The sequence below is a fragment of the Anolis carolinensis genome, chromosome 6 (genome assembly GCF_035594765.1).
Source record: "Anolis carolinensis isolate JA03-04 chromosome 6, rAnoCar3.1.pri, whole genome shotgun sequence".
Taxonomy (NCBI): Eukaryota; Metazoa; Chordata; class Lepidosauria; order Squamata; family Dactyloidae; genus Anolis; species Anolis carolinensis.
The window spans coordinates 33,654,503-33,775,612 of record NC_085846.1 but is presented as its reverse complement, the minus strand read 5'-3'; the positions used below and the strand labels follow the sequence as shown (position 1 = coordinate 33,775,612).

Here is a 121,110-nt window from a genome sequence, read left to right as displayed (position 1 = left end):
CCATAATAACCAGTAGTGACCTTGCAATATATTGAACATGTATAATTTATTGCCTTTCCTACAATTTTTGAACACGCCCATTGCGCCCGGCTATTGGTTATTGGTTATCGGTTGTTGTTGAGTTTATGCTTTTATGATTTTTATATGTTTTATGTATTAATTCATTATAATTGAATGTATCTAATGTTGTTGTATTTTATTGTTGCATTACTGGGGTTGGTCTCCATGTAAGCCACCCCGAGACCCTTAGGGGAGATGGGGCAGAATATAAGAATAGGTAAAGGTAGGTATAGGTTTTCCCCTAACGTTAAGTCCAGTCGTGACTGACTTTGGGGGTTGGTGCTCATCTCCATTTCTAAGCCGAAGAGCCGGCGTTGTCCGTAGACACCTCCAAGGTCATGTGGCCGGCATGACTGCATGGAGCGCCGTTATAAGAATAGTTATTATTATTATTATAAGAATAGTTATTATTATTATTATTATTATTATTATTATTATTATTATTATGACATGGGTTCATATCATGCAGTTTTGGAAAGAGATTAAGAGATTGGGAGTACCTTGGCCATGGAAAGACTCAGAGGTTCTGGGTCTAATAAGACCTCACAACCTCTGAAGATGCCTGCCATAGATGCAGGTGAAACATCAGATTTCTTTAAATGGCTAGTCTGCACCAATAGAACCTATATAGCTGATTCAGGGGGGAAAAAAATCTGCAATGCAAGTCTGCACCAATAGAAATTTACCTTTTCTATCCACCCTCTGGCAAGGTAGACAGGCGTCCTTACCAAGGGTAAGTCACTGTAGAATTAATGCAGGTTAAGTGCCATGGCTCACTGCTATGGAATCCTGGGGTTTGTATTTAGGTGAGACATTGGCAGTTATTGGAAGAGAAGGCAAAAAAAAACTTACAAAATTACCACTTTCATGGTTCCATAGCATTGAGCCATGCAATTAAAGCACATTAGTCCTACAGTGTAGATGCATACTAAGTAGTGAACTAGAACAAGCAGTTGTAAAGAAGGGAAAGACGGTGTGTTCTCATCATGTTTATTCACTCACATGATCCTGAGGTAGACGGCCCATGACCAGCCGGAGGAGTTTCAGTTCCCAGTCCCAGACAGAAATATCTCAAGTTAGCAGTGTTTATTAGACCATGACATTGTATTTTTAGCCAGTTTAGGGTTCAAGCTGTAAGGAAATGACTACAAAGCACCATATTTCTTTTTGTATGACTATGTGGCCAGAAAAAAACCCACCCATCCTCTACAGAACAGAGCAGGATCTGTTCTTGTGGCTTGTAAGGCGGGAAGGAGCCTCACTCTTAAGCAGAATAGATTATTGAGGTGACTGCTACAGTGAAGATGAGGTCAGAAGAACCATTTCTTTGAAAAATGTATGGGGCAGAGTGAGACTGGGACATAGCTTTCACCCAGTTTTCATTTGTATGAAAAAAACAAGTAACTATTAACACTTTGAACTGGGAAATCTAAGGAATGATGTATTTGTTCCCGTTAAACAAAATAAACACATAATTATTTATCAGCCTTCTAAACGAAGGCAGGGATAACCTTAATCACAAATGGTATGAATTCCTCTGAGCACATGCAGTATATTTTTCTATATGACTAGCTGTGGCCAGCCACGTGTTGCTGTGGCTTATGAGAATCATTTGTTGACCAGAGGGAATAGCAGTAAATAGCCTTGCAGCCTCAAAGGTTGGCCGTTTACTTCTTATGTGAATCCTTATTTGGTGAGCTGGAATACAATGAAATAGGCTTGCTGCTTGGAAGGCTGGGTACTTGCATTCTAGGGAAATGGTTTTTTGGCCAAATTGAATTGCACTAAATACCCTCGCTGCTTCAAAGCCTGGCTGCTTTCTATATAGGGGCATCCTTCCTTGGGAAGGTTGAATGGGACGAGTAGCCTCGTGGCTTCAAAACCTGAAGGTTTTCTATCTAGGGGAAATCTTGGTTGGCCAGGTTGAACAGCACTGAATAACCTTGCTTCTTGCAAGCCTGGCCACTTTCTACCTTGTGGAATTCTTGGTTGGCCAGGTTGAATAGCAATGAATAGTCTCAGTGCAGCAACTATGAATGCTGCAGTTAGTCACCTTGATTAGCATTTAATGGCCTTGCAGCTTCAAAGCCGTTAATTTGTTAAGTTGCATTGGGTGAAGAGGCAAGCCAATGAGATAAACCTTTTTATCAGGGCAAATTAAAATTGATGTATTACTTATTTCTTGATCTCTCTGATAGAGAGTATGGTTTAACATTACATTAACTAGGTCCCATCTACACTGGCATATAAAATCCAGATTCTCTGCTTTGAATTGGATTATGTGTAGACTCACTGGTATCTGAAGCCTTGATGGAATATATTGATTTTGATTTGTAATTTTCTGTCTGTTTTTAATAAAAGTGTTTTGGTTCTATCTTATGATGTTGTTTATTATGTTTACTATGTTTAACTTAGTTGTAGGGGTTTTTTTTTTTTTGACAAATGAATGTTTTTTATGTTCGCGTTGGAAACCGCCCTGAGTCCTCTCAAGGAGATGGAGCGGTATATAAATAAAGTTTATTATTATTATATTATATAATCCAGTTCAATGCAGAAAATGAGGATTATCTGCTTTGATAATCTGGATTATTTGGCAGTGTAGATTCAGTCCCAATTAAGCCTTTGCACTCCATAACCAGTTATTTCCCAGGTCTGATAGAGAGAACAATCAATCAACTAATTAACTGGTTGAGCCTAATCTGTATGCAACAAATTAAAATAAATGAATCACTTTCAAATTGAAAGAGAGTTCGAACAAACTGGTAGAGTTCTAACTGTCATGTCCAGCAGTTGATGGTGGTTGGTGGTGCCTAGCCGTTGGTGATGGAAGGGGTTAATGTAAGACTTAGTTCTAAAGGGCTGAGTAATCTGTAAGTAAGAGTTTACAGGTGAAAGCAATTGAGGGTGGAGGCATGCAAGAAATAGATTGCAGCTGGATTTTACTGGATTAAGGAGCTAGCTGGAGACTAATCTTTGGGTGAAAAGTATTTGTCTTATTTGGCTGTGGATACTGCTGGTGTTTTCCCCAAGTATGTGGATTTTCAGTATCCTGACCTGTCTCCTGAACTCTTGGAATCCTGGAACCTTGAACTCTGGACTGGCTATTGACTACGGTATAGACTCTTGATCCTTGGACTTTAATAATTGAACTCTCAACATTTGATGACTGGACCTTTTTGACTACAGTGTTTTCTTGAACTTGTGTTTGCTAACAGTTGTGATTTATATTCTGTGGCTGAGTGCTATCTTTATGTTTTACATTGGGACTATGAAAACAGCCAGACAGTAAGTGCTGCTTTAATTAAACAGTTTGACACAAGCTGGTTGTTTGTTTTGGTTCATCTCAGCCTGTGTACTGGCAAAGCCCTGGCATTGTGACACTTAACTATCTAACAAATTCATATTAAGTTGTAACAAATTAACTGCAGGACTGATTGAAATGAATGAAAAGATCGAATTATTGTGGAGAAGATGGGAAGTAACCCATTAATACACAATCATACCTTCTAACTTTCCTGATTGGTCTGGAACTCTCTCAATTAATCCTGTGTTGTCCCACTTTTTCAGCTGCTTTTAAAATGTCCCAGTTTCTCTCTCCACCTCCCACTTTCCCCTTTATTCACCTAATACAGACCGATTCAAAGTGTGAAAGTAGTTTGCATACAATAATCTCTGCAGGGAGGTGAGGAGGGAGATGAATCTGACCCTCCTTAGCAGGATCAGACTAAAGCAAATTGCTGCAGCTTCTCTCAGGGTATATCTGCACTATAGAATTAATACAGTTTGACACTAGGTTAACTGCCATGCCCAAATGCTATAGAATCTACCGGCCTTCAACCTTCTCTGCCAAATAGTGCTGCTGCCTTCGCCCAACTTCAATTCCCATTATTTCATAGCATTGAGTTGTGGTAGTTAAAGTGGTGTCAAACTGCATTAGTTCTACAGTGTAGACAAACCCTTAAATAATGTGTTCTTTTTCAGTTGTATTGTTTGCCATCAGGGCTGCACTCTGATATTGCACGTCCTGTTTTTCTTTCATGAAATGTGGGAGGATATGCAACATTGGGTAAATCTGAGTACTGGTTTCCAAGATCTATTACAGAGGTACCCACCCCAGGATGTCCCATGTGTGGTCACACACAGAACATCCAGATTCCAGCCCATGTGTCCCTGCTCCACATGCCCCAGGACCAACGTCAACAATTGTTGTTTTTCCAGCAGTACCAACTCCCTTAAGGCCAGGACCAAAGAGCCTGGAAAACCCTTCTCTTCACTAGCACTGTGTTATGATGAACTTGGTGCACAAAGCAGAGGAAGGTGAACCCACATAAAACACGGCACCCACATAACTTCCTGTGCAGCATGTCTATAGCGAGTGCATGCAGTTTTTTCCTGAGACTAAAGGATTCAAGAAGTCCCACCCTAGTAGGAAAGTACTTTCTTGCCAAGCCGCCAAAGGGAGGAGACAGACATAGCCATCCGCTGACAGTGGCAATCATTGTTTGAGTCAGGGCTTGGAAAGGATTATTATCTCTTTTGATTCAGCCAACATGGTCACTGGGAGTTGCAATCCAAAAAGGTAACTTTTCCAAATCCTGATATGAGTGCCTCAGGGGAAGATGTGCTAAGTCCCCCATCAATTCGCTTATTGTATGTCTAAGGAAAATGAGTTAAGCAATAATTTGTCAGAAATGTGTTGCTCTGGAGTCATGTCAGAGAGCATGACTCTGGAACATCAGCCCCCACTACATTCTTCATGGAGTAGTTTGTGGGGTATAGATTTCCCCATTTCCCTTCTGCTCCTAACCTCAGCATCTAATCATTGGAAACTCAAGAATGGCAGACCACGTCCTAATCAGGTGGAAAAACTCATAATATTGGACCACTGTGGCTATTACGGGATCCAGATATCTTATCGACACATACGAGTGTTACCATACAGGTGGGGTGAATTATCTGTCACAGTGACAACAGCAGCAGAAGCAGAGTTGGACATATGGCAATGTTGCTCATTGTGGAGGTGACTGTACATTGCGCTTTTGCATGATGGAGTTGTGCATTGCTAGTCATACAATGGCACCCATTGGCAAGTGTTGTGCAGTGTTGTTCTTTTCCATGGGAATTGTGTAGCGCAGCTGTAGATTATTTCTTCATGAGGATATTTGTGCTACTCTGAGGGGATGTTGGACTGCAGCCTGGGAGTAGTAATCCAACTACTCCTGTAAAGAACCTTTGAACAATGATGTTAATTTCATGACCTTGTTGAGATCTCGTGCCAGATCAGGAGACACTGACCTGAAAAGTCATCTCGAAACTGCTGCTATGAATGCTCAGTATACTAGTCCTCAAATACAGGATGAACTAATTGTGATGACTCATGGGCCTTGTAGTCCCGTTCCTAACACTGTTGTGACAGATGAAGAGGAAAACTTCGGTTTCCCACCGTTTCAGCCAGAATTGGAGCTGTTTCAGCCAGAATTGGAGCCCTTGCACCTGCAGGAGACTTGCCTTCCAGAAGTCTGCCAAACAAGCCTTGAGCCGAAATCTCCCCCATTTTCTCGCCGCGATTATTATAAACAACAGAAAAGCGCTCAGGAGGCTTCTCGCAGGAGCGCTAGGATAGCTGCCAGGCATTCAGCTGATTAAGCCTGCTTCCCATGGGAAACTTTAGGGAGTCATGCATCTGGACACAGAGAAGGGCTTTCGGTTCTGGTTCCCCAGAGAATTGTTCTTTGGTGGGAAAACGAGATCCTATTTAGGTGTTTTGCCCACGTAGGAATCTTGCGGAGTCAATTCGTCAGCTTCGGGAGTAGGTTGTGTGTGGACTACGCTACTCCCGCTTCCAAGCCCTCGTTCCCGTTTCCAGCCTTGCTTTGCTTCCCAGGACCTTGTCTTGCTCCACGGACATTGCCTTGCTTCCCGGACCTCGCCGCGAATTTACCACGGATCCTGTTCTTGCTCCTCGTTTCTTGTTGCCTTGAATTAAGCCTAGTGTTCCAAGAATCAAGTTTACTTCCAGCCTTGCTTAAGTTTCGTGGACTAAAGGACCTTGTCATCTCCCCTCACTTTGCTTGGCAAAGTGAGTGTTTCGGTTATTGGATTACAACTTTGGACCTTAATATTTCATATTGGACATTGTTTCTTTGGACTAATTTTGACCTTTCCTGAAAGGTCTACTTCTGGACTATTTTCTACACTTGTTTTTACTAACTTCATATACTCTTACAATAAAGATATTAGATAGATTCTGGCCTCTGTGTATGGTTATTGGTGCTCTGCAGCCTGGGTCTTGACACTAATAGACATTTGTGATGATAAGATAGTCCAAAAATTGTTGCAATGCATCACAGTGTTTCTCTATTTTGACAGATGAAACTTTGGATGTGAATACCTCAGAACAGTTATTGCTCTCGGTAAGTTAAGTTTGACTTTAAGTTGCAGGAATAAGATAAGACTTTATAAGCTTTATGAAGATAAGTAATATGAAAGGTGGAGAACTTGTAGGCATTATTTTGAAAACACTGGAAAAAATGGGCTGAACATGCAATATTTGTGTGGACAGGGTTATGATGAAGCTGCTAATATGAATGGTCATATCAGTGGAGCACAGGCAATTACATTGCAGAAATATCCAATGGCTCTCCACCTCCATTGCAATGCTCACTCACTTAGGCCCCTTCTAAGGTAAAGGTAAAGATTTTCCCCTGACATTAAGTCTAACTGTGTCCGACTCTGGGGTTGGTGCTCATCTTCATTTCTAAGCTGAAGAACCTGCATTGTCCGTAGACACCTCCCAAGTCATGTGGCTAGCATGATTGCATGGAGTCAGCAAGTTCAGCAGCTCAGCAGTTTAACTTGCTGAATCACTGTGCGCTCCTTCTACACTGCCATATAAACCAGATTATCAAAGTAGATAATCCACATTGTCTGCTTTGAATTGCATTGTCTGAGTCTACAATGCTATACAATCCAGTTCAAAACAAAAAATCTGGATTTTTTGTGGCAGTGTAGAAGGGGTATAAATTGAGCCTTAGCAAAGACTTGCAGTACTCCATCTGTCAGAAACCACCAAAGAATATTATTATATGTGTGCAATTTCTTCAAAGCATCATCCAACTGAAACTGTAGAAGAAAAATATAAAAGTCTGTTTCCCTGAATCAAGAGTTGCCACTTTGTTAAACTAATTGGTTTGAGCAACATAATGCAGTTTTATGTTTTGTTGAACTGTATAGTATGGTGGTGAGAACACATGAAAAACTAAAAGAGAGTCCCCTATACAAGAGTGACACTTCTTCCTGACACCTTCTTTTAGCTGTTCTGAATGCTGAATTTGTAGTAACCATGCACATCCTAAGAAAGCTTATGTCATAAACCCTTCATATTAGCAAAACATTACAAACAGTAGATATGGACATTTTCTGTATTTTGCAACATGTCAACAGTCTCTTAGAAAAAGCCAGGGAGATGTACACAGAGCCTGTGAAAGAATTTTAGGAAATCTTTGACACAGTAAGATCAGTGGTTGAATCTATGGGTTGAGAAGTTAGAATTCCTCACATCTGTTCAAGGTAGACTTGTAAAATCAACATCTAGGCAACTTCACCAACACCAATGGAATATTATAGGCTAAATCATCCCAATTATGGACTTTATCTGCAATCCGCTTCAAGAGAGGTTTGCAAGGCACAGGGAAGTAATTCAGGAACTATTAATTGTGGCCATTTAAAATCCAACTTGAATAAGTGCACAGAATTTTACAATGAATGCCTTCAAGATATTGACACATTGATGGAAGAATTTGACGTGTTGTGTAGAAAATGAAAAAAAAAATTGCCCCTGTAGAAAAACCATCAAAGGCCCTGAAGCATATCTTGTCAGTGATGGACAGTTTTTTCCCCCCAAATGTGAAGAAGCTTCTTCAGATTTCTGCAACATTGCCAGTGTCAACAGCTACAAATGAAAGGTCGTTTTCAACTCTTAAATGTTTGAAACATACATAAGAATCACAATGGGGCAAGAAAAACTGACTGGACTTGCACTCTTAAGTGTCCACCAAAGTTTATCGATAGATCCTGATTTCTGTCAAAGTGTATGACACACTTTTCAAGTGTTTCCAACAAGCCTTGTAATATTCTTTTGTAACCACTAAATTAAGAGTAATTTTCAGTTTTTTAGATAGACTTAAAACTTTGTAAGTAAAATAGAAATTTGATTTAATTAAGTCTATATAAAATATAAAATGAATCATATAATTTGAAATATATAATATAAAACCATCAAGTGTCAGCTGTTGCTCAAGTGATAGACAGAATATATATATGTGGTGTGTGTGTGTGTGTATCTGTATGTACGTAAACAGAAATGATGCCATGTCCAAGAAAATGGGTGAGCACATGGGAGACAATGATTTCAATTCTATTGTTAGCCCTTGGCAGAGCCACTGAAATGCTTAGATTTACCTATGTGTTGAGTCAGTAGTCAACAGTTGATTCAGTAGGTCTGGTCTAGTTGTGACTAACAGGATTTAGGCCAAAGACGGCACAGACATTTGTGCTTCCACCATATCTAAAGAGGGATGATATGTCAGTTTCAGTTTCTCCCGCATTTGACCTTTGAAAATTTGATATATTCTGAACAAAAGTTAACTCAAACAATTTTTCCTTCAAGCTTAGGATATGAGAAAATTGAGCAATTTTGCTTTCTCTTGCATTCAGATTTTGCAAATTTTGGTAAAATTTGACAAGTCAGATTTTTTTTTGCACCTTCAAGTCATTTCTGACTTATGTAGACCTTAGGCATCCCCAGACTAAGGTCTGTGGGCCAGATACAGCCCTCCAAGGTCATTTACTGTCCTAAACTTTAGACTTAGGGTTGCCTTAAGCCTAAAATGACTTGCAAGCACCCAACAACAATCTGAATGAATTTAACTATCCCATCAGCCAAAAGCAGGCCCACACTTCCCATTGAAATACTGGCAAGTTTATATTGGTTAAAATTGTTCTTCGTTTTAAATATTGCATTGTTCTTTCATGTTTGTTTGCACTACAAATAAGATATGTGCAATGTGCATAGGAATTAATTCATATTTTTTGTAAACTTTAGTCTACTCCCCCCCCCCCCCCGAAAGTCCGAGGGACTGTAAACTGGCACCCTGTTTAAAAAGATTGAGGACCCCTGCTTTAAATCAACACTATCATGATTTTTTCTGGTGTGTCACTCTGTCAAGGTGACCCAGTGGATTTCCATGGCTGAGAGGGAGAAATGAACACGGCTTTCCATAGTTCTAGTCTAAAACTCAAACCACTACACCACTAAACCACTTCACTGGCTGAAATGAATCCCCCCCCCCCAAATAGTTGAGATGGGGACATCTATCAGTTCTGCTTTTTCCTATTGTGGCTCAACCAAAGTATGACATTTCCACATACGTTTCCAATCTCTTACCTGGCAATGTAGACTCGTATAATCCAGGTCAGAGCAGATAATTTGAGATCAGACAGCATAGGGCCCTCCCACACAGCCATATAACCCAGATATCGAGGCAGAAAACCCCACAATATCTGCTTTGAACTGCGTTATCTGAGTCCACACTGCCATATATTCTGGTTCAAAGCAGATAATGTGGGATTTTATTCCGCTGTGTGGAAGGGGCCTTAGACAGCTTGTCTCCTGTACTCCTTACATTTTGAACATAGGAAAGTTTTATTCAAATTCTCAAAACCACAGAGTCAGGGGTGGCTGCCTCGTTCAGGGTTTTTGATAGGAACACATGTGGTCTGTGGATCTGGCAGGTGTTCTTCCTGTTACTGTAGCTGAGGAGGAGGAGGAGGAGGAGGAAGAGGAGGAGGAGGAGATAGCAGCTGGCTGCAGAGCCCAGTACTCCTTGGGCAATGTTTCTCTTTTTTTAGAGTAAGATTCAGTCAGTGCATAGAAGACGAATTTGTGAAAGGAAATAGAAACCCTCCTTTTCTCCTTTGGTGAAGGGCAGGAAATGCAGCCGTGCTGTTTCAGGAAAATCAAAGAAGTTGTTGGTGAATTGTTGATAGAGCATTTGATTTCTTTAAAAGGTTGTTCTGAGCAATGGCTAGGAGAATAAGCGACAATGTCAGACCATTTACCAGCTCTACTACAGAGTCCAGAGGGAGAATTAGTATGTGTGTATTTAGAATTAGTAGAATTAGAATTAATATGTGTGTACTTAACACGACCCTCCTGTTACGCCAGCTCCACTGGCTGCCAGTCGGCTACAGAGCACCATTCAAAGTGCTGGCTTTAGCCCATAAAGTTCTAAGTGGTTCTGGCCCAGCTTACTTATCTGAACGTATCTCCCTCTATAACTGCCTTGGAGGTTAAGATCTTCTGGGGAGTCCCTGATCTTGATCCCACCTCCTTCGCAGGTGTGATTAGTGGGGATGAGAATTAGGGACTTGTCAATGGTGGCCCCTTGGCTGTGGAATTCCCTCCCCAGTGAAATTGGATCTGCTCCCTCCCTCCTGACCTTTAGAAAGAAATTAAAAACTTGGCTGTGGGACCAAGCCTTAGGAGAGTAATCAATGCAATGGGCAAATATGAAGTAAATGCAACATGATTAGAATGGCACTTAGAATATGACTTTGGATCTGTGCGGTTTTAATACTTGATTTTAATATATTGATGTTATGATTTTAAATAAAAATTATGGTTTTTAACATATATGTTTATTTTATTTGTATGTTTGTTTGAATGGCATTGAATTGTTGCCAATTTGGAAGCCGCTCTGAGTCCCCTTCAGGGTGAGATAGAGTGGGGTAAAATGTAATAAATTTAAAAAATAGAATGGATTCATAGGAAGAGCCCTTCTGGGTGAGACCCAAGGCCATCTGAGCCAGCAGTTTGATCAAACTTTGGCTAACCAGCTGCTCACAAGAAACCCACCACGAGAAGAGGAACACAACAACACCTTCCCACTCATGTTTCCCAGTGAACTGGCTTTTAGAGGCACACTGGTTTTGATACTGAAGATATAATGACTAGGGACCTTATCAGAAAGGCCCATGGATTTACCCCACATTGGGGTGAATCTGTGAGCTCCTGGTAGGGGACACGGAGAAGCTGCCACACCACGTCTTTCATCACCCACCTTACCTTCCTCCTCATCTTCTATGGGGAAGCATCACTGCCCAGCTTCCCCCCATTGAAGGGAAGGTAACACGGGAAGGCTCCTGTATTGCTGTAGTGGTGCTGCTTCATCTCCTTTGTGCCCCGGAGCCCAGTTTTGTGTGCTGAAAAGGGAGATGAAGCAATGTACGACAAGCAAATTGACCCATCTGATGATGGCATAGTAGCCATAGACTTGCATCTTTTGGTGATTCCCAGTTACTGTAGACCCAATGAATAATTGGTTGAGCATTATGTTGACATTGGTTCAATGGGTTCACTCTAGTTGAGATCAAAAATAGGATCGAGGCCATGGATTTTATCCTCCATGGATCTATCTAATCAATGTTCAAAAACTTTAAAAGCTATGAAACAGTCTAGACTACCTGAAATAATATATCTCCATATATGAACCTGCCCAAGTTTTAAGATCTTTGGTGAAGGTACTTTTGGTGAGGACATGGGAGATAGCTTATTTAAGTATTGCCCCCAGGCTGTGAAATTTCCACTACGTGGATTTAGATTGGTCCTCTCTATAATTTCTTCCTATTGGCAGGCAAAGCCCTCACCATTTCTTAACAACTTTAACAATAATCCAAAAGCATAAGGTGGAATTACACTCACATATGTCATTAATGGCATAAATAATACTCTAAAGGGACCAGGTCCCATTTGAACATGGAAGCTAAGCATGGCCAGTGTTGGTTAGTGCTTGGATGGGAGAAGTGTCAATGAATAATGTAGGCTATATTTCAGGGGAAGGAGCCAGCAAAACCACCTCTGAGCATTCCTTGCAACTAAAAATGTCTTCTAGAAGCTGTGACCCTATGAAATTAATGGGGTTACCCTGACAGGTGGTTTAACAGTGCAAATGCACACACATCATTAACAATCTCCTGGCCTATGTGGTTTTTATGACTTGTTTTTATGGTTTGATTATTGGTTTTATTGGTTTCTTGTCTTGTTTTTATTGTTCTATTTGGGCTTGGCCCCATGTAAGCCGTCCCGAGTCCCTTCGGGGAGATGGGGCGGGGTATAAGAATAAAATTATTATTATTATTATTATTATTATTATTATTATTATTATTATTATTATTCTCCATTCACATTGAATCTGAGTCTTTGTCTCAGGTGCTCTGATGTTAATCATATGGCTCTGACAAGCAGAATGGTTGTCTAGGAGTGATCTTGGATTCTGAAGGCATTCAGGCAGAGATCAACAAGAGCACCATTGTCAAGTGATAATCGGACTACAAAACAGGGATGAGTCAGAATTTTGTGTGGCTTCTTTTTGATCACAGCTTATTGACAGATGTGATGAAAAGAATGTGAAATTTTAAAATCTAGAATGTGAGAGAATATGAAATGGGTAGATTTGTTCATATATCCACATCCAGGGTTCAGATTGGGTTTTTTTAGCTCTTAAACTCTGAATATCCACAGATTCAACTGTGTGTGAGTGTGTTACTGAACTGTGGGTGACACCTTTTTCTTCCCATAATAGGTGTCTCCTTTTAAACAGCCAAATGGCAGATGGGTGCAACATGTTCCTGCCCACATCTATAGAATTTGGTCTCTATCGGGAGGGAGAGCTTTGTGTGGCTTATTTTTTAAAAGAGTGTGCAACTTTTGCATGAATTTAATGGAAAATATGAATGCAGAAGAAAGCAAAGCAGCCTTTTCAAGACTCAGATTCTCTGTACACAACCCAAGTCGTGGTCACTTCATTGCCTGCATCTCAATCTATTTGTAGTTCAGGGCAATTTTGTACCCTAAATTCATAAACAGAGCATGGGAAATCTCCCAGTTAGCATGGCCAATAGTTGTTTTTTTAAAGTTGTCATTGAAAAAAAGCTCACATTTTTCTAAGCTCTTTCTCAAACTAACCTCACTGATTTGAATCTCCTAGACCAGTAATTCTCAACCTGTGGATCCCTAGGTGTTTTGGCCTACAACTCTCAGAAATCCCAGCCAGTTTACCAGTTGTTATGATTTCTGGGAGTTGAAGGCCAAAACATCTGGGGACCCACAGGTTGAGAACCACTGTCCTAGTCTATAAGCTTGACTAAAGGTGGATGGAATGAAAAAAAGATTTTGCACCCCAGAAATATATGAAGATTCTCAATGTGAACTATACTCCAACACATCTCCAGAGAAGCAACTGGGGAAGGTTGCTCATCCCCATGGAACCCAGCAGGACTGTTCCCTGTTACTATCATGACACTGGATTTGTTCCTCATCACCTACATACCACAGAACCAGGGTTTGAATTTCAACTCATCCATGGAAGCTCACTGGGGGACCTTGGACAAGTTGAAATCTCCCAGCCCTAAGAGGATAACAAGTTAGCCTTGAACAAATACAGTGTTCCCTCACTACTTCGCGGTTCGCTTTTCGAAGACTCGCTGTTTCATGGTTTTTCAATAAATATTAATGTACAATATTTATCGTGGTATTTTTGCTGTTTTGCAAATTAAAAATATTAATTCTAACTCTAGAAGAATATCATAAATCATAAAAAATACAATTTACAGTAAATAGTGTATTTACTCAGAAAGTAGAGCTTGTGCAGCGGCCGTTTGAGATGCTACTTGCCGACGTGAGATTGTAAACAAAATGGTTTGACTGATGGAAAGCAACCAACCAGAGAATGCTGCTCTGTATCCCAGTCGCTGATTGGCTCAGTAACTGTCGCATCTTGTTTTCTTTCATTCGTGCGCAGCTATCTCTCTCCGAGAATGGGAAAGGATTATGTAATGTATAAGTGTGTGGGGAGGGTTTATAAAGACTTAAAATAGTGTATTACTACTAAAATAATGTATAAATATTAAAATAAATATAGCGTCCCTACTTCGCGGATTTTCACTTTTCACGGGTGGTCGTGGAACGTAACACCCGCAATAAGTGAGGAAACTTTTTTTTTAAAAAAATGTTTTTTTAATTATTTCTTCATACAGATAACAAAACAATACACTGCAAACCTTTGCCATCTAAAAGATAACACAAAAACTGATTACAAACTTTATGGCTGGGATACAGGTTCCAATTGTGATTCCCTTTACCATATATTTTAATTAATTAATTAATTACCCCTTTAAACCCCCATCCCACCCACCCTTACCACCCTCTTCCAACCATCTTCCCACCCCCATCTGGGTTACTTGAATCAATACATTGATTTAATTGTCTGGAAGGCCTGATTTAAAGTTTTGTATCTATCTTTTCCTTCCGTTTTGTCGATTAGGCAAGACCATTTCCTATGCCAATCTTGTCTTGACTGAGTATTCAAATATTTATTTTTCTTTTCATGGATGAAATCATTAATTATTCAGAGAGATACGACCACCAGGTTTTCAGGTCCCACCTTGTTTTATCTTTCCACCCTCTGGCAATTGTGGCATGAATAGCGGCTATCATACATTTTAATATATCTGACCATTGGTTGTTCCCCTCCTTTACCTCTATGTTAAGGGATAAAAATCGAGCTTTATCCCAATAAAACTTTTGCTTTATTATTTCCTCTATTACTGCTCTAACAGTATTATAGTATTTTTGGATTTCAGAGCAGTCCCACCACATGTGAGGGAACTGTATTACCAATAAAACCCTTGAAAGGGTCACTTTAGGGTTTCCATGGATCAGAAATGGGTTGAAAACACACAAGTACATGGATAGAAGGATAGTGATACTTGTTTTAAAGCAGAATTTCACTTTCAATGTCATTCTAGATGTGCAATTTTCATTTCATCAGTGATTCTCAACCTGGGGTCCTTAGATGTTTTTGGCCTACAACTCCCAGAAATCCCAGCCAGTTTACCAGATGTTAGGATTTCTGGGAGTTGACAGCCAAAAACATCTGGGGACCCCAGGCTGAGAACCACTGATTTAGGACAAAGTATGCTTTATGCACTCCCTCTGTATTTTGTTTTAAGAGAGGGTGGAAGAAGTCCTGTCACTGCAACTTTTTTGCTAAATTCCCATGGTGCTAATGCTACATTTCGCCAGTTTAGCATTAGAGGCTGAAGGGAAATAATAAAAACATCCTGTAAATCATGTTTTTTCCTATTTCAAGGCCCTTTTCACACTACATTTTATAGAATTAAAATTCCACTTCAAATTCTACTGACTTGACAACATCTCTGAAATCCAGGGGTTTCTAATTAGTTGAAATAATAGCGCTTTCTATCTGAGACCCCATCTACAGTGCCATATAAAGTTCAGATTATCTGCTTTGAGCTGGATTATATGGCAGTGTAGATTCATATAATCCAGTTTAAGGCAGATAATGTGCATTATCTACCTTGATAATTATCTGGATTATATGACAGTGTAGATCCAGCCTCAGACAGCAGCCATGGGAAGGTAAGTTTTGTTTTGCTGGCGTGCTTAATTCTTCCTCCTCTTCACCTTCCTACCTCACCAAAGATAGGAAAATGTCTTCTAGAAGCTGTGAAAATCTCTCTGATTTTTTAAAGAATATACTATGTAATCAGTGTCAAACTTCTCACCTTTTCAGGGGCTGTGTATGCTCACTCAAGGAGGGAAACAATGTGTGGGTTGTGTGAGGTACATCTTAGGCCAAGCTGGGTGCCAACGGGAGGAGAATGAAATATTGTTAGGTCATTTCTCAGGGGAAGAAACAGTCACATTAGAGAGGAAAATGCCTAGGTTGGCTAACTTTAAAGATTTCACTAGCAGGTTCCTCTACAACAGAGATGTCAACCATAAGGGCTGACAGTTAGAATAGCCAACAGCTCAGGAAAAAACATATCTTGGCTGTTTTTGCTCTTGAGAAAAGTAAATGGAGGGAGGTGTATTATTGTTTTTGTATAGTATATTTTAGGTAAATATATGATACTGATTTATTATGAAGCTGTGACTGTGAAGCTGTTAGCTCTAGACACACCAAAAAGTGTCCTGCCCTGTATGATACTCCCCTCCTACAAACATACTGTGAGCTCCAATTCTAAACACGGAAGGTTTTACTCTAAGAGCTTTATCGCACAAGGCAGGAAAATCTCAATTACATTTGAGTAATAGTGCTTTCTGTTGAGGCTTATTGCACAATGACATTGTTCTTTGGTTGTTGTCCCACAGGCGATGGCTTGAAAAGTAATTTATTTATTTATTTACAGTATTTATATTCCGCCCTTCTCACCCCGAAGGGGACTCAGGGCAGATCACATTATGTACATATAGGGCAAACATTCAATGCCCATAAACACATTGGACAGAGACGGAGACAACAGACAGATGCAGAGGCAATTTAACCTTCTCCTGAGGGGAATGTTTGATTCTGGCCACGGGGGGAGCAGCTGCTTCATCATCCACTCTGATGGCACTTCCTCACTTCCTCATTCCAACGTTGTAAATTAGTTAAACTTGCCTCCCCACTTTTTTTAATAAGTGGTACCTTATTTCCTACTTGATAGATGCAACTATCTTTCGGGTTGCTAGGTCAGCAACGAGCAGGGGCTATATTTTATTTTTAATTGACGGGTGCTCACCCTGCCACGGGCTGGCCTCGAACTCATGACCTCATGGTCAGAGTGATTTATTGCAGCAGCTGTTTACCAGCCTGCGACACAGCTCGGCCCCCCTGCACCACAGCCCCCCCAAATGTTTTTGCCTTCTTTTCCCTCTTCTGCCAGCTATAATTTCCTGTGTGAAAGTTCAGTTGCATTGTCATGTTGATTTCGGTTGGGCTGTGGGCTTGTGATTTGGGTGGAAGACCCAGCCTTCTTCTGTTACTACAATGATACAACTCCATTGTGTGGTAATGCCTCATATTCTCTCTCTTTCTCTCTCTCTCTCTCTCTTTCTCTCTTTCTCTCTTTCTCTCTCTCACGCACACATGCCCATACTCACAACCATGATGCTGTAGGATCTACATACATAGAACTGGGGGCCCTTCCACACAGTCATATAACCCAGAATATCAAGGCAGAAAACTCCACAATATCTGCTTTGAACTGGGTTATCTGAGTCCACACTGCCGTATATTCCAGTTCAATGCAGATAATGTGGAATTTTATTCAGATGTATGGGCGTGGAAGAGAAATACAAGAGAGGACAGGACTTTTTGGTTTTGAGCTTCTATGATTCTCTCCTTTATGTAGTGCAGTGGTTCTCGAAGTGTGCTCTGTGGAGCCCTTGAGGCTCTGCAAAACACTCTGAAAGGCTCCACGTTTCCTTCTTTTCACCCAAGTGTTCCCTTCTATTCCTTGTTCCTCCCATCCTGCCTCACCCTCAAAAGCTTTTCCCCCTCAGCTCTCCCCAAAAGTCTTTTTTCCTTGCCAAAAGCTAGCCTCCGGGGTTGCTCCAATTACTATTATTATTACTGCAAAGGCTGGATGGCCATCTCTTGGGGGATGCTTTGATTGTGCTTTTCCTGCATGGCAGAACAGGGTTGGACTGGATGGCTCGGGGTCTTCCACTGAAATACTGTTACGTTTATGTTCTTCATTTTAACTATTGTGTTGTTATTTCTTTCCCTTTTTTTTGCGCTACAAACAAGATATGTGCAGTGTATGTAAGAATTTGTTAATTTTTTCAATTATTACACACACACACACACACACTCCATTCATCTGCCACTGGCCTGTCCCATCTGTCGGATTTTTAAATATGTATAGGCACATTAGGCATTAGGTAAACCGTGATCTGTTTTGGTGTCCCGGATTTCGGTGGGGCATCCCGATCCATTTTTGGGGAGCCTCCCGAATTCAGGAGGACAGAAATTCATTTTTGATCTGGGCAGGAGGCCAAAAGATTCAGAATTCAACACCTGGAGAGTTTCTGCTTTAAATCCATACTTCAAAAAAGAAGGCTCTGGTTCCTCTGAAAGGCTTGAAAGTGTGCAGGAATTTTTGATGGTTTGACATAAAATATTGCGTTCCTGAGCAAAGCAACTTGGCTTTTTTTGGCAGATCCATAATTTAAATAAATGTAGTGATGGGGTAATGGATGTTCAACATTGGCAGTTGCCAGATAAATAAATGTGCTATGATCTATGTTAGCCAATACAGCTTAGATCTTGCCTTGTCCGTGTATGCGACAATCTTACTGTTCAACTATGTGTGACATCTGCAGTCATGTGTATGTAGGGTTTAGAAGCTTGTGTGGGATGCTTGAAGTGCTGTTTCTTTCCTTTCTCATCCAAGTTACCACCTCTAAATTGTTGTTTCTTTTTCTTCCCACAAAGGAGGTGTATTTCTTTATTTTAATAGGGGCGAATTTTGGTAAGAAAAATGTTCCATGTGGAATGAGAAGAGTTTATTCTCAAAAATTTCTCTTTCGGCTTGTAGCATGTTGCAGTTTACTTTGCATATTAAAAGAACACACCTCAGATCAGTCTGGATGTTCATGAGACTAAGCATAAAGTGCCATTGTGTGACTGCACTAAGACTCTGTCATTGCTCTTTGGTTTCATGCCTTGGTACAGCAAACTACATAACCAGTGGACTCGCACAACCACACATTCTTGGACATGAAGAGGACACAGGATTGCAGTGTTTCTGGTTGAAGACTTTGTTCACCAGTTGCTTGGCACCCCGCCGAAAAACATAAAATTGTATTATTTGTTGTGAGTCCCTCAGTCCACAAAGTTATGCCCTTTCCCCACCCCCCACCTTATGTTTTGGTTTTTAAATACCATTTAGCCTAATGAAACATTGTGGAGAACTCAAAGAGAAGCACGTTTTTGTGGAATTTAAGATGGAATCTATGAACCATACCTGCATGGATTTTGGTTTTGCCTTGAATACCCTTTTTGAAAAATCTAGATGGTTAACAAATAAATAAAATGAAACATACCGAGTCTTTGTTATTTAAAAAGTATGCTGTATTAAAAATAAATTCATCACTGTACATTGTAGAAAAGGCATATATATAAAACATGCATTATACTTATCTCTTCCATTTAAAAAGACAAGAACAGAACAAGTTTGGAAAGACTATTTTCAAAGCAGAAACAAGCTGTTGCATTGGTCTCAGAGAAACACTCTCAAATAACAATTTTCAGTGGCTGTCTTACAAATATTTATCCAGAGCTAGGAAAAGTTACTTTGGGTAATTACAATTCCCTGAACCCCTTCAGTCAGCAAGACCAGTGGCCAAACTGGCTAAGATTCCTGAGAATTATAGTTTCCCTAAAATAACTTTTTCCAGGTTTTGCTGTTATCATACACCCATTTGTTCCTGTGCTCTCCTTTACATACCAATCTCATTAACTCTCTGGTTTTGAATAATGATTTAGACAAAACATATTGTACTGGGAACTGAGATTACTAGGATAGATCAAAACAGATCTGCTGTAATGCAGTTATTGGCCAAGAACCCAGATTAAACATATACCTATAGCATGGCTATGCTTTAATTCCCTATCCAACTCCTGAAGCCCACCTTAAAAGCCAGGAGTGATACAACTGCTGCTGGTAATTGGGATACTAAAGGATGACGCGACCAGGCCACTCCTGCCAACAAGTGAGGCTGCAAGAGGCAAATGCAGAGGTTCCCATAGAGACTTGTTGCAATTCTTCATTGTAGCTTTGCTCACTGGTATGAAAGGGCTTGTGGCAGTATCCTGCTTGTTATCACTAGTAATCTCAATTGCTCTGGATGGCTGGATGACTTTTAAGATGAGTTTCAGGGTTGTTTATTGTTGTAGCAATGATGACATGATTGCAAATAAAATAAAAAGCAGTAATGATTACCTAAGTCTAATTTATGACATTTTAAGAAACAACCTCATCAAAAGGGCCAAAAATGGCTGCATACACCAGTTTAGCCCAGGTCACCCATGGAGCCTATCAAACGATGCCGACGGGGCTCCGTGGGTGAAGTAGGGCAGAACCAGCACATGCTGCCACCGCTTCCCGTGTTGCCATAGGAAGCCATGGGGTGAAGCCATGCAATCAAGGCTTCCCTTCATGGGATTGTCCTGTATTAGATCCAGTCAATGCGGTGTGTGGGGCGCTGGGTTCCCCACACTGCTTAACGATGAGGAGTGACTTTGGTGGCCATGTGACAAGGTCCTAACAGGTTGTCTGCCTGGCTTGGCTACAGACAAAAATCACACCTTCAGTAACTTGGCTTAAGAACTGTATGCATTCCTGCCCCACCATCCTGTCTTTGAAATTTAACTTCTGTCAATCAGCCTTCCCATTGTGGCACTGCAATGCTGAGGAACAATTCAATCTTTCCCTTTTCAAGGGATTTTCTTGATGGAGACAGAAGCAGTATGAAAACATTCTACAAAGCAAAGCAGATATATATTCAAGGTGAAAGAAGAAAGTGCAAAAGCTGGGTTGCAGTTAAACATCAAGAAAACCAAGATTATGGCAACCACACCTACTGACAACTGGCAAATAGAAGGAGAAAACGTGGAGGCAGTGACAGACTTTATATTTCTAGGCACGAAGATCACTGCAGATGCAGACTGCAGCCAGGAAATCAGAAGACGTTTACTTCTTGGGAGGAGAGCAATGGCTAACCTTGACAAAATAGTGAAAAGCAGAGACACTGGCCACGAAGGTCCGCATAGTCAAAGCAATGGTATTCCCCGTAGTAACCTATGGATGCGAGAGCTGGACCATAAGAAAGGCTGAGCAAAGGAAGATAGATGCCTTTGGTGCTGGAGGAAAATCCTGAGAGTGCCTTGGACCGCAAGAAGATCCAACCAGTCCATCCTCCAGGAAATAATGCCCGGCTGCTCACTGGAGGGAAGAATATTAGAGGCAAAGATGAAGTACTTTGGCCACATCATGAAAAGACAGGAAAGCTTAGAGAAGAGAATGATGCTGGGGAAAATGAAAGGAAAAAGGAAGAGAGGCCGACCAAGGGCGAGATGGACGGACGGTATCCTTGAAGTGACTGGCTTGACCTTGAAGGAACTGGGGCCGATGACGGCCGACAGGGAGCTCTGGCGTGGACTGGTCCATGAAGTCACGAAGAGTAGGAAATGACTAAACAACTGAGCAGCAGCAGTTGTCTTGAAGCATCTTATGCTGCCACTCAGGCCCGTAGCCAGGATTTTGTTTTGGGAGGGGCTGGGATTTTGGTTCGGGGGGGGGGGATGAGTCTGAGCAGGGGAGGGTCTACCCTAGCAAACCTTTTGTATCATTATCCCAATAGCCCCATGCATATGGAATATATTGAGCATGGTGATCAGATCATGATATGAATAAACATAACAATTTAAATAATAAATGTAAGGCCTTCTCGCGGACCACCCTGAGAATTTCGGGGGGGGGGGGCTGAAGCCCCTCAAGCCTCCCCCCCCAGCTACATGCCTGCTGCCACTATTTGGTTTCTTCCAAAAATGAGTTAAAGAAGTAAATCTTTAAGACTTTGGTTGCCTTTGGTTAATAATTAATATACTCTAGAAAACCATATAATACAGCATCATTGTCCACACCTCAAAAATGTTCAAAACATGGTTTGAGCAGAAAAAAAATGCCTGGGTTACAAAAAAAAATTAATATGTATACATGTGACAGAAAAGGAAGAAGTTTCCTAATGAAAACTGTAAACATTGGATCACTTGAATTCCAGCTTGGAGGGAAAGACTGGATACAAACACTACAGCACTACACTACACTATACTACACTACACTACACAATACAATAGTACATTTCTAGACTTCAGGGGAGATCTAAAAATATATCATTATCTTGTTCTTCTGTCCCTTACCTTCACCTAGACCCAGTTGCTGAACTTTTTCTGGTCCATTCAGTAGAGGTTATAAGAAATTGTACACCGACAACATTTGCCTTGTCCCTAGTGAAATATTTTCACTGCGTCTGACTATTAGCTATTGGTTTTGAGTATGTTTTAATGTATTATATGTTTTATGATTTTATGTTTATATGTTTTAAATGTATTTATGTGATTGTATTTTACTGTGTTGCTGGGCTTGGTCCCCATATGAGCTGCACCGAGTCCCTTCGGGGAGATGGGACGGGAATAGAATACATTTTATTATTATTATTATTGCTGTTGTTGTTTTGTTGTTTTTGTTATTATTATTATTTATTTATTTATTTACTGCTATTGTATTTAGTGAGTTGTATGCAAAATACAATCCTCCAACAAATGTTTTTTTGAATAAAACATTTTTGTGCCTATTTTCACATGAATTTTTGAGGGAAGTCCTAAAATGAGTAAAATCCTTAAATAAAATGAGAAAAATATCACTGAAGAAAAATAACATGGTGGGGTTTTGGGGGGTTCCCAAAATGCAAAAACAAAATAAACAAATATTTAATCCCTATACAATTTTAATAGATGTCAACACTATTAATTAAGAACCGAGATTGGATATCAATACTGGATAATGCTGGCATAACTGCTACTAAGCCGACAGGAGAACCTGTCACATATCTGCTGGAAAAGAAGTTTTCCTATCTATCTTCAAACAGCTAATGGTAGAAAGGGAGGTGTGACACATGTCTCTTTTCCTAGAATTTAAGCACTTTCTGAGAGAGCTGAATAGATTTCAGAATACAAAGCAGATTGGGCATAACACTTCTAGAACATATCTAAAAAGACTTTTTTTTTTTTTAAAAAAAAGGAAGATCCTTTAACATTTGATGGCAATGCACATGCAAAGCAGTTTTAAATCAGTTTAAACCTACTGGCTTTCGTTCAAGAGATGAGAACCATAATTTTCAGAAGATGAAAAATCTTCAAAACCATTCAGATGACAATATCCTCACAAAGTTCTAAGATTTGAAGGGAGGTCACATAGTACTTTTCAAACTGGCTTCAGACTGTCTGAATTCTGCTGCATCAATGCGCGTGACATCTCCCAGAAAATGAAGGCGGCATTCCCTTCTCATTTCAGCCCCATTCGGTGCTCACCACGGACGATGTGGGAAGAGAACTCATATTTGTCCTGACTCCTGTGCCCACACACATTGCATTCAAAAGGGTCACGGAAGCCATGGCATCCCATGTGGATGGTGAACATGACATAATCCAGAAAGAGGACACGGCAGTGGTCACATCGGTAGACGCCAATGGGTTCACCTTCCTTGTTGAAGACCTTCAAGACGTCACGGGGACAAATGGCTGGTGACCTGAAGATGTCATATGCTCTGGAGTATTCCTTGTAGGTCAGAAGCCCATTTCGAGCCTGCAGAGCAGGGGAGGCTGCTTGATTGTGATGATAGGGATGAGGCTTGTGTTCTTCTTGGTTGCTATCCGAATCTGTAGAATCCTGGCCACTATTGTTTGGAGAAAGGCCTCTGTCAGAAGACATAGCCTTGTCTCTCAGCTGGATAATGTGGCTTTTTTCTACCTCTTGTGAGTTACTGGTGATCACTTCAGTGCGGGTGAGTGCCAGAGGATACAGGCTGCTGATCACAGGCACCATCTCAGAGGTTGGGGCTGCTGGTGTCTGCACAATCGGGCGCAGGGCATCCACCCCAAGGTAGCCAATAGCATTGTTGATGGCTTGATCCAACATGCCTCCTTGTAGCATGACATCCCTCTCTTTCTCATACCCAAAGCTAGAGCTATAATTCACTTCAAAGCTGGGACGTTTCTCACCTATGGGAGAGAACATTCGAGAAGTTACAAGGAGAAATTCCAGGACAGTGTACTTCATGTTGGATGAAAAAAAAATACAATGAAAGCATTGGAACCTCTTGCTCATAATCTCATTCTTTCATTACCATTCGTTGTGTATCTTCATTTCTCTGAAGAGCTAGAAACTTGCTATTTTTTGTAAAAAAATGAAATTATTATTATTATTATTATTAATAATAATAATAATAATAATAATAATAATAATAATAATAATAATAATAATAATAACTTTATTTATATCCCTTCACCATCTCCCAGAAGGGACTTGCGGTGGCTTACAAAAGCACGTAGTAGTGCAGCAGAATACACAAGGTACAGTAAAATACATAAACATTTATAAGACAATAACAATGTCAGTTTACATAAAACAAATATACATAAAAACAGCATATAAAAACCCCTGCCGTGTTTCCCCAAAAATAAGACAGTGTCTTATATTAATTTTTGCTCCCAAAGATGTGCTAGGTCTTATTTTCAGGTGATGTCTTATTTTTCCATGAAGAAGAATTCACATGTATTGTTGAACAAAAAAATGAACATTTATTATATACTGTACAGTAGTTGTTATCACAAACCAGCATAACCAGACAAACTGTGAATCCTATCAAGAATTTCTTGTTACTACTATTATTTCCATGTACAACACTCTATGGTGTGTACATTTACCGATCCTGCATGCTCTGGTGTTCTGTTTGGCGGGCATGCTTCCAAACAAAAATTTTGCTAGGTCTTACTTTTGGGGGAGGTCTCATATTTAGCAATTCAGCAAAACCTCTACTAGGTCTTATTTTCTGGGGCTGTCTTATTTTCGGGGAAACAGGGTAGTAATTTAAATAAAATACTCAATAAAACGCAGCAATAGCTGCGGATTAAAATAGGCCATATCAATTTCAGTCATATAAAGTGCCAGAGTCAAACAATTCACTTGGTCCTCAAGTTTTAACTGAGGTTTTAATCATGTTCGAAAGCCTACTTGAAGAGCCATGTTTTCATTTTTCCCTTAAAAACATTGGAGTGTGGGGGCTAGGCAAATTTCTCTGGGGAGGGAGTTCCAAAGCTGAGGGGCCACCACCGAGAAGGTCATCTCCCTCGTCCCCATGAACCGCATTTCAGATGGAAGTGGGGACGAAAGGACGGCCTCTCCAGCATATCTTAGAGCCCACACCAGTTCATAGGGGGAGATGTGATCTCGAAGATAGGTTGGACCTGAACCATGTAGGGCTTTGTAGGTAATAACCTGGACTTTAAATTGGGCCCGGAAACTTGTTGGCAGTCAGTGGAGCTGCTTTAATAATGGTGTGGTATGTTCCCTATAGCTAGCCCCTATTAGAAAATCTGAATGCTTAAATTCTCCACCCAAACCCAATTTCTGCACTTAAGTAGTACAATCAGAACCCATCCAGTTCTGACATATAGCAATAGATTTCTGCTGATATTGCTAAATTTCTTAATGTGCAGTAAAGGCAACAAAGCCTTTCTCGTTAAAATCATCCAACATAAAACACAGAAACTAGAATGCCAAACCCATGAGATGGTTATCATTGGTAGTACTATGACTCAAGGGCCATGAAACTCTCCAGGTTGTTCGGAGGATGGGGTGAAACCAACCCCTCACGTTTCTTTACTAATGCACTTCGGAGAGCACCGGCAGCTGTGACAATCTCATGCTCCATCTGATAGTTAAAAGGAATTAGAAAGGGGAAAAAAATCCCCACAGCATCACATTTCTTTGTGACTCAAAATGCCAGTTCTAGAAAAGATGAATAAAACTCTTGGGCTAGTTTCTCAAGGGATGCTAGAGGTTTTTATGGTTTTTTATTATGAACTTGTGAAAACGAGGAGGGTGTCTATCTAGCATTACGGCAGCCAATATATACAACTAATGTGGTATCATGGATGAGTGTTGGATTGGGACTCCAGCAAACCAGCATTCAAATCCTTCCTCAGACATGGGAATCCACAGGGTGATTTTGGGTGAGTCATATTCTTTTAATATTAGAAGAAGACAACCGTAAAGCTCCTTTGTGATAAAAATGGGAACAGTGCTGGGCGCTGTATTATATGACTTCACAAGATCAACTATATGTACCTTTACTCCAAATGATAATTAACACACTAAGGAATACAATTCCAGATTCTTGTAGACAAGCAAACATAATTCTAATTCCTAAAGAAAATCAAGATATTGTGGATCGAAAAAATTATAGACCTATATCTTTATTGAATAAAGATTACAATATTTTTGCTGTGATTTTTACCAAAGAGACAGAAAAAATGTTTTTTTAAGCAATAAAGCCCTATGCCAGTGTCATTCTAAGTTGGAATTGACTTGAAAGCATATGAGAACAACACATAAACATAAAAGGAAGGTCTTAATTTCATTGCATGTTGCAGGTCCCACTGAAGAGAGAAATTATTTCTGTACATTCTGCTGAGAGAGACAAGGCAGCCTCTCACAGGAATCAGAGTAAAAACCATTCACGATGGAACCTCAAAGATGGACTGGTGGTGTTGCTTATTTTTTATTTTATCTCCCAAAGTAAAATTCAGGTTCACAGATAAAATATTACTGCTATTTTCCACACATAAACCCACATTACTATGCTTTACATTTGGCACTTGCACATATTGCTAGGGAGGGAACTAACTTTACTTACTGATCCCACGGACTTCAGCATCAGTGAGTGAACTTTATAAACTGGAATTTGAAATTATGAATGTGAAACTAAATGTTGTAAAAACTAATGAAAATAGAACAAGAGAAATGGAAGAAAGATGGACAAGGGTAAAGAACTATATAATGAATCAATCTGGAGATCAAGCCATAAGAAATAAGATACAAATGTTATATAGTATACTAGCTGTGCCCGGCCACGCGTTGCTGTGGCAAAGTGGTGGTGGTATTGGTTAAAAATTGTTGTGTAATTTTTATTTGACTTTTTTGTATTTTTTAATTAATTTTATTGTAAGTTATCTTTTTAAATATTATATTTTATTATTTTCTTGTATTATTTTTAGTTATTTTCTGTTATAGTATTTTATTGTATTAATTTTTTAGTGTTTTTAATTATTTTTAGTGTTTTTTATTGTTTTTTATTGGGTTGCTAGGAGACCAAGTTGGAGGAGCTTAGCCTTCTAACTGGCAGCAATTGGGTAAAAGTAATTATTCCTCTCTCTCTAATTAGGACTTTATTTTTGTTTTCTTTTTGTTGTATCAACCTAGAGGCGTGGATGATGGGTTGTTTTGTCAAATTTCGAAGTTGGGGGGCCTGTAGTTTTGTTGTTTTGTGGGTCGCCGTGATGCCATCACTCTTTTATATATATAGATAGGATGGAAATGGATAAAGATAAAGATATAAAGATTGTCTCACAAAGAAACGAATATGTAAAAAGAAAACAATCCTCGTGTTGGTGGTGGGAATTGTAAATGTTTTGTATGTCTACGGTATGTATTTTTTGTGTTTTAAAAAATAAAAAAATTGTATAATAAAAAACTTTATAAACTGGCTCTGCAGTTCAACCTGCTCCTTCTTTTTTGTAGAGGGGTGGGGGTAACATTATGTCTTCATGTACAAACTCTAGTAACTATACAATTTAAATGATTTGACCCTCTTAGGATAAAATTTGTCATAGACACTCTACCTGAAGAACACATATTGTGGCTATTCAGCAGGTCATTGGGAGCAGGATAGTGAGAAGAAGGAAGAGAAGTACCAGCATGTTAATGATCTTTCCCACATTACTGTTTCACCATGTAATTTGCACTTTTCTCAGATCCTGGAACAACTATGTGTCCAGATGATGGAAGGTGGGATGGAAAAGGCAAAAACCTCGCCATCCCTTCACATTGAAGAGAGAGAGGGATAGTACTTCCTTGTCTTGTCAATGTGTAGAATGTGTATGTATGTGGGACACTGTGTGCGTTTCTGTGTCTCTATAGATGTATCCAGTCCTGAATGTATTCCATTTCAGCACAAGTACTCATTATGGACAAAAGATCTTTTTTACACTATACCACAGCTTTCCAAACTGTGTGTCACAATTTGAGATGGGAAGGTTGGGAAAAAATTTGAGAAATTGGGGGAAAACAGTTTTTTTCCTATTTCCTCCCAATCTTTTTGTCGTTCCCCCCCCCCCCCCCCAATTCTCCCCTCCGTTTCACCCTATTTTTTCCGGGGGTTTTCCAGGCCTTCTCATTTCTAGTCACAACACATTTATGTGTCAGCTGCAGTGTGTAGGTGTGTCATGCAAACATATTGAAAGATGACAACATTTTGGAAACATATGTCATCATACAAATTATGTGTTTTGAAAAATATCAATGAAAGGTTTTCAAGAAATTTGTTTTATCCCCATACATTTTGTTATTGCAATTTATGTATGTGTCCGTATGTCTTACAGGGGGTTGGTTTAACCTCTAGTTTACTAGTAAAACTGAATTACTGTGTCACAAATTGTTGCATGTCTAAAAAGTGTGTCACCGTATGAAATGTTTGGAGAGCTCTTCTCTACGCAATTATAGCACAATAATTTCAGCTTAACTAGTTTAGGGCCCTTCCATACAGCCATATAACCCAGAATATCAAGACAGAAAATTTTACAATATCTGCTTTGAACTAGGTTATCTGAGTCTACACTGCCATATATTCCAGTTCAAAGCAGATAACGAGGGATTTTATTCAGCTGTGTGGAAGGGGCCTTAGTTGCATCCTATGGAAACCTGATGTGTATATTTTATCAGTCCTTACCGCTCTGTGAATGGAAATTCTATATAATCTACCCTAAACTGCAAATCGCAAGATTCCATAGGATATTGCCATTGAAGTGAACCGCAGCACTATGACTGTGTGTGTCATGGCAGTTCAAGTGGTGTCACGTGTCACTGTGATAAACTTTCACTCTATAGTATAGATCAGGCATGGGAAAACTTCGGCCCTCCAGTAAATAGTAAGTAAGTAAAACTTTATTTATATCTCCCCTCATCTCCCTGTGGGGACTCAGGGCAACTCACAACATAAAAGGCAAATATTCGATGCCAATTCCTAACAACCTACTGGGAGTTGAAGTCCAAAAGACCTGAAGAGTCAAAGTTTGCTCATGCCTGGTATAGAAGCACACTTGCGTGTTCTTTTTATATGACATTCAAGGATGCATCCTGGGATTTATTATGATTAGGCACCAGACTCTTTGGAAGAAAAGGCTAAATATCTGTTTTTATGTAAAGCTTTGTTGTTGTGTTCGGCTTGTCCGTGAAAGCTGCCCCAAGTCCCTTCTGGGAGATAGTGGCGGGATACAAGAATAAAGTTGTTGTTGTTGTTGTTGTTGTTGTTGGACCCAAATCTACTTGTTAATGTGTTGTCCTAAAATTCAAAGAAATCCAGAGAAGTTTGATTGAGCAACAGCTATTCAAATATTTGGCGCAACAGGTCCCCCCACCCCCCAATGATGATAAGAACCTACCCTCCTACCCCAAGAAAAAATCCACATTGGAAAGATTTGAGAAAAGGTGAACAAAATAGGAATTACTGGTTCCACCTGCCTATTTGTACCCAGTTCGGTTCATTAAACTGGGTAGCAACAGCTGCACACATCCATGTGTATCAACTGCAGGTGACAAACCACAAAATGACCCAGAAAACCTTGACACCATTTGAACTGCAATCACGAATGTGGCATGTATCTAGAAAGGGAAAGTCATACTGGCTATGTTTGTACCACTGGGATGGGTGTGGGTTAAGATGTGGCCTTCTTTTGGGAAAAAAAGAAAAGAAAAAGTAGGTAAGAAAACAAACTACCAGCTCCCAATGAACTTCTTTAGTAGTCCGTTTTCTAGCATTGCGGTAACTTAAAACTTCAGCTAAGTAGTTAGAAATTAAGAATGTAACTTTTTGACAAGTTTCTTCTTGAAGGTAGCAACGAGTAATTTCAGCAGTTTTCTTCCCACTGTGTGAAGGTATTCAAAAATCACATAGTTTTCAACAGCTATTTGCAAACTGGGACATTCAGTGCAAAATTTGCTTATAGAAGTTTTGTGCAGAAACTGCATTTTCTGCACAGTATTACCTTCTGTATGAAAAGTAATATTCCAGCACAGAAATATTAATTCCTGTGATGAAAATGTAGGTTTCTGTGAAATAAAAAAAAATTGCAAACTTTAAACAATAAATTTGCAATTATGCCTTTTTTTGCTTAGAAAATCATATTTTCTAGTCAGGAATTCATTTTTCTGTATCAAAATATTATTTTCCATGCTGTTTTCTGTGCAAAACAACTACTTATGAATTTTATGCCGAATAAGTCCTTTGCTGCAAGTATTCACATCAGTCAGGATTTGCATCAGATTTTTTGATGATTGAAAAACATGTGTTTTGACCATTTTTGAACATTTCTTAATTTCCCCTCATCCCGTTAGAAATGCGCCTTTGGCATTCAAACCAAAGGGGAGCCATATTACAAAAGAACACAAAAGAACATGAACATAGCAAACATAAGATGTGAACAATTTTCAGTATTTTTTCTCTCCAGTACTAGAAACTTGAGCACTTAATAAAATTTCATTTTTGGTAGCAAATTCCTGCATTTGCTCACATCCCTAAGGAACAGATTTCAGATAAAGCACAAGGGGCTAGTAAATAGCCCCCTGTACCTTACCCAAAATAAGAGTTGTAGGCACATAACATAAGCAGATAAAAAAACCTGTTTCTTCAACCAATTTTTCATTTTAGGCCTTAACAGAAAGTCAAATTAAGGTCAGACACAAGGTTGGTAAGTGTGTCTTAGACTTAATGGAGAAAAGAGAGTGAGCCGTTCTTTTGATCACATTATTATACAACGCTATCACACAAGATAGGTTTCAGTTTTAAGAAAACACAACTTAATGTCAGAAAAGAGTTGTGTTGAGAAGTCCTTTCTCACCCACTCTGCCAAAAAAATTTCCGATCTGTTAAAAGACAGACAATGCAAACACTCCTGACCCTATGAAATAGGTCTTGTCCCAGTTCGAAACATATTGTTGAATCCAGAGTCTGATATACAGATAAATACATGAAGAAAATTGGGTCATTAAATGGGTTGTGCACATTCTATCCATAGACATGGGTGCTGGAAAAAAATAATATACAATTGTGTGGGGGAAAATATCTGTATTAATTGGTCCTTAGAGGTTAAGTTACTCTACACATTATGTTTATTATTTATTTATTATTTATTAACTATATTTATGATAGATAAACAAATAAATAAATTTGTATTAATTGGTCCTTAGAGGTTAGGTTACTCAACACGTTATGTTTTTTAAGAATATATCTAAAGTGTTCAGATGTGAAAGACATGCATCAAATACACACAATGCACTTATCATTGGCTGCAACTTCCTATTGATCAAACTAATGATAACTTTGATTTTACGGATGTGATGAGTGGCCTTTTCATTTTTAGAGATTATTATTTAACATAATTATCTTGGGGTTTTTTTGTATTACACATTTATAACACTAGGCTTTCAGTTTAACAGCCATGGCAATATCCTATCAAATTATGTGATTTACAGTTTCAAGGGGGTCACTGAGAAATTTAGACATGCCGCATCATCACAGGATGTCTATGCCCCACAACACTGGAGAAATTATACTGTTTAGCCGGCATTGCACCTCCTGAAATCCTCTGGGAAGTAGCAGCCAGCAATGAAAGGACCAAGGCATTGACATCTCCGGCCCATCCAGTTTGGGTATCAGCCAGCACGCCAACGCCTTAAATCAAGAAATAGTTTTCTAAGATCTACTCAGAGATACTTGCAGGAACACCTCAGCAACCAAAAGTCCAAAAGTGGCAGTCTAAAACCCAGAACCTCAATCAGTGGCTGACACCGGATGAAAAACTCCCTCCTGAGCACAAAAAAAAAATTGGTGACTTGGAAGGCACTGAACAGACTGCGCTCTGGCACCATGAGGTGCTACAAAGTGGAGTGCACGACATGCGAGTGTGGAGAAGAACAAACCACAGACCATGTATTACAATGCAGTCTGAGCCCTGCCACATGCACAATGGAGGACCTTCTTACAGCAACACCAGAGGCACTTCCAAGTGGCCAGCTACTTGTCAAAGGACATTTAGTATAGTGTCAAGTTGTTGTTTTTTTTTAAAAAAAAACTTTGTGTTTTCAAATATATTACAACCTGTACCCTCGGTTTGCTTCTGACATTATAAATAAATTTAAAAATTCAGCCAGGGAGCTCTAGTGCCTCACCAAAACTCAATAATCCATAGAATGTAACAATGACAGAGTGAAATCACAGTGTTATAACTAACTGCATATTGTGAGAGCCCTTACTTGAATGTCCTTGTATTAGCCAACCCTCTTAAGGCTATTAAAAAATATTATCCAAGGGGCACGCATAAACTTCCTGTTGGTTGCATATCTGTTTGAGGAGAAAGTCCATGTCTTGATCCATGTTAATAGATATTATATATGTTTTACAAATTGGAATTACCATAATACAGAAAACTCAGCAAAGATTATTGTGTCAACTTGAGGACCTGAACGGGTTGATCTTAGCTCGTAAGAAGAAAGCAGGCATGCATATGAATGCCAAAGTGATGACATTTGGAAATAATTCTTCTAGGACACTTTGTTACCGCCGACAACGTTTCATGCACAGGTGACTCTTGTGCGTCTGGTGGAGTTCTCCAGCGGTTATGGTAAACCATTCTTCCCCCTCTGCTTTTGCAGCGTTGAGAGGAAAATGTGAAGGTCAACTTTATTTTTGTTCATGGCATTGAAACACACACAGAGAATGAGAACGCCAGTTAGTCATAGGACTTTGTAGCAAGATCAGATAATGTTCTAGTGTTCTCTGGGCATATCTGAACCATAGAATTAATGCAATTTAAATCCAATGCTCAATGCTATGCAGTCCTAGGAGTTGCAGTTTTACAAGATCTTTAGTCTTTTCTGTCCAAAGCTGCTGGTGTCTCAGAAAATTACAACTCCAGGAGTCCATAGTATTGAGCCATTGCAGTTAAAGTGGTGTCAAATTTCATTAATTCTATAATGTAAATGCACCCTGGATTTCACTTTTTAGGACTTCATATACAATAACCGAGTTGGAAGAAACCACATTACCCATCCAGTTCAAATCCCTGATATGCAGAAAAAAGCACCATATGATGTTGCCACAGCAGTTGGAACCATAGTATTATAGGTCTCAAGGTAAAATGGAGAGGTTCGGTGCTGGTCATGATTTTTTTTCTTTCAGAAACAAAATAGATATGTGTGCTTTGAAATATGTTTTAAAAAGGGAATTTTGCCATTGGAATTGGCAAAAATCTGGAGTCTTCAAGGGTCTGGCACTTGGAGGCATAGCCATCAAGGTAAATTAGATTCTGAGAGAGTTTGGCCACAGATTTGATTTGTTGAGGCTTCATTAGATTTCAAGGCAAATTTCAGTTTGGATTGTTATCTGGTCATGAAGAAGCAAAGAAACAGAAATGACCTTTTTGCTCCTGGTGCTTTTGGCAGCAATTTCGATCTCTGAGAATTACTGGGTCAAGCTTTAAAAAATAGCAATGTTTGTCTCTTGCAGCATAAAAGGATGAAGGAAGAAAAAATGAAATGTGGCAGAACCTTTAAGACTAAGTGGTTTTTACATCCAAGAAGGTTGAAATGTTCTGCAACTGTTGTTTTTTTTTAAAAAAAAGTATTACCATATTTTGTAATGTTGCTCTTAACTTGTTTTTAATGCTGTTTAACTTATTTTAACATGTGTTTTTAAAAGAGATTCAGTTTAATTGCGTTTTTAAACTTTTGTATCAAGAATTTTGTTTACAGTGCGTTGCACTTTTAAAACATTGGAGAAAGACAGGATATAAATAAAATAATAAAAATAATATCATCTTTTTTGATGACTATCTTTAACATTTTTCAAAGAGATAGTTATGGTAGGAAAGAGGGGGATTTATCTATGGAAATCTTTAAGACTAATTCATTTTAGCATGAGCTTTTGTGGATTTCAATCTGCTTCTTCAACAATCTTCAAGTCACATGTATTGAAGGCATTTTACATCCTACACACAATTACTTAGTAATCTATGTACAAAATCCCACCAGGGATATGATTGGTTTAATCAGTAGAGTAATCTACTATAGCTTTAGTTGATTAATCAGCAGGAACCATTTATTAATCTGCGATAATTGGACACACTCGGGCGGATTTAAAAGGTCAGAACATCTCCAATTTTGTCCCTATTCTTTGCAATTTTATTTTGGAAATGCATTGCATTTTGTTTCTCCCAAAACATTTCCTGCTGGTTGAGAAAGGAAATACTGATTCTTCTCAGCAGTTGCAACTTATCATGGAATTCCTCTATATTTTAAAGACATGTATTACTGAGTTTTTGGAAAGATAGAAATGTATTTTAAATTAGGGGAGCCAATGTAGATTCCCAATAGCTGGATTAGGCTTCCAGAAGAATAGGATTTAAAGCCCTTGGCTATGGCAAGTCATATTCTTGCAGCCTATGAGGTTTGCAATGGCAAACGTCCTTTGAATAAATCTTGCAAGAAAACCATAGCTAGGGTCCCCAGAAACTGGAATCAACTTGAAAGCACATAACAAGAACAATTTAAAGTTAACCAGCTTAGCCAGTTGACTTACTGACAGCTGAGCTACATTTCTATATAGTATATTTCCTACTAAAATCTGCTACATGGGGAAATGAACATTCTAATATGGGATAAATTGATATAGAACAGTTGTTCCCAACCTCTGGGTCCCCAGATGTTTTGGCCTACAACTCCCAGAAATCCCAGCCAGTTTACCTGCTGTTAGGATTTCTGGGAGTTGAAGGCCAAAACATCTGGGGACCCACAGATTGAGAATCATTGATATAGAGCTTCTTGCATTGCCTCTTAGGGATCTTCATTCAACCTAGCAGCTATGTTTCCATATCTTGATCCTGGGTCTCTGATTTAGTCTATATACTTGCTGTTTTCAATGGAAATTAGTCTAGTTCCTTTTGGCAACCTCAGGATATCAAAGGATTTGCTCATCACCATCAGGAGTTTCCCTTATTCATTTCAGGAATAGATCTGCACATGTTAAGGAATGCACATTAAACAGCACATTGAACTGCCCATGTCCCTGAATCTAATCAGAAAGACCAATACATACAAGAACTGTGAAACCTTAAGGGTGCATAAAGGGATCTGGATGCGAATACAGGTTGAGTATCCCTTATCCAAAATGCTTGGAACCAGAAATGTTCCGTATTTGGATTTTGGAAATACTTGTATATAAATTATGAACTATTTTGGAGATAGGACCCAAGTCTAAATCCCAAATTCAGTTATGTTTCATATACCCCTTAAATAATTTTGTGCATGAAACAAAAACTGTGTACACTGAGCCACCAAAAGGCAAAAGTACCACTGTATCATCTACCCATGTGAACAATTTAAATTTTATAGTATTTCAGAGTCTGGGATAAATGATAACCTATACCATACCCTGGATGTAGCACATTACCTATTCTTGCATCTGACAAATGCAAGATTTAGAACTGGCTTGCACTGTAAATCATGCTAACTTACCAACTTGTTCATATTATTATAAATATAATAATAAACTTAATAATAATAATAATAATAATAATAATAATTCAAATAATTCATATTCCAAAGAGGTTTCATTTAAAAAAATATTCTTACCAACAAATTTCTGTGGCATGGAGCTTTTCCTCTTGGCTACATTGCTCGCTAAGCGATCCAGCACAAGGGCCCGTTCAGTTCCCATTTCGGTTTTGACGTGCCTTCCTTCCGTGGATTCTAGATTAGGGAAAGCAAAAAGGAAAAACAGACTATTGACTAAAAAAGAGAAACAAAAAAGCAAGGAAACATAAAGAAAGCAATTGCCCACAACGGTTCAGCCACAGGAGCTGAATGGAACTTGCTGGATGGCGGTTACTTGGGTTTTCTAGTTATTGGTGTTCTCATACCTTTATTCACCCTTGTGGTCAGCAAACCTGGAGGCAAAACATCGCACATACAAACCTTGCAATTCGCAGACTCGGGGAGGGGAGAAAACAACCTCATAGACTTAACATCTTGATTGTACGCTTCCTTCTTGCCAGTGAACAATCTGGACTGGGTAGTTTGTGAAATACAAAGGGAGAGCTTGGCCCGCCCAACTTTCCATTTGATTTTGAGTAAGACTGCAAGACACCTGCAGACGGTCCTGAAAGCCTCAACGGCAGCCATGAAAGGAACATATTTTGCCTTTGTTTATAGAAACCCTGGTTGTGTGTCTGAGTGTATATGTGTTCAGACAAACTGATGACATCTTGATATCCCCACTCAATGAATCACTACAATTACAGTAATATCAACGTTGCCATTGGGATGGATCTTGCCTTAGATCATCATCAAACTAGACCTAGTGAAATCAAAAGGGACATAAGATAGTTGAATAACTTTATTCACTAATGAAAGGGAGAATCCAGACTAAAAATGCCATAAAGTCACAGATTTAGTTCCTTCCGACTTTATTTTAGAGATCCAGACAGGTTTTCTATATATCAGAACAGTTTATTTCAGCTCCTGGTACAAGCAGAGATTTTTTCTATCAGCTCTCCAGGTCAGTTTATCTAAATCCATTATAAATTCATAAAGAACTGAAACAAAATCTGGGACTTTTCAATCAGTCTGGGTGAAAGTTTACTTGATACCAGTGGGTTTATCATACATGCAGCTGAATCTGGATCCATCACACCATCATTATCACGAACACCAGCACTACTTAATATGTATTGATTATCACTGTTGTTGTTTTGGGGATCAGTACTTGAATGCAACAAAACACCGAGTGCCAGTCTCCATGCCCTTCTCCAGCATGTCCCAATTTAAATAAACAAATAATCTTCAACCTCAATTTTCTATTTTCCATTCCCCAAGATATAGCAGTAATGATAACAATGAGAAAAAAATTACCAGCCAACACACAGCCTTCACATTCTAGTGATAGATTTGGTCTTATAATCAAGGAGGTTCACAAATCACACTCAACAAGCAAGCAACATAATTGAGAACAGAGGTTCTCTAATCAAATTCTCCTTAGATATAGATTTTTTTAGAGGCTTATCTGAAGTTTCTTAAAGAAAAGAGTGCTAATGGAACCTTTCTGAAATGTTGGCAGCTTATTCATGAGTCTGGGACCTTTCTTTGCTGTAAGAGCAGCTTCATTGGCTCCAGACAAGCATAACAGGGGTTGAATGCCAGTCGTGGCAAAATCCACAGCCCAAAGTGTGCAGGGCCAGTCCAGATGCTGTCTTACCATCCCTTACATGTTTGCTCAGACACACATACCACATAGATATAACCCGCTAAGCAGAGTCTCGAAATTACTTTTGGGACTACAGATTCCATAATCTCATAGCCAGCATAGTTAGTAATCATGGTGACTGGGGATTATGAACATTACCATTTTAAAAATTATTCCCCCCCCCCCCCAAGCATTTGCTATTCACACACATGGAAAAACAGCAAACACATGAAAAGAATTATTCTCTCCCACTGTGGGCAGGGTGACACCTTTGTTTCTCCTTTCCATCACATACGTAGCATGGAAAAAGATATAGTTTCCATTCTAAAGCAGGAAAAGGAGGTCTAGGAAGAGGTTGGTGAGTTGAAAGCATGAGGGAGTATTGGGTGCATTCTAGCATAAGTTACTTAAGGCGAGTGCATGTCCTAACCACGGTCTGCTTAAATTATGGGGTAATCATAAAATATGTCATGACATTTAAAAAAACAGATTTTTTTTCATGTCAGGAGCGACTTGAGAAACTGCAAGTCACTTCTGGTGTGAGATAATTGACCGTCTGCAAGGACGTTGACCAGGGGAAATCCAGATGTTTTGATGTTTTACCATCCTTGTGGGAGGCTTCTCTCATGTCCCCACATGGGGAGTTGGAGCTGACAGAGGGAGCTCATCTCTCTGGATTCAAACCGGCAACCTTCAGGTCAGCAACCCAACCTTCAGGTCAGCAGTCCTCCTGGCACAAGGGTTTAACCCATTGCACCACCAGGGGCTCCTTATTAAAAAAAACCAGTAAAACAAGACATGTGGAAACTTAAAAACTAACATTATAGTGTGGCATAAACTTGATGGTCCTTCATCAGACACTCCATGAATATGCCACAATAGATTTTGCCAGCCTTTATAACATTTTTATACAGGTTTATCACTACAGTATTACAAAGAAGTTGAATGCAATGCTAAATTAACTAAATTAACTCATTGTAATATTTTAAATTAACTTGAAATATGACTAATATTTCCTCTTCCAACTGCATCACTCTGTGCAACCAATTTAGAACTTCAGAAGAACTTCAGAATGTAACTGCTTTCCTAAGTGCGGGGTGTGTGTGTGTGTGTGTGTGTTTGTGGAATCAACCAAACTTCGATATAGTCCAGAGTTTGAAAAAGTTTTGGTTTTGGACAGCTCCAGCCTAGATGGTTAATTATATAGTCCAAAAAAGTAACTTTTCCAAGCTCCGATTTCATCAACTACAGGCAGTCCCTGAGTTACAAACGCCCAACTTACAAATGACTCATAGTTAAGAACAGGGGTGAGACAGCAGGAAGTGAGAGAAATCTACCCCTCGGAAGGGAAATTCACTCCTGAAAGAGTTATTATGGGGAAAAGGTATCTCAACTGAAGCTTTATCACCAATTTTTGTTTCCACAACAAGCCAAAATTTTCAAAATCCAATTATCACAGGGCAGAAAGTGAGATGACATCTTCTGAACAAGGGCACAGACAGCCAAACAAACACCACAGGGGTGTTAACCCTTCCCTATGCTATCCAAATGGCATCATGGTGGCACAGCGGGTTAAACCACTCAGCTGCAGAACTTGCTGACCAGAAGGTTGGTGTTTTGAATCTGTGGACAGGGTGAGCCCCTGTTGTTACTCTAGCTTCTGCCAATCAAGCAGTTCGAAAACATACAAATGTGAGTAGATCAATAGGTACCGCTTTAGCGGGAAGGTAATGACACTCCATGCAGTCATGCTGGCCACATGACCATGGAGGTGTCTACGGACAATGCCGGTTCTTCAGCTTAGAAATTGAGATAAGCACCACCCCTCAGAGTCGGACTCAACTAGACTTAATGCCAAGAGGAAACCTTTACCTTTATGCTATCCAAAGCACACATATATGTGTGTCAGCTCTTTCAAATTTATTTCATGAAGACTGCTGGTATGGTCTGAACCAGGTTATTGTTTATTGCTAATTTCTGCTTCTGTCTGAACTCATCCTAAGAAACTATTAGTAGATTAGCCAGAATTAGAAACCATGGTCTGTTGTTGGTTCATGAATTCTGGCTTGTTTACACTATAGCTTGTTGTTATTTCTGAACTGAGAACTATTCTCTGTTCATGGCTCCTTTCCCCTGCTGCCTATCCTGAAATGAGAACACAAAGGGCAGAAAAGAAACAAAACAGAAAAGAGGCCAATAAGCTGGAGTTCATTTAATTATGTCCGGGACAATTAATTACTTAAGCAACAAATCACAGTTAACATAACCATGCCTTGCTGTGATGTTTGCATGGGGCTATTCCCAAAGATCCTTATGCTACTATTGCTATCGTGCCTTCAAGCCATTTTTGACTTGTGGATAACCTAAAATGACTACCATGGGATTTTCTTGGAAAGATTTGTTCAGAGGGGTTTTTCCTTTGACTTCTTCTGACACTGAAAGAATGTGACTTGCCCAAGTGGGTTTACATGGCCAAGCGGGTATAAAAATGCTAGTTTCCAGAGTTATAATCCAATGTTCAAACCACTACACCATGCTGCCTTGCGTTATTAGCTTTTTCAAATTTATCTCATGGAAATCCTCCAAAATGAAGGACTTTTTTTGCTTAGCAAGAATAATATTGATACAATAACACACACTGCAAATGCATAATACAGTATCATATATGAAACTAGCATGTTGTTAACCCTTTACTTGTTTTGACAGTTCAAAGTCATCTTGGTTATATTCGAACTGGCGCTGAAATTAGTCATATAGAAAGCAGATTATTTAACTTGCTGGCTTGCACTTTACACAGCATTTTGAAACCAAAAGCAAAGATCCAGCAAAGGGTTTGTCTCCCAAAGCAGGCTACAGAAATGAGTCAAAATGGATGAGCGGGAGAGGACATGATTAATCACGGTTTGATTTTCACATCCCCCAAACCGAAGAACGCAGGTCCTAATACATCAAGATACACACATTCCATAATTCTGTAGAAATGTTGAAACACACAGAATGTGAGAACAGGAGCAGAATTCTGTTTCCTTAGAATCTTACTCTTTTTAGTCTCATTTTAGTCCATTTGACTGCAAACGCTGTGTGGATAATCTACTGAAATCTCAGAATCTAGAGAGGAATAGGGATTATAGTGGTTGAGAGCAGTGCCCCTCCAACAAATAGCAAAGCCAGAATAAACTATTCAACATAAGTCAAATGCAACAGGCCCTCCACTTTCTTGAGTATTAGGGGACCCCCACAAAGGTGGAAAAAACTACAAATAAAAAACCACAAATTTTATTTAAATGAGATGACATCTCTCTAGAAATCTGTAGATACTCCAGTACAATTCAGTGGTCAATTTCTGCTGGAAATTGACCACAGAGTCACTCTGGAGGACTTACAAATGCCTAGACATGTGTCCCTTCTAGGTCCTCTAGTATGACTCTGTGTCAGTAACAGTAATAGTATTATTATTATTATTATTATTATTATTATTATTATTATTATTATTATTGCTTACACGCATCTCCTTGTGGCTCGAGTAAGTAAAAACACATAATTATCTTAAACATTCTGTAAAATACACATATTAAAGTGTATTTCCATAAAATACATATTAAAATACACAGAACAAAGATTAAAACATAAGACACAAGTTTAAAATTCATGATTAAAACTGACTGGGTAGGCCTGCCGGAAGAGGTCTTCAGATGTATTTTCAATTCCGACAGCTCATTTAGTTGTCAAACTCTGGGAAAAAGGTGGCATCAATACTTTTTGCCACTGCCACTACTTGAGCGTGTGCATTTAAGTCCTCTAGATCAGTGGTTCTCAACCTGTGGGTCCCCAGATATTTTGGCCTTCAACTCCCAGAAATCTTAACAGCTGGTAAACTGGCTGGGACTTCTGAGAGTTGTAGGCCAAAACACCTGGGGACCCACAAGTTGAGACACACTACTCTAGATCAATGCTTCCCAACCTTTGGTCCTCCAGGTGTTTTGGACTTCAGCTCCCACAATTCCTAACAGCTGGTTAACTGGCTGGGATTTCTGGGAGTTGAAATCCAAAACACCCAGAGGACCAAAAGTTGGGAAGCATTCCAAATAGTTACATTGGTCCTTACAGGGTAGTGTGCAATTCTGCCTAAGGTCAGTTTGTCAGCCTCATCCAGAGTTTAAAAACTTATAGGTTTACTGAACTACCAGAGTTACATCAAATGATTACACTTCCAGAGGCAGTGTCTGGGGAAATTATTTTTGCACTATGGTTTCCAAATCTGTTGGGGTTTGGCAAGGGCAGGGAATGCAGACTCAGAATGTAAAGAATTAGTGCAAGCAACATCAGGAAAGTAAACTATTGCTTTGGTGGGGAGAGGAGGTGAAGGAAAAAAGTAAAAGGGATGTATATTTTTCGCTACCTCATCCTCTTTCATAAGGACAAATAATTTGTATAGTTTTCTCCCTTCTATGGAAGAAAATGAAGACTTTAGCAAAGTGTTCTGCCAATACAGGGTGTTTCAAAATGATGGACCTAGTTTGAAATTGGTATTAGGAATGTGAAAATCCATTCTTTTTTTGTTCTGTTTTCGTTTCGGGTGCTCCTGTTCTCTTTTTGGGAAGATTCTGGGAGATAAGGGGGAGGGGCATCCAGATTCATAATGTGGAATCCTGAGTTCTGTTTTCATTTTGGGAAGAATCTTCCTAAAAACAGAATGGGAGATGGGATGGGATGGGATGGAGACCTGAAAACAGAATGAAAACAGAATGGATTCTATGCCATTTAGCACACCCCTAATTGGTATATCTCTGAAACCCTAAACTTTCACATTATTACTGTTAGAGGCCTTTCTCAGTATACAAACAGACCCTCACCTCAGTCATTTGCAACATAAGGCCTAATGAAAAAGTCTCAATTTCCAGAGTTATTTGTTAAATTTGTTTCTGGCTCAAACTTGTTCATCAAACTGGACAACTTTGTAACTCATTAAACCACCTCTAACGTTTGTGTAATTCTAACATGCTGCCATTGTGAAATATGCTGCCTTAACATTGAGTCCCTCATATTTTTATTTTTCAATGTTTCCAGGAATTTTTCTGCACAGAAGCAGACATGGTTTTTGTGCACTACATCTTGCACATTTTTGTGGAACATGATTTCCCAGAATATTCTTCAGTGTGTAAATGTCAAGATGACAACTGAGTGAGAATCATGTTGCTGCATTTTTATTTTCAACTGTTTGTCTCAAATGTAAAGAAAGGTTTTTCTCAGCTGAAAAATGAATAAAATCAAATATCCATTCTATCCTTACTTGAAATAAAAAAGGAGCAAGTAAGAAAGGAGAGAAGCGAGCCTCATCAGAAAACTCTGCTTCATGATTGACTGATAGAGGGTTTGGTGTGGGTTTTTTTTTGTCTTTCGGTCCTTCAATTTAACAGTGTCACCCAATGATGTCTCTTTATGGAAGGGAATTAATGCTGTTCCCAATATGCGACTTCTATCACACCAAACCCACGTCCTCATATTTTTCAGAGCGAGAGGGTATGGTTAACAAAACCTCAAGAGTGCAAAGTGAGACCTGAATGAGTACCATTGCTTCCTGTCACACCAAATGATGCGGTCAAACTAAAGGGAATGGAGCACGGAACAAAACAACCCATTAATGGCCTGATAAGAATCTCTGATCAGGCAGGGGAGCCACATCTGAGTTATATGTCGCATGCAAGGCGCTTTTCTTTCCTTCTCAGCCATGTGGTCACAAATGTTAACCTTCTACCAAGGACAGATTCCAGAGGAGCAGTCAGGCAATCAAATGCAGGTGAGATATCCCAGGAAAAACACACCTTGTGGAAAATCCTTACATCTGCTTCTCCAATTACTAATTACATTTGCTGCAACTCATTTATTTTTTCATCCACCAAGGAAAGCAATGTGTCGGTTCTAGGGATGGCATCAACTGATCATAACAAAGTAACACTCATTTTCATTCTGCATGATACTGTTATAATCAGGTGAGTCAACTCAAGCTGAAATGAACACTAAAACATTTTTGAAATTTCTCCCACCCTGGATCGTCCACAGATATATAAACCTCCCTTGCTTAGTTTTCTAATATACCTCACAACCTGCCATAGATGAGGGCAAAACATCAGGAGAGAATGCTTCTGGAACATGGCCATACAGCCCGAGTTGAATATTCTTCAGCCTTTATGCTGGCTACAGCTGATGGGAGTTGTGGCTCAGCAATACCTAAACAACTGCACTTTACCCACCTCTGCTAAATATAATGCCATGATGGACCTTTGCTGACTCTGCCATTGGAGCCTTAAGTTGCTCCTGGCAGCAACCGCCTTTCTAATGATGTGCTTGTGTCAGGGATAATAATCGTGCAGGCCATTTTCTATGTACTACATCCTATTAGGAGTCTACATTAGTATACCTACACCAGTAGCATCACGAGTGCAGTACCACAACAAAAAGCAAACAAGAAAAAGTAAAGCAGGCATGCCATCATCATTCTCAGGAGGAGAACACTGGCTGTTTTATCCATCACCTGGGTTCCAGGAATGTTCTCAGAGCTAAAAATCCTCTGGGAAAACCATCTTGTGGCACAGGCACTTCTCCAAGCCAGGCTTCTCAGCTCTGTGAATCCATCTGAAAGCCAGATATTGGAGAAATTGGCACCAGAGAGTTCTGGTGTGGAAAACACAGGGTCCAGATCCCCAGGGTTTTCCCATGTATTCATAACATTCACCATCTGCCTAAGGCACTTTTAATTCTTTCACATATTCAAATAGCCAATCGGATTCCTGTACATCATTTTAAAAAAGAGATGGCTCACCAGAGGAGTCTGTTTCAAAAGCGCTACATCAGTATACCAGCTTAATTAATATATTTCCACACCTAACTAAAAGCCAAAGGGCTTACCAGCTTCATTTAGGTTTGCATTCTGCAGATAAGTTCGACATCTTTCTTTGTGTTCTTCCAATGAACTTCTTTGCTTATAGCTCCGTCCACAGAATTCACACTTGAATGGTTTCTCCACTAGAAATAAATAAAATAAACACAACACACTTTTGTCTTTTTTTCTTGTCATTTCCATAATAATTTTAACATGAGACGCCATTGAAATTATAACTGTGTTCATCCTCAGAGCAAGCCTTCTGGGTTGAATCAAGGGTTGGAAATACCCAGGTGCCGTTTCCAAGGGCAGCTAAATAACATTTGACAGCAGCATTGGTCTCAGTGTATGTCTAGCATTCACTCCCAATTGTACTTGTTTTGTAAATGGGAGAAATTGAGGTAGAACTAGATGTATTTTATTGTGAGCTGCCAAGTGAATCCATGATCAAGAAGAACATCAACAGCACATAGCCTCCCTGATCTTGAGGTCTATAGTTTTGCCCTCTCCTACTTTTCCACTGCTCCTTCTTCCCGCTTGTTGTCTCTGCTTTACATCTTTTATCACTTTCTTTAGCCTTCTCATTTCCTGGATAGCCTCACAAGCCTTCCCAAAACACCATAGCATGCTTTAAGTGCTATGAAATTTCACCACTCTTCTCCACCTCTCTTTCTCATTGGTCTTCTATGGCCTTTCCTAATTTCCTTATGTGTCTGTATACATTTGGCACTTTTCTATGTTTCTTAGGGTCCTTCCACACAAATGAATAAAATCACACATTTTCTGCTTTGAACAGGAAAATATGGCAGTGTGGACACAGATAACCCAACTCAAAGCAGATATTGTGGGATTTTCTGCCTTGATATTCTGGGATATAGAGCGGTGTGGAAGGGCCCTTCGTCCTACTTTACTATCTGCTTTGAACACTTTGGTTCCCACATTCTTTGCCTTTTTTGTTTCTTGGGCATTCTTTCTCTTTGCAACTTCCAGTGAGCACCACAAAGTTACTTCTTTCCCTGCAGCATGTGTGTTAAATTCCACACATGAAGTTTCTTGGTAGTCCAGCATGTCTACTGATGCACTGTATGAACATCCTCTTCCATCACTGTATTTCAGCCAGTCAACATTCAAAAATTTAATGCAATATACATTATTACCACTATGACTATCCATCAATTTTAGTCTATACTGTTCACTGCTTATAAAAAGTTGGTGTGTGTGTGTGAGGTGGTGGTTCCTAGTTCCACCAGTTTCAATTCCATCAGCCTCAGTGACTTCACTAAGCTTGTGTAGTCCACTGACTTTCATGCAATCTCTTTCTACAAAATAGTGGTGGGATCTTGCAAGGGGTTTGAAAGACAGATTGTAAGAACATAAGTGGAGGAATTTGGCCAATTCAAAATTTATTTTTTTAAAAACCAATAGTTTTTAAAGTCACTTACCAGAATGTGTCCTTAAGTGACCACTGAGTGCATCTCTCCTTTGGCAGGCATAGCTACAAAGGTGGCATTTGAATGGCTTTTCTCCAGTGTGAAGTTTAACATGACGGAGAAGATTGCCCTTCTGAGTGAAGGAGGCTCCGCACTGGTTACAATGGAAAGGTCGCTCTCCTTAAGAGCAGAAGGGGGAGGAAAAGACATTTAATTGCTATTTAAACAACATTGTAATTTTTGCAATAAGGCTTCTAACATAATGTGGCACACTTTCCTGTCCCCAAATTTAATTATGGCTAGATCTACACTGCCCTATATCCCAGAATCTGATCCCATTTTTATCTACTTTGAATTGGATTATATGAGTCTACACTGCCAGATAATCTGAGATAAGCAGATAATCTGGAATCACATCCTGGGATATAGGGCAGTGTAGATGCATCCTCAGTAATCTAGTTTACTAGAAAGGCTTACAAAAGCTCAGGGACCAAACCTCAGGGCATTCCATCATCTGTGTTTCTAAATGTACCCATGAATCCCTTTTCTGAGTGTGGGTTGTAATCACCAAAGCATGACACAAATTGGCACAATCACTTTCTCCTTCAAAATGTATTAGTGATTGAGGCTTATAAATTAGTTTACCTCATTGTGTTTATTAGTGAGGTTCTAGTGATTAGGATGATTGTTCTAGATTGAGATTTGTTAGTTGTTGTAGGTTAGTTACGAAAAATATTTGTTTTGTTTTTGTGGGGGCGGCGGATATTGCCCATTTACTTTGTTTTAATTTATCTTTTTGTATTTGTCTTTGTTTGTATGTATGATTGTGCATTTGATATGTTGTTGAAGGCTTCACAGGGTTGCTGTGTGTTTTCCAGGCTGTATGCTTCTGAAACATAACCATACAGTCCAGAAAATACACAGCAACCCTGTGATTCCAGCCATGAAAGCCTTCGACAACACATTGAACATCTGAGAATGTTTCTGGAACATGACCATACAGCCTGGAAAACACACAACAACCCCTATTGTGGGTTTGTTTCCTTGAATAAAAAGGAATGTTTTGAAAATAACTTAACAGGGATTACTATCTTCCTAGGATATGACTGGTTAATGGAATATCCTTAGGTCAAAGGTTTCCAATATGCTACCCCTTGCCCTGGGCGGTCTAAAAATAATTTACCAGTGTGGCTGCGTTTGTGAACCATCAAGACGTTGAGGCTAACGCAGCCCAATCCACAAATGTCGCAATTGAGTTTTCCACCAGTTGGCCTGATGAGGTCATATGGCCCAGCATGCCTCTCCAGTTCAACACTGTCATATTCGCCATACTCCTGCCGGCAGTTGTAAAGAATCCCAGGCTCTACTCGGGTTTCCATTGGCTCAGATTTCAAAGCATCATCTTCTTTTTCACTGTGTTCCCCTCTGACTGTAGGCAAGTCATCTTCTGAGATTGGAGACACATAGGGAGGGAGACATGTTCAAAAAGTCATTAGATGCTAAAGTTCAAAAGAAAAATGACAGTCGTGATCAGAATCCAACTGCCACTCTCAACTAAAGTAGAGCCACTCAGGGCCCTTGCACACAGCCAAAAACCCAGAATATCAAGGCAGATAATCCACAATATTATTTATTTATTTATTTACAGTATTTATATTCCGCCCTTCTCACCCCAAAGGGGACTCAGGGCGGATCACATTACACATATAAGGCAAACATTCAATGCCTTAACATAGAACAAAGACAGAGACAAACGCAGCTCCAAGCTGGCCTCGAACTCATGACCTCTTGGTCAGAGTGATTTGTTGCAGCTGACTGCTTATCAGCCTGCGCCACAGCCCAGGCTGTGCAGAATATCTGCTTTGAACTGGATTATCTGCCATGTAATCGAGTTCAATGAGGATTTTATACAGCTGTGTGGAATTGCTGCATAGCACAGCAAGTTAAACCACCAGCTGCAATAAATCTTGTCAATCGAGAGGTTGATAGTTTGAAGCCCGGGTCAGGGTGAGCTCCTGACCTTTAGCCCAGCTTCTGCCAACCTAGTGGTTCGAAAGCAAAATGTAAGTAGATAAATAGGGACCTCTTAAAAGTGGGGAGGTAGTAAGGCACCCATAAGGAAATGCCAGGAAAATGCAGTTGATTTGATCAAAAGAACAAAGCTCTTCGGTAGGGAGATGGAGGGACAGGACTCCCCCCCCCCCATTCTGTGGCCGGAACCAAGCACAAGTTTCCAAGAAGTCAAAGATGGGAAAAGCCTATATACTTCTATCTATGTTCAATTGTGTATAAAATAGAATTACATGTTTGCCACATATGTATGTTCTGTGATCTGCCCTGAATCCCCTTTGGGGTGAGAAGAGCAGAATATAAATACTGTAAATAAATACATAAATTTACCATTAATTTGATCCCATTACTCCAATAGATATGCTCTACTTGGGACGTGCAATCCCATTAATTCAATGGTTATGCTCTTCTGAGACCAACAAATGAATTCAATTCCATAACAGACAACATTTAAAACAATATTATATTTCAATGATTCCCAAACTCTGGTCCTCCATAGGGTCCCTGGATCTCTGACCATTACCCAAAGTGGCCGAAGGCCCTTCCAGACAGGCCCTATATCCCAGGTTCTTCTTCCAGTTTTCTGTTTATCCCAGATTATCTGACAGTGCAGATTCATATAATACAGTTTAAAGCAGAAAACCTGAGATCAGATTCTGGGATATAGGGCCTGTCTGGAAGGCCCCTGAGGCTGCTGGAGGTTGTGGTCTGTTAGTTTATGGCTCAAATCTGGTCTCACACCTCTACAAAATAAGGTTAGGTCTGTTGTTTTTGATATTGGTTAATGCTATCTATTCCAATCCATCTGTAGGTTGTTTCTATTGAGGTGTGTCAGACACACTTGTTTGGGTGGGGAAGGGAGATGTATTTTATCATTTAAAAGTAACTTGTTTAGGAAGAAAAAAGGTCTGGGTTTTACAGTTGGCTGACAAGAAGTAGTCTTGAAAGGAAATGGCTGGGGTGAAAAAGCTGGTACTATTCAGAATCTGATATTGTTTTATAAAACAGATCTTGCTTGTTGCTCACAGCTGAACTTGAATATTAATTTCAATAAGCAGATGTTACAAATGAAGCCACAAATCCCCAGTACCAGCTCCTCACAAGGAAAGTGATAGTGCTAAACTTTGCCCTTGCTAGGAGAAGTGGTAGCAGGAAACAATACTTTACTATTTGGGGATTTTTGCCTGGGAAGTCCTGCACAGATGCTTAATTCTTACTGCACATTCTTCTAATGGTCCCAAAGGGAAACATACCTGCCGTTTGACTTCTCTCGAGGCCACCTGTCTCCGCATATAGTACATCTCTAACTTTGATAACTTTTGATAAGGAACTGAAAGGATGCACCTGAATTCTCCTGACTGAAACCTCTGCCATGCTCCAGCTGCCGAAGTTTCCCCCTCGAACAAAAGCTTGAGCAATTTTCAGTTTGCATGCAGATACTTTAGAAAAAAATTGGAAAACATGTGCTGGGCAATATGTAAAAAGGGCAAAAAGCAGAAACTGGAACAAAAGAACTGTCTGATTGCAAGCAATAACATGGCAACATTTGCTCAGATGGCAGATTTGCAATAGGATTAGTGGTGGTGAATAGCCCTGCATTGTTTAGTGTTAGGGGGTGGCAGTAGCAGATCTATCAAGGTTCTAATTTTCATGGACAGCAGCAACGTCAGATCCTGAAGACTTTCCTGAAAAGTTTGTCTATGTGTTATACTCACAATGCAAAAGAGACAGCAAAGTGTAGTGGTTTGAGTGCTGGAATATGACTACTGAGACAACGGTTCAATTCTCCATTCAGTCATGATAACTCACTAGGGGCCTCATCACATGGAGGTCCATATTGTGGGCGATAGTGAGGAGATTTGCCATGCATCATCATGAATTTGATGGGCAGCATGGGAAACTCATCGCCCCACATCGCTCCTTACCTATCCTACGGGGGGAAGCGTCACCGCCCGGCTTCCCCTCATGCTCACCTCATGCCTCTCATTGAGAACATGGAAAGCCTCCTGTGTTCTTATTGCTTCCTTTTACAACATTTTTGCCTCTTTCAGAGATGGAGCCTTGCCGGAAGTAGATATCTGTTGTTTGATGAGATCCAACAAGTCCCATTCCTGAACTAAGGTGAAAGTGTCGTAGGATGGGTAAATTTACTCGTTGGATGAGGCCATAAGTGGCCTTGGGTGAGTCACATACTCTCAGACCCAAAAAGTCTTGTGATAGGCTCACCTTAGGGTCAGAAATGACTTGAAGGCAAACAACAGAAGCAACAACAGCTCTGCCTGCTGAGAGTGCTAAAGAGTCAGACCCCTTCTACACAGCTGTATAAAATCTACATTATCTGCTTTGAACTGGATTATTTAGCAGTGTAGACTAAAATAATCCAGTTCAAATTAGATAGTGTGGATTTTCTGTTTTGATAACCTGAATTATCTGGCAGTGTAGACAGGGCCTTAGTTAAAAGGGAATTGTTGCACTAGAGCCCTGAAACACCTTTTCACCACAAACCACACTTAGCCCAGGTAATCCAGTAAGTGAAAATTTATTAAGAGAAGAATATATAAAAAATAAGCAAACCCACAAAGGAGAATCAAAGTTCAAACAGTTATTTCCAAGACAGCCAAGAATCCAAAATCGTTTCAGATATGATCCCAAGAGTCAATCCGCAGATATATCCATAAACATGATAACATGAATCCAAGGCAGGTAACCTATGCCACACATAAAACTGGAACAAACTTACAAACTTGAATACAAACGTAGGACCAGGAACGGAGAGCTATTTACCTGAATACAATATTGTTCTCACAAAGGATTGTACCACTGAAAAGGCCTCAAGCCCTTCCATGACATCATTCCTCACACACCTGCTTTTCCTCTCCTTATGTCTAAGCCGCTGGGAAAAGCAAGACTGTCTCTGTTTTACACTCTGCCTCTGAAGTTCCAAGCACCTTGACCTAGACACACATGTATCTCCCACATTTCTTTCAGCCTGCACTTCTGGCAGATTCTCATGAGAACAGATATCGCTTTCCTCAGTCTCATGGGAACTGCCAGGAGATTCCAAATCAACTCTCTCCAGGCCACTTCTATCCTTCTCTGGGCCCTCCGAATGTATTCCAACATCTCCTTCCTCATCTTCTGAAGACTCAGAATCTGACCAGGCTACAACAGGACTCATAGTTCATAGAACAGAAACATAGAGTTGGAAGAGATTACAAGGGCCCCCTACTAGGCAGAAACACACACTCAAAGTTTGTTGTGTACACAGCCAAAATTAACTGGACTCACTGCTCACCTGCTGTGGGAAGTCCAGACAATAGTTGGATTCACAGCAGAAGCTCAGGATCCAGTCATTAATGCAGGTCAAGAGGATAGGGTTTATCCCAGAATTTCCAGGAAGCTCTGGACTGATTTTGGAGATGTGGGGAGGTGGGTCAGACTGGATCCAATTAGATCACAGTCCATACATTTAACAGATCCACTGTTGTGTTGCCAAGAGCAGTGGTGGCCCTAATGTATCTTTGGCCTGGCGAACATGTGAACAGCCAAAGGGCTGCATTGAGGCAGCTCCATAGCACTTTAACCCAAATTACTCAGGTAAATGTAGAATAATATGCAATTCTGTATTCGTTTATCCACAAGCAACCCTCAGAGAATTCAAAGGAACTGACTTCTGCATAGGCATGCATTGGATTGTGTTGTTAGACTACAGCTCTATGCTGTAATAAGCCCTACTGAAATCATAGAGCATATGTTGAAAGTAAGCATGCTCAAGATAGCACCCATTGTGAAGACAGTGCCCCCTTCCACACAGCTGAATAAAATCCCAAATTATCTGCTTTGAACTGGAATATATGGCAGTGTGGACTCGGATAACCCAGTTCAAAGCCTTGATATTCTGGGTTATATGACTGTGTGGAAGAGCCCAGAGTTACTGGCAACCCTCCCTCATCTATCACGGCTTATCTCTCTTCTTAAAGTTTGAGCGTGACTGCTCATCATCTTCCCAGGTTCCACAGAAAATTGGTACCAAGAAGAGAAATTGTTCCCACACCGGTTTATATCTGGCTATATTTTGTTTGCATGGTAAGAAAAATGCACAGCCTCCTTAAAAATTGAACATAAAAAAATAACTTTTTTTTTACTAAAGAACATTAACTTTCCTGAACTAGACTGACAGGTGAAAATAGCATTCAATCAATGCACCATTTGTGTGTGTGCTGGGGAGAGGAATCTAATTAAAATTATTTTATATAACTTGAAGTTTCACACCAATGTTAAAATAGAAAACATGCTAGAATCTAGATAGAATCACTGAATTTCAACGAAAATAAAATCTCATGTTAGAAATCTAAATCTGTGAGAAATGTAAAAGGAACTATGATTCCATACCCTTCAACATTTCTCAGATGAAAATTGGGACACGTAATAAAGCAGCAAAAGCATGTGGTTGAGATGGAGAAAAGCTATTAATGAGAAAAAACACACAAGCTAGGAGAGGCTGCAGCACTGCTTTTGCCTGAACCTACTGGGAAGATGCTATCCTTCAACACCTTCTCTTTGATGGGTTAGTTGAATGTAAACCATAGCCCCTTCTACACAGCTGTATAAAATCCAGAATATCTGCCTTGAACTGGATTATATAGCAGTGTAGACTCAGATAATCCAGTTCAAAGCAGATAATGTGGATTCTCTGCCTTGATATTCTAGATTATCTGGCAGTGTAGAAGGGCCCTATGTTTGCACTTTGAAGTCATGCAGAAACTGACATAATCTGGGACACGTGAAAGGAGAGAGGAACTGGGACATGTTTAAGGCTAGTGAAAAAGTAATACAGCAGAGAATTGGGATGGTCCCAGTTAAATCTGCTAAATAGGGACTGTTTGAGAATATTATTCTCCAAGCACTAATCCTATCTGCTTATATAGTTAGAAAATATGTCCCTGTGGAGCAAAGGGATTCAGTAATCCTCCACATCAGATAAGTTTAAGATGCACTATTCTTGAGGACTGCATGTTCATCTTAATTTGAAGATAAGGTCATAATCTACACAGCTTGTTCCATGTGACAAGTAGTAACTATCCCAAAAGATAGATCGTAGAGCACTTGGGCAATGTGTTCCTCTTAGCAAGCAACACTTCCCCCCATTTGTTGGTTCCAGGGCTTTCGAACTCATGCGTAACGAAGCTTTATCTCACCCTCAAATCTCACTGGATTGCAAACTTTGCAAATGATATGGCTTCACAGTTGCAGAAAACTCAGCACATGTGACATTAAAAAAAGAAGAAAAATAAGGATGCATAAAGTCATCGAGATAACAAAGGAATTTAATCATCATAATGTGATGAGTTAATGTCATATCTGATTTACGAGAACAGTTCGGCGATAAAGAGGCCTCATCCTTGCAGATGTTCAGCCAACCAGATGGGTTCTCCCGCCGTATATATACTCGATATATATAGCAACTTCATTTGTATGCCACCATTTCCTAACTACCCAATTAAAAAAAGTGAGCTTGCCTAAATGGCTTAACAATGTTTTGACAGCAGCTAATTAGTTTTAGGAGGCTTGAGTAGTAAAAGCCCAAACGACAACAATCTATATATAGAGATAACAAATTAGAAAAATTGCAGACAGGCAAAAGTGGATTAACAACTGATTCTGGTCCAACAGGAGTTTTAGAGTCTATCCATACACAACACTATGCACTTCAAGTCTCTTGCATGAGCCCTGTTACTGTGTGAATATTGTATATGTTGTCGACCAAGAAGAAAAGAGTCATTTGAAATACAGGGTAACTATTGAGTGAAAATTAGGTCCCTAGTCCATCTCCATCAAACAGTTTCCTGGTTCTTTTTATACTACACAAATATAAGTAGCTCCTCATATCCATATATTCTGTATTCATTGATTCAACCATCCATGGCTTTAAAAAAATCCCAGAAGCAAACCTTGATTTTTCCATTTTACTATGCCATTGTATGTATGTAATAGGACTTCAGAGTCCACAGATGTTGTTATAAGTCTGGAAACAAGTCCCAGTGGATACCAAGGACTGGCTGCATAACACGTTTTCATGGAAGGCGTGAGCAGATAATGTGATAGTTATTCTAATAATTTTTGCAGTGATACTGAGTTCCTGCCCTCCTCAACTCTATAAGAGCAGTTTAAACTACTTCTATCACCAAAATTGCAATAGAAACATTTGCTAGTAGAGGTGCGCAATTTGGCCAAAAGGCATGCCATTTTGGGGTCCATGTTTAGTCAACTCCTCATTTTGTTTACTGGGAAGTTACTCAAATCGGGAGGGGTTTTGCTGTTTTCCTTCATCGAAGATTCAGCCCATTGGCTACAATGAGAAACTTTAAAGGCTCAATCCTCAGTCATTCTAAGGCCTATCTGCATGAAACCTACCTGTTTTAGACCCCATTTACAACTGCAGGCCTGCCAAGTTTCAAAACAATTAGCAGGCCAACGGATTTTAAAGTTTTTTAACATTAATTTTTTAAAAAATAAGACAAACTGCAAGAGAGGGTTCTGAATTGTAGTCACCGGTAGTGTCCATTCTCAGCCAATCAGAGCATGGACACAACCAGGCTTTTTATTGTCTGAGAAACAGATAGAGAGAGAAATGCATGATTTTAATTGCTGTTTAATTTATGTTTTAATGTTTAATTTTAATCGTAATTGTTATTTTTGGAATTTGTGTGTATGTCAGGCATCGAATTGCTGCCAGTTGTGAGGCCCCCCTGAGTCCCCTTTGGGGTGAGAAAGGCAAGATATAAGTATGGGAAATAAATAAATAAAACAAAAAACTTCAACTCCCATCATGCTCAGAGAGGAACTCAGAGACTTTTCAATGCCTGTCCCATGCAAGTGCTGCTGGAAAGTGAACTCCCAGCAGGGTCCTCTCTGGAGGAGGAGCTTAGGAAACTTTCCAAAATGAAATGGGCAGACGCTGCTGTTGCTGGGGGAAGGAGAAAAAGACACTGCTATAATCCCATCTTCTCCAGGAGCCCTGCCTCAGGTATATTGCAGACTTAACTTCTCCCTGCCTAGTAACTGATAAAATATGGCACCCTTAATTCGTTTTGGTCAGCTTTTCGGTACCCTCCTCTCTGTTCTTTTTTTGGAGATTAAACGAACTGGATCACCAAATATTACAAATCATTTTCAATCAAACTGATTCAGGCCCAAGCCAATTTGCTAGCATTTAGCTTTGCAGCTCTTGTGCTTCTGTTGTTCCCTTAATATTAGAAACACTGAGACTGACCAAGTATCTAAACCAGGGGTTCTCAAACTTTTTCAGCCGTGGAGCCCTTTTTGAAGCAAAAGCTTTTTATGGAGCCCCAAGAAATATGTATACGCCTGGGCCTGGCCAGTGGCAGATGGATGGAGAGTGTTTGTGTGAACTAATTCAAATGAAGAATTAACCAAAATAAGCTTAACAGTATTTCAATGGAAGAATCCCAGGACCATCCAGTCCAACGTGCATATTGTGTGTGTGTGTGTGTGTGTGTGTGTGTGTGTTTGTGCATGTGTGTGTTTTGTTATCAAAAAATAAAAACATGTGGCATCATCAACAGGAATGGAATAGGGAAACGAAATTCCCAATTCTGGTTAATCAGTCATTAACTATATTAACATCAATAAAAAAAAAAGATATAGATCTCAGACTACATCTTAAAGAGCAGAAATTAGTGTTTCAGCTATATTAGTTGCCACAGTGTCATTTAAAGAAAGGGTTATCTAAACGAGCAATTGTGGGAGATATAATACCCCAAGTGCTATATGAATGCTAAGAATTCTTTGCTGGAGAGCCCTTGTCTGATCACATAAGCCATGTTTCTCTGGGTAGAAGCAACAATATTTAAGCAAGTTTAAACTTCATGTGTATATACAGGCAGTCCCCAAGTTACGAACAAGATAGGTTCCATAACGACAAGATAGGTTCCATAGATTTGTTCTTAAGTTGAATTTGCAAGTTGAAACAGGTACATTTTTATGTGTTACTCCAAAGTTTTTTCACTTTGGATAGCATAGGGAAGGGTTAATACCCCTGTGAGTTTTGTTTTGCTGTCTGTGCCCGTCTTCAGAAGATTTCTGTCCCTGTGATTGGATTTTGAAAAATTCGGCTTGTTGTGGAAACATGGATTGGTGAGAAAGCTTCAGTCGAGACACATTTTCTCATGATAACTCTTCCAGGAGTGAATTTTCCTTCCGAGGGGTAGATTTCTCTCACTTCCTGTTGGCTCACCCCTGATCTTAACTATGAGTCATATGTAAGTCTGATATTTGTAACTTGGGAACTGCCTGTATATACATCATCTTAAGCAGCTTATAGATTTGATCATTCTGTTTGTTTGTTTTTTTAAAAAATGTTATAATTGTTTTAATGGCCTACGTTTTATAAATGAACTTCATGGTATGGTATGGTTTGATTACATTTGATGTCATTGCATCTTGTGTCATTGTTTGTTTTTGAACTCTTGTGAGTCCTAAAAGGTGGCTCATATGTAATCCTGGGTTGAACTCTCCCTGGTTGTGTGTATCACACAAACGTGTGTGACAAATAGATACAAAGTGTGATGAATGTTCTCAAGGCATCTCTAGAGAAAAATAGAGAAAACCAAAACGGAACACAGTGCTGTTTTCCACCTTTCTACATCTATTAACAACAACAATACCAACAACATGTTGCTGAAGGCTTTCATGGCTGGAATCACTGTGTTGTTGTGAGTTTTCCAGACTATATGGTCATGTTCCAGAAGCATGCCCTCCTCACAACCTCTGAGGAGGCCTGCCATAGATGTGACCAAAACGTCAGGAGAGCATGCTTCTGGTCATACAGCCTGGAAAACTCACAGCAACCCAACAACAACTTCACTTCCCCCTCTTCCTCTATCTCTGTTATTTGTTTCTATGATGAAATTCATCTTTCTCTGTCAAGTGCCTTCAGAATTCATAATGATCAGAGTTTGGTTCACATATGACAGCTTTTCATATAAGCCATACTCTCTGGTTTGAATCACACACAATAATGTTGTGTCTGGTGTCTTGCCAAATCATTCCCATCACTTCTTCCTACATCACTTCACACCGATGTCTATATTTCACAACGATGCCATGCAGCCTACCTCCATAGTTCCAACATCCAAGTCATCCCATAGTCATTTCACATGGTTTTGTACTTCCTCCCCCTTGTTCACTGATCTACATGCTAAGGGATTACTTTTGACCTCTTGTGTTTTTTTATTTAGATATCTAATTTCTACGGTGATGCCTCAATGAACCCAAACAGAACAGTGAGCACCTGGTGGAAATATCACATACTAAAAATAAGAACGAAACTTCATGAATTCCCTATCAAGCATGAGTGCTTGTTGCCAGTTGGTTCACCTCCCTAAAAAAAAAACCTGTAGGAAAATAACACACAAATTTAGTAGACCGGGGGGATGGGGATTAAGAGAAATGGTTGAAACACTGGAACTTGTACCTCCCCTGGAGAATATATGAAGTTACCTGAAACAATGCCAACTCAGATGAGTAACAAAGTACTTTCTATGGTGTGCCCCCAAGTTCTTTCCAACTGGACCTATGACAGTGTTTTTGTGGCAAGATTTCTTCAGAGGAGGTTTTCCATTGCAATCCTCTGAGGTTGAAAGTATGACTTTCCTACTGTCATGCACTGGGTTTCCGCGGGTGAGCAGGGATTTGAACTCTGGTCTCCGGAGTCCTTGTCCAACACCCAAATCACTACAGCAAGTTGGTTCTGCAAAATACTATTTTGATTGTCTGCAAACTTCCTCTTCCTAAGGACTCTGTTCTAGATCACCTTGAATTTGGGGTAAAATTCAAGATCAAAAAGTTTCTGTGGAGTATTGCACAGATGTATTAGGGCTGATACTCTATGAAAAAACCATCATCTGGACATTGGTTAAAAAGTATGTTGAGAACGGGAGAGCCATGATGCAAGTTTATCCTTTTTAGAGATAAGTATTACTGAATTTATCACTACAGATTAGATGGTGAACTTGTACAAATTGAAAAATTGTACACAAACTCTGTTTAAACCATTATGGCACCCAATAATATACTTCGGCAATTGTACTTCCAAATGGAAGGGTTGAAAAGCACCTTAAATGTTTATTTAAATGTACAATTATGCAAGTTTTTAATATATATTTCAATTTTATTGTAATTTTTTAAGTTTGAAAGACTTTTAAATCTGTTTTTCTGATGTATATGTTTATATTGTAAGCCGCCCTGAGTCCCCTGATGGGTGAGAAGGGCGGGGTAGAAGTGATGTAATAAATAAATAAAAAATCTCTAATGAAGAGAACGGCAAAGCTCGTAGGAACTTGCAGAGTTTTATTATATATAATCTCAATTGAAAACATCTCAATTCATGAAAAGTCAGGCTACAGAGAAGAAAACCCATCAGATCTTGGATTTCAGGGACCTCCGAGTACTGGTAAATGCAAATAGTGTTTCTTGCCGTTGACCTTCTTGATTATTGGAACTGCACCTTCCAGAAATCCCAAAAAGCACAGCCAGTAGTTGGGGATTATGGGAGTCAAACACCTTTTTAAATGTCCTAAGTATAGTTTTCATTAAAAAAAAACCCTAAAAATAAACCAATATGTTGTCTTCTGGCCTTTACCTCACATCCCATCTCTTATCTCCATACTATTAAAAGTGGTATTTTTTTTATATTTGGGAATATATGTTTGCTCATAATGTGCCATGTATATTGACAGGACTGGGAAATTAAACAGTAATGATCACTGCACTTTGATTTTCTTGGTACAGAATCTTTTAAGAAAAACGGTAGCTTTAAGAGGATGCGGAGAACAGAGCCCTGAGTGTGAGCTTCAAATCAGAAACCACAATCTGAGGAACGCAGTGCCAAAACAGTCAGTTCACGTTCCACCATTGTCTTTGATCCTTTATGAAATCCCCTTCAAAGTGAACCTCTGCAGAAAAGTACTTGCTCAATAAACTCTCCTCCTCCCTGCCCTTGTCCCACTGGCAGGACGATGCAAGAGATGAAATAGTTTGATTATAAACGTGCTCTTTCTTTACCAGAACAGCCACGTGTCTACTAAGGCACTTTCCGTTTGCTCCTTTTTGACTCCCACAAAAGACCACTATCACCAATTATCTTGCAGGGCCAAAGTGTAGACATTTCTATTGCATACTCCCAACTGTGTAAGCATAACGACTAGGATGGTAAATGAGATACTGAAAACTTAAGTAGATACATAAAGCTAAAATTTGGACTTACTCGTTCTCACAGATGGAGTACACAACTCCCAGGTCTACTGTTGTTGTTCTGTCTCCTCTGTCACTACAATAGCTCTAATAAAGCTCATTCTTTCGGATGACCCAAGCTCCCAAACTACATGTTTCCCTTGTCTCAAAGCATTCTGTGAAAACCTATATGGGTCCATTAAATATCTGAGGGCCCAAAGAAGAACTCTTAGCATGATTCTGTAGGTCTACTCAATACTCAGGTCAAAGAGGGAGACGCAAAGAGAAAGGAACAAAACTTACAGAGATCTGCTACAGCAGAGTCGGGAAACTTTTTCTTTGTGAAGGACTGTCTGAACTTCCCTACCAACTGAGTGAACTGCTAGTAGAGGGACAGTTCACTCTTGCTATGGGATTGCCTAAAATTGGGATAGGAGCTTCAGATTTCAAAAGAAAGAAAAGGAAACAGTTACGTTAAATGGTAACTGCTCTTATAATTTCCCTCTTTCTTTTAAATAGTTGTGATTTTATTGTATTTGAAAAACTCTTAAAAAATATAAACATATAGAACAGGGGCCCCAAACTAAGGCCCGGGGGCCGGATGTGGCCCTCCGAGGTCATTTACTCGGCCCCCGCCCTCAGTTTTATAATATAATATATTGTATATACATATAATATTGATAATAATATTATAATGTAATACAATATAACACTAATAATAATACCATATAATAATATTAATTATATATTCTATATTACATATAATATTTCTAATAATATTACAGTATAGTGGTATAGTTCAATAAAGTAATATATAATGCTAATATTGTGCTATGCTAATAATATAATATATTGTATGTACATATAATTTGTAAGCCACCCTGAGTCCCCTTTGGGGTGAGAAGGGTGTGATACAATTGTAGTAAATAAATGTAGTAAATAAATAAATAATAAATAAATACATTTTAGACTTAGGCTCGCCCAAAGTCTGAAATGACTTGAAGGCACACAACAACAACAACAACAACAACAAGAACAACCCTAATTAACTTGACTATCGCATTGGCCAGAAGCAGGAGCACACTTCCCATTGAAATCCTGATAAATGTATGTTGGTTAAAATTATTTTTATTTTTAAATATTGTATTGTTCTTTCGTTGTTGTTGTTGTTTTTGCACTACAAATAAGACATGTCCAGTGTGCATCGGAATTTGTTTGTATTTTTTTTTTCAAATGATAATCTGGCCCCTCAACAGTCTGAAGGATTGTGGACCAGCTCTCTGCTTTAAAAGTTTGAGGACCCCTGATATAGAACATACATTTCCCACTATGTGCTATGGGAAGGACAGTGAAGGTCTGTGAGCTGAGCAGCCTAGGAATGATAAAGGAGTGTGGTAAAGGAGACACGTGTTAAACATCTTTCCTTAAAGCAGTGGATATTGAGCTTTGGTCCCCCAGGTGTTTTGGACTTCAGCTCCCACAATTCATAACAGCTGGTACATTGGCTGGGATTTCTGTGAGCTGAAATCCAAAACACCTGGAGGGCCAGAGATTAAGAACCACTACCCTAAAGGGTAGGTGGGATATTCTGGCTTGTAACTGTAGCCGATACCAAAATAACCAATCTAGACCACTTTGAAAGGAAAGTGGGTATATTTAACTTGAACTAGGGAAGTGGGGTTTGTAGCAAATCTGAAAATGGCTTATGCTATGTGTAGAATAGAAGAATAGTTAAGTGTGCTAACTAGGACTCAAGCTATCCCACAAACAACATACTTTTATGCACTGCCCAATCATAAATTGTAACATATTGTACTCATGGATTTGTCTTTATACTCAACAGTATTTTTGGTGAAACAAAAATAGCACTTTTGTCTTTTTAAGTTTAATCCACTGCAATGGAGCCACAAAGGGGAAGTTCATGGCCTCCCTCATTATCGCCTTAGCTGCTTATCTCTTGTCTTGCGATGGTGTAGACCAGGGGTCCCCAAACTAAGGCCCGGGGGCCAGATGCGGCCCTCCAAGCTCATTTACCTGGCCCCCACCCTCAATTTTATAATATAATATATTGTATATACATATAATATTGATAATAATATTATAATGTAATACAATATAACACTAATAATAATACCATATAATAATATTAATTATATATTCTATATTACATATAATATTACTAATAATATTACAGTATAGTGCTATATTTCAATATAGTAATATATAATGCTAATATTGTGCTATGCTAATAATATAATATATTGTATGTACATATAATTTGTAAGCCACTCTGAGTCCCCTTTGCGGTGAGAAGGGTGTGATACAAATGTAGTAAATAAATGCAGTAAATAAATAAATACATTTTAGACTTAGACTCGCCCAAAGTCTGAAATGACTTGAAGGCACACAACAACAACAACAACAACAACAACAACAACCCTAATTAACTTGACTATCTCATTGGCCAGAAGCAGGACCACACTTCCCATTGAAATCCTGATAAATGTATGTTGGTTAAAATTGTTTTTATTTTTAAATATTGTATTGTTCTTTCATTGTTGTTGTTGTTGTTGTTGTTGTTGTTGTTTTTGCACTACAAATAAGACATGTGCAGTGTGCATCAGAATTTGTTTGTATTTTTTTTTTCAAATGATAATCCGGCCCCTCAACAGTCTAAAGGATTGCGGACCGGCCCTTGGCCTAAAAAGTTTGGAGACCCCTGGTGTAGACAGTTGCTGTCCTGCTAACTCCACAGATACAAGAGCGATAAAGGCACAATTTCCGGACTGACTTCTGTCAGTGCAAAAATAATACTTAAAAGTGTTGCCTGGCCTTGGGAATTCCTAAAAAGCAGTGGTAGTGATCAATAGAAAGGTTTTTACATTTCTATATCCTGCTGTAGGAGTCCCCAGTGGCACAGTGGGTTAAACCGCTGAGCTGCTGAACTTGCTGACCGAAAAGTTGGCGGTTCAAATCTGGGAGTGGGGTGAGCTACCGTTGTTAGCCCCAGCTTCTGCCAATCTAGCAGTTTGAAAACATGCAAATGTGAGTAGATCAATAGTTACTGCTCCGGCGAGAAGGTAACGGTGCTCCATGCAGTCATGCCAGCCACATGACCGTGGAGGTGTCTACAGACAATGCCAGCTTTTCAGCTTAGAAATGGAGATGAGCACCAAACCCCAGAGCCGGACACGACTAGACTTAATATCAGGGGAAAACCTTTACCTTTATCTTTATATCCTACTGTGTTAAAATAATAAGATAAAAAGAGACTCTTAGAGTGCTGTGATGTATACTTTCAACAGGTGGAGCTTGGAAGAAAAACTGCACTTCATGTGAATTATTTTAAAAATGAAAAAGAAAGCTACAGCTAATTCTCTGGAACATGTTATGTGAAACTTGTCAAAAAAATCTTCACGCAAGGAAAAGTCTAGGCTGGAACTGTCCTGTGAAACACACTATTCTTCTATGAGGAGGATATTCTCCTGTGTAAAAGTCATGATATATTTCTCCCATCCAACAGTATGGTATGGACTGGGCTGGGCTATGAGTAATGGCTTGTGGAGTTAGGTATGTTTTGTATGGAGAAGACACAACAGAAACATGACTTGATAGCTATCTCTAAATGCCTGAAGGGATGTCATGTGGAAAACAGAACAAAATTGCTCTCTGCCATTCCAGAGATTAGGACACCAATCAAGCAGTTGAATTTATAAGAAAAATCTATGTAAACGTTAGGAAGAACATCCTGATTATAAGGGCTGTCCTGATAGAATGGATTGCCTTGGAAGCTGGTGGTTTCTTAGAATCATAGACTCATAGAGTTGGAAGAGACCTTGTGGGACATCCAGTCCAACCCACACCAAGAAGCAGGAAAATCACATTCAAAGCACCCTCAACAGATGGCCATCCAGCCTCTGTTTAAAAGCCTCCAAAGAAGGAGCCTCCACCACACTCCGCAGCAGAGAGTTCCACTGCTGAACAGCTCTCACACATAGGAAGTTCTTCCTAATGCTCAAGTAGAATCTCCTTTCCTGTAGTTTGAAGCCATTGTTCTGTGTCCTAGTCTCCACGGCAGCAGAACACATTCTTCCAGATGGGAATTCAATTAAATCAAGGGAATTTTAAAAAATGTAATGGGGATTGTTCTCAACTACACAGTTGGTTGAATTAATCAAATCAAACATAAGAAATGTTATGGTTGCAGCTTACTGTTGTAACAAATTATTTTGTAACAATTCCATTTTACCTTCTCTTCCTCTTCCATTAGTCAAATGATATTCCTTTGCATCTTCACTGTGGTTCATATTTTCTGTTTCATGGGATGTATTGGAATTGCTGTCATCCTGAACATCCTTAACATCTGGAAGGATTTAAAAAAAAGAATGGTAGTAAATCATTTAGGTAGCTGCAATATTTCTATTCACAAAATAGAGTGCTTATATTCTCATTTTATAGATGTGAAAAATTGATCTTAACCAGGTCACATGGACAAAACCCTACGCAAGAGAGTTGATATTTAAATCTTTTGGCTTCAAACACAATATACTTGGTTGAGAAACACAGCTAAAACAGTAGCATCAACAGCATCAAATCATTACAAACATTTACATGTGTAGTCATTTTGCATTGAAGCAAAATCAGTCTTTCTTGATCAAGTTTCTATTTTAGGTTTCTTACTTATCCAGTAGGGATGTGCATTTGGGGGAAACCTTGTCCCGTTTCATGTCCCGGCTCTTGTTGAGGGCCCCGATCTGTTTTTTTGGAAGCCTGCTGAAATTGGGAGGGTTGTTTTCAGTGCTTTTGTTTCGGGGTCTGAAAATTTGGCCATTATTCCCACTCATTGGCTCCCCTTCCCGGGGGAACTGTTTCTATTCGAGAGTAAGAGGTGCTTGGCTGCAGGCACTGGCAGACACGTGTGCTTTCCAGGCCTATCTTGGAAAGAGAGTGTGCATGTGGTGGGGTATGAAGGCAGGCCCAGAAAGCGTGCATGCCTGCCAGTGCCTGCAGCCAAGCGCCTCTTATTCTATAGTAAAAGATGTTCAACTGCAGGTGCACTCCAGGCCTGCCTACCTGCATGCCATGCCACATACGCCCCGCCACAGTCTCCAAGAGTGCATGTGTGGCAGGGCATGCAGGCAGGCCTGGAGCACGCTTGCAGCTGGGCTCTGGGCCAGCCTGCTTGCACACTCTGTCACACATGCCCCCTCTTTCCAAGGCAAGGAGGCAATGTGTTGTCAAAGGCTTTCATGGCCGGGATCACTTGCCTCCTTGTATTGTTGCATGTTTTCCGGGCTGTATGGCCATGTTCCAGAAGTATTCTCTCCTGACGTTTCGCCACATCTATGGCAGGCGTCCTCAGAGGTTGTGAGGTATGGAGAAACTAAGCAAGGAAAATTTTTATATATCTGTGGAACGTCCAGGGTGAGAGAAGAAGAGGGATCCTCTCACCTCTGCAGGAGTCTACTGTATACCATGCAGTTGTGGACAAGTCTACATAGGGACCACCAAGTGTAGCGCCCAAACATGAGTCAAAGAACATGAAAGGCACTGCAGACTAACTCAACCAGAGAAATCAGCCATAGCAGAGCACTTGATGAACCAACCTGGACACAGTATATTATTTGAGAACACAGAAATGCTCGACCACTCCAACAACTATCATATCAGACTACACAGAGAAGCCATTGAAATCCACAAGCATGAGGACAACTTCAACAGAAAGGAGGAAACCATGAAAATGAACAAAATCTGGCTACCAGTATTTAAAAAAACTCAAAAATCAGAACAGTAAATAAGAAGCAACACTCTGAAAACAGAGGAGTTCCAGACATGAATTAACCAGGGGCAACAAACAACTCTGAACAAAGGATGCCCCCAGGCAGGAAGAAGCCAGAAGATGAAGCAATTCAATGCTAATTAAGGTGATTAACTACAACATTCACACTGGCCTCCAATTGACAAGAGTTCTTCTCTCACCCTGGACTTTCCACAGATATATATAAACCTTCCTTGCTTAGTTTCTCTACACCTCACAACCTCAGAGAATGCCTGCCATAGATGTGGGTGAAACATCAGGAGAGAATACTTCAGGAACATGGCCATCAATGCTAATTAAGGTGATTAACTACAACATTCACACTGGCCTCCAATTGACAAGAGTTCTTCTCTCACCCTGGATGTTCCACAGATATATATAAACCTTCCTTGCTTAGTTTCTCTACACCTCACAACCTCTGAGAATGCCTGCCATAGATGTGGGCGAAACGTCAGAATACTTCAGGAACATGGCCATACAGTCCGGAAAACATACAACAAGGCAAGGAGGCGAGTTTGGATGCACATGAAAGCAGGCTTTCATGTCGAGCAATTTTTGTGAGGGGAGGGATCTTTCCGTTTTGTGCTTCTGAAGAAATTGAAGACACGAAAAAAATGGTAGGAATGAATTTCATGCACTTGCCTATTATCCAGTGTTTCTTAAGAGTTATCTTGTGGTTATTGGGAAAAAAAGTCTTGCAATATTGGGAAGATGTGGAGGGGCACATTACCTGTAAGTTCTGACTGTTCCCGGCAATTGGTTAAGTCCATGCCAACAGGTGAATCTGCAACAAGACACCAAACAAACAATTAGATCTTTAAAAATTAGGAACAACAACCACTGGCAATTAGTTTACATCCATCATTGCTTTGAGAATAGCATACCTAATGCAAACACTGTACATTTGCCATTGTCTCGGTGAAATGAAAAAGTAATAGATACATGGATTGAATTTTGACACATACCATTACTTTAAAAAAAGAAGAAACTTTATAGTTGTGGTAGTGTGTTAATTTGTCTCTCAATCTATAGGATCTCAACCATAAGCAATCCCTACAAATATAGCTGTAAAAAAATGGTGTGGGTGGATGTGGCAACATCAATGGGCAAATCCCAAAGTGTTGTATTGTGAGAACTCCACCAATCTGTGGAAACCATAGGTCAATTTTGTGTGTGTCTATTTGTATCTAGCTGAACTTTTGTGTGTATGTGTAGCTACACATTATGGGCGAAGAGCAGTAATAAGAGAATAGCTATCTCACTATCTGTTAATCTTCCATTACTTATTTTCTCATCACAGAAACTCTGATCAACTGCTAAGCAATAAAGACTGAAAAATGCTTTTGGATGGAGATTAATCAAGTGTTTAATGGAGAGACGTGACAGGTGAGACATGATGGTCTCTCTGCTTCTTCCTCTTATATCTCTGTCTCATCCTTTCCCCTCTCCTGTGATCTATCTATCAGAAAATCTGTCTGTTAAAAATAAAAAAGGTCATACCAGAAATAAACCAAACCCCAGCCCTTGGTCCTGGTTGTTACATAACTGCAAAACTCAGCTCACATAAAGCAGCAGGAAAGTGTTAACCGCTTCCCTTGCTTCAGTACTGAGGTTTATGGAACCTATATGGGGCCCCCTGAAACATTTGAGCGTATGAACTTTGAAAATAGAAGACCTTTCCAAACCACCATTACCACACCCCTTACTCCACACACATACACACACACCGAAGTGTTGCTTCTCTGGATTCAACAGTAATAAGAGGCAATTCTTGACCTCATGTGACAAACTGAATGGAGAGGAATGGATAGGAAAAGAGTGCCAAGACAGAATTCCCACCAACACCATCATGCAGTTGCTATTAAAGCAAGAACTGTCTCTGCACTTGCTGAAAATATTTGGCCCCGATCCTAAGTACCTCCAGTAACCCACCTCCACCTTGAAAACATGTCAGGAGTAGCCACATTGGTCATACAGAAAAATATTAAAGTATCCCAAACCCACAGATCAGTAATATCTTTATTGTGCCAACCCAAATATGTGATTTTTAAAATCATGTCAGAAGCAACTTGAGAACATACTGCAAGTCACTTCTGGTGTGAGAATTGGCCGTCTACAGAGATGTTGCCCAGGGGACGCCCGGATGTGTTAGCTGGGAGGCTTCACTCATGTCCCCGCAAGCTAGAGCTGACAGGCGGGAGCTCACCCTGTCTCGCAGATTCGAACCAGCAATCTTCAGGTCAGCAACCCAACCTTTAGGTCAGCAGTTGGTTTAACCCATTGCGCCACCACAACTCCTATATGAGATGCAAGCTTTCAAAGCAGGCAGCTGTTGGAATGGATGGAAAAACTGATTGCTGTTTTTGAGGGCCCTTTACACTATACAATTACAGTGCTATGATTCCACTTCAACTGCCATGGCAACTTCTCATGGAATCCTGAGACTGATAGTTTGATGAGATAAAAAAGCTGTTTAGCTGTACATTCTAAACATCTTTCCCTAAACTGCAAATCCCAAGGCTCCAGAGGATGCAACTCCATCCAGGTCTCCATAGGATGTATTCAACTATGGCTCAAAAATATTTTGGAGACAAATTTCAAATAGCAAACATTAATTTGCCACATGTCAAGCACTACACTAATGTATAAGTATGTTTTGATATAGCCCACCACCATTTCATAGATCCTCAGGTTCTCTCGATCACTGATTTGAATTATTTACCATTGTATACAATGGGATTTGAGAATTCACAGATTTTGATATATTGGGAGGGAGGGGGGTCATGGAACCAAATTCTCATGTATACTGAGGGCCCACTGTACAGTGGAACCTCGACTTAAGAGCATTTCAACCTAAGAGCAATTTGAGTTAAGAGCATCACTCGGCCCAGATTTTGCTTTGACATACAAACAGCGTTTTGAGTTAAGAGCTAGCACCTGTGGGAGCGCTAGCACGACAGTACAGGGCTTTAGGGCTTCAAGGGAGCAGCCTCTGTGCCACATGCTATTGTATACTTTGGGAGATTGCTGTTCGCTTTGTTTTTGTCCACTTTGAAGAACCTTAGGTTTGTTGACTTTGTGTGTGTTTTTTATTCCTGGTATGTTTGGCTTCATAAAAAGAAAGAGGGAGAGAGAGAAAGAGAGGACGGAGGTGCTTTGCGCTTCCTTGTCACAACTTTGTGCTTTTACCATTGTGTCACAACTTTGTACTTCGACCATTTTAAAGTTGATCTTTCTTTTTGATTGTTCCATGTGAAGGAACATTTATACATTATTTATAAAGTACATTTTTGTATTTAAAAACATGTAACAAAAATTGGGGGGATTTTTGGCAGGCTGGAACAGACTAATAGCATTTAAATGGGAAAATTCACTTTGAGATGAGTGATTTGAGTTAAGAGCTTGATCACGAAACAGATTAAATTCTAAACCCAAGGTATCACTGCATGTACTTTGAAATGGAATTGTAAGCCATACTTTCTAACATTTCACAGATAGAAAACCAGAATCTATATGACCAACCAACAACAATGTGGTCAAGATGACAAAAGTTATGAATAAGAATGAACAGGAGCAACCGTACTGAGCCTACAGGGAAGGACAAGACCCTACTTCCACTGAATTGACTATGGACCACATCACATTCAGCCTTACCAGTGTTGTGATTTGCTACCCTCTGTGACAAATCAGGGTGGCATTGGGGCAATCTGGGTGCCTCAGCCAGCAGCTGATGCTTCTCAATCCCACGTGGGAAAGCATTGCCAAGCAGTTGATGCATGGAGCAGCTCCGTTGTTCCTTATGGAACAAGGGATTGTTTTTGTGTTTGTAGCAGCAGCCTACTACCATACTGATGCCCCAGTTCATCAATAGAGCTCCACCAGAAGTCACCCTACATTGTTTGATGGGTAGTGTGGGGGTCCATGGGTGAACTGGGGCAGAAGCATCCTAGGACACTTATTTTGCCTCGTTTGATAAAGCAGTAAGGCTGCTTCTACACAACCACATAATCCAGATCAGAATATGGATTAAAGAAACCCAGTTCCACTCTGGAGAGTCTCCACAGACAGCCCGGAAACTGCAAAAAAGCTCCCGTGGAGTCTACAAGGCTTCCTTTATCCCAGATTGAGTCAACTTTTTTTTCTTATCCCATTGGGAGAAATGTGCTGAATTGTAGCAGCCTATTGGAGAAGAATTAGCAATGGGGTTCATCTTTCAACTAAAAAGAAAAATGAAGAAAAGGAAAGCGATTTCCTCTCAGAAAGAGGGGAAAGAGTTTGTTTACCTTTTTAAGGAACATCCCAGATTCTCTGCTTTGAACGGGATTATATGAGTCTATATTGCTAGATAATCTTGGGTAAGAAGATAACCTGGGATTATTTATTTATCATGTCAGAAGTGAATTGAGGATACAGTTATAATGTATTTAAAAACACAAACAAAGTTCAAAACTTGGCATTATGCTACATTTCCTTTGACCAGAAGCTGGCCACTTGGAATGCCTCTGGTGTCACTGTGAGAAGGTTCTCCATTATGCATGTGGCAGGGCTTAGGTTGCATTGTAGTAAGTGATCTGTGGTTTGCTCTTCTCCACACTCACATGTTGTGGACTCAGATCCTGGGATATAGGGCAGTGTAGATTCAGCATTAGAGACCCAATGGACAGAAATGTTGATATCATTTTGGCACCAAGTCAAAACATGGCTTTTTACTAAAGCCTGTTGACGCCTCATTGCTCTTATCCAATTTGCACATGTGTTAACATCTTTAATTGTTTTACTTTTTAAAATGGTCTTAAATGATTTAATATTATTTTCAAATTATCCATGTTGTTCCAAACTTATTTTACTGTACACTACTTGAAGATCCTTGGATATAAGGTGGAATATTTCTGAGGAAAATAATGGCTAATAATCTTTGATAAAATGCTGTAAGTCCATATCCAGGAGGTGAATTCCAAGTACACATACTCACATAAATATTTTAATTAATAGAAAAATGCTCTTTTGAAAAACTGTTATTATGATTAGCAATATTAGAAACAGATAAGTAAAACTCTCTCACTACACGCACACTTTTTTGGGGTTAAGGATAGTGCAGAAGGGTCTGAGATCTGTCAAGAGATCATTCCCTTCATTCCATCCCTTTTGCAGGAACATTTAGTGATGAGATGATAAAAGACATTAGCCTGGATCTCCACTGTGCTATATCCCAGGATTTATACCCAGATTACTGCTTTGAACTGGATTATAGAGCCTACACTGCCAGATAATTTGGGGCCCCATCTACACTGTCAGATAAAATCAAGATTATCTGCTTTGAACTGGATTATATAACAGTTTAGTGTAGATTGAGCCTGAGAATAAATGGATAATCTGGCATCAGATCCTGGGATATAGTACAGTGTAGATCCAGCTATAGTGGCTGCATCCAAAAAGTCCCTTCTTAGGTTGCCATTGTCCTTCTGCCATCAGGAGTAGGGTCCATCTACGCTGTAGAATGAATGCAGTTTGACACAACTTTAACTACCATAGTTCAGTGCTATGGCATCCTGAGAATAGTAGTTTTGCAAGGTCTTTAGCTTTCTAGAAATTATCAAACTACGACACCAGGATTCCATAGCATTGAGCCATGGCAGTTAAAATAGTGTCAAATTCAATTTATTCTGCATTGTATATATGAACCCATAGACCTTTAATTAAGTCCATTTTTGGGCAAATGACTGGCTGTTAACAAGGGTCTTTTAAGGGGGCGGGCTCTGGTTTTTTCTTTCCTTTTTTTCTTGATGTAGTTTCCATTTTTTTTAAAGAACATGATCCATTGTGTTAATATTACAATCTGTTTAGCTGTGTTTTAATACTATTTCTTATTGTATTTTATTACCTGTTTTTCAATAATGTTATGAACTACTATGGTTATGGTTATTATTAGTATAGTTATGGTTATCATTATGTTTATTTATAACCCGATTTTTCTCTCCACAACGAGACGATTGGATAACATGCATGCGTATGTATCTTTACAATGTGTAAACTCTTTCAAGGGAGGGACTTTTTGGCACCAGAAAAACTACCATTTTGTCCTAATCATGTTGACTTAGGCTGGATGTACACTGCCATATAATCCAGGATCTGATCCAGATTATCTGCTTCGAATTGGATTATATGTCTACACTACCATATAATCCAGTTCAAAGCAGATAATCTGGGATCAGAAACTATTTGGCAGTGTAGTTCCAGCCTTAAGGAAATATCCCATTCATTTCAATAGGATTTACCTCTAAGCAAAAGCTGGACATCAGACCTTTATTCAGACAATGCTCAGATATTGATAGCTTCATCAGATCATCATATTGGTCCTTAAAATAAATTTTCCAAGCTCTCCTAAAGAAACACGATACCAACACAAAGAAAGTAACTACAGTACAAACTCAATATCCATGGGTTTCCAACAACATATACCCTCTCTTGGTATTTTCTACATTGTCCAGCACAAGTCTATGGTATTATTTGACAATAAATGATCTTCATTTCAATAGGGTTTACTATTATCCAGGTTTGCGCATCCATCCAAAGTCCAGGAATGCGTTCCCATAGATGCGGGGTTGTATTGTATTTCTCAATAAGGCCTTTGAGAAAGATACCAGATAAAAACGTTGTCATTTTTCACACAATGTATTAAATCTATTTAAGGTGGGTGAGAAATACGAACCATCTCTTAGAAGATTATAACCAAAATTTCAATTGAATGTGCTGGGCTATAGTCTTCCAAGTTAATATCTATTTTCTGAACAAAGTGTTCTTTGGGACCACAGAACTATACAATTCACAGACATTGGCCTGATGACAGATAACCACCATACTGATTTTCTATCTCTGGTGCCTATCTTGACAAAGAGTTCTCAAGAACATCAAGCAAAATTGTAAACCGCCAGATTAACCTTTGAAAAACAAGCAACACTCTTATTATGATATAGTATGATATACCCATTACACATTCCTATTACATACTGCAGGGTATACATATATTCTAAACAAGGAGAAGAAATTAGGAGAATTGTAAATATTTACTGGACAAAAAGTTTATGCTCTGAAATAATAATAATAATAATAAGAAGAAGAAGAAGAAGAAGAAGAAGATGATGATAATGATTGAACTTCCAGATTGAACTTCAAAGACTCTGGCAGAAACCAGTACAGGTGGTCCCGGTGGTGATCGGCACATTGGGTGCCATGGCAAAAGATCTCAGCCAACATTTGGAAACAATAGGCCCCTCGGGTGAGAAGGGCGGGGTATAAATGTTGTAAATAAATAAATAAATAAAGTTACGATCTGTCAACTGCAAAAGGCCACCCTACTGGGATCTGCGCACATCATTCGAAAATACATCACACAGTCCTAAACACTTGGGAAGTGTTCAGCATATCTATCTTGTTTGCTGTGTCATACCATGTTGTTGTGTCAATAATAATAATAATAATCATCATCATCATCATCTTTATTTACACCCCGCCACCATCTCTCAAAGGGACTCGGGGCAGTTCACAAAGCACTCAAGGGTGCAAACACGCAAAATACAAGAAGTGCAAAGACAATAACATAAAAGCAGCAACAACCAACATAAACACCACAACCCCCCTGATTAAAATCAGTAAAAGCAACAATAGCTGCAGGTGTAAAACAACTGCAATCAATGTCAGTCTCATAAAGTGCATGGCAAAGTAGTCTCTAGGTCCTCAGATAGTTTCATTAAGGGATTCTAAACATGGTCAAAGGCTTATCGAAATAGCCATGTCTTCCGTTGTATACAAAAGGCTTGGAGAGTGGGGGCTAGTCTAATCACCCTAGGGAGAGCATTTCAAAACTGGGGGGCCACCACCAAGAAGGCCCTATCTCTCATCCCTGTGTATTTCAGACAGAGGCGGGACCAAGAGGAGGGCCTCCCCAGTAGATCTTAGTGCCCGTACTGGTTCATAGATTGAGATGTGGTCTTGAAGATAGGTTGGACCCAAAGTGTATAGGGCTTTATAGATAATAACCTACACTTTGAATTGGGTCTGGAAACTCATTGGCAGCCAGTGGAGCTGCTTTTAATAGAGGCATGGTGTGCTCCCCATAATCAGCTCCGGTTAGTAATCTGGCCGCCGACCTCTGTAGTTTCCAAACCGTCTTCAAAGGCAGCCCCACGTAGAATGCATTGCAGTAGTCCATTCTAGATGTAACTAAGGTGTGGACCATCTTGGCCATGTCAGGCTTTTCGAGGTATGGTCACATTTGGCACAGAGGTTTTAATTGTGCGAAGGCCCTCCCAGTCACCGCCGACACCTGAGCTTCAAGCGTCACACTAAGTAAGTCCAGGAGAACCCCCCAGACTGCGGACTTTAGAAGTTAAGGACTGAGCTCAGATGTTCTCACAGGATCACAAGCCAAATTGGCTCTCAAAACAATTAATCCACTATTTCAAAGGCTTGATCTATGAAAGGCACGCTTTTCTCAATATTTGTACAGATCCCTCTGTAAATATGCGTGTGTATCTTCATGTACATAGAGAAACTGACTACTCAAAAAAGAATATGGAAACAAGAGAAAGTAGCCCCTAAATTCGAGCAAGCACTTACATTGCAAATGCAAACTTCTTGAGTCTTACACAATTTTCAGAAACAGATTTTTTTTTGTCTTCTCAATGTTTTGATGTATTTCAAAAGGTTGCCTCCAGAATCTAGAAATGTTTTAGAAGCCAGGGATAAAGATTTATCTAAAAGATTGGAACTACGTAAGTTGACATCTAATGGGAATATCTCAGGGGGATGCATTGTCTTGTATAATAAATTTTTCCCAAGTTCTCGCAAACTCTAAAGACATTTATGTGCGGTAGCCAAGGAAGAAAATAATAAGTAAATTTAGAAAGGACTGAAAAAATAATGGATTTCCTCATTCTTACAACAAATGGATTTTAGGCCTGATAATGCTTTCAAAATTCAGTCTCAGCAAAATATAATCTATGCAAAAATGTGTGTATAGAGTAAGAAGTAGGCTGAAATTTATTCTGCCAAGTAATACAGTTTGAGCTGCATTATACAGTAAGTGTAAACCCATATACTATTGTTTCAATTGCATTATATGGGTCTACACCAGGCATGGGCAAACTTTGGTCCTCCAGGTGTTTTGGACTTCAACTCCCACAATTCCTAACAGCCTACTGGCTGTTAGGAATTGTGGGAGTTGAAGTCCAAAACACCTGGAGGACCAAAGTTTGCCCATGCCTGGTGTAGACCCATATAATGCAGTTCAGACTTCATTATACAGCAATGTAGATCCAGCCGTAGAGAGAGGAAAAAACTTTGAGAGAAATTTCAGCTTCAGAAGCTAATTGGTAGTGAACTAAATACTATTTTTGCATTTGAAAGGTTTTGCTAAAGTACAACCAAGGAAACATCTCTCACCTTCCATTTTGTTAAATGCAGCAGGTTATTCTGATGCTTCTCTGCAGGGTCCTGGGATTCTTCTGAACTTCAGAAAGAACGAAGATTCCCAGCCAGCCTCTCTTCTGTTTCAAGAAGGAGTTGGTTAGCTTGCATTAGCAGAATCACACATTGACAGGGACAGGAAATGATTCTGTGCTGCAAGGGAACAGAGCACCGTCAGGTGGCAGGGAAAGGTGGCACATCTGGTGCAAAACCACACTTTGGAGGTGGAGACCCACCCTTGAGATCACTCATTTGTTATAAGGGAGAATTCCAGTAATCTTTCGCCAGGCTTCATTCAAAGACAGCAAGTGAACCACAATTGTATGTGTTCTCTGCCCCATTTCTAGAAAATGTAATGCTGACTGTGCTTCCTATCTAAATACTACTCTCAGATCTGAAAGGCTGTTCTTCCATTTATTTTTCTGTTTAGGGCAATGGTGGGTCATCAATGGTATATTCTCTGACTTCTTCAATTTGGAAGCAAAGATCAAATTAATCCTCTATCATCTCACTTTTTCAGTTGCTTTTTAAAATGCCCCTGTTTTTCTCTCCTTCTCCCATGATACCCTTTATGATCAGCTTGTTTCAATGGCTGCAAACTCAGTTCAAAGCACAATTAGCCCCCATCTACACTGCCATGTATTCCAGATTAACAAAACAGATGAATTGAAATAAAGTAAAAGTAAAGGTTTCGCCTGACACTAAGTCTAGTTGTGCCCAACTCTGGGTATTGGTGCTCATCTCCATTTCTAAGCCAAAGAGCCGGCATTGTTCATAGACACCTCCTAGGTCATGTGGCCAGCATGACTGCATGGAGCACTGTTCCCTTCCCGCAGAAGCGGTACCTATTGATCTACTCACATTTGGATGTTTTCTAACTGTTAGTTTAGCAGAAGCTGGGGCTAATAGTGGGAGCTCACTCTGCTCCCCGGATTCAGGAAGAATGCACAAAAAATTGACTTATTACAAAAGAGACAAAACTTCAATTACTGTATACTAAAGCTATCAAACATTAGAAGAATTAGGCAAGGCAAACTCTTGTAGTAGAGGATTTATGGGCGTTTTCTTTCCACACATTGTTTGCCTCCTTCTTCGTATTCTTGAACTGGATTGTATCAATCTGCACTGCCATATAATCCAGTTCAAAGCAGTTCATCTTGATTTTATGTAAAAGCAGACTCATAGCCACCCTATTCAGGCTCCTTCTACACTGCCATATAAAATCCAGATTATCTGATTTGAACAGGATTATATGACTGGATTATATAATCCGGTTCAAAACAGATAATGTTGATTATCTGCTTTGTTTATATAGTAGCGTAAAAGGTTCATCAGACAACTAAACTTAAATTATGATGGCTTTGGGTCAAGCTGTTGTTTTCAGTTACATATATCAACAAGCCTCCTAGGCGCCTACTACACTGCCATAAAATTCAGATTATCAAATCAGATAATATATATTAACTGTTTAGAACTGGATTATCTGAGTCTACACTGCCATATAATCCAGTTCAAAGCAGATAATATGGAGTCTATATGGCAGTGTAGAGTAGCAGTTCCCAAACTAGATTCTACAAAAGCATCATAAGGGTTCCACAAACAATCTTAGGCTGGATCTACACTGCCCTATATCCCAGCATTTGATCGCAGATTATCTTCTTATCCCAAATTATCTGGCAGTGTAGCCTCATATAATACAGTTCAAAGCAGATAATCTGGGATCAGATCCTGGGATATAGAACAGTGTAGATCCAGCCTTAAAAGTCAAATTTAAAACTGATTTTGAAATACAAGCATGAGGCCAACTCATTCATTCACAGTCTCAGTAATAGCTATTTTGTGCTATACTAATGCAGTTAGTTATATACTTACTGACTACACTTTTCAATGTACAGTAGAGTCTCACTTATCCAACATAAACGGGCCAGCAGAACGTTGGATAAGCGAAAATGTTGGATAATAAGGAGGGATTAAGGAAAAGCCTATTAAATGTCAAATTACGTTATGATTTTACCAATTAAGCACCAAAACATCATGTTTTACAACAAATTGACAGAAAAAGCAGTTCAATACACAGTAACGTTATATAGTAATTACTGTATTTACGAATTTAGCACCAAAATATTGCAATGTATTGAAAACATTGACTACAAAAACACTGACTACTAAAAGGCAAACTGCGTTGGATAATCCAGAACATTGGATAAGCGAAGATTGGATAAGTGAGAATCTACTACTATAATTAAGAGTAATTCATACATAGTCCGTTTTTCACATTGATTCCATGTTTCTTTTTTAATTCTTTCTTGTGCAGTTTGTGAGATAAAAGACATTTGGGATGTTGAAATATTGGACTACTATTGATAAGACATCAAAGTAAAATTTACTCAAAAACTAGATATTATATAGAAAATTTAGAGACCTAGGTTGTATATCCACTGCCCTATATCCCAGAATCGGATCCCAGATTATCTGCTTTGAACTGGATTATATGAGTCTCCACTGCCAGATAATCTGACATAAGAAGATAATTTGGGATCAAATCCTTGAATATAGGGCAGTGTAGAAGGGGCCATATTTGAATTAGCATAAAATGATCCACGATATATTATGAATAACTGTTTTTATGTGTTTTGAGGGATTTAACTTGTTAGTGTGTTTCACTCTATTTTAATATTTATTTGTTGTATATTTCAAATGGCATTGTTTTTAATGTTGTGAGCTGCTTTGGGATATTATACATAAAATATCAGAGTAAAATTTACTCAAAAACTAGATGTTGTATAGAATATTCAGAGACATATTTGAAGTTGTGTAAATTGACCCAGAATATTTGATTAAACTTATCAGGGATAGAGTTAGGGTTCTACAGAAAGTAAATGTCTTCTAAAGGATTCTGTGACCAAGAAGGCTTAGGAACCACTGTCCTAGAGTATCCCAACTCTCTCTAGAACACAGTGGCGGAAAGGTTGCCGTGGTCACTATTGAGATGACCGTTGGAATGTGTGACCATCGGAATCCTAAGTGGCTAGAGGAAGGGCATCATCTCTTTCCCTTTTCCTCTTCCGTATGGACAAAAGGCTGAGTAGGCCTGAGTAGGTGGGAAGGATGGACTCTCTCTTGCACCATGCAAGGTTGCAGCAGTTGGTTGTCCTTTCTTCTGTTGGTTGCTCCACAATTTCTCCTCGTTCTGGGGATCAAGATGAATATTCACAAGAAAATCAAGGAAGGTAATCGCCATCTGATCTACCAATTCGTAGGGATATCATGCACACACACACCCTACATACTTTAGGATGGAATTTCATATTTACAGTAGAGTCTCAGATATCCAACACCCACTTATCCAATGTTCTGGATTATCCAACGCATTTTTGTAGTCAATGTTTTCAATATATTGTGATATTTTGGTGCTAAATTTGTAAATACAGTAATTACTATATAGCATTAATGTGTAATGAACTACTTTTTCTGTCAAATTTGTTGTATAACATGATGTTTTGGTGCTTAATTTGTAAAATCATAACCTATTTTGATGTTTAATAGGCTTTTTCTTAATCTCTCCTTATTATCCAACATATTCACTTATCCAACATTCTGCCGGCCCATTTATGTTGGATAAGTGAGACTCTACTGTATTTATTTATTTACAGCATTTATATACCACCTTCATCCCCTAGGGGACCCAAAGTCATTTACAGCATACTATACAACAAAGAACATAGTGTTAAAAATGGTCAAACCCATAGCATTTAAAACATTCCAAGTAAAAACAGAATAAAACAGTTAAAATCACACAATCTGAAAGTGTTGATCCAAGGCCGGTCCAATGTCAATTCTTCATTGCACGTATGATTCAATGTCTCTTATTGCTGTTGAGTAAAGGCTTGGTCCCACAACCAGATTTTTAGTTTCTTCCCAAAGACCATGAGGGAGGGCGCAGATCTGATGTCACTGGGGAGGGAGTTCCACAGCCTGAGGGCCACCACTAAGAAGGCCCTGTCTCTCGTTGTGGAGATGTGGAAGAAAGAGGAGGAAACTTTTTATTCACTTTAGATGGTAGCGTAACTTAAGTTAGAATATATGTGACAGAGGCTTAGATGTTAAAGAAAATTAATAAGTTTATTTCAGGCACAGAGCTTAGTGGTTACAATTTGTTTCTCAGAGTTAAACTTTCTTAATCTGTTGCAAATATAACTTATGATGAATCCTCTTTCAAATACTTTCTCCTTTCCTTTCCCAACCAAAACTACTAACTGATCACTTTGGATCTAACTGGGATTACTTTCCCTTCCTACTCAGACTCTACAAATAAACCTAAACAAGTCCTTTACTTGCTTAATTCAACACCACTAGAGATCTGAGTTTCCCTGGTATCCCTAACCTGGAACCAGTGTCTTCCTTGTGACTAAAAATCACAGACTAAACTGTTTTTAAAACATTCCCTCCTTTTCTTCCAAACGGCGGTTGGCTCCGCCCTCATTGCTATGGTAACCTGCCTCAGAATGCTAAGCTGGCTACCATCCCCCTAGCACTGGTAACTAATACTTTTAGTTTTAAACATAGTTAAACATGACTTTTAAAATGAAATTAAACAAACATGACATCTATAAATCAAAATAAAAACACACTTCTTTACACTCGTCCTCGCCAATCATGCCTGCGAAAGAGGCAGGATCGAGAGCAGGGCCTCCTCAGATGATCTTAGGGGATCTTAGGCTCATAAGGGGATATACATTCAGACAGATAAGATGGGCCCGAACCATTTAGGGCTTTATAGGCCAAAGCCAGCACTTTGAATTGTGCTCAGAAGCATACTGGCAGCTAGTGGAGCTGGTGTAACAGAGGAGTTGTATGCTCCCTGTACCCTGCTCCAGTTAGCAATCTGGCAGCCTTTTGTTGGACTAATTGAAGCTTCCGAGCAGTCTTCAGAGGCAACCCCATGTAGAGCGCATTTCAGTAGTCTATACGGGATGTAACGAGAGCGTGGACTACCGTGGCCAAGTCAGACTTCCCAAGGTATGGGTGCAGCTGGCACACAAGCTTTAGTTGCGCTAAAGCTCCCTTGGTCACCGCTGAAACCTGGGGCTCCAGGCTCAGTGATGAATCCAGGATCACTCCCAGACTGCGAACCTGTGTCTTCAAGGGGAGTGTGACCCCATCCAACACAAGTTGTAACCTCACTCCCTGTTCAGCCTTGCGACTGACCAGGAGTACCTCTGTCTTGTCTGTATTCAATTTCAATTTGTTCGCTTTCATTGGCCAAACACTGGTTCAGGACCTGAACAGCCTCCTTAGCAGCAGGTGGAAAAGAGTGATAGAGTTGGATGTCATCTGCATACAGATGACACCCAACTCCAAAACCCCGGATGATCTCTCCCAGTGGCTTCATGTATATGTTAAACAACATGAGGGACAGTATTGAGCCCTGTGGGACCCCACAAATCAATGGCTGCAGGGCCTAGCAGGTGTCCCTTAGCAACATCTCCTGGGTACAATTCTCCAGGAAGGATTGGAGCCATTGTAGAACAGTACCTCCAAGACCCATTCCTGCAAGGCGCCCCAGGAGGATACCGTGGTCTACAGTATTGAAGGTCGCTGAGTGGTCCAGGAGAACCAACAGGGTCACCTCCCCCTGTTGAGATTCCTATGCAAATCATCCAATAAGGCGACCATGGCTGTTTCAGTTCCATGTCCTGGCCTAAAGCCAGACTGCACCGGATCTAGATAATCTGTTTCTTCCAAGAACACCTGGAGCTGTGAGGCCACCACACGTTCCATGACTGCCCAAAAGTTGTTCAATTGAGTGGGGTCCAGTGATAGTTTATTCAACAGTGGTTTTATAATAGCTTGTTTTAAGCTCGCTGGAAATTTGCCCTTCTGTAAGGAGGCATTTACTACCACCTTTACCCATTCGGCCAAACCCCCTCTGGCCTCGCTTACTAGCCAGGATAGGCAGGGGTCTAGGATGCATGTGGTTGCCCTCACTTCTCCAAGGATCTTGCTCACATCCTAGAGCTGCACCAATTGAAATGAATCCATCAAAACTGGACAAGCAGGTGCTCCAGTTATATCCACAGAGTCTGCCGTTAACATGGTGTCCAGGTCAGAGTGGATCAGAGTGACTTTGTCTGCGAAGAACCAAGAAAATGCTTCACAGCAGGCTGGTGAATGGTCAGGGACCCCATTTTGAGGGTTGGGGTTTAACAAACCTCTAACTGTTCAGAACAGCTCCGCTGGACGGTTCTTCGCAGATGCAATGTCTGAGAATTTTTGCGGTGTCGATTACCATGGCATATGCTTTTAGATAAAGACAAAGCCATGTTCGGTTTGATTTGTTACGCCTGATACACCACACGCACTCTAGTCTCCTCTTCATTCACTTCATCGTTGCCAATTCCTCGTTGAACCAAGGAGCTGGTTTAACTCTGCTACTTGAGAGGGGACTTTCCGGAGCAATCGTGTCAATAGCCCTAGCCACCTCGATAGGTGATCCTGTGGATGCTCTGGTCACTCTTTGGAATAGGGATTCCAAAGAGTGACCAGAGCATCCACAGGATCACCTATCGAGGTGGCGCAAAATTCCCCAAGACATGTCAGGAATCCTCCTGGATCCATCAGTCTCCTGGGGCTGACCAACTTAATTGGCTCTCCACCCTTGCTGAGGTTAGGGGGTGCAGTTAGCCTAAACCTGATCAGGTGATGGTCGGTCCATCCATGGCAATCGAGTGATAGTCAACTCCTCAACACTGCCACTATTCTCCCATCCCTGGCAGAAAACCAAGTGTTGTGAGTAGGGTCAGATACCACTTGGGACAGTCCCGTGGTTGCCATGGTGGACATGAAGTCCTGAGCTGCTCCCGACAGGGTGGTCTCTGCATGGACATGGAAGTCCCCTAGAACAATGAGCTGTTGGGGCTCCAACGCCAGGCCCGAGACCATTCCGGCTAGCTTAGGAAGGGAGACTGTAGTGCAGTGGGGGGGATGGTACACTAACAGAATCCCTATTCTGTCCTGGTCACCTACCCTCAGGTTGAATGTGGTTGACTGAGGGATGGGACACCTGGTTGGAGGATGGAATCCCTATAGACCACTACAACCCCTCCTCCCTGCCCTCTGGCTCTCAGTTGGTGCTACACGGAGTATCCTGGTGGGCAAAGCTGGGTAAGATTTACTCCTCCAGCCTCACCAACCAGGTCTCCATTATGCACGCCTTGTTAAAAAACAAGGGTTACTGGAGCTTTTGCTGTGGCCTCCCAACCCAGAATCCCTTTGTAGATGATGTCTGATGGTTCCAATATCAGTGATGTGAATATGCTCCAGGATATAGCCCTCAAATTAAACAATCCATTTTGGGGGTAGGCTTCAGCACTTTTATTGGATGCCTTCAAGTCCATACTATTTATTTATTTATCATGTCAGAAGCGAATTTAGAATACAGTTATAATGCATAAAAACTACAAACAAAGTTAAAATCTTGGCATTATACTAAATTTCCTTTGGCAAGAATCTGGCCACTTTGAGTGCCTCTGATGTCACTGTGAGAAGGTCCTCCATTGTGCATGTAGTAGAGCTCAGACTGCATTGTAGTTAGTGGACTGTGGTTAGTTCTTCTCCACATTCGCATGTCATGGACTCCACTTTGTAGCCCCATTTCTTAAGGTTAGCTTTGCATCTTGTGGTGCCAGAGCGCAGTCTGTTCAGTGCCTTCTAAATGGCCCAGTCTTCTGTGTGCCCAGGAGGGAGTTTCTCATCCAGTATCAGCCACTGATTGAGGTTCTAGGTTTTAGCCTGCCATTTTTGGACACTCGTTTGCTGAGGTTTTCCTGCAAGTATTTCTGGATATCTTAGAAAGCTTTTTCTTGAGGTAAGGTATTGGCTTGCTGACTGATATCCAAACAGAAGATGGGCTAGAGATGTCAATGTTTTGGTCCTTTCATTACTGGCTGTTACTTCCTGACAGATATTTAGGTGGTGCAATACCAGCTAAACTGTTTACTAAAATCTAGAATAATTTTCTCATTACAACCCAGCATCACTAGGTCCTAGTGGGAATATGTTGTGGTTATTTATCGAATGATGTGTACCAGAGGCAAGGAAAATGCACCCTATGGACCTCAAGGAAGCCTTCGGACTCTCAAATGCAGACCCTGAAGCCCCTCGACGCTTCCATGTTTGTTTATTTATTGGGAGGAAATTATGGGTGATTTTGCTTTTGTCCCAAACAGTACAAAATGAGCTCATTCTGCAATGGTTTGTATCCCCTGATCCTCCTAAACTTCTACCTAAAACACAAAAGATGTCTTCAAAAATTACCAAAAATTGGCCAAACTGTTGTCCAGTAGTAATCCTTGTAACTTTGGGCATGCCAAAATGCACTGGTACAGACTGCCGGGTGAGAAAATACAGCATAACACATTTTCAAAATCTGTTCCTTCATATGTTCTGTGACCGAGCCTGACGCTAGAAATGAGTTCCTTTTTTATTGTACCTTATTCATGCTTACAGCATCATGGAGTTTTTTCCTCCCAGGGTTCATTTTGATGATCCAGCAACCACTCATTTGGGTAAGAGATTTTCCTACCAGATTCAACACTGACTGCATAAGGCAATGTCTGGAACAGTTACTTTATTGTATAACTCCCAGAGGCTCCTAGCCGGTGGCTGGTCAATAGAGTTGTGCTCCAAAATGTAACATTTCCAAGCTCTGGGATAAAGTTTAGATCTACCTATAGATATAGATAGATAGATAGATAGATAGATAGATAGATAGATAGATAGATAGATAGATAACCTGGGAAGATTTGGGGCTACACCTGTATTTCCTGAGGCTGCAGACAGTCAATTCCTCTTTTCAGTAGGATGTTCTAGTGAACCCCATGGACTGTTCTTGGAAGTTTATCAGTAGTTCTCCAATGAGATTATTAATACGGTGTTCAGATAAGCTTCTAAGGAAAATGACTTGTTCATTGATTTTTGTGTATTGTTGTGAAAGCTGGAGTAAAGAACTCCGAGAGGATAGACCTATTGGAAAGAAGAGGTAGCTGTAGTATTTGTGTCTGTTTTAAACACTTGGCACAAGCAGAAGCTGGACTGCCTTCAATACTTTGCCATGAAGCAGTAGAGTCATTTCTATGTGGGATTTTGGTTCCCATTTCAAAGGGAACACTGGAGTTACCAATACCTTTCTCTTTTGTAGTTGCTGGTATATTTGATCCAACCTTATTCACAAATCAGTAATGACAGAAAAAAGTGACCATTTAGGCTACAGGAATTTCCCATATTTGCTTATGTGTTTACTTAAATCATTTTTTGTATTATGGTTAAGTCAAGCCTCTCAAAGCTGTTAAATGAACCAACAAAACCACCTTATACAGTAGTAACTTTCTCTTTCTGGGATAAAACTTCCATTTCTTTATGTCCAGGTGTTCGTCCAAGAAACACAGGAAAGCATCGATGGGTGAATCGTATCATCAGCACAACCCAATGAGGAAGGAAAGGCTGAACAAGCCTCCTACAACCAGGGCTTTGATTCCCAAGCTTCCCTAATTCCCATTCTAACACCCTAATGATTACATTTTTTTTTCCTTAAACAGAAAATGGATTGGAGAAGATACCTCATTCTATTAAGTTAATTAAAAAGAATTATATTTATGGCAACCCCAACCATAAAGGTAACTTTTGTTGTTGTTTCAAACATTAAGACAATGCAGAGTGTTTATGTGTACAGAATTAACAAGTAGGAGAACTAGATATTTTATGGTACCCTCTTGTCTGTATTATTTTAAGAGAGAAACAAACAATGTGCAGAGAAGAGCCCCAAAGCTTCTATGTGCTTGTCAATCAGAAAAACTTTATTTTATGCACGATAATGGGATTGCAGGATATTGAAGAACCATTGACAGTCTTTAGAATGAGTGGCCTGGATGAGGAATTACTAGCAACCTGACTCCTCAGAGAGTGACAATATATAACAGCAGTCTGATGATCAAAGAAAATTGAGGGTATAGCATTACTGCAGTTTGGCATCATTTTAACTGCCACTGCTCAATGCTATGGAAAATTTTACTTTTACAAGGATTTTAGCCTTCTCTGCCAAATAGTGTTGGAGACTAGAATTGTGCAATCCAGGTAAACCATGACCTGTTTCACATCCCGACTTTCGATGGGAGCCCCAATCTGTTTTTTTGGGAGCCTCCAGAATATGGGAGGGCAGATATCTGTTTTTACTTTGGGAGTGTGAAAGATCTGTTTTCTATCAGCCCATTATGGTAGGGGGTTTCCCATGTTTCCCTTCCTGTCATTTTAGGCATTTAAGTTTCTACTCTAGAGGAGAGGCACTCAGCTGCAGGCAGACAAGCATGTTTTAAGGAGGCTTTTTACCTGTTTCTACTCTAGAGGAGAGGCGGTGCGTGCTTAAAGGGGGCTTCTTATTTAAAGCTGTATTTCTACTCCAGAGGAGAGGCACTTGGCTGCAGGAGTGGCAGGCGTGCGTGTGTTCTCAGTCTCAACACACCAAGCTTTCCAAGAGGCATTTTAAGGAGGCCCCGGGAAGGAAGAGCTATGACCTGGAGCTTAGTAGAGTTATCCTCCCTGGGCTACCTTAAAAATCCCCTGTTTTCAGTTCCTGTAATCTCCTTTCTGCTTGCCAGTTTTGCTTCCTTAAAGCTGTTTCTACTTCTACTCTAGAGGAGAGGTAGGCTTCTCTTTTTGTTTGCTGGAATTGCTATTATTAGTAATAGTTATTATCTTTTAGAAGTATTTTCTGAAGGTGAAAAAAGAAGGTAAAAAGGTGACTCTCTGTCTTCAAACCCCCAAACGCTCATACATGAACCCCACCCACTGTCCTTCAGGTCCCCAACTCCCAGCCAGTCCTGCTAAATAAAAGGAATCAGGAAAATAAAGGAAAATCAAAAAGATTCAACTGTGATGCCAAATAGGGGAGGAGGAACTGAGATCGGTTCCTGTTTGCTTTCGTGTTGGGCTGGTTTTTGTACCTGGAGGGCTCTTACTGTTACAGGCTCCAGAAGTACCGAAGGTATCGAAGGAAACAAAGGAAACGGAGAAAACGAAATCCACACACTTGTAGACCGAATGCAGTTTGACACCACTTTAAGTGACATAGCTCAAGGCAATGGAATCCTCAGAGTCGTAGTTTTACAAGGTCTTCAGCCTTCTTTGCCAAAGAGGGCTGCTGGCACCTTACCAAACTACTTAGCATTGAGTCATAGCAGTTAAAATTGTGTCAAACTGCAGTGGACATGCACTCCTAATAAAGGAGCCCATTTTCTCAAAGGACAATTTTCTTAAAACAATCAGACTTACAATTTGTAAACATGTTTATTTTTCAACGACCTATCGTAAAACAATGAACACTAAATGCAAGATGCAGATAAAGGAAATCTGATGTCATGACAAGATGTCTTTTACCAAACGGGAAACACATTTGCAAAAATATATGATACCATATGGTTTAACTCTTAGAGCAGAGCTTTCCAAAGTGTGTGTCAGCTGCAGAGTGTAGGTGTGTCATGCAAACATAATGAGAAACGTCTGAATCTATGTGAAATAAACAATAAGTCATATATTTCAAAAATATAAATGGAAGGTTTTCATGAGATATGATGTGTCCCCATACATTTTGTCATTACAATGTATATTATGTGTCTATATCTTACAAGGGGTTGGCTTAACTTGTGGATTGCTAATAAAACTGAATTACTGTGTCACGGAATGATGCAGATCTAAAATGTATGTCACCAATGTGAAATACTTGGAAAGCTCTGTCTTGGATGTTCAGTCTCCTTGTTATTGGACTTTCGCTCCCATTTCTATGGAAGCAGGCCTTCCCCAAAAAAATGCAAAACTAATCACTAGTCACTTTGGTCAGATAAGGCTCAAGGCATATATGGCCAAAGTTATGGTGCTCTGAACTGTTCAGCTTATGTTTTAATGTGTTAGGATAACCTCAGTGGCTGGAGGTGTAGAATTTTTAAATTGATAATGATATATGTGTTATTTTTATGCTGATTTATATTTAGGTAATTTCGGTTTACAGAATGTGATGATTTATTGTTCATATGTTGGGTTGTGGGATGAGGGTTTTTGTATTATGTACTTTTCTATGTCTGCAGCTTTGAGTACCATTTGTGGGAGAAAAGCGGGAGAAAAGATAATAATAATAATAATAATAATAATAATAATAATAATAATAATAATAGATTCCATTTCAAGTTTGAAAAAATGAATAATCCTCCCAACTAAAGCATGTAATGGATGGACTTTGTTTTCCCTTTAGGCATAGTTTTTACTGAGATAGGAAATCTATATGTGGGCTATACTGTTTCACTTTCTCTGTATCAGAAAAATGAGTCATCTCCCGTAAAAAAAAATTCACAAAATCTCCTACACAGAAAATCAGCATATCAGGAACATGGCAAGATTTGGGGAATTCTGTTTTTAATAGGGTTCAGCCATTCTGTCTGATTATACTTTGTTTTGCTTGTTTTGCTCTTTTTGTCTTCAGTGAATGTCTATGTCAAAGTGCACAGAAATAGCCCATTTCTAGTCTGCATGGATATCTCCCTTTCACAAAATGAAGTCATTGACCCCACCTATTTATGGATCGGGCCAAATGGACAGATTCTAAAAGGTGAGTAGTGCTGCGGAACAATCAGAAAAATATACGGGGGGGGGGGCTTTCCTTTTTGATAGAATAAGAAATAGAAAAAGGTGTAGAAGATAACTAGTTCTTGACAGGTTTCATCAGTATAAAGCTGCAAACTCATCCTCTTTCTAAAACGTTTAGCCTTTCGAATCTATTGTGGTCTTGAGCTGAAGTTTTAAAAATCTGATTCAAGATAGTATGATTTATAAAAGGCCAAATAATGCATTTGTTTCATGTGGATGGCAAAGATGAAATTGGGATGAAGAGCCAGAGGGTTCTTAAAAAACTTTAAAAGTTTCCCATAGACAGCAGGTAATATTCTTCTACAAGTTATAACATTCTTTTAAATGAACATTTTGGGAGGAAGTGGCTGCCATGAGTCAAAATGACCCCCAAAATGATGTCATTTCGCAATATAATGTAATTTATAATGGAGTGGGGAATGTTAGTCACTCGCTACCATCAGTCACTGAAAGCCTTTGACTCAGCAGTTACATGGATATATTATAATAGATTCCCCCAACCCTGATTTTCAAGTTGAATTAACTAAAAGATAGTTTAAAGTAGTTAGAGTCCTCTGTTACTAACGTTTTAATGGAATAGTTGATATTTCCCTTTTGTATTATCTTGTATTTGTGTAGAGCAGAACTGTGTAATTTCATAATGCTTTGGCAGAGCTTGGGAAATTATGTTTAAAAAATAATTCATGTCTAATTTGTCCCATGACTCACTCTGCTGCACAGTATTTTTGACAGCTTTCAAATCCTTTACGATTGATCACAGAATGAGTTCAGCTCAAGTTGGCTGGGAAAGTAGCTTATGCTTACTAGAGTTGTGTGCAAAACTCATTTTCTTTCATTACATTCATTCTCTTGTTACTTTCGTTCCTTTGGGAGCATATAACGGGAAACTCCCCACTCGATGCAAAAGAAAGCAGGAGCTGATCGCGGCTCCTCACCTGCTTTTTATGAGTAGGCTCCTTGCCTTGGCGAGTAAGAATCAGAACTTGCCTCCTTGCCTTGGAGAATGTATGTGTGGCATGCAGCCTGCCTGCAGCCGGGCGCTTCCTCTAGAGTAAGAAACAGAACTTGCCTCCTTGCCTTGGAGAATGCATGTGTGGTGTGCAGCTTGGCTGCAGCTGAGTGCCTCCTCTAGAGTAAGAATCAGAACTTGCCTCCTTGCCTTGGAGAATGCATGTGTAGTGTGCAGCTTGCCTGCAGTTGAGTTCCTTCTCTAGAGTAAGAATCAGAACTTGCCTCCTGGCCTTGGAGAATGCATGTGTAGCATGCAGCCTGCCTGCAGCCGGGCACTTCCTCTAGAGTAAGAATCAGAACTTGCCTCCTTGCCTTGGAGAATGCATGTGTGGTGTGCAGCTTGCCTGCAGCTGAGTGCCTCCTCTAGAGTAAGAATCAGAACTTGCCTCCTTGCCTTGGAGAATGCATGTGTGGTGTGCAGCTTGCCTGCAGCCGAGTGCTTTCTCTAGAGTAAGAATCAGAACTTGCTTCCTTGCCTTGGAGAATGCATGTGTGGTGTGCAACTTGCCTGCAGCTGAGTGCCTCTTCTATAGTAAGAAACAGAACTTGCACCCTTGACTTGGAGAATGCATGTGTGGTGTGCAGCTTGCCTGCAGCCGAGTGCCTCCTCTAGAATAAGAATCAGAAGTTGCATCCTTGACTTGGAGAGTGAATGTGTGGCATGCAACCTGCCTGCAACCGAGCACCTCCTCTAGAGTAAGAATCAGAACTTGCCTCCTTGCCTTGGCGACTGCATGTGTGGCGTGCAGCCTGCCTGCAGCCAAGCGCCTCCTCTACAGCAAGAATCAGAACTTGCCTCCTTGCCTTGGAGAATGTATGTGTGGTGTGCAGCCTGCCTGCAGCTGAGCACCTCCTCTAGAGTAAGAATCAGAACTTGCCTCCTTGCCTTGGAGAATGCATGTGTGGCGTGCAGCCTGCCTGCAGCCAAGCGCCTCCTCTAGAGCAAGAATCAGAACTTGCCTCCTGGCCTTGGAGAATGTATGTGTGGTGTGCAGCCTGCCTGCAGCCGAGTGCCTCCTCTAGAATAAGAATCAGAACTTGCTTCCTTGCCTTGGAGAGTGCATGTGTGGCGTGTGGCAAGCACCTCTCATCAAAGATAGAAACAGCTTAAATGCCTATGATGAGAAGGGGAGCCTGGGAAACCCCCTCCCACCCCATAATGGGCCAATAGAAAATTGAAACAGATACCTGCCCTCCCGATTTTGAGAGGCTTCCAAAAAACATATGCCCCCCCCCCCCCCAACCAAAGTCAGGACATAAAATGGGTCAAGGTTTACCACGAAAGCACAAACCTAATGCTTACTTGTTCTTTAAAAGGAGCTAAAGAACAACCAAAAGTATTACACCAAATATTGCTGGCAATTGTTGTGATACTTTTGCAATGTAACTCTATTACACCTTTGAGCATACACATTATGAGCATTACTCATTATTTCCAAGCTATGTCTTAAAATTATTTCTTTTAACTTCTCTGCTCACAGATCAATTTTTCATGCCCGCAGAACAAGTGACTTCCACCCCAGTCCAAGAAGCAAAGCATGTTCTATCTGATTCCTTGCACTCTTGCTGCTGGTTTAGAACATAGAGACTCTTGACTCATGTTGTGTATCTATTCCTGTTTTAGGAAAAAGCTATGTGAATCTTACATCAACTGGAAAATTGATGGTGCTTGGTTTTAGAGAGCGCATGTCCGGATCTTATACTTGCACACTTTCTTACAGAGTTTTCCGAAATGACTTGCGAGCAGAGCAGGAAAGATTCAAGACATATAAATTTATGGTTTACGGTAAGAAAATAAATAATTTCTGTATTCCTTTTAGCTCCCACTCCCGGTCATACCAGATTAACTACTTTGTTGACAGAACCTAATCAATCTAATTTAAGTCTCAAACCCTAAACAAAAACCTGAAAAACAAAACATGTTTGAATATTCAGCAATGTACAGTTCCCTAATGCTCCTGCATCCCTACACACCCTCTTATGTCTTGAAAGGAAAATCTTTAAGATGTTAACACCACTAGTTGTTGTTCAGGATCATTTTAAATGTACAGCCTAGCGTGTCCTATCTGAAATTCTGAAATGTAAAACACTAAAAAAATCCAAAATTGTTCACATGGGTGGTTGAGATAGCAATGCTCTTGCTTTCTACACCAAATTATTTAACATATTGTGTATAAAATTACTGTAAGTATTCATGTATCAATAAAAAATCTGGGTTGACTTATCTGCAAGTTAATGGAAGTACTACATAATAATAATAATAATAATAATAATAATAATAATAATAATAATACACTTTATTTATATTCCGCCCTTCTTCCCTAGGGGACTCAAAGCGGATTACAGCATTTACACACATAGGCAAACATTCAGTGCTTTTACAATCATATACACACAAATACATACAAGGTAAATTCTTCTCCTTTCACTTACGGCTATAAAGGCAGTGCTCATTTCTGGCTATGGGAGGTGCTCTTTCTCCATTTTCAAGCCAAGAAGCCAGCAATGTTACCTACTGGTCATGTGGCTGGCAAGATTGCTTGGAGTGTCTCTATGCCTTTTCCTACAGAAGTGGTACCCATATATCTACTTACGTTTGCATGTTTTTGGCAAGGAGCTAGGGCTGACAGATGGGAGCTCATCCCTGTGTTGCGGATTCAAACTGCTAACCTTCAGGTCAGCAGATTCAGTGACACACGGGTTTAACCCATTGCGCCACCGTGGTCCCCTCTTGTCAAAGAAGGAAGCATCCTCTTCTCTGAGTAGTGAAAGGTGGGAGCTTAGTCTGTCCAGGGAGAACCCAAAAGAAACACTAGATCTATTCTACTTTTCCCCCCCCTCCCCCCAAATGCAATTTCTAGCCTTTTTGAATCTCAGGATGAGAAAATGGCAGTGATGGAAGCCAAGGCAGCTGTACAACCTATGGCAGAGGTTTACAGCCATGGTGTAGATACTTTATGGAACCATTTTGCTAAAATTCCACTATGACCTGCCTTTCCTCTTGTACTGGAAAAATGTATGTGGACTAACTTTTTTTTTCCTTGTGGGTGGAATTTAGAAAACCGTATGGGGGTGGATGAGAATGAAGATCTGGAGAGAAAACAAGTGATCATGAGAGGAGGACTCTCTTCAAGTCAATTTAAAATGTTTCAGAACCAAGGAGTTATAAGATGAACAAATCTATTGATTTTAATTTTTTTCTTACCCTGATTTTTACTTTTTGATGTTAGACACCATCACCATGTCTATGTAAATTTTAAAAGGTTTTAAGGATCAAGAAAGACTATATATATCTTTTATAGCTTGCCTGTTTGCAACCAAAATGAAAACTCTACATTCAGTATAGCCTTTTTTAAAAGCAGTAGTTCCGGTCAGACTGAGCTGAATTCAGAATGTGAGTAACAAATGGTGTCATAAACCATCAATTGGTCAAATATTTTGACTGAGGCTTGAAAAAGTAACTTCTCTTAAGTTTTAACCTCGAGGTGACACAGCCTAGGTCTTTTATTTTGTGTATAATTCATAGGTGTTAAAAAATAATTGTGAGAATCCTATTTGACCTGTTACCATACGTATTTTTATGTATATTAAGTAGCAGAGGCACTAACGTTTTGCAAAGAATTATAATGGGACACAAGCAAGAACCTGCTGTGCCCAGTTTCTATTGGGGCTGATGCATATTGCATTAGGACCTATGCAATACATATTGATGTATTGCACATCAGTTAGGTTGTGCATTGGTCCCATTACCCTGTTTCCCTGAAAATAAGACATCCTCTGAAAATAAGATCTAGTAGAGGTTTTGCTGAATTTCTAAATATAAGGCCTCCCCCAAAAGTAAGACCTAGCAAAGTTTTTGTTTGTTTTGGCGCCCGCCAAACAGAACACCAGAGCATGCAGGATCAGTAAATGTACATAGCAGCTGTACATGGAAATAATGGCAGTAACAAGAAATTCTTGATAGGATTCGGTTTGTCTGGTTATGTTGGTTTGTGATGACAGCTACTGTACAGTACATAAGAAATGCTCATATTTTTGTTCAACAATAAATGTGAATTCTTCTTCATGGAAAAATAAGACATCCCCTGAAAATAAGACCTAGCACATTTTTGGGAGCAAAAATTAATATAAGACACTGTCTTATTTTCGGGGAAACATGGTATGTATCAGTCCCTTCTGCATTGGTTCATTGGGCAATGGCCATCAGGAACGAATGCACATTGGGCACTTTGTTGTCTCGGCTACATGGTAACACAACTGAAGTCCTCTCTTGAATAGGATGAATGCAACTACGCAATTGTGATTCTTGCAGACATAAGTCCACTTACAGATACACAACACCCAAGCAAGTTTCTAGCAATGATTAACAACAGCAATAATAAATAATATTGTGTGCTGTTTAGATTCACTCACATTTCCTCCTCCTTCTATCTTCTAGCTTATCGTGAACCAGATTATACATATCGAATGTCTGTTCACTTCGAAACAAAGGCATGCAACTTATTGGCAAATGATGAGTTCTTTGAGGAGCTAAAGAAAATTCTGAATAATCTGATTTCCTACCTGACGTGTCATATCGCTGACCCATCGTACAAGTGTCACTCTGTCAAGCGACCCAAACATGGGATAGGAACTGAGCTGTTTATTGTTTTTCAAGGTAACAGAAGGCAAATAGTTAAGATTTTTTTCATCATGGCTTTTGGTTTCAGGAGTGGGGGTGGCAGGGTTGTCCGGAGTCTGCTTTCGAAAGAAGAGACACCCAGCAAAGGGGGGGACGTGGGGGAGGGGCCTTCCAAATAGGGACTTCTGGGGCCTCGGCCAATGAGGCCCCACCTCCTTTTCCTCCCTGGAGCTGCTCCTCAGCAATTGACATCCCTCGGCCTCGATAAAGGAAGTGGGGCCCTCATTGGTCAAGGCACTGGGACATCCCAGACAGTGATCCCCTGGGATGCGGGACCTTTTCCCAAAATAAGAGACTGTCCGTTAAAATCTGGGACACCTGGCAAGCCTGAGGGATGGGAACCATGTGAGGGAAGACTGTATGGAAAGGTTCCACGAGCATTGCTTTTGTGTTCTCAATAACCTGCTTAGTCATGATATAGTCACATCAAAATCATAATTTCCTTTGGAAAATCTAGTTCATGTAGATAATAGGTCATAGCAATGATAGGTCTCAGCTTCTAATATAAGAAGTGTGAAGACTTCTTCCATGATTTACTCCAGAAGACTTTCCTTAGACAACCTCAAAAATTCAAAGCTTAATATAGTTATTTGGTGGTTAAATCTGTACCGACAGTAACTTTACACTTATAGCTCTTGTCATCATATTTTAGGATTCCTCCAAAGTTGAGAATCAGAATTTTAAAAAATTCACCAAAGGCTCCTGTAAAGAACTCAGGCAGAGGGGAATCTTTTTATAAATCCCACCCCTGACACCGATTGTGGAAAAGGATGATGTTTCTATTAATTAATTATTATATATTTTATATCTGCTGCCACCAGTTATTAAACATGTTTTTATTTAAAAGCTGCCACCAAATTATAGATGTTTTATAATGCTGCCACCAAATTACAAAGGGGATTATCAACTCTTGCCACCACTTTTGGAAGATTTAGCCACTGGCTACTTAGAGAGGAGACTTTTATTTTTCTTCCTTCTTCTTGTTTATTCTTAATGTGTGTATATATGACAGACTGAGATGTTTGAGAGAACAATAACAAGTTTATTCAGACACAACTTAATGGTTACAGTAACTCTTCTTCTTGTTTGAGGCACGTTACTGAACAGTTGCAAAACTATATTGAGGTGTTCCAAACTTCTTAAAATGTCAGTTCTTTCTCCACTAATAGACTACCTTAAAATAAGCCACCAAACTTATTTTAAACTGACTCAAATAAACTCTTGAGCCTCCCTGATTCCCTCAACTGAGAATCAGACTTCCCTGTACCTTATCAGGGCACAGACTACCTAAAATAAGTCACCAAACTTATTTTAGAATTGACTCAAATCCCACATTTGAGCCACCCTGATCCTCCAACTGAGAATCAGACTTCCCTGTCGTTCGCTGACCACAGACACTGACTGACTGACTGAGTTTCCCTCCAAATTCTGCTCTCTCTTCAGCTAACCCAGTTGGCTCCACCCCCTTCTCCATGGCAACCAACTCTGAGTGCTGAGTAACTGAAATATTAACCCTTTTTAAAACATAACCACACAATTAAACATGGCATCTGTAAATTAAAATTCATACTTCTTTACAGCTCCTTTTAGATTTTATTAATAGTTCATCTATAAATGGATTTAATAAGTAGGGTTCATATTTGTTGTTACTGTACTATTAATGGCTTCATTGGAAAGAGCTAACCAAGAACTGAACATGCATGAAGTTTCTAACAAGCATGAGGACTTTACCAATATTTCGAGAAGGTGTGCCTCTTTTTTAGTAATATTGTGAGTTGGAATAGTGAATTCTATATTAGGGCAGGCATTTAGTGTCATAGTGCACACTTGTGAATGTAGTAATAATGCCATCAAACCTGCACAGAAAGGACAATGAGTAACAAACAAGCTGTGGTTTTCAGACTGTACCAAGAAAAATTGAAATGCTTAAGGGAATTGTTAGGTTCTGCAATAAATTATACAATAGTGACAGTCAAGCTTTCCAGATGATTTGCTCATAACCTTTTATGTCGCTTTGCAATACACAACCATGAGAACATTTTAATTGATTGTTCATGTGAGATAAGATTGTGGCCCTGAAGACTTAACCAGAACACACCATGAATGGAACACACACTGTTACACATGCTTCGGAATTCAGCGCGATGCAAAAAGATTCCATGGCAAAGCAGTAAATGTGGAAAATGTTCCAAGGTAGAAAGCAAATGCCTTTTTGTTGCTGTCCGTGGTACCATGGCACAGTAAAAAAAATGAATGCTGGGGTTTCTTTATCTCTGGCTTGCTTTCCCCTTTCGTTTAAAGCAGTGGTTCTCAAAATGTGGGTCCCCAGGTGTTTTGGCTCCCAGAAATCCCAGCCAGTTTACCAGCTGTTGTAATTTCTGGGAGTTGTAGGCCAAAATATCTGGGGACCCACAGGTTGAGAACCACTGCTTTAAGGCTTCAGCCCCCACTCCAATCAACATGATTTAAGATATTCCAGCCCTAACTCTTTGGTTATTCTGCTGTAATTTTAGGCATAAGAATCAGAAAGTTGTAAGAGACCACAAGTTCCACCCCCTGCCATGCAGGAACACACAATGAAAGCACCCTATTCAGATGCAAACTAATGTATTTCTTTGTTTCTTAGTAAACCCATTTGCTCGTGGCTGGGACGTCATTTGCCATCAGCTTCCTGCTGACTGTGAAGATGTGACCAACAGTCATATTCGACAGGTAAAAGAGCTTTCCACATTTGCCCATAAACATTTGTGGGCTGCAAAGTACCAGAAAAATCAGATGGAAAAACATATTCTTTGAGCAGCATAGAATACATTCTAGATGTTTCCCTACTCAATATAACAAAGCTTCTTAATCTTTTCTGCTTACAACCTCTTTCCACTAAAAATGTGTTGTGTGACCCTGGGTATATGGATATATAAAATAAGTATAAAAATCACACTATCACTGATAATAAATCAGCATTTGCCAGACATATTTAACATGTTGGTTTCCCTTTTTATCAAGTATAGCTGAAGCATTTTCTATAGAGTCCACTGTAAACACTGCATGTTGTTACTAATGGATTTGTGTAAATGTCTAAAACAAAAGTTTGGTGGTTCAAATCCGGGGAGAGGACTGAGCTCCCGCAATTAGCCCCAGCTTCTGCCAACCTAGCATTTCAAAAACATGCAAACGTGAGTAGATCAATAGGTACTGCTTCTGCAGGAAGATAATGGCGCTCCATGCAGTCATGCTGGTTGCATGACCTAGCAGGTGTCTATGTACAATGCCGGTTCTTTGGCTTAGAAATAGAAATGAGCACAAACCTCCAGAGTTGCACACGACTAGGCTTCAAGGAAACCTTTACCTTGAATAAAACAGTCCACTAGGTGGCATTCAGAAAACCTGCGCTTGGAACTACCAGAAGTAGGGAGAAAGGAGCTTCAAGAGAGCATAAAGTCACCATTCCTTAAACACAAAGGGCTTGAAAATACCTTCAAATGAATGGGTGCAAGCAACTCAAAGGTTTTTGAAATGTGCCCCTACTATTGATGCAGAAATATGAAAGAGAAAACCTATCTGAAGTGCCTACTTGGAAGTTGCTAGAGGGGAAAAATAAAATAACTTGTTTATGTTCAACACCAGAATTGTTATTTTTGTCATTTCATTGTACGTTTTAGGCTCGATGGCTCATAGAAGAGTTTTTCCGTAGGCAAGAGTCCTTCCTGAAGCACAACTATAAGAACATACCCCCAATCCATTACATTGACCATAGTTTCCAAGTCACTCGTCTGGACAGCTGTCGCCCAGGGTTTGGGAAAAATGACATCACTCACAGTGACTGCGCAAATTGTTGTGGTATTTGGTTTTGTTTCTTTGTTTGTTTTTGCTTTCTCAACCATACGCTATTCTCCGAGGCAATCAGAGTGAAATAGTTGTTTTATCCTTCCTTTAATGCAACTCTGGGTATTTTCTGCAAACAAACACAGATTGATGAACTTGGCCAATGCCTTGTGTGAATCAAGTGAGCATATTCTTCTAGAATCCTTTAATCCCAAGCATTCTGGCCCCTTCCTCATAGTTGTATGAAATCCACATTGAGTTAGATTATATGGCAGTGTGGACTCAGATAACCCAGTTCAAAGCAGATATTGTGGGATTGTCTGCCTTGATATTCTGGGATACAGGGCTGTGTGGAAGGGCCCTGGGTTATCTGAGTCCACACTGCTGTATATTCCAGTTGCAGATGTAGGATTTTATTCAACTGTGCGGAAGGGGCCCCAGTTCAAAGCAGGTATTGTGGGATTTTCTGCCTTGATATTCTGGGGGCCCTTCCACACAGCCCTATATCCCAGAATATCAAGGTAGAAAATCCCACAATATCTGCTTTGAACTGGGTTATCTGAGTCCACACTCAGATAATGTGGGATTTTCTGCCTTGATATTCTGGGATATAGGGCTGTGTGGAAGGGCCCTGGGCCACATGTAAATGACATTTACATGGGATCTCTATCTGTTTTAAAACTTACAAAAACTGAATGCTGCAAGACTCCAGTACTGGAATCAAGATACCACATTCACTTTAAAATAATGGTGTATGAAATGCAGCCTTAGCAAATTCTGACACAAGATGAACTGAATATTTAATTTTCAGTATAGTTCCTGGTAGTTTAAACATATCAAACTATATGTTTAAATGTTTATTTTTTTGGGTGGGGGAAAGAAAACACGACACGGTTGTTGTGTGTTTTCCGGGCCATATAGCCATGTTCCAGAAGCATTCTCTCCTGAGAAGTATAAATAAATAAATTATTATTATTATTATTATTATTATTATTATTATTATTATTATTATTGCCATGTAACAGAAGCATTCTCTCCTGACATTTCACCCACATCTATGGCAGGCATCCTCAGAGGTTGTGAGGTTGCAAGGTATACCTCGCAACCTCCGAGGATGCCTGCCACAAATGTGGGTGAAATGTCAGGAGAGAATGCTTCTGTTACATGGCAATAATAATAATAATAATAATAATAATAATATTTATTATTATTATTATTATTATTATTATTATTATTATTATTATTATTATTATTTATTTTTATACCCCACCTCCATCTCCCCGAAGGGACTTGGGGAGGCTTACATTGGGCCAAACCTGTATAAAAACAGCAAACCAAAATAAAAAAACATCAGCTTGGAAAACTCACAACGACCCTGTGATTCCGGCCATGAAAGCCTTCGGCAACACATAAAACATGACAAATTTAAATAATACTTTTAGAAGTTTTTTTTAAAAAATTGTAGATTATTTCAGTTGTGAAGCATGTGAAAGGGACAGAGGCGAGAAATAAGATTTCCCCATTTCTGCCATAAAAAGCAGTAATTACACTTATCTGCTGTTAAATGCTAAAGAATGTTCTCTCCCTCTCCCTCTCCAAGAAGCCAAATGCCTTTTAAGAGTCTTCTCTACCGCCGCAGCTGTCAGGGCAAGCTCTTAATTGTCTTTGTGCTCTGCCTCTTCTGAATCTGTTGTGCTTCCAATTATTGCTGTTGTTATTACAATGATGATTTGCTATGGCGAATCCTTGGACTGCTCCCAAGAATTTAATAAATAGAGCAAAATATTTGAATTTACACTGCAAGCGTCCACATAAAATTAAATTACAAACTTTATGGAACAAATGCTTTTCCAAAAGATGTGGAAATAGCCACTTCCTTTGGACAGCTTTAAAAGGAATTAGTCAAATACTTTACAACTCCCAAACATTGTTTTCCTTATATACAAAGATATATGCTTTTCTATATCACCCTCGACATAATTGCAGGCACCCTCTTGATCAGTTACAATGCCCTAAATTAGATTTAGGGAATCTGCTTCATATTCTCATTGCAGTTCATTTATGGTTTACTGAACTGTAAATGATCCCGAAACCTACTTTAAAAACCAGCCAAATTCACTCAACAGCCACACAGTAGTCCTCCATCATTCAGGACATCTGGCTTGCTTTTAAATTAGGTTTCAGAGGTCAGTTGGGCAATGAAAACATAACTACTATATTGTAACTATATTTTGGATGTAGAATCCCAGACTGCATATTTATATGTCTCAATTGCTGCATGAATTTCAGTGATGAGGGCCCTTTGCATGCTTTCTCCAACCTTACAGTGCTTCTCCATTTGATTTGCAGTGGCCTGTGACCCTGGGACTTACAGTCCAAACAATGAAGTGCTTTGTGAGAAATGTACCGGCCTTCGGATTAAACACTATGGAGCAAAAACCTGTTAAATAAAACCAAATATAAATAAAAGTGGAGAGTAGCTGCACATCGCTTTCCTGTGCCATTATTTTCATCTGTAATCCTGGAACCAAAGGAGAGATTAAAACACACACACACACACACAAAACTGCCATGGAAAAGGGTAGCTAGGATATAGCTCCATCCTCTGATATCTAGCCGATCCTCCCTCTGCCCTGAATTCTAATTTTTCCATTTTCTATTCTCACTCCATATCACTGATAATGGTGAGTGAAAAAATGCAGAATTGTCATGATAAAAGGAATATGTGGGTACATTCTCCTGTTTGTTCCATAGTCCATACAGGGCTCCACTACCAGATCAAGAAGCCAGCTTTTGCATTAAAATAGTGGTACATGAGGAATACAGTCTTAGAAAATTCTGATATAAGAAGAACTGATCTGAATCTTTACGAATAATGTGTGGATTGAAATTCACCCATCCTCAGATTTCAGTTTTTAATATGGTGCAATGTTGTTTTGATTTGTCAGAGTCTAGGATGTTACCTTTACAAAGGATGGATATAATGACGATATGAACAATCAAAAGCTGGAGCTTAAAAGACCAGACAAGTGTTTAGTAGACAAGTATAATGTGAACATAGAGCAATAGAAAGTATGTGACCCACACCTCCATGCAGATATTCAGGGGCACAATAAAACAGAGCAGTAGGGCATCCTAAAATAGCAAAGTAGCTCTCCAGCACCACTGTTTAGTAGGCTTGTGCAATTCGGATGGAGGGCAATCTCTCTTTGGTATCCAAATTTCAATGGGTGCCCAGATCCGTTTTCAAGGGCCTCCTGAAAATCAGCTAATGGAAAAATCTGTTTTTGGCTAGGAAGCTGAAAGATCCTAGATCTGGCCCACTTGCAGGGATAGGGAACTCATGAGGTTCTCCTTTCCATTTCTGGGGTCCTTTCTTTTCTTTCTTTCAAGGGGGTCTAAGTTTGAGGAATGGGGTTAAGGAAGCATCCTTCCTGGGACCCTTTCCTACCTTCCTTTTAAGGGAGTCTGTGTTTGAAGAATGGCGTTAAGGAAGCATCCTTCCTGGAACCCTTTTTCTTTCTTCCTTTCAAGGAAATCTGAGTTTAAGCAATGGGGTTAAGGAAGCTGTGCTCAAGACACGTCACAGCAGCCTTTTATTCTGATTGGCTCAACAGGCAGGGCTCACAGGGAAACCCCATTTGAGCAGCACACGGCAATTTCTCCACATACCGCGTGGTGCTGAATAAGGGAGGAGCTGTGATCGACTGCTAAGTGGCCCCGATATGGACAAAAATGAGTAACAGCTGAGCCCTTGCCCCTTACCATTATGGCTATCCAAAGAAGCTGGATTGACTGAAGGGAACCACCTAAATCAAATATGTGCACAAGCCTACTATTTAGGGGGATCTAGGATTATGTGTTAAATAACACTATGTAACACAATTTTTATTCCTGGGTTATAAATGTCATTTTCTAATTGGTTCTATCATAGAAACATAGAAAAGATTTATTAAATTGCAAAAAACTTTGTTTTTGTGGGACATCCTTCAGCACACTTTGCTATAGTTTTTCCATGAATATCTGATCGAGTCTCAACCAATTCAACATAGTTTGTGGCAGCCAGTTATAATAATAATAATAATAATCATCATCATCATAATCATAATCATAATCATAATCATTTATTTGTTTGACCAGTCATATGACCATTTCAAAGTGCAACATAAATTTTAAAAAAGGCAAAAAGGATGGGAGGACAGGCAGCTGACCATCTGTTTGCCGACAAAATCTTATTTTCCTGATTCTTCTTTCAGGAAATGTGCTCTTTTCTTGATAGCTTTCAGGATAAAAAGGCTTACTCTAATTATGGTGGATATTTCTTGTCCTTGCAAGAGGACTGTCAGAAGATCATTTCTGTTGGGGGACCTAAAATTAGATAGTAATGGATGTAAATAACTGTGTCGAAGTTCAGCATATGCTGGACAGTCAATCAAAAAATGTTCGATATCTTCCACTATTTGATCTCCCCAGACACAAAATCTCTCATTTCTTGGGATGTTACAGTAGCGACCAGTTTGCATCATAATACCGAGTTGTTCAAACCTGGCCCTAGTATATATTCTACTTAAGGGTAACGGAACTGGAATAGTCAAATAGTGTTCTAAATGAGTATTCATTTTGTGGGAGGCTAAAAACTTTGTGGCAGAAGACCTACCTATACTTGCTAGGTCCAATTGAGCATAGATATCATGAGTGCGTTGCATAAGCACTTGTTTTGCCCTAGGTCCTAGATCATTTAAAAATTGTAAAGGAAGGCCAATTTTAGCCATCTCATTGTTTAAGGCCACTACCCATGATGACTTGTGGGCACGCTGGTCTTGATCCTCTAAACATAGGTGAGGAAGTCTACTGGAATTCATCGATTTTCCTTTGACCAGTAATTGAATTGTCTCATTAAAATTTGAGCTTTTACTGGGAGCATTCCTAGCTCTGCCCTTACAGCAGCCATCAGTGTTGTTCTGGAAAGTCCCAGGAGAATGCGAAGCTGCTTAACTTGGAAGGCTTCAATCTTGGCCAAATTGGTGTGCCCCCAAATTTCGGCCCCAAATATGAGTGTTGGCATTATTTTTTTCTTAAAGACTTCCAGGGCAGGCCTGATTGTGCCAGTTTGTGGCAGCCAAAAACAAAGTCCCTAGAGTAAAACAAGTATTGTCAAAGTAAGTCCTGCACACAATTAAACAGGAAATAACATTTTTAATCCAGGAACATATTTTTTTTTTTAAAAAAATGTTACATAGTGTTCTTTTCCTTACAAATATGGCCCTTTCAGCCATTAAATGCTACTGGCTGTCCCATTTACTTTCCTTTCTTCTGGATTTGTGTGATTCAGCACTTGATTTTGTGGACAACCAATCTTTGTTATCTACCTTTCAAGTACTTTTCCCTTTTAAAATCAGTAGCCACTTCTATATATTAATGATGACTAAATAGCATTAGACATTCCTTGGATAAACACCTCCTCCTTCTAGAGGCAGCCCTGAAGAAGCATCAGGCCCCTAATATTATTTTTTTAAGAATCTAACTTAGGATCTAGGCCAACATTTCAGCCATGTTAATACAGCTCCCAAAGATATGTATGACAAACAAGATATACGAGGAGACAGCAGGGATGACAAATCTCTTGTAAACTTTTAAATACATACAAACCACTCATGTTTTACATAATCCTTGGCTCACACGGGATCCTGATGAGAAAAGATGATGCTCCAAGAAACATGGGACTGAATAGGCTCATAATAGTGGAAGCAGTGACTGCTATGCTGAGATTTACAGTTGAGTCCCAGGCCTTGAGTTACAGGCCTTTATCCCAGGATCTGATTCCAGATTATTTGCTTTAAACTGGAATATATGAGTCCCCACTGCCAGATAACCTGAGATAAACAGATAATCTGGGATCAGATCCTGGAATAACAGGGCACTGTGGCCATAGAAATAACTAAACATAAAGGGGCCTCACCATCTCCAGTAGTTTGACCACAATGTTCTTCTCCACAATGGTTTCCAAGAGAGGCAATATCTCATAGTCCAAGTCTATGAACATAGTTAGAAAATATAGGGAACAGAGAAAGCTGCAATTAGGAAAATTGTATTTTCATATCTGGAAAGGTTGAGATACATGTATTATTTCAGTTAGCTTCATCTCATTCTCCTCTGAGCCAATGTAGACAATTCTGTGCTTTGCATGCACAGTGAGGGGAATTCAGGTTTACATGGAACTCACCCACAGGAATAATTACTTCAATTAATCTAGTCATACAAGGGGCAGAATTGAAAGAAATACTGCGCTTGATAAACAGTACAAGCACCATCATTTGTGTCTTTCCAGATGTTATTAGGGATATCCCTAGAGATATAAATTATTATTACTTTTTAAACTACAGAAACCCTGGTCAACATGGTCAGTCCTTCCATTAAAAGCATCCTTTGTTCAAAGTGAAGATGAAACAATTCAGTCTTCAGTCTATATCTGTTTCAAAGAACAATGCTACAGAAACTGTTCACCCGCAGTTGGCAACTGGGTAGCAGGTTGGGCAGCCAAACACAAATAATCTGGTCACAATCTTCTCCAACATCTATACTTTGAATGATGAGCTATATTGAACATCTATTTTAATTTGAGTTTAATATAAATGAGTATACAGCATGACCCCCTTATCTGCAGACTTGACAAGAAGAAGGTTTTTAAGATCACGTCAGGGGGTCTGTGGCTTTAGCTTTGAATATATTTTTAATCGGTTTTTATGGATTTTAACTGTGAAATTTTAATACCATTGATATTTAATTGTGTTTTAATGTTTGTATGTTTGTAGATTTTTTAAATTGTATTGAAATGCTTTCAATGTAAGATGTTTTGAGACTCCTTTGTGGAGAGAAAAAGCAGGGTATAAATAAACATAACAACAACAACAACAACATCCATAGTTTTACTTATCCACGCTCCAAAAAAAAAAAAAAAAAAAAAAAACCCTGTCCACAGGACAGAAGTATTTCCGAGCTTCTGCAGGACCTCTATTGTGACTTTATGGCAGGCTTACAGCACAAGCACATCAGGGAATACCACTACTGGAGGACCTATGAGGGTTTGCAGGCCTATTCTATGGTATGCTTCCAGTGCAAATATAGTCAAAATATAGGTCTTACTATTATCCAAGATTTCAAGTATCCATGGATGTGTGTGTGTGTGTGTGTGTGTTAGAATGTATCCTCTGTGGACATGACGGTCATACAGTATACAAATGTATCCTCTTTTTAAATATTCCTTAAAATAATAGAATCATAGAATCATAGAGTTGAAAGAGACCTCATGGGCCATCCAGTCCAACCCCCTGCCCAAAAGCAGGAAAATCCAATTCAAAGCACCCCTGACAGATGGCCATCCAACCTCTGCTTAAAAGCCTCCAAAGAAGGAGCCTCCACCACACGCCAAGGCAGAGAGTTCCACTGCTGAACAGCTCTCACAGTGAGGAAGTTCTTCCTAATGTTCAGATGTTCGCCTTTCCTGTAGTTTCAAGCCATTATTCCGCGTCCTAGTTTCCAGGGCGGCAGAAGAAAAGCTTGCTCCCTCCTCCCTATGACTTCCCCTCACATATTTATACATGGCTATCATGTCTCCTCTCAGCCTTCTCTTCTGCAGGCTAAAATTTTCCCAGCTCTTTCAGCCACTCCTAATAGGGCTTGTTCTTTCTTTCCTTCTGCGATAAGAGGGCTCATACCACATAACTGACTTTATTTATTTCATTTATATCCTACCTTTCTCTCAAGATGAGAGATAGTGAACTCTACATACCATCTATTGAAGAACAAAAGAAATGCACGGGTCCCCAGAGGTCTCTTTGATTTTCTCCTCTCTCTGTTTCTGGGAGGACCCCTAAATGAGACAGCAATGTTTCCACTGAAGGCCGGATGTCTTCACTCAATGGTTCCAATGCAGAGCAATCAACATTGTTCCCCACCATAGAAAGGTCCAGCTAGTGAGGAAAATTGTGCTAATTAGTTAGTCAATATGGATGAAACAAAACCGCAGGTATAATAATACCTCCCTAAAAACTCCAACTACCAACCACTACACCATTGAGAAAAGGAACATACATACCACTGACTGAACAGTCGAGGCAATATCTCCATCTTGAAATAATATTCCAAAGGATTCCAAAAGATTCTTCTTTGAGGTCTGGCTGAGATATATGAGTGGCTCATAGGCCTCTTTAACAGCATCTTTCACATGTTGGACACCTAAACGTTGGTTGGTTAAGATAGTGACAATTATTTATACCACATTTTCCACCAAAGCACAGAACATCAAACAAATACAGTGGTATATAAAGACCATAAAGCATAACATTATAAATATGCATATGATCCCAATATCCCACCAGCCACTCAGCAAGTTTTTATCACAACTTGGCATCTTAGGACTTCATAACATGGGATATGTAAAACATTTGGGATAGTTGGCTTTCCGTTAAGCTTCATAAAGCCCCATTTGGAAATTCAATGGATGATTTCCCTAAAACCATCACACTCTTCTCTGCTTTCTTTAGAATATATCAGTTTGATTTGCCATCAAACAGTAAATACTCCCACTGTCCCTCCCTGTTTTTTTTTAAACCCAAAGTTTTTGTCTTTGTAATCTCATGAGTTAAATTTACAGCCTGAAAAACTCACAACAATATATATATATATATACACACACACACACACATACACACACACACACACACATACACACACACACATATATATGAGTTATTCTTAAGTTACAGAATTGAGAACAGGAGGGAGGGGGAAGATGAAGCTTTAGCTCTCTTATGCCTCTCTCTGCTAGCCTTTTGATGGGCAAAACAAAAGCCTGATAGCACAGCAGGAGTTTCAGAGAGGCAATTGAGAAAATAGTAGGTAAGAGTTCAAAAGGACTTTTACGAGAAGGGAGATAATACAGGAAGAGGGGAGAATGTTGAAAGGAGGAGCTCAGAGACAAGCACAGAGTTTTTCTCCTGAATGTTTTAAATATCTTTGAATGTTTACTATACCTCCTCAGTCCCAAAATGGTAATAGTGGAAGAAAAGAATCAATACTGCCCATCTTGGCTTCTCCCTCCATAGTGATATCATCATTATGTTTACAAACAGCCAAGGGGGGATTCCTATCACATGTTAAATTGGGCATTTTTATGTGTGTCTATGTGGCGAAGTGAAGAATAAGTAGCTTGCCAACCAGCTTAGGAATCATCAGGAAAACCCACACTTTAGAAACAGCAAGATACCTCTACTGCATATTTGAAGCTTGCATCATGTAAAAGGCACCATCGGTTGCAGTTTCTTAAGTTGTGTAGAAATGCTGATTTTATTGCATGTGATAAAGTCCTATATCTGGCAAATCCAGGAGAAAGATCTTTAACCCTTTATGGAAATAGATGAGATTGTCCTCCAGCCAGAGGTTCAAAGAAGAACCCAAAATGCTTGTGGATCTTAAATTCCTAGATAGTGCATACTGTGCTAGCCAAGTGGCAAGGTTCTGGAGGATTGGAATGCAGAAGTCTAAAATGATAGAAGAATCAATTCTAAGAGTATTAGCCTCCTCATTGTCCTTTGTTAATAATATACAGAGGACTTTCTATATTGAATTGTTGATGGACAGCTAAACAACAGGATTAGGAGCACCGCATAATGCAGCTCTTGGGGAAACTTTGACTGCAAGAGGTAGAGAGAGCAGGCTAGTCTATTTCTCAAATCATACCAGTCTACAATCTGCTCTGTGACATTCTTGTTTTTCAGCATGAAGAGGAGCTATGCCTATGTCTTGATATGAAACCCTCAAACATGCTAGGAGGAAGAATCTTGTTGCCCTCCAGATGTTGCTGGATTATAACTCCCAGCAACCCTAGCCAACATAACCAGTGCTGAAGAATGCTGGGAGGTACAGCTTGACTTTCCTGGATCCCATGCTCTAGTCACTTGTAAACCTGAAAAGATACCTTTTCAAGTTTACAAGTGACTAGAGCATGGGATCCAGGAAAGTTCATAGGGTCATCAGCCATATAACAGACTTTTCCACTTTTAATTCATGTGATATGGCTCTTTTTGATTTTCAACTCTATTCTTTTTTCCTTCTAACATCATACTTCACTTCTCTGCCAACAAGATGATGACTTAAGAAGGATGCTACTACATTTTACCTAGTTAAAATGGAGGCTCTCCATGCATATATCCATGTAGAAGCCATTAGTAAACATTTTATAAATTTGTAATTCCAAACTCCCTGTCTTGTTTTTGAGTCAGTTTCAGTTCAGTGAAGCAATGTAAGAATGAGACATACATGTTTGCTATTCTGCTAAAGGAAGGATGATTCCTAACAGTTTTAGCTTTCACATTTCCACCCAAAAGGACTACTTTTTCATTTGATATCGAGTGTCATGTGATAACTAGTCTATGAAGCCTCCTTCATAAATCTCTTATCACCACAAAGCTGACACTTCTTTTGCTGAGAGTGTGCTAAACCTGGGAAATTATGTTTATGAACAAGGGAGACAAAATCTAGATATGAAATAACTCAACAAATGCTGACTTGCCTGTAAGCGAGGAGCCCAATTCATCCTGGAATTCTACAGAAGAGGAAAATTAAAATGAGCTAAAGATATAAAGAGAAATATTAATGTTCCTTCTTTGAAGGAATTAATGAGCTACAGGATTGCTCTCCATTGAGGGTGGGGCTGGGATGCCCAACTCCTTTGAAAATGAAAAAAAAATACAAATTAATTTAAAAAATCTGTGAGAACGATTCTTTAGAAATCTCTTTGGCCCCACCTTAATTGCCATAGCTTAGTTTTACAAGCTTTCTTTGCCAAAGATTACTAGAGCTTTCACCAAATTACAAATCCCCAAATTCCAAAGCACTGTGTCCTGGTAGTTGAAGTGGTGTCAAACTGTGATAATTGGAGCCCCCAGATGGCGTAGTGGACTAAGTGACTTGAAGGTTGGGTTGCTGACCTGAAAGCTGCCAGGTTCGAATCCCACCTGGGGAGAGTGCGGATGAGCTCCCTCTATCAGCTCCAGCTCCATGCGGGGACATGAGAGACGCCTCCCACAAGGATGGTAAAAACATCAAAACATCTGGGCGTCCCCTGGGCAACGTCCTTGCAGACGGCCAATTCTCTCACTCCAGAAGCAACTCAAGTTGCTCCTGACACGAAAAAAAAAAAACTGTGATAATTCAATAGTGCAGATACATCCCGAGACTGAAATTAGCAAAAAGCCTGTTCTTTAAAATATATACTATGGCATTATATGTTTCCCTAGAAATCTGACTTGTAACAGAGATTAGGTGAAATGCTTGTGCTCTGGACTATGATCTTATTCTCAGCCTCTATATGTGTAAATGAATCTCACATCACAGAAACACAATAAACTTCAGTAACCTTCTTCCAAGTAAATAAAGGAATACCCTTTGAGACAAAGGCCCCTTCTGCACTGCCCTGTATCCCAGAATCTGGTCCCAGATTATCTGCTTTGAACTGGGTTACATGAGTCTACACTGCCAGATAATTTGGGACAAGATGATAATCTGGGATCAGATTCTGGGATACAGGGCAGTGCAGAAGGGGCCTGAGAGAGCTACATGAACACTTCTTTCTCTCTATTAGTCTCAAAGATCACTTTAAATACTGATCAAGAATAACACAGCTTCTTCCAAGGAAGGAGAACACTGCAACTCATTCATCTTTTCACTCCTTAGGTGGACATTGTGTCTGAATTATAAATGTAAAGAATGTTCAACATACCGTTATAAGTAAGCAAATATGCCAACCTTGTTTGACCTCTTGGACAGGGAAAAGCTGAAGGAAAGACAACATAAAACAAAGAAATTATAAGGAAGGATAGCTAAGTATCTCCCACGCAACACCCATAGTCATACAAAATAACAAGAAGGGGCAAAGGAAAATCTGAAGTAAACTATTCCTTGCCTACGTTGACTAATGAGTCACAGTAGTCTTATGGAGTAATTTAAAGTAGCCTCCGTCAACTGGGTCAGACAATTGCTCCATTACTACCCATGATGTCAGAGATCTTTCCAAGTTCTGGTGCTGAACTCTAGCTGAAATTAAGCATCAGCAACATTTAATCAATGAAGGCTAACCAGACAAAGATCACCCCAGGCCTTCAGAGGGATTTAAGTGCATGCCTTTCTACTCATTCTTATGAGCAATCACTTATGGTCCCATCCATTGGTTCCCAACCTTTCCCAACCATCAGTTGTTCCCAACCTTTGGACCTCCAGGCGTTTTGGACTTCAGCTCACACAGTTCCTAGCAGCTGGTAAACTGGCTGGGATTTTTGGGAGTTGAAGTCCAAAACATCTGAAGGCCCAAAGGTTGGGAATCACTGGTTTATATACACCAGCTGACCTCTAGCTGTTTCAACTCACTCGGCAAAATCTGTACCCATTTCAATTTACTCACAAAATAGTTTTCACCCACCTAGGTCTTCCTCAAGTAGCTGGAGTTTCTCAACCCTATAAGCCATCACTGTACCTTGGGGAATAAGCATGGACCTCTTCTTCATTCTTTTATTCAGGCCCTGAGGATTTGAATACAGGTTATTATGGGATGCTTTACACCAAAGTTGGGCATACATAAGGGTGTGTTGTATAAAGCCTGCTATATCCCTGCTAACCACAGCACTGTGTTATTTTGACCCTATAAGCTCTGGGCTCTGCTATACCACTGAAACACGACTCTGCAGTAGTTTTTACATGGCATAAATCTTCCATGTTTGTTGGTTTATTTATTTTTTACTAGCTGATGTGCTCGACATTGCTCAGATATGCATTTTCTAATGGAACCATTCATAAAACAGTAACGCTTTTCAGCAAAGATTAATTCAGGTTAATTCTTTTTTCCATGCATAAAAATACAACGCTCTGAATAAAGGATTCTGTTACGAACTGAATTGTGACCCAAGTTTTGTCATCTTAAAGATTCCTTTCTTCCTTCTCCAGCTCACTTCTGATTTTATCTGGCTTTTATGTTCTAGCACTCTTCCATTTGTCATTTCTGCCTATAAGGTAGCCTATACACACACACACACACATACATATATACAGTAGAGTCTCACTTATCCAACACTTGCTTATCCAAAGTTCTGGATTATCCAATGCATTTTTGTAGTCAATGTTTTCAATATATCATGATATTTTAGTGCTAAATTCGTAAATACAGTAATTAGTACATAGCATTACTGTGTATTGAACTACTTTTTCTGTCAAATTTGTTGTATAACATTATGTTTTGGTGCTTAATTTGTAAAATAGGCTTTTTCTTAATCTCTCCTTATTATCCAACATATTCACTTATCCAACATTCTGCTGGCCCGTTTATGTTGGATAAGCGAGATTCTACTGTATATATATACACACTGCCCTCTTCTGGTTGCACCTGAGCATTGCATACATACATCTATAAAAGGGTAATGAAATTTCGGCCTAGGACAAAACAACAAAACTACACATCCCAGAAACACTAAACTTGGCAGCACAACCCCTCATCCATGCCTCTACGTTCATACAACAAAAAGAAAAGAAAAATAAAGTCCTAATTAGAGGGAGAGGAATAATTGTTTTTATCTAATTGCTGCCAGTTAGAAGGCTAATCTCCACCCACTTGATCTCCTAGCAACCCACTCAGCCCAGGGGACAGGCAGAGTTAGGCCTCACTTAGGCCTCTTCCACACTGCCTATAAAATACAGATTATCTGATTTAACTGGATTATATGGCAGTGTAGACTCAAGGCCCTTCCACACAGCTATATAACCCATTTATAATGGACTTAATGTCAGGGGAAAACCTTTACCCTTTACCTTAACTACCACCAATTCCTCAATACTTTATTTCTCATACCACCATACTTCGCCACAGCAACGCGTGGCCGGGCACAGCTAGTTACATATATTGCTCTACGCCTGAAAGGAAACATTTTTTCCAAGAGAAATGACACCAGTAATTTAAGTTGGATAATGAAGGATAAATGTACCAAATCTGGTCCAGATCCATCAAGCCATGTAGGAGCCTTTGTGGAACAAACAAACATACACAGATATTTTTGCTTTTATCTATATAGATAGTTAAGAGGAGAGGAAAGGAATGAATAAAAAGATGAACCTGAAATCCTGAAACAAACCTGAATATGAAGTAACTCTGCCACAGTAACCCCTCCCTTGCCTCCTGCTTCCATGGTCTCTTCTACCAGAAGTGGTTGCATTATCTCAAAGGCTTCCGTCACAATGTAGAAATGCAGTTTAGGGTAGGCTTGCTGGATTGCGCTGAGGGATGTCTCAATGGTCCTGCAACCAATAAGGAAGAATTCAACCCCTGAAAAGTGTCTGGGGCCCCTCTTATGCTGTCAATAATCCAGATTATCAAAGCAGATAATCCACATTACATCTGAACTGGATTATATGAGTCTATACTGCCATATAATCCAGTTCAAAGCAGATAATCTGGCAGTGTAGAAAGAGCCTTGGATTCTCAACAGCTCCTGAGAGAAAACCTGGAACCTCTCTGCAAGTGCATCTACACTGTAGAAAATTAATGCAGTTTGACACCCCTTTAACTGCTACGACTCTGTTATGGAATCCTGAAATTGGTAATTTGATTAGACATAGACATCAACTCTCTTTGGCAGAGAAGGCGCAAAACCTTGTAAAATGAAAGCCCTTACGGTTCAACAGCATTGAGCCAAGGCAGCTGAAGTCATGTCATATTGCATTCATTCTACAGTGTAGATGTACCCATAGAAATTGTGGGTAGGCCACGTGTACATAGATCAGGTCAGGTATAGCAAACTTCAGCCCTCCGGGTGTTTTGGACTTCAACTCCCACAATTCCTAACAGCCTACCGGCTGTTAGGAATTGTGGGAGTTGAAGTCCAAAACACCCGGAGGGCTGAAGTTTGCCCATGCCTGATTTAGGTACTATTTATGAATTTAAAGAAGGTTGGTTTTAGTTTTCTTGCCCTTGCCTACCCTCTAGTGCGAAATGCTGGAAGTGCAATAATACAAATCCTCTAAAACTCCCAAAGGCAAATGGGATAAACATGATCTTGCCTGCATCTCTTTCTCAAAGATTTTTTTTAAAATAGTATCAGAAACGACTTGAGAACATACTGCAAGTTGCCTCTGGTGTGAGAGAATTGGCCATCTACAGAGATGTTGCACAGGAGATGGCGGGATGTGTTACCATCCTGCTGGGAGGGTTCTCTTATGTCCCCACAAGCTAGAGCTGACAGACAGGAGCTCATCCTGTCTCGTGGATTCTAATCAGCAACCTTCAAATCAACAACCCAACCTTCAGGTCAGCAGTCCAGCCAACACAGGGGTTTAACCCATTGCGCCACAGCGGATCAGGGGACATCTTTTGTTTTAATCTTCTATTACTGCAAGCTGGATAGCACTGCCATACAGAGAGAAATGGCTGGTGGCACCATTGCTCCAAGTCAAATGAGAACTCTGCCAAACCTGATGCCACAGATTTGACCTGGGCCCCTGCTACACTGCCATATAAAATCCAGATAGATCTGCTTTGAACTGGATTATATGGCAGTGTAGAAGGGGCCTGGGAGAAACTATGGGAGGAACAGCAGTGCATTCCCTTTTTTTTGCAGTGGTGGATCCACTGGATGTCTTGCTTTAGGTGCTTAATTTCAAGAACGGCACAGGATCCAGAGGAACCCCATCTACTATATCATCTGACTATCCCAATTTGGGGAAGTCAGTCCCAATGAATCCTTTGACATTTCACTTCTTCGTCTTATTTTAAAATGTATCATACTTTTGACCATTGTCCACTGGTTATTTCAATCACTGCTAAATCAGTTCATTGTGCAAAAGGGGTTTGCATTCAGGAAAAGGCAGGAGGTTAAAAAGGGTGATTTTTTTCTTAGGGCCCTTCCACACAACCATATTACACAGAATTATCAAGGCAGATAATCCACAGTATCTGCTTTAAACTGGATTATCTGAGTCCTCTTCCACACAGTTGTATAAAATCCCACATAATCTGTTTTGAACTGGGTTATATGGCAGTGAGGATTCAGATAACGCAGTTCAAACCAGATCTTGTGGATCATCTGCCTGTGGGTTATATGGAAGCCCTGAGTCCACACTGTCATATAATCCAGTTCAATGTGGATTTTATACAGCTGTGTCTTTCACACAGCTGTATAAAACACACATTGAACGGCCTTAATTTCATGGTGACTTCCAAAAAAAATTAAAAATGATTCTGGGTGCATCTATACTGAGTGCATCTACACTGTAGAATTAATGTAGTTTGGCATCTCTTCGTTGTCATGGCTTAATGTGTGGCACTGAATGTTTGCCATGTATGTGTACTGTGATCCGCTCTTGGGGAGATAGGGCACAATATAAATAAAGTGTCTATTGTTGTTGTTGTTGTTGTTGTTGTATTATTATTATTATTATTATTATTATTATTGACACAACGACGTTGTATGACACAGCAAACAAGATAGATATGCTGGATTTCGTTTCACAAAATCACAAGTCGAATACTTCCCAAGTGTCTAGGATTGTGTGATGTATTTTCGGATGATGCGTGCAGATCCCAGCAGGGTGGCTTTTTGCAGTTGGCAGATCGTGATTTTGTCAATGTCTATTGTTTCCAAATGCCGGCTGAGATCTTTCGGCACGGCACCCAGTGTGCCCATCACCACCAGGACCACCTGCACTGGTTTCTGCCAGAGTCTTTGCAAATCAATCTTGAGGTCTTGATAGCGGCTGAGTTTTTCCTGTTGTTTTTCGTCAATGCGACTGTCACCTGGGATGGCAACATCAATGATCCAAACCTTGTTCTTTTCCACAACTGTGATGTCTGGTGTATTGTGTTCCAGAACTTTGTCAGTCTGGATTCGGAAGTCCCACAGTATCTTTGCGTGCTCATTTTCCAATACTTTTGCAGGTTTGTGATCCCACCAGTTCTTTGCTGCTGGCAGGTGGTACTTGAGGCATAAGTTTCAATGAATCATTTGGGCCACATAGTTGTGCCTCTGTTTGTAGTCTGTCTGTGCAATTTTCTTACAGCAGCTGAGGATATGATCAATGGTTTCATCTGTTTCCTTGCACAGTCTGCATTTTGGGTCATCAGCTGATTTTTTGATCTTGGCCTTAATTGCATTTGTCCTGATGGCTTGCTCCTGGGCTGCAAGGATCAGGCCTTCAGTCTCCTTCTTCAGGGTCCCATTTGTGAGCCAGAGTCAGGTCTTCTCCTTATCAGCTTTTCCTTCAATTTTGTCAAGGAACTTTCCATGCAATGTTTTGTTGTGCCAGTTGTCAGCTCTAGTTTGTAGTGTGGTTTTCTTGTACTGGTTTTTTGTCTGCTGTGCTTTGAGGAGTTTCTGATTTTTGACTTCAATCAAAGCAGGTTCTTCACTTTGCTTTACATATTCTGCCAGGGCATGTTCTTCTTCTTTGACTGCTTGTTTTATTTGTAGGAGTCCTCTGCCCCCTGATCTTCTAGGCAGATATAGCCGGTCAACATCACTGCGAGGGTGCAGTGAATGATGAATGGTCATGAGTTTTCTTGTTTTCCTGTCCAAATTGTCCAGTTCCATCTGTGTCCAGTTTATGATGCCAGTAGTATATCTTATGACAGGTATGGCCCAGGTGTTTATGGCCTTGATGGTGTTGCCTCCATTGAGCTTGCTTTTGAGAATTTTTCTGACCCTTTGTGTGTATTCTTTGCTGACCACAGTTTTCACATGTTCATGCTTGATGTTGCCCAGCTGTAATATGCCCAGATATTTATAGGCCTCTGGCTGGTGACACTTTATTGTTTGGCCATTGGGCATATTTATGCCCTCACTTTCAATGATTTTTCCCTTCTTCAATGCCACTGTCGAACATTTGTCCAAACCAAACTCCATGTTGATATCAGTGCTAAAAATTCGGACAGTGTTGGTCAGAGACTGAATTTCAGTTTCTGTTTTCCCATATAGCTTCAGGTCATCCATGTACATCAAATGTGAAATTTTGTGAGAATTCTTAGATGTTTGGTAGCCGAGATTTGTTTTTTGTAAGATTGTTGACAGAGGGATCATGGCAATAATGAAAAGCAGAGGGGGCAATGAATCTCCCTGGAAAATTCCTCTTCTGATGTTGACAAGTCCATAGCTTTCATTTCCAACAAACAGTTCAGTTTTCCAGTGCTCCATCATGTTTTCAATGAAGGTGCCAACGTTTTTACAAATCCCAATGGCGTCCAGGCACTTGATGATCCAGCTGTGTGGGAGTGAGTCAAAGGCCTTTTTGTAGTCAATCCACGTCATGTGAAGATTAGCTTTTTGGCTCTTACAGTTCTCCAGGATCATTTTGTCAATCAATAACTGGTCTTTTGTGCCCCTGCTTTTCCGTTTGTTGCCTTTCTGTTCATCTGGCAAGATGTTTTTTTCTTCAAGATAGTCTTGAATTCTGTCAGCTATGATGCCAGTCAGTAGTTTAAACATAGTGGGCAGACACGTTATTGGCCTGTAGTTTCCTGGTGCTGCTCCTTTTGTTGGATCCTTTTGTATCAGGTATGTTCTTCCAGTTGTTAGCCATTCACTGATACTTCTTTTCTGCAGCATCTCATTGAATTGTTGGGCCATTTTTCCATGTAAACTAATCAGATGTTTGAGCCAAAATCCATGAAGTTGATCACTACCAGGCGATGTCCAGTTCTTGACTTTTTGCACTCGTTTGCTGATCATTTCAGTTGTTATTTCCATCAGTTCCATTTTGTTCTGTGATAATTTTCCTTCAAACTCCTTTATCCACCCAGCGTTTTTGTTGTAGTTTTTATTGTTTTCCCAAAGTTCTTTCCAGAACTTCGTTGTTGCAGTTTTCTCTGGTTTTATGGTTACTGTGTCTGTTGTTTGGTTCAGACTCTGGTAGAACCGTCTTTGGTCTGATTGAAACAGTTGATTTTGTCTGTACTGGATGATTCTGGCTTCATACCTTTCAATTTTTCTGGCTGTTGCTGTAATTTGTTCTTTCACGATCTCCAAAGCTTCTTCAATTTTTCTGGTGTTCAGCCAGTACTTTCGGATCAGGTATTGCTTGATTTTGTCATTCTTCAGTTTCTTCTCTTTCATATTTTTCAGGTTACTTGCATCTGATCTAAGCTTTTTGATTTTCAACTCCAGCCTGACCTTCCACTTTGGTTTTCCAGTCGATTTTCTTTGGGGCTGCCTTGGTTGTAGGAGCCCAAGCTCTTCTGTTACTATCACTGCTGCACTGTAGGCATACTGGTTTGTTTGTTCAATTGATGTTATTTGGACAGTGGAGAGTGCTGCATTCACATCTTTCATGAGAGGCGCCAGTTGTCTCTTGGGCACTGTTTTTAGAGTTGGGAGCTGCTTTCTTATTGCATTTGCTGCAGCATGAGCCACGATCTTATCCTTGAGCTCTTGTTGTCTTGCTGTCAAGGTTCCTGGTGTTTCAAGTGCTGGTTCTTCAAATTCTTGCAAAAGCTCCACTCTTTCTTCTGGTTCAATCTGTTCCACCATTCCAAGTGTTGCTGGAGTCTCTGCTGCTGTCTGTGCTGTGGTCTGATGGTGATTTACTTTGCAAATTTTCTGGATTTCTTCAAGTTCAACTTCACTGAACACTTTGTTTCTGATTATGAATCTTCGTTGGTCAGCCAGTCGGGGTTCTGTTATCTGTGAGTCAGGGTACTCTTGTTTCCACAGTTGATGCATCCTTTTTTGGTAGCCACGCCTTTGAGGTTCAGATTTGTAGTAGCATTTCATAATTGTGCGGTTTTCTGGCATTGTGTATTTCTGCCGCTTCTGTGACTGTTCATTTGGGTTTTGATGATTCCGTAGCCCACTTGTCGATGGATGTCCAGAATCAGCAGCATCCACCGCGGTCCTTTTTATCCTGGGCGACGACCGAGCCAGTATAGACTTCGTTTGGGTTTGATTCTCCATAATGCTAATGGGTTAGGTGCTCTTAGTTCTGCTCCTCAGCTGAGGCCTCTCTGGCTTGGTTGGACCTGCCGGTAGTTACACTACCGCCAGCACAGCCCTCAGTCATCATTGGAGCAGGTAAGCCCCCCCACCACGTCAAGGTGGCACCTGCGGAGGGGATTATTATTATTATTATTATTATTATTATTATTATTATTATTATTATTATTATTATATTGATGCTATAGAATCATAGGAGTTGTAACTTGGCAAGACACCAGCATTACTTGGCAGAGATGGTTAAAGACCTTTTAAAACTACAATGTCTAGGGGCCCTTGCACAGAGCCATGAAACTCAGAATGTCAAGACAGAAAATCCCACAATATCTGCTTTGTACTGGGTTATCTGAGTCTACACTGCCATATATTCCAGTTCAAAACAGATAATCTGAGATTTTATTTAGCTGTGTGGAAGAGGCCTGGGATTTCATTATATTGAGCAATAGCATTTAAAGTGGTGTCAAACTGCATTAATTCAACAGTGTACATGCACTCAGAGTGCCATTTTGCGTGAAACAAAAGGAATGATGCTGCATCTTATGCATTATGTGAAATGCCCCACAGACTTGGCTTCTTTGGCTTGTTCTCCTTTCCATCCCCATCTAGCAACCTCCAAAGTCATCCTCACCATAGCTCTTTAGTGTCCACGTAGGTCTTCTTCACATAGACTGGAGAGGAAGATGAACAAACCGAGCCCAAACCGCTTATATCCACTTGTGCAGAATGAATCTTAAGGTTCAGCCTTGCGCCGGATTTTTGGCATGTGTTTGCAGAAAACAGGAGTGGTTCTGAGTGCTTCAGCTCTAGCAAAAATGAAAAGTGAAATCAAGATGTGTTGGAACACTTGGGTTTTAGAAGAGGACTGGCCATTTTTGAACATATTTTTAATATTTAAACATGCCTGTGTTTACAGTGTACTAGTAACACATTATGAGGAGAGGCAGGTAATAAATAAAAAATTGTTGTTGTCACAATACTAATGCTAACATACCAATTTTTTTTTTAAAAAAGGAACAGCTAGTAACATTTAAGGTTCTGAACAATATTCCAAGGTCTGATATTTGTAATCTAGTAACCTATGGTGACACAAAATAACACTACGTAACACAATTTTTGTTCCTGGGCTACAAATGTCATTTCTTAAGTAGTTATATTATAAAAAATGGAAAAGGCTTATTCAACTGCAAAAGCTGATTTTGCAGGACATCCTGCAGCACATTTTGCAATACTTTTTCAATGAATATCTCATAGAGTCTCAACCAATTCAGCATAGCTTTTGGCAGCCACAAAAATGAAGTTCCTGGAGTATAACAACTACAGTAGAGTCTCACTTATCCAAGCCTTGCTTATCCAAGCTTCTGGATTATCCAAGCCATTTTTGTAGTCAATGTTTTCAATATATCATGATATTTTGGTGCTAAATTCGTAAATACAGTAATTACAACATACCATTACTGCGTATTGAACTACTTTTTCTGTCAAATTTGTTGTATAACATGAAGTTTTGGTGCTTAATTTGTAAAATCATAACCTAATTTGATGTTTAATAGGCTTTTTCTTTATCCCTCCTTATTATCCAAGATATTCGCTTATCCAAGCTTCTGCTGGCCCGTTTAGCTTGGATAAGTGAGACTCTACTGTACTTTCAAAGTAAGAACCACACAAACAAAGAAGAAATAACACTTTGAAACCAGGAACAGAATTTTTTTCAAATTTTGTTACATAATGTTATTTGAGATGTTCTATAGAGGATGCCAGCTCAGAAGCAACACTGACACAGTCATCTCTTAAAATCACCTCCACTGAATAACAGATTGTGCATAAGTAGTTCAGTATTGGCGCAGTACTCTCATGAAGTTACATGAATTTCTTATCCCTTGATGTCAGAGGGGGAGTAATAACAGCAAACATGGCTCTTTATGTCATAGAATGTCTCAAGCTCCAAGCTTTGTGGGCAGGTGTTTTTGGAGTTATTTCTAAAAGGGTTTCCTGTTGTCTTGAGATAATTGTTGAGCATGAGCCAAGAGTGTGGTACTGCAACAACAAAGGTCAATGCTATTATAGTCCTGCTATATTCTGTATTGGTCAGGCTTTCAGGCTGGGTGATCACTGCCCTATATCCTAGAATATGATCCTAGATTATTTGAACTTGATTATATGAGTCTACACTGCCAAGTAATCTGGGATAAGAAAATAATCTGGGACCACGTTCTGGGATATAGGGCAGTGTTGATCCAGCCTCAGTTTTGGCTGCTTCATTTTAAGAAGGCTACAAACAAACTGCCAACCTAACAGTTCAAAAACATGCAAATATGTGAGTAGATCAATAGGTACCACTCCGGCGCTCCATGCAGTCATGCCAGCCACATGACCTTGGAGGTGTCTACGGACAACACCAGCTCTTCAACTTAGAAATGGAGATGAGCACCAACCCCCAGAGTCGGACATGACTGGACTTAATGTTAGGGGAAAATCTTTACCTTACCTTTACTTACAAACAAGTTTATTTATTTATTTACTATATTTATACCCCACCTTCTCTCACCCCAAAAGCAACTCAGAGCAGCTGTAACAGGTTCAGAGGTATGAAGAACAAAACATTTGAGGAAAGGTTGAAGGAGATGGGCTTGCTCACCTTGGTGAGCACTCTTTAAATATCTAAGGGGCTTGTCAGAGCTTGTGGACTGCTAATCAAAATGCATCTGGCTTTTGTTTGAATGAAGAATAGGATGAGAGTTTGGGCCACCTATTTTTCCTTCAACGAATGATTGATATCCAAGGAACTTGTCCAATCTTGCTATTTATATAACTATAGTAATAATAGATTGCTGTAGTGATTTATTGTATTTGTTATATATATTTTCCATACATATATTGTATATTTAATGGGAGTTCATAATGTTACTTCAGCGGGCTTAGCTCAGTGGGCTAATGTGTTGTCGAAGGCTTTTATGGCCGGGATCACAGGGTTGTTTTATGTTTTCCGGGCTGTATGCCCATGTTCCAGAAGTATTCTCTCAGAGGTTGCCTGCCATAGATGTGGGCGAAACGTCAGGAGATAATACTTCTGGACCATGGTCATACAGCCCGGAAGACCTTACCCAGTCTACTTTTACAACCTCTCCATTTTAATCCATGTTTTTATTAGCTCTTGTCATTTGTTTTTACTGGCTAATGTTTAAATTTTTATAATTGTGCATGTTTTTTGTCTATTGTTGTGTTTTATATTGCTATTGTTTTTATTTCGGCTTGGCCCCATGTAAGCCACCCTGAGTCCCCTTTGGGGAGATAGAGGCGGGGTATAAAAATAAAGTTGTTGTTGTTGTTGTTGTTATTATTATTATTATTATTATTATTATTATTATTATTATTATTATTATTATTATTATACAACAACTTAGTGGGCTAAACTGCTAAGCTGCAGAAAATCCTGCTGATCAAAATGTCAGCAGTTCAAGCCAGGGTTGGGGTGAGCACCCACCATCAGCCCCAGCTTCCTGCCCACCTAGCAGATCGAAAGCAGAAATGCAAATAGATAAATAGGTACCACTTTTAAAAAGCGGGGAGATTATAAAAGGTGCCCATAAGGCATTTCTATCTGGAGGATGTCTAAGGACAACAAAGCTCCTCGGCATGGAAGATGGAGTGGCAGCACCACCATCACGCCCGACCGGTGATGTTCTGTAACCGCCCTGAGTCCCCTCAGGGAGATAGAGTGCAATATAAATAAAGTCTATTATATTATAATGTCTTCAATTGTTGATTTCTCATTTGCTGAGCTTCATGTTCGTATTTTTTGTTTGCAATTGTCTTGGTTTTACATGGTGTACACCGCTTTGGGTCCCATCATGGGTGAAAAGCGGGAAATAAATAAATAAATAAATAATAGCCTAATTCTTTCTGTTTATCTTTCGTTCTCCACTTTCTCAGGAAGACAAGGCCATGGTTTGAATTTACAGGAGAGTAGATTCCAACTGAACATATTAGAAAGAACGTCTTGATATTAAGAGCAGCAATGGAACCAATTGCCTCGAAAGGTAGTAAGGTCTTCAGAAAGAGGCTAGGTGGCTCCAGATGGGAATGCTTTAGCTAAAGATCTTGTATTGAGAAGGACATTGGACTCAACGGTCCATGGAATCTACCTGACCTAAATATCAACAATAGTAAAACAATTTATTTCTCATCTATCTCTTCTGATGTCGTTTGACTCCATACCCCATTAGGCTCAGCCAGACAAGGTCAATGGCCAAAGATGATTCCACTTGCAATCCAAAACAATTTCTATACCACTGATTTCCCACTTTCCATTTCCATCAGATCCTATCTAGCTGGCCAAACCACAAACTGCACTGATAGAGGCCTATGAAATAATATGAAATGACATACCTATTTCCATCGTTGCTCCTTCCTGCAATATATCCGCCAGCTTGAACGGGGTCTGGGAATATTTTTGGCTATGCCATGGTAACCTGGACTGCTCTTTGGTCACCAGAGAAAGAGGCCGGAACCTGTCACTGTGAGCAAGACTGGACACAGGAATCAGCTTCCCATCGGAGCCCAATTCTTCTAAGAGCTGCTTGGTCAGCCTCTTAAACATCTCCCTTTGGCAGCAATAGGATTAGTGAGAACCCAGTAGACAACCTGTAGAAGAAAATAGCTGTTATTCTCTACATTTCAAAAGATACAGAAGTCAAAATGTCCTACGGTGTCAGATGAGATGATGGGTCAGTTCAACGGTGTTAGACCACAAATGCAATACTAAAAAGTAAAGGGAAAACAATCCTCAAGGTATTGTCAAAGGCTTGGAGTGTTGTGTGGTTTCTGGGCTGTATGGCTGTGTTCTAGTGGCATTTTCTCCTGACGTTTCACC

The 121,110-nt window shown here is 39.8% G+C and overlaps 2 protein-coding genes, 1 long non-coding RNA gene and 1 pseudogene across 4 annotated transcripts; 2 read left to right on the top strand and 2 right to left on the bottom strand.

Annotated features, from left to right (window-relative positions):
• The first annotated feature begins 1,276 nt into the window (after positions 1-1,276).
• LOC134299997 (uncharacterized) lies at positions 1,277-19,016 on the top strand. Its single transcript, XR_010007264.1, has 3 exons — positions 1,277-3,173; positions 6,430-6,473; positions 18,642-19,016. It is a non-coding gene; the product is annotated as an uncharacterized LOC134299997 (long non-coding RNA).
• Positions 19,017-19,018: 2 nt separating this feature from the next.
• Positions 19,019-74,726, bottom strand: ikzf3 (IKAROS family zinc finger 3). Of its 2 annotated transcripts, XM_062984488.1 has the most exons (8): positions 73,995-74,726; positions 65,284-65,337; positions 62,985-63,098; positions 46,596-46,859; positions 45,425-45,592; positions 44,009-44,125; positions 35,494-35,610; positions 19,019-23,750 (listed from the first exon to the last, which is right to left on the bottom strand). In XM_062984488.1, exons 1-8 carry the CDS (start codon positions 73,999-74,001, stop codon positions 23,035-23,037), a joined length of 1,557 nt encoding a protein of 518 aa, XP_062840558.1. In that variant the 5' UTR covers positions 74,002-74,726; the 3' UTR covers positions 19,019-23,034. The 2 variants fall into 2 exon arrangements, with proteins under 2 accessions (XP_062840558.1, XP_062840560.1); XM_062984490.1 differs by lacking the exons at positions 44,009-44,125; positions 45,425-45,592; positions 46,596-46,859; ... (1 more) ...; positions 65,284-65,337; positions 73,995-74,726 and adding an exon at positions 35,836-37,295.
• A 2,305-nt stretch (positions 74,727-77,031) lies between these two features.
• Positions 77,032-98,707, top strand: zpbp2 (zona pellucida binding protein 2). The gene is made up of 8 exons (XM_016994567.2): positions 77,032-77,248; positions 83,615-83,692; positions 86,545-86,670; positions 89,344-89,505; positions 92,158-92,376; positions 95,027-95,112; positions 96,060-96,237; positions 98,572-98,707. The coding sequence occupies exons 1-8, from the start codon at positions 77,146-77,148 to the stop codon at positions 98,667-98,669; spliced, it is 1,050 nt and encodes a 349-aa protein (XP_016850056.2). The 5' UTR covers positions 77,032-77,145; the 3' UTR covers positions 98,670-98,707.
• Positions 98,708-102,119: 3,412 nt separating this feature from the next.
• Positions 102,120-120,873, bottom strand: LOC134292616 (gasdermin-A2-like; annotated as a pseudogene).
• Positions 120,874-121,110: the final 237 nt, after the last annotated feature.

What these genes read in the sequence shown, in the direction of transcription:
- ikzf3 (XM_062984488.1), bottom strand. An exon ending in TAATGGAAGAGGAAGAGAAG is followed by an intron (nt 46,860 to 62,984) that starts GTAAAATGGAAT and finishes CTCCAATCTCAG; the next exon opens with AAGATGACTTGCCTACAGTC. An exon ending in TCACTTAAGGACACATTCTG is followed by an intron (nt 44,126 to 45,424) that starts GTAAGTGACTTT and finishes ATTTATTTCTAG; the next exon opens with TGGAGAAACCATTCAAGTGT.
- zpbp2 (XM_016994567.2), top strand. Translation starts at nt 77,146, where the DNA reads ATGCAAGGTTGCAGCAGTTGGTTGTCCTTTCTTCTGTTGGTTGCTCCA. An exon ending in TCACAAGAAAATCAAGGAAG is followed by an intron (nt 77,249 to 83,614) that starts GTAATCGCCATC and finishes TTCCTTAAACAG; the next exon opens with AAAATGGATTGGAGAAGATA. An exon ending in CCAACAGTCATATTCGACAG is followed by an intron (nt 95,113 to 96,059) that starts GTAAAAGAGCTT and finishes TGTACGTTTTAG; the next exon opens with GCTCGATGGCTCATAGAAGA.